General features: G+C 33.4%; 4 protein-coding genes across 7 annotated transcripts; all 4 read left to right on the top strand.

The window, feature by feature from the left end:
- Positions 1-33,668: 33,668 nt before the first annotated feature.
- On the top strand, positions 33,669-42,107 carry LOC127723709 (S-crystallin SL11-like). The gene is made up of 5 exons (XM_052230459.1): positions 33,669-33,851; positions 37,174-37,269; positions 38,329-38,444; positions 40,944-41,048; positions 41,716-42,107. The coding sequence occupies exons 1-5, from the start codon at positions 33,716-33,718 to the stop codon at positions 41,887-41,889; spliced, it is 627 nt and encodes a 208-aa protein (XP_052086419.1). The 5' UTR covers positions 33,669-33,715; the 3' UTR covers positions 41,890-42,107.
- Positions 42,108-53,511: 11,404 nt separating this feature from the next.
- LOC127723712 (S-crystallin SL11-like) lies at positions 53,512-98,616 on the top strand. Of its 4 annotated transcripts, none has more exons than XM_052230464.1 (5): positions 53,512-53,709; positions 55,661-55,756; positions 56,745-56,860; positions 58,431-58,535; positions 59,896-60,299. In XM_052230464.1, exons 1-5 carry the CDS (start codon positions 53,574-53,576, stop codon positions 60,067-60,069), a joined length of 627 nt encoding a protein of 208 aa, XP_052086424.1. In that variant the 5' UTR covers positions 53,512-53,573; the 3' UTR covers positions 60,070-60,299. The 4 variants fall into 4 exon arrangements, with proteins under 4 accessions (XP_052086424.1, XP_052086423.1, XP_052086422.1 ...); XM_052230463.1 differs by lacking the exons at positions 55,661-55,756; positions 56,745-56,860; positions 58,431-58,535; positions 59,896-60,299 and adding exons at positions 88,892-88,987; positions 90,738-90,853; positions 91,890-91,994; positions 94,025-94,418 and having other exon boundaries at positions 53,515-53,709; XM_052230462.1 differs by lacking the exons at positions 53,512-53,709; positions 55,661-55,756; positions 56,745-56,860; positions 58,431-58,535; positions 59,896-60,299 and adding exons at positions 85,737-86,015; positions 88,892-88,987; positions 90,738-90,853; positions 91,890-91,994; positions 98,224-98,616.
- Positions 98,617-107,587: 8,971 nt separating this feature from the next.
- Positions 107,588-114,888, top strand: LOC127723710 (S-crystallin SL11-like). Its single transcript, XM_052230460.1, has 5 exons — positions 107,588-107,809; positions 110,882-110,977; positions 112,333-112,448; positions 113,534-113,638; positions 114,417-114,888. The coding sequence occupies exons 1-5, from the start codon at positions 107,674-107,676 to the stop codon at positions 114,588-114,590; spliced, it is 627 nt and encodes a 208-aa protein (XP_052086420.1). The 5' UTR covers positions 107,588-107,673; the 3' UTR covers positions 114,591-114,888.
- A 22,841-nt stretch (positions 114,889-137,729) lies between these two features.
- Positions 137,730-143,807, top strand: LOC127723713 (glutathione S-transferase 1-like). The gene is made up of 5 exons (XM_052230466.1): positions 137,730-137,921; positions 140,754-140,849; positions 141,979-142,094; positions 142,678-142,782; positions 143,528-143,807. The coding sequence occupies exons 1-5, from the start codon at positions 137,786-137,788 to the stop codon at positions 143,699-143,701; spliced, it is 627 nt and encodes a 208-aa protein (XP_052086426.1). The 5' UTR covers positions 137,730-137,785; the 3' UTR covers positions 143,702-143,807.
- Positions 143,808-144,179: the final 372 nt, after the last annotated feature.

Below are 144,179 nucleotides of genomic sequence, written 5' to 3'. Positions count from 1 at the left end.
CACCTTAAACATGATCTGGCAACAATATTCCATGAGGGTAGAGATTAACAAAAATGTTTTATTTACATAAACTTTAGAATATATATATATAACATATTAGTTTTCAAAACAAAAACTTGAGCGTGCACTGTTGAAGATTCTTTACAAGTATTGTAACGATAAAACTGTCACGGTAATTCTAAACATCTGTAGTGAATAATCTTGAGATGTCAAAAATAAAATATTTCCGTGACGTAACCAGTGATATCACGATGATTAAGTTGGTTGCTGTCTGCAAAAACGGAACAGGCTTAATATAGATAAATTCTAGAATTACCAGTAACAGTATTCGACAACAATTATCAAGTCTCATATTGTTGAATGAAATCCCATTAGAAATGGCTTATGACAGCCTCACGCTAAGAACTAGGATAGTAATTGATGTAAGGTATTATCTTTAACAGTGTGGATGTATTTTTCGGTATTTCATTGTACTCTTGGAGAATTAAAATTAATATATAAAAACACGGTAGGAGATAGCCATTCCTTTAACATTGCCTGCAGCTAATTAAATACACGATATCCTTACTGAAAACACTTCGAACTTAAATATTTCCTCACATCAATAGTTATTAATTTTTTCTGCACTTAACTTCAAGTAAGATACAGCAACGCGATCTATTAGTAAGGATTGCCGTCGAAGTTTGTGAATGAAGTAAATAGTTCCTGCAAATTGCCCCTAATCAAAATTATCTATCATTAAGGACAAAAGTGTAAAAGTACTTCTACTTCAAAATCATCCTGTAGATTTCCGAAGGGACGATGAGACTGATTAGATTCATCAACTTTGAAATAAAATTTTGAAGGAATATTGCAGATACTAGTTCTATTGTTCATTTTTCTCCAGAAGATAAATGTCGAATAATTGTTTCTTGTTTTTCAACATTAAGAATTCACGCTTGTGTTAACACGATAACCGGTAATTCAATTTACAAAGTAAAATGAAAAAAAAAATACCGAACTCCAAGGAAAATTCAAAAAGGAAAGGTTCTTATCAAATGGCAAAATCAAAAGCTCAATCACAACAAATAAATACAACTGTCATATTCCTGACTTGGTACAGGCATTTCCTTATGTAGAAAATGGTGGATTAAAGTTGGTTTAATAATAAGTTCTTTCAACGGTTTTGAAATATTTTGAAGAACATGCGTGTATGCATAATTTTTTTTGCATTCCATCTCTTTCGAGTATAACGAAACATCAGGAAATATTTGTAAATTGTTTGAATCTAATATGTCTAAGACTATTGTAAAATGTTAAACCACGTGACATTATGTATGTGCCTCTCCGAAGCCTTTAACGTGGTTAGTGAAGTCGTTGTCTATTACATTTGCTTTCAGTCACTTTATTTTTGTAGCAAACATCATATCAATTAGGTCTCTGAAGGATAATTGTTTTACATCTTATCTTGCCGGTGTCTTATGTCTCTGGAGGATAATTGTTTTACATTTTATCATGCCGGTGTCTTATGTCTCTGAAGGATAATTGATTTACATCTTATCTTACCGGTGTCTTAGGTCTCTGGAGGATAATTGTTTTACATTTCATACGGGTGTCTTATGTCTCTAGGGGATAATTGTTTTACATTTTATCATGTCGGTATCTTATGTCTCTGGGGGATAATTGTTCTACATTTTATCATGTCGGTGTCTTATGTCTCTGGGGGATAATTGTTTTACATTTCATACGGGTGTCTTATGTCTCTAGGGGATAATTGTTTTACATTTTATCATGTAGGTATCTTATGTCTCTGGGGGATAATTGTTCTACATTTTATCATGTCGGTGTCTTATGTCTCTGGGGGATAATTGTTTTACATTGATCATGTCGGTGTCTTATGTCTCTGGAGGACAATTGTTTTACATTTATCATGCTGTTGTGTTATGTCTCTGGAGAATAATTGTTTTACATTTTATCATGTCGGTGTCTTATGACTCTGGGGGATAATTGTTTTACATTTATCATGTCGGTTTCTTATGTCTCTGGGGGATAATTGTTTTACATTTATCATGTCGGTGTCTTATGTCTCTGGGGGATCATTGTTTTACATTCACCATGCTGGTGTCTTATTTCTCTGGAGGATAACTGTTTTATATTTTATTATGCGGCTGTCTTATGTCTAACGGGGATAATTGTTTTACATTCATCATGCTGGTGTCTTATGTCGCTGGAGGATAACTGTTTTACATTTTATCATGTCGGTGTCTTATGTCTCTGGGGGATAATTGTTTTACATAAATCATGTCGGTGTCTTATGTCTCTGGGGGATAATTGTTTGACATTCATCATGCGGGTTTCTTATGTCTCTGGGGGATAATTGTTTTACATTTACCATGCGGGTGTCTTATGTCTCTAGAGAATAATTGTTTTACATTTTTATCATGTCGGTTTCTGAAGTCTCTGGGGGATAATTGTTTTACATTTATCATGTCGTTGTCTTATGTCTCTGGGCAATAATTGTTATACATTTATCATGCGGGTGTCTTATGTCTCTGGAGAAAAATTGTTTTACATTTATCATGCAGGTGTCTTATGTCTCTGGGGGATAATTGTTTTACATTTTATCATGTCAGTGTCTTATGTCTCTGGGGGACAATTGTTTTACATTTATCATGCTGGTGTCTTCTGTCACTGGAGAATAATTGTTTTACATTTTATCATGCGGGTGTCTTATATCTCTGGGGGATAATTGTTTTACATTTAATTATGTCGGTGTCTTTTTTCTCTGGGGGATAATTGTTTTACAATCATCATGTCGGTGTCTTATGTCCCTGGGGGATAATTGTTTTACATTGATTATGTCGGTGTCTTATGTCTCTGGGGGATATTTGTTTTACATTGATCATGTCGGTGTGTTATGTTTCTAGGGGCTATTTGTTTTACATTTATCATGTCGGTGTCTTATGTTTCTGGGCGATAATTGTTTTACATTCATCATGCTGGTGTCTTGTGTCTCTGGAGGATAACTGTTTTACATTTGATCATATCGACGTCATATGTCTCTAGGGGATAATTGTTTAACATTCATCATGTCGGTGTCTTATGTCTCAGGGGGATAATTGTTTTACATTCATCATGCTGGTGTCTTATGTCTCTGGAGGATAACTGTTTTATATTTTATCATGCGGCTGTCTTATGTCCCTTGGGGATAATTGTTTTACATTCATCATGCTGGTGTCTTATATCTCTGGAGGATAACTGTTTTACATTTTATCATGTCGGTGTCTTATGTCTCTGGGGGATAATTGTTTTACATTAATCATATCAATGTCTTATGTCTCTGGGGGATACTTGTTTGACATTCAGCATGCGGGTGTCTTATGTCTCTGGGGGATAATTGTTTTACATTTATCATGCGGGTGTCTTATGTCTCTGGAGAATAATTGTTTTACATTTTATCATGTCGGTGTCTGATGTCTCTAGGGAGAATTGTTTTACATTTATCATGTCGTTGTCTTATGTCTCTGGGGGATAATTCTTATACATTTAGCATGCGGGTGTCTTATTTCTCTGGAGAATAATACTTTTACATTTATCATGCGAGTGTCTTATGTCTCTTGGGGGTAATTTTTTTTACATTTTATCATGTCGGTGTCTTATGTCTTTATGGGATAATTGTTTAACATTTGATCATGTCGGTGTCTTATGTCTCTGGAGAATAATTGTTTTACATTTGTTTATGTCGGTGTCTTATGTCTCTGCGGAATAATTGTTTTACAATTTATCATGTCGGTGTCATATGTTTCTGTGGGATAATGGTTTAACATCTTATCATGTCGGTGTCTTTTGTCTCTGGAGGATAAATGTTTTACATTTATCATGTCGGAGTCTTATATCTCTGGGGGATAACTGTTTACATTGATCATGTCGGTGTCTTATGTCTCTGGGGGATATTTGTCTTAAATTTATCATGCGGGTGTCTTATGTCTCTGGAGAATAATTGTTTTACATTTTATCATGTCGGTGTCTTATGTCTCTGGGGGATAATTGTTTTACATTGATCATGTCGGTGTCTTATGTCTCTGGGGGATGTTTGTTTTACATTGTTCATGCGGGTGTCTTATGTCTCTGGTGAATAATTGTTTTACATTTATCATGTCGGTATCTTATATCTCTGGGGGATAATTGTTTTACATATTTATCATGCAGATCTCTTATGTTTCTGGAGAAAAATTGTTTTACATTTTATCATGCGGGTGTCTTGTGTCTCTGAGGGATAATTGTTTTACATTTTATCAAATCGGTGTCTTATGTCTCTAGGGGATATTTGTTTTACATTTATCATGTCGGTGTCTTATGTCTCTTGGGGATAATTGTTTTACATTCATCATGCTGGTGTCTTATGTTTCTGGATGATAACTGTTTTACATTTTATCATGTCAGTGTCTTATGTCTCTGGCGGATAATTGTTTTACATTTATCATGTCGGTTTCTTATGTCTCTGGAGGATAATTGTTTTACATTCATCATGCTGGTGTCTTATGTCTCTGGAGGATAACTTTTTTATAATTTATCATGCGGGTGTCTTATGTCTCTGGAGAATAATTGTTTTACATTTTATCATGCGACTGTCTTATGTCTCTGGGGATAATTGTTTTACATTTATCATGTCGGTATCTTATGTCTCTGGGGGATTATTGTTTTACATATTTATCATGCGGGTGTCTTATGTCTCTGGAGAATAATTGTTTTACATTTTATCATGCGGGTGTCTTATGTCTCTGGGGGATAATTGTTTTACATTTTATCATGCGGGTGTCTTATGTCTCTGGGGATAATTGTTTTACATTTGATCAAATCGGTGTCTTATATCTCTAGGGGATATTTGTTTTACATTTATCATGTCGGTGCCTTGTGTCTGTGGGGGATAATTGTTTTACATTCATCATGCTGATGTCTTATGTCTCTGGATGATAACTGTTTTACATTTTATCATGTCGGTGTCTTATGTCTCTGGGGGATAATTGTTTTACATTTATCATGTCGGTTTCTTATGTCTCTGGGGGATAATTGTTTTACATTTATCATGCGGGTGTCTTATGTCTCTAGTGAATAATTGTTTTACATTTTATCATGTCGGTGTCTGATGTCTCTGGGGGGTAATTGTTTAACATTTATCATGTCGTTGTCTTATGTCTAATGGGAATATTTGTTATACATTTATCATGCAGGTGTCTTATGTCTCTGGAGAAAAATTGTTTTACATTGGTCATGCAGGTGTCTTATGTCTCTGGGGGATAATTGTTTTACATTTTATCATGTCAGTGTCTTATGTCTCTGGGGGACAATTGTTTTACATTTATGATGCTGGTGTCTTATGTCACTGGAGAATAATTGTTTTACATTTTATCATGCGGGTGTCTTATGTCTCTGGGTTATAACTGTTTTACATTTTATTATGTCGGTGTATTTTGTCTCTGGGGGATAATTGTTTTACAATTATCATGTTGGTGTCTTATGTCCCTGGGGGATAATTACTTTACATTGATTATGTCGGTGTCTTATGTCTCTGGGGGATATTTGTTGTACATTGATCATGTCGGTGTGTTATGTTTCTAGGGGCTATTTGTTTTACATTTATCATGTCGGTGTCTTATGTTTCTGGGCGATAATTGTTTTACCTTCATCATGCTGGTGTCTTGTGTCTCTGGAGGATAACTGTTTTACATTTTATCATATCGGTGTCTTCTGTCTCTAGGGGATAATTGTTTTACATTCATCATGTCGGTGTCTTATGTCTCAGGGGGATAATTGTTTTACATTCATCATGCTGGTGTCTTATGTCTCTGGAGGATAACTGTTTTATATTTCATCATGCGGCTGTCTTATGTCCATTGGGGATAATTGTTTTACATTCATCATGTTGTTGTCTTATATCTCTGGAGGATAACTGTTTTACATTTTATCATGTCGGTGTCTTATGTCTCTTGGGGATAATTGTTTTAATTAATCATATCAATGTCTTATGTCTCTGGGGGATAATTGTTTGACATTCATCATGCGGGTGTCTTATGTCTCTGGGGGATAATTGTTTTACATTTATCATGCGGGTGTCTTATGTCTCTTGGGAAGAACTGTTTTACATTTAATCATGCTGGTGTCTTATGTCTCTTGGGTATAATTGTTTTACATTTTATCATGTCGGTGTCTAATGCTTCGTGGGGATAATTGTTTTACATTTATCATGTCGGTGTCTTATGTCTCTGGGCGATGATTGTTTTACATTTATCATGTCGGTGTCTTATGTCTCGGGGTGATAATTGTTTTACATTTATTATGCGGGTGTCTTATGTCTCTGGCGAATAATTGTTTTACATTTTATCATGCGGGTGTCTTATGTCTCTGGGGATAATTGTTTTACATTTATCATGCGGGTGTTTTATGTTTCTGGATGATAACGTTTTTACATTTGATCATGTCGGTGTCTTATATCTCTGTAGGATAATTGTTCTACATTTATCATGTCGGTATCTTATGTCTCTGGGGGATAATTGTTTTATATTTTATCATGCGGGTGTCTTATGTCTCTGGAAAATAATTGTTCTACATTTTATCATGTCGGTGTCTTATGTCTCTGGAGAATAATTGTTTTACATTTTATCATGTCGGTGTCTTGTGTCTCTGGAGGATAACTGTTTTACATTTTATCATATCGGTGTCTTCTGTCTCTAGGGGATAATTGTTTTACATTCATCATGTCGGTGTCTTATGTCTCAGGGGGATAATTGTTTTACATTCATCATGCTGGTGTCTTATGTCTCTGGAGGATAACTGTTTTATATTTCATCATGCGGCTGTCTTATGTCCATAGGGGATAATTGTTTTACATTCATCATGTTGGTGTCTTATATCTCTGGAGGATAACTGTTTTACATTTTATCATGTCGGTGTCTTATGTCTCTTGGGGATAATTGTTTTAAATAATCATATCAATGTCTTATGTCTCTGGGGGATAATTGTTTGACATTCATCATGCGGGTGTCTTATGTCTCTGGGGGATAATTGTTTTACATTTATCATGCGGGTGTCTTATGTCTCTGGGGAATAACTGTTTTACATTTAATCATGCGGGTGTCTTATGTCTCTTGGGTATAATTGCTTTACATTTTATCATGTCGGTGTCTAATGCTTCGTGGGGATAATTGTTTTACATTTATCATGTCGGTGTCTTATGTCTCTGGGCGATGATTGTTTTACATTTATCATGTCGGTGTCTTATGTCTCTGGGGGATAATTGTTTTACATTTATTATGCGGGTGTCTTATGTCTCTGGGGATAATTGTTTTACATTTATCATGCGGGTGTCTTATGTCCCTGGAGAATAATTGTTTTACATTTTATCATGTCGGTGTCTTATGTCTCTAGGGGATAATTGTTTTACATTTTATCATGCGGGTGTCTTATGTCCCTGGGGGGATAATTGTTTCACATTTGATCATGCTGGTGTTTTATGTTTCTGGATGACAACGTTTTTACATTTGATCATGTCGGTGTCTTATATCTCTGCAGGATAAATGTTTTACATTTATCATGTCGGAGTCTTATATCTCTGGGGGATAACTGTTTACATTGATCATGTCGGTGTCTTATGTCTCTGGGGGATATTTGTCTTAAATTTATCATGCGGGTGTCTTATGTCTCTGGAGAATAATTGTTTTACATTTTATCATGTCGGTGTCTTATGTCTCTGGGGGATAATTGTTTTACATTGATCATGTCGGTGTCTTATGTCTCTGGGGGATGTTTGTTTTACATTGTTCATGCGGGTGTCTTATGTCTCTGGTGAATAATTGTTTTACATTTATCATGTCGGTATCTTATATCTCTGGGGGATAATTGTTTTACATATTTATCATGCGGATCTCTTATGTTTCTGGAGAAAAATTGTTTTACATTTTATCATGCGGGTGTCTTGTGTCTCTGAGGGATAATTGTTTTACATTTTATCAAATCGGTGTCTTATGTCTCTAGGGGATATTTGTTTTACATTTATCATGTCGGTGTCTTATGTCTCTTGGGGATAATTGTTTTACATTCATCATGCTGGTGTCTTATGTCTCTGGATGATAACTGTTTTACATTTTATCATGTCAGTGTCTTATGTCTCTGGCGGATAATTGTTTTACATTTATCATGTCGGTTTCTTATGTCTCTTGAGGATAATTGTTTTACATTCATCATGCTGGTGTCTTATGTCTCTGGAGGATAACTTTTTTATAATTTATCATGCGGGTGTCTTATGTCTCTGGAGAATAATTGTTTTACATTTTATCATGCGACTGTCTTATGTCTCTGGGGATAATTGTTTTACATTTATCATGTCGGTATCTTATGTCTCTGGGGGATTATTGTTTTACATATTTATCATGCGGGTGTCTTATGTCTCTGGAGAATAATTGTTTTACATTTTATCATGCGGGTGTCTTATGTCTCTGGGGGATAATTGTTTTACATTTTATCATGCGGGTGTCTTATGTCTCTGGGGATAATTGTTTTACATTTGATCAAATCGGTGTCTTATATCTCTAGGGGATATTTGTTTTACATTTATCATGTCGGTGCCTTGTGTCTGTGGGGGATAATTGTTTTACATTCATCATGCTGATGTCTTATGTCTCTGGATGATAACTGTTTTACATTTTATCATGTCGGTGTCTTATGTCTCTGGGGGATAATTGTTTTACATTTATCATGTCGGTTTCTTATGTCTCTGGGGGATAATTGTTTTACATTTATCATGCGGGTGTCTTATGTCTCTAGTGAATAATTGTTTTACATTTTATCATGTCGGTGTCTGATGTCTCTGGGGGGTAATTGTTTAACATTTATCATGTCGTTGTCTTATGTCTAATGGGAATATTTGTTATACATTTATCATGCAGGTGTCTTATGTCTCTGGAGAAAAATTGTTTTACATTGGTCATGCAGGTGTCTTATGTCTCTGGGGGATAATTGTTTTACATTTTATCATGTCAGTGTCTTATGTCTCTGGGGGACAATTGTTTTACATTTATGATGCTGGTGTCTTATGTCACTGGAGAATAATTGTTTTACATTTTATCATGCGGGTGTCTTATGTCTCTGGGTTATAACTGTTTTACATTTTATTATGTCGGTGTATTTTGTCTCTGGGGGATAATTGTTTTACAATTATCATGTTGGTGTCTTATGTCCCTGGGGGATAATTACTTTACATTGATTATGTCGGTGTCTTATGTCTCTGGGGGATATTTGTTGTACATTGATCATGTCGGTGTGTTATGTTTCTAGGGGCTATTTGTTTTACATTTATCATGTCGGTGTCTTATGTTTCTGGGCGATAATTGTTTTACCTTCATCATGCTGGTGTCTTGTGTCTCTGGAGGATAACTGTTTTACATTTTATCATATCGGTGTCTTCTGTCTCTAGGGGATAATTGTTTTACATTCATCATGTCGGTGTCTTATGTCTCAGGGGGATAATTGTTTTACATTCATCATGCTGGTGTCTTATGTCTCTGGAGGATAACTGTTTTATATTTCATCATGCGGCTGTCTTATGTCCATTGGGGATAATTGTTTTACATTCATCATGTTGTTGTCTTATATCTCTGGAGGATAACTGTTTTACATTTTATCATGTCGGTGTCTTATGTCTCTTGGGGATAATTGTTTTAATTAATCATATCAATGTCTTATGTCTCTGGGGGATAATTGTTTGACATTCATCATGCGGGTGTCTTATGTCTCTGGGGGATAATTGTTTTACATTTATCATGCGGGTGTCTTATGTCTCTTGGGAAGAACTGTTTTACATTTAATCATGCTGGTGTCTTATGTCTCTTGGGTATAATTGTTTTACATTTTATCATGTCGGTGTCTAATGCTTCGTGGGGATAATTGTTTTACATTTATCATGTCGGTGTCTTATGTCTCTGGGCGATGATTGTTTTACATTTATCATGTCGGTGTCTTATGTCTCTGGGTGATAATTGTTTTACATTTATTATGCGGGTGTCTTATGTCTCTGGCGAATAATTGTTTTACATTTTATCATGCGGGTGTCTTATGTCTCTGGGGATAATTGTTTTACATTTATCATGCGGGTGTTTTATGTTTCTGGATGATAACGTTTTTACATTTGATCATGTCGGTGTCTTATATCTCTGTAGGATAATTGTTCTACATTTATCATGTCGGTATCTTATGTCTCTGGGGGATAATTGTTTTATATTTTATCATGCGGGTGTCTTATGTCTCTGGAAAATAATTGTTCTACATTTTATCATGTCGGTGTCTTATGTCTCTGGAGAATAATTGTTTTACATTTTATCATGTCGGTGTCTTGTGTCTCTGGAGGATAACTGTTTTACATTTTATCATATCGGTGTCTTCTGTCTCTAGGGGATAATTGTTTTACATTCATCATGTCGGTGTCTTATGTCTCAGGGGGATAATTGTTTTACATTCATCATGCTGGTGTCTTATGTCTCTGGGGGATAACTGTTTTATATTTCATCATGCGGCTGTCTTATGTCCATAGGGGATAATTGTTTTACATTCATCATGTTGGTGTCTTATATCTCTGGAGGATAACTGTTTTACATTTTATCATGTCGGTGTCTTATGTCTCTTGGGGATAATTGTTTTAAATAATCATATCAATGTCTTATGTCTCTGGGGGATAATTGTTTGACATTCATCATGCGGGTGTCTTATGTCTCTGGGGGATAATTGTTTTACATTTATCATGCGGGTGTCTTATGTCTCTGGGGAATAACTGTTTTACATTTAATCATGCGGGTGTCTTATGTCTCTTGGGTATAATTGCTTTACATTTTATCATGTCGGTGTCTAATGCTTCGTGGGGATAATTGTTTTACATTTATCATGTCGGTGTCTTATGTCTCTGGGCGATGATTGTTTTACATTTATCATGTCGGTGTCTTATGTCTCTGGGGGATAATTGTTTTACATTTATTATGCGGGTGTCTTATGTCTCTGGGGATAATTGTTTTACATTTATCATGCGGGTGTCTTATGTCCCTGGAGAATAATTGTTTTACATTTTATCATGTCGGTGTCTTATGTCTCTAGGGGATAATTGTTTTACATTTTATCATGCGGGTGTCTTATGTCCCTGGGGGGATAATTGTTTCACATTTGATCATGCTGGTGTTTTATGTTTCTGGATGATAACGTTTTTACATTTGATCATGTCGGTGTCTTATATCTCTGCAGGATAATTGTTCTACATTTATCATGTCGGTATCTTATGTCTCTGGGGGATAATTGTTTTATATTTTATCATGCGGGTGTCTTATGTCTCTGGAAAATAATTGTTCTACATTTTATCATGTCGGTGTCTTATGTCTCTGGAGAATAATTGTTTTACATTTTATCTTGTCGGTGTCTTATGTCTCTGGGGGATAATTGTTTTACTTTTATCATGTCGGTGTCTTATGTCTCTGGGAGATAATTGTTTTACATTTATCATGCGGTAGTCTCATGTCTCTGGAGAATAATTGTTTTACATTTTATCATGCAGGTGTCTTATGTCTCTTGGGGATAATTGTTTTACATTTTATCAAGTCGGTGTCTTATGTCTCTGGGGGATAATTGTTTTACATTTGATCATGTTGGTGTCTTATGTCTCTGGGGGATTATTGTTTTACATTTATCATGCGGGTGTCTTATGTCTCTGGAGAATAATTGTATTACATCATTTTATCATGTCGGTGTCTTATATTTGTAGGCAACTTTTCTTTATTATTTAATGTTTGCCTATTACAGTCTAGCACCACATAATTATATATCCTTTAATTGTTTTAATTGTTTAGACTTTTTTTTCTCTATTCCTCATTTTTTTTCAACCATTTACTATTTCGTACACGCGATCACGACCCTTGTTTATTTACCAACGTTGTCTTTCCAAACTTTCTGTAATCTTAAAGAAGAATTATCATTCAAATTTAATAAATTCGGAGGTTTTACTCTTCAACCAGGGTCGATAAGTATTCAAATGAATGAGCCGATAATGAAATCAACAAGGCGTCCTTTTCATGTCCTGTCATGTCTTGTGAAATCGTTTCTTGCACAGATTATACAGAAAATTTTCAATCTTTTTTTGTTATTAAGGAAATGCGATTTTGACGACATTTTAGTTTAAATAAATGAAGCCCATTTGACATTTGTAATAAATATTAATTCAATGTTCCGTCTAAACATATCAACTGATAAAATTCGTTACCTAAATTTTCATTTGGAAAATAATCAATTACATTTTTTGATAAGTTAGAACCACCAACGTGACAATAATTTATTAGTTTTTCCGAATTTAATAAAATAATATAATTCAACACTACTTCGTGAAATTACGCAACTCGCTCTATATTTTCTATAGCAAAATGGATTATTATATAATAGGATGTTATCTTCAAAAACAATATTAATGATGTAAAAAAAAAATAAACAAGACATAAATTATCGAAAAGTATATTAAAATTTAAGATTATCCTCTAACCACAAGTCTAATGTTTAACTTTTTGTGATTCTAGTGCAAACCTTAGCTTTCAAATACATAAATATATAATTGTTTAAAACGAAAACGTTAGATACATTCGCGCGAAAAACTTCAGAGAAACTCTAACAGATTTTACATTACTTTAACATAGGCAATTATAATAACCAGGGTAACAACAAAGCACTAACAATTTATTTTAAAGTGAAACTTTTGTCTTTTTGGTCACCATTACTTAAATGACCGTCCAATGACCTTAATGCGATCGATCCCAATTAAAGTCGAACTATAGATTTTAAAATTGATCCTCTAAAGATGCGAAAGATAGGAATAACATAAAAGAGTGATTGGCTAGCAATGAGAAAAATATGGCTGGTATGTGGAATAATTATAACGTTTTGAGTAGGTGAAACATTTGCAATTTTTATATATTACCAATCGCAACATCATTCTTTTAACTGATAAATCCCCCATAAGTACATACGTGTATCAGAAATATAAATGAAATATTCCTACACAACACAATATCACAGTAAAGTGATCGTACTGTCTATCCTTCCGCGACCAATGAGTGTTATCACGGGTTTAAGGTTGAATTCAATACACATCAAAATATGCAAACTCGACAACATGTGAATGTAGTTGAATACTCGAAAGTTTTAAGAACGATATTGGAGGTTTAGCATGCATAATAATTGATATTTTATATTTCATTGTTTTTTTGGGGGTTTTTTGTTCTGTTTTTTTTTTTACCGGTATATATTTAATATGATATCATTTAGCAAAAGGAACTACTAATTTTTGTAGAATATTGTAATTAGTATTACTAGAGGCGATGAATGTGTTTGCGTGTTTTGACAGCAAGATCCATGCTTGTATACCTCGACAAACCTCAATTGGCATCCCACGTTACCCTACGTCTTGATAGATCTGCCGAGTTGTGACGAATGCAAACAACGAATATGACATGAAAAAACTTGTCAGAGTGCACGTCCAAGTTAAAAAGTTGAATATTGTAAAAGATACTAGAAGCTTAGAGTTTATGGTATAGATAATGCATATTTCAAGTTTATTTCCTGTCGTTTAACACACCTAGGGGTGTCAGGATTGATCAAATGAAAGACCGACCGTAGAGAGGTCTTTGCTCGGGCAATCCTGACACCCCAATGTGTGTTATACGACAAAAAACCTTAAAATATGCATTATCTATACCTGAATTCGTGTGATAGTTATCGTGTTGCTACTAATTGAGGTCTTACTGAACAATTTTCCATCTTCAATAGGCTCTACGTTTGAAGGATTTGACAGACGCTATATTTTTCTCTGTTTATTAGACTGAAATACTCTGTCAACTGCAGCCACACTTCAGTCGTATTGAAAGTCTTACTATATATGACCTATAGATTTCCGTTTTTCGTGTAACACATGTTACATGTACATTACGATTTTGTTCTCTGTTCGTGACAGTTTGTGTTTTTTCGTATATACATTCTAATAGCGTTTTTTTTATATACACTATCAAATTCAGTGTCGTCGCTTGGCTCTCATTTTTAGTAAAGCAAACGATTTAAAGTTTGGGAGTCAAGGTCTCGGCGTGGTTCAATACCGTTGTGCGGCTATAACGTGGATGGCTTAGGAGTGCAACTGACATCAGAAAAGTGTACTCAGCAATTGCAGATGCAAAAAGTCGAATTGCATTCAAGTTTGATACATTGATTGTTGTTTGTTTAACGTACAGTGACAAATAGTCCATGCATATTATTGTCTTGTAGCTGTTCAGTAACTGACCCTCTATGAGTTGTTGCAAGGATTCTAAAACGTGTAGATAGCATAGCACTATTCCTACACGAGGTAACGCATAAAGAGTCCACATTTAGATTAGACATGGCTCAGTATTTATACATTCTGCATATCCGAACGCACTCTCCTCGACATCATGGACAAATCCAGGAATGAACATGTTTCTATGTACCTCATTCACCTCTCGCAAAGATTTGTATGCACGATTAACAATAGATTAACTAGATATGGGTAAAAATGAAAGAGAACATACCAGATATACATGGTATATGTTGTGGTTTAAATTGTGAAATGACACATATTAGGAGATTTACTATCTTCAAATTATATATTATGTGTTGTTTTCCTTCTTCTTTTTTTTTCGGAGGAAAAAAGGAGGGGGGGAGGGGGGGGAGGGGCTTATGGATTTCTAAACACTGTCTTAAAGTTAATGTCAATATAACACATATGTTATCAATCAATTCAAAATTAAGCATCATGTCAGTTCATAGTTCTGATTTCTTGTCTGAGTCAAGTTTTTTTTACTAAGAATAATTGGCCTGTTTCAACAAACAAGATATTTTTATCTATGTTTGTAATTTTTATGAAAAAAGTTGGACTAATTACTTCGATCTTTAAGTTATTTATAAAAAAAATCGTGTGTGAAGGGAAACTAATTGTGTTTTGAAAGATCTTTACTGTATATCAGATTTCCTTAACACTCCCTTCTTTGGTCAAAACTTTTTTTAGGAAATTACCTCACTGCCTGGATGGAATTTACGCCACTGAAATCACCGAAAGGTGAACAGCTACGTTATTTAATATGGGAAAGGGGGTAATAATTTATTTGATTAAAACAAAAAACATAAGACTCCCTTTTATAAAGTTAACATAATAAATTACTTCCTAAGTAACTTGTATTTTTCAAACATTTTGCAACACTCCATTTGTTTCTACCTTCATACATTTACAAAAACAACTTTAATTTTACTGGTCAGTGATTATTAACGTTTATATATAGACAAGTGAGTTGTATTTCACCTTATAATCGAGCTATTTGGGTATGATATTACCTAATTGCAATAGAAAAGAATATCCAACTTTAATTTGATCGGTAAAATGGGTCACAATTTCCAGCAAATCTTTGCAGGAAATAATATTTTTCGACGGTTTATATATATTTTTTTCTTTCTTTCTTTTTTTTTGGGGGGTGGGGGTGGAAAAGGGGAGGGGGTTACCCATACGTTTTGAAAGGAAATAACTTCATATATGTATTTAAGTCAATACAAACTCCATGAATTATCATCTGATAGTTCTTAAAGAAAGGATTGTTCTTCATAATACATCAAACTCACTTGTCAATCAGAGCCGGAAAATATTCAAATAAACGAGAAGATAATAAAATTAACAAAGCATCCTTTTCGTGACCTGTCATGATGTGTGAACACGTTTCATGCACAGATTATGCAGCTAGTATTCCATCATTTTGTTTTTTTCAAGTAAATGCGATTTTGACGATAATTTAGTTCCAATAAATGAAGCAGATTTGAAATTTGTAATAAAGATTCATTCAGTGTTCAGTATAAACCAATCAACTTATAAATTTCGTCACCTATATATTCATTTGGAAAACAATCAATTAAAATATTTTTGCTAGTAAAGACCACCAGTGTGACAATAATGTGATACTTTTCCTAATTTAATAAATATATTTCAACGCTTAAATTGAAATTGAAGTTCGATCCTGGTATATTTTATGGAGCAGAAAGGAATATTATATAAAAGGATGATATCTGCTCCTCCCCCAAAGGATAACTAATTAAGAAAAAAATAACAAAACATAAGGTGATAGAAAAATAAAGGCAACAGTAGTATTCCGGTGTTCAAAAGTCACAAATCGATTGAAGGAAAACAAATCCAGGTTACAAACTAAAACCGAGGGAAACACCTCAACTATAAGAGGAAAACATAGGAACAACAGGAACACTGAAGTGCAACAAAAACAAACACCAACATACATAGAAATGAACTACTAGATAATAACTGCCATATTCCTGACTTGGTATAGGACATTTTAAGAAAAAAATGGTGGGTTGAACCTGGTTTAATGGCTAGCCAAACCTCCCACTTTATGACAATGATAAACAAAATATCGCTTAAATGACAACACTACAGAAATACAGCACAAACACACGCAAGAATATTCATCACAGAAAAACGCACAAACAAAAAATATAATAGTCGACACATGCAAACCGCAGAACAACAACGAACATATTCCATCAACGATAAACACCACAATGACGCGCTTACGTAGCTAGCATGCAATCGTTGTACAATTATTTTCACAATATTCGTCCAAACAATTTTCATGACAATGATGGTATTGAAAGGCAATTTTGTAATTATTCGGACAACAAACGATAAAACTTAAAACATCATTCAACCAAAACCATGACAAAAACTTCAAAAAGAAATACATGAATTTTGGATGTACAAAATACCGAGACACGTCGTATAGCAATGCAAATTCACACTCGGTATAACAGTCATATTCGGGAATAGGTCACGTTCAGTACTAAGCAGACAGACGACATAGATGTTGAACCACAATATAACAGGTGGTAAAAATGTCATTAGTCAGCTTAGACACAGACACATCGTATAGATCAACCAATTCGTGATGGTGTCCATAAAATTTACGGAGTGTCTTTTTTAATCTTTCCTTCTCATAACTCTGTTGGAGCAGTTTCTGCGTAGGGAGTACACTCTTGTATATGAAGCCAGTATAGTGTGAACATGCTCGAGCATAACGTATCAATTGAGATATTTTAACACCATTTGACGGAGCAGAGGGTATGTTACTGCTGAGAAATGGGAATTTGATAATTGTGAAGTTGAAATCATCCCGTTTGTCATAGATTTAAGTGTGAAGTCATCCATCTGTGTCAATATTGAGGAAAAGATCAAGGTATGAAGCAGTCCTTCTTGTATCTGTAGTATCCTTAATTTCATGTTCACTGGGATATATGAGATGCAAGTACTTACTGAAATATGGGTTATTCAGTGATAGGACATCATCAATATATCTGAAAGGAAAATTAAAGAATTTTGCAAGGTGCTTTTTCTTTTTTGTCTTTTAGAAGGTTCTGAATGAATTCTGCTTCATACGAGTACAAAAACAAGTCGGTCAGAAAGGGTGCACAATGAGTACCCATTGGAATACCGACTGTCTGTTGACATATCAATCCTCCAAACTCAACAAATATATCGCCGATTAAAATGTCCAGCGTTTTGATAATATCATCTTCACTGTATTTTCTGATAGAATCAATGTGGTTCTTCACAAAATAAGAATTATTATAACCCAAAACAAGACATTTATATCTACGATTCCCATTTTTATAGAAAAGCCCTGTTTAATGAGTTGGTGAAGTCGATCTTTCAATTGAGTATTGGGAATAGTAGTGTAAAGCGTAGAAAAATCAAAGGTCTTAATGTTGCTGCAAAATTGCAAAGATTGTGATCTGAGATTTAGCAGTAGATCTTTAGAATTTTTGAGAATCACATCTGATTGACACCACTGATTGAATATATATCGTCACAATATTTTGAAAAGTCGATTAAGATTTGAGGTCAAACTTTAATATATGCCTGTTGTGGTTTAAGTACAAATCTAAGCTTTCAAAAAAGTAAACAAATATTTGTTTTTTGTTATTTAAAAGAATTGTTCACTGTTTTCGTAACCGATAGATCCTTTCAACAGCAGCTCAATTTTCAATTCGAAAACACTAGAAAAACTGAAAGTGCAAAATAGCTATAGAAAAAACTGAATGTACATCTACTTTAATATGAGCAATATGAGCAATTATTAATCACAAGGGTAATAACAAAGCACTAACAGCATTTTCAAAAGTAACCCCGCCTCGTTTTGAATACATAACTTAAAACTATCGTTAGATAACGTTATTTCGATCCCAGTAAGTCAAATCATAGATTTTAAAACTTATTTTCTAAGGATGCGTTCAGAATACAATCACAGAGAGATTTGCTAGCAATGAGAAAAATATGGCTTGTATGTGGAATTAATGTAACGTTTTGAGTAGGTAAAAAGTGTGCTAATTTTATATATTAACAATCGCAATATCGCTCTTTCAACTGATAAATCTCCCATAAGTTGTTTAAAAAAATAACCATTGATATCATCTTACAGAGCACAATATTACGGTAAAGTCGTTGTACTGTCTATCCTTCCGCGACGTATGAGTTTAATCACGAGTTTAGATTTAGATTAATTCGAATCAATATATGTCAAACTCGACAACATGTGAATGTTGTTGAATACTCGAATGTTTCAAAGTAGTTTCTTACATTCAAGCAAAGATATTGGATATTTCATATGCATAAATCAATATTTGATATCCCATTTTTGCTTACCTTCCCTTTACAGATTCTTATATCCGAAACCCATCATTGTATGTTGAGTTAACAGAATAGGATAAACAACGTTTGACTGTTCGTGTATTAAGGGCCACATAGCATTTATCAATATGAATTTTTCAGTTGTTTGTAATTACATGCATATTGTTTACTTGCAGTGTAATCGGATTATCTTTCTATTATAACAAAAAACAAATTTAATTTACATTTTTGATATTAATTTATGAATATTGGTAAACACATTTCAGTTAAATCTGATTTCAATGACACACTTTTCTTAAAATTGAAATCATTGTTTGACGACTAAAACTGAATTTAGTTCCCCTTTTGTCAACTATGTTTCATCAAATGCATAATGAATGAAAATGTCAAAGACTTTAAGTTCACCTACAAATGACGTTCATTGGTAAATTACTTGGAGCATTACATGTAAGTGTAACAGTCTATGATGTTTGACGGGAATTATCCAATTGTGTTTCTTTTAATTGCAAAGAAAAATTTGAAATGTGCCTGGTAATACAATATTGAAACCGCATATTTTGTTCAAAACGTTTATACCTATAGCCTGGATGTAGCCACAGCAGAAAATATAACTGCTTTCCACTCAATAAAAACAATTTAAAAGAGAGGCGAAAGATACCAAAGGGACATTCAAACTCATAAGTCAAAAATAAACTGACAACGCCATGGCTAAAAAAAAAGACCAACAGACAAACAACAGTACACAAAACACAACATAGAAAAAACAAAAGACTGAGCAACACAAACCCCACCAAATACTAGGGGTGATCTCAGGTGCCCCGGAAGGGTAAGCAGATCCTGCCCCACATGCAGCACCCGTCGTGTTGCTCATGTTAGTACATATGAGCCCATTATTCCCATTTGCACAAAGTTTAGAAAGTTAAACAATAAATCAACCAACAAGACCCAAACAAAACAACCAAAACAAAACAACCAAAACAAAACAACCAAAACCGTCTCAGTTTATATTTTTGAAGTTCTCATTTCCTGTTTCAAGATTATTTCAGTCTGATATTCACATGATTTTGTGATACAGAATCCGATTACCAGTTGGTGCATTTTTACTTAGCATGAGATTCTTAAGTTTTAGAGTTTTGTTATCTGTTCTTGTATATTGCTTTGTTTATTGTCCTAATTATTTTTGTCAAGTACAGGTATGTCATCATAATATATATATCTTTAACATGAAATACCAACTGAGCGTTATGATCATCACAACCTTTGTATACATAAACTCTAGACTACTAGTACATTGTTGTATTTAACAGAACATTTTACTTTTCAACTTGAAAGTGCACTCTAACAAGTTCTTTTCAATTCGTATTATAACGATTAAACAGTCATAGTACTTTAAACCTCAGTTATGAACAATCTTCACAGAGAAGTTTAAAATAAATCCTTACGTGACGTAGACAGTGACATATCAAAATATAAGTTGTTTGCATTCGATAGATCTAACAAGATGTAGGATAGCGGAATCTACCGATTGAAGCTTGTCGCTGTTTACAAGCAAGCGAACTTTACTGTCAAAATACGCAAAATGATCTATCGCTTCTTGAAATACCAATTACGGTATTCTACATAAGCTATTACTTCATATTGCTAAATTATATTCCATACCGAATGGTTCATGATAGATTCAAGCTAAGACATTGTAAGAGCTATGATAGGAAATGATGTAAGAATTTTTCTTAAATAAAGTGGGCATTTATTTATATTACATTGTATTCTTGTGAATTGGAAATATTATAAACAGTACTGTTGCAAATAAAGTGAAAGCCATCCCTTAAACATTGCCTACAGATAAATAAACTATATCCCGCATGAAAACAATCCGAACTTAAATGTTACCTCGCATCAATACGTACCAATTTATGCAGCATTTATGATCAATCAAGGAACAACAACGCGACCGATTAGTAACCATTGACGTCGAAGTTTACGAATCAAAGAAAAAGTTCCAGCTAAAGTAACCATACATTTAGGAGATAACTGTATTGTATTTTAAGCTCCGACGGCATCAGTTGATGATTTGATGGTCACAAATTAAGTTAACTGGCGACGTGTTCGTGGAGCAAGTAAACGGGTGTTTGCGACTATCAAATCACCAAATTATGCCGTCGGTGCTTAAATACAATATTGTTACCCCATTCTATTGAAACCGACAGAAAACAAATCATACATTTAAAATCTGTCATACGTCGTCTGCGCTTGCGCGTACGTTTTCATAGCACCAATTTTGAATTGATTGATGCCATGGAAATTGGTGACGTTATCCAATCGAATGAACATTACAAACGATGTTGCATTAGAATATGAAAGGAATAAAATTTAAGTACATTTGATACAACATAATTATGTAAAACATCGAAGGAACAATACGACAGATTAAACTGATCAACTTTAATAAACATGATAAAGCATTAAAAGTCATATGGCGGTTAGTTGTGTAATTTGTTTCTTTTCACAAGAAGATGAATGTCGAAGTGTTGTTTCTATAGATTCAAAATTCGGGAATGGTGAAGTTCAGAAAAGCATAAAATTCATAAAGTGTTGTTTTCATTTTTACAAATATTACATCTGATTTCCAGAAGAAGCTTTAGTGTTTGCTGTTTACAACTATGTGAATGTGAATCAATGGCTGATATGTATGATACAGATATTTGGCAACTTGGGCTCTCCAGGCCCTACAATCAGGTCCTTTTGAAAAAGGGAATCAATGACATTTAGATATAAGAAGATGAAGTATGACATGTATGAGTGCCAATGAGACAACTCTCCATCCAAATCAAAATTTATAAAAGTAAACCATTATAGGTCAAAGTACGGTCTTCAACACGTAGCCTTGGCTCACATCGAACAGCAAGCTATAAAGGGCCCCAAAAATTACTAGACAGTGTAAAACCATTCAAACGATCATTTATGAATAATTTAATTTTGGATGTAACACGTCTTCTTATTGGCCGAAAGTGTTTTGTCTATCAGCTAATAGACATAATTTTGTCATGTGACCGTGACGTCATCAACGTTTTTTCATGATTTACTACTTAAAAATTGAATACTATAACAGTGAGTTGCGGCTTTGTGCTTTTTAAAAAAGCTTTATAAATTACCTGACCTCAACATATGCGTGTAGTAGTGGTCAGATAGTTCGCTCCGTCTCTCTATCTACCCATCTTTAATTCTCAATTTGATGTATCCCTGAAAGATATGCTGCTTGATGTTATATCACAATCAACCAATATTGATAGAGATTGTATCACTGGTTTACAGATGTCGAACATTAAATTAAAAACAAACACATGAATTATTCTTGCATGGCAGGTACATATATATTTGTGAAAATAAACCCTGCAAAAATCAAAAGTGTAAACTGTTGAACCCCTTTGGTATTATCCACCAACATGTAAGACTAAGTATCATATCACTGTAGATTGCTTTAGTTTCAAGAACTACAAACGTTTTTGTAATTTTTCTTTGGGATAAGTTTGTTGTTTAAGGTTTATTCTACTTAAGTCAAAATTGTCTTTTCTTTTATGTCAATTTGATCATATGTGCCCTATATGAGGATCTGCAGTGGGGGTCTCCATTTCTGTATTTCTTTGATTTTTTAGGCATTTTTTTCTCAATTCTTTATCTTTTTGCCGATTTTTTTCCATTGTTGTTATATTCTAGCACCCCATTTTCTCTATTCTTTAATTGATTAGACATTTTTTTTCTATTCTTTTTTTTTTCATTTTTTCCTTATTCGTAAACCCAACCACGACCCTCGTTTGTTTTAAACCTTTGAATTTCCAAACTGTATGTATTTTCATCTGTTAGTTCTTAAGGAAAGGATCGTTCTTCAAAAATCACCAAACTCTTCAATCAGAGCCAATAAATATTCAAATAAACGAACAGATAATAACATTAACGAAGCACTGTCATACCCTTGTGAAAACTTTTCTCGCACAGATTATGATGCTAATTTTCAAACTGTTTTGTTATCAAGTAAATGCGACTTTGATGATAATTCAGTTCCAATAAATGAAGCAGAATTGAAATTTATAATAAAGATTAATTAAATGTTTAGTATTAACCCATTAACTTGAAAATTTTGTCATCTAAATCTTCATTGGGAAAATAATCAATTCAAATAATTTTGCAAGTAAAAACCATCAGTGTGACAATAATTTGATACTTTCTTAATTTAATAAATATAATTCAACGACAATAAATAGAATTACGCAATTCGCTCTTGATATAGTTTGTGGACCAGGAAGGAATATTATATAATAGGATGATATCTGCAAATAATTTAATTTTGGATGTAACGCGTCTCCTGATTGGCTGACGTTGTTTTGTTTATCAGCTCATAGACATAATTTTGTCATGTGACCGTGACGTCATCAACGTTTTTTCATTGTTTACTCCGGTTTAAAATGGAATTTAGAATTAAATTATAAGAAATGACTGTAATATTTTTCTGTCTATTCGAAATAACATCAAAAATGTGGTGCACACTTTAAAATAACCTGCTACGCGGGTTATTCAGTGTGCAACACATTTTTGATGTTATATCTTCATAGACAGAAAATATATTACAGTCATTCCTTAAATAAAAAACAAATCATAAAGTGATAGAAAAGTCAATTAAGATTTGAGGTAAAACTTTAATGTATGCCTTTTATGGTTAAAGTGCAAATATAAGCTTTATGAAATTTTAAATAAAAATTTTCTTTTCTCTGTCTAAATAAATGTTCACTGTATTCGTAACTGATGAATCCTTTCGTCGCCTACTCAATTTTCTAATCGAAAACGCTAGAACAATTGAAAGTGCGAAATAGGTTTAGAGAAAGCCAAACAAATTGTTCAGTTCTATAATATTATTAAGCAATTATCAATCGTAAATACCAAAGTATTTTAGCATTTTCAAAAATAAAACGTTTGTCGTTTTAATCACCATTACCTAAACTACTGTCCGATAACGTTGATTCGATTTGAGTAATTTTATATATTGTCAATCGCAGAATCATTTGGATGTTTCCAACGAGGGTCTGTAAGCTTTTGATCATCCAAAAAGATCCGAGATGGAAGGTCATATCTCATTATTATGATTTCGTATACAATACGATTGAAATACCATTACACCATTCAAATGCGAATAAAAAAATATTGTTAGATGTGATATATTAGTAGCAAGATAGAAATAGAGATTATGCATGTAAGCTGTAAATTTGATTAAATTGTAATGGAATGACAGTCAGTATATCTTATATGAGGGTCTGAATGGGGTCTTTCATTTCTGTATTCTTTTATAAAGGCATTTTTTGCTATTCTTTATATTGTTTGCCCATAATTCTCTTTTCGTTATAGTTTAGCTACCCATTATTCTCCAGCTCTACTTTCGGTCTTTATTTTTCTTCCCTTCTTTTTTTATACTTTTCTTTTTTGTGGTTCTTTTTTATGTAGCATTGTCCCATTATTCTCCATTCTATAAACCCTATCAAGACCCTCCTATATCAATAGGAAACAGACAACGTACTTTATAGAAAACTCAAATATTTTAAAATAAAAAAAAATAAAAACCAGTGAAAATGGCAATTGTGTCTGCTACAAAACAAAGTAATATAAACATCCCTAAAGTATGCATGAAAGGCTGTTTTGGTTCTTCCTTGTACATATATCAGTGTCAGCTCGGCCTTATAAATGTAAAACATTTGTAAATCTGTAAAGATTCTACCACTACATCGATGCATTGTATATCTCTTCTCAAGAAAGTTAAATAATTAAATCTAAAACGCGAGACTAGCCGAGATTTTGAAATCGTTAAACTGTAATTGTCGAATTCAAATAGATGAACAAAGGAAAGAAATCAAATTTGACGTCATACTAGAATAGGATCATCAACAAACCACACGTTGATTATAAAAAAATCCAAGGTATAAATCGGCTTAGAATTAGCTATTCGAGCGGCAGTATTTTACTAGACGTCAGAGGTAAGCGTTTCCAATGTTGAAAATTTCACTTAAAACACACACCATTGACTTTAAATGTGACGCCATTATACAGTAAATGTGACGCCATTGTACAGTAATCGTGTTTCCGATCTATTTTTTACCACACAAAATTAAAAAAAAACGGTTGACTCTGATGACACCAACACCCCTTTTTCCCCATTTTTTACAGGCGTGGTAATTGTACATATTTTGGGTAGAAAAATGCTAGTTTGTAAATTAGTCCGTTTGAAACTTTGCTTTCATTGTCTTATCTCGTATACTTGCGTTATATTCTTCGTTGAAACTAAATTAGCCATTACGTTGTCAGTTTTTTTTTCGACTTATGAGTTTGAAAGTCCATTTGGTATCCTTCGCCTCTCTTTTTCAGCCAAATCCGAATATCCTAAATCGTTACCAGCAGATATTGGAACCAACATTTGCCCTTGATTTTGAATATTATGTGTCAGACTTTAAATTTACAAGAGTAGAAATTGTGTGTAGCTTCAGTGAGAACCAGGAGGAGTATGTACCCTACTAAATTCCAATTAATTTGTACAGTTCTATACATATACCTGTCATTTGGTCTCTTGTTAAAAGTTGTCCTATTGGCAATCATACCAGACATCTTTTTATTTTTATATGTATTTGATATTCCTATTTCTTTACTGTACAATGGTAAGCATAACGGATTTCAATATTTAAATTTGTAAGGAAAATATTGATTGAATTCCTTTCTGCACAGACGATTTTGGTGGTTAGTTTATGTGCCTTTGACTAATGATGGAAATCGTTCGTTACAAGAGAGTTAAGACACACAAGTAAGTTCTATATTCGTGTTATCAAAACCGCCCATTTATATTTCATAATGCCCCACCCACCACACCCGTATTTCTTGTCCCTAATTTCGGGATATATATATAAAAAAAGATGTGGTATGATTACCAATGAGACAACTCTCCACCAGATGACTTTTAGCAGAAAAATGATATGCTGTATAAATACTATTTTGTTATGAATGCACAATCCTATACTGTGATTTGGTTTTATCTATTTATTCCACATTATATAGTAAAAGATTTATATTTTCGGAGGAGTGATACTATGAAAATTGATTTACCCTGCAATCGAGCATTCTACTGTACAAATTTTATATATTTATACTAGTAAAAAGTTATAAATAAACGCATAGTATACGTGTATAGTCTCTTGAAAGCATGCTTCAGTTGCAAGCTTATGTTCATATTATTGCTTATGCCATTTTTCAATTTAGAGTCAGGGGGCATCGATGGTCGCGTGGTCTAAGTCGAATAATTGTATCACTAGCCTGTCAACACAGAAGTTGTGAGTTCGAAACCCGCAGTGGCAGGTGCTCTCGACTTCAATCTAAATTAACTAGGATTGTTAGTTTTCCTCCACCAATAAAAACTGACAGCCACAAAATAGCCCAATAGTGCTGAAAGTGGAGTTAAACACCGAGCAATCAATCAATCAATTTAGAGTCCGCGTTTAACACATGTCGATTTCCTTCGAAAATACTTGTAACATAGCTATACGTTTAAGCTGAATGGTAAATTGTAGGATAAAAACAATATGCGTACAGTGTATGAAAATATAAAATGATGCATTTGTACTCGCTTCAAAACAAAAAAAAATATTAGGCGAGCCTCGCTTTTCTCTCAGTTTCTAAAGGGGTGTGTACACATGAATTTTATATTTTCCAACAATGTACGAATATTGTATACTGGTATTTTAATAAGGTTTCTGCTTTCAAACCTAACTAAAATGATCAGTTTGAAAATTTTCGTCCGTTATTCTATGTCATATACTAACGTCATTGCATTCGCTGAATCTATAGTAAGCCAAAACTGAATACCCTAAATCACTACCAGCAGATATTGGAATTTTCATGAACATTACAGATTACAGAATAAATGACAAGTCGTTAAATTCAATCCAATAAAATTGTAATGACATTAAGATTAGATTTAAAGTAACTTACGGACTTTAAAATCGTGCTATGAATTATTAATTGCCTTATACAGTAGATTTTTCAATATAGTTGGAATTAGTAAAAATGTAAAGCATTTTCTACTTATCGCTTATATAATTATTACAATAAATGGACGAAAATACAAGTTTTTACTAGAAGTAAATTTCCTGATCGGCAATTTTATCTTAATATCGATAAAAATTAATGTTTGAAATAAGGCAACTACAATGTAATTGAAACTGATGCATCCTGCACTTATAAATCAAAATTAAAGTTTAATAGTGCGTTCCAATCTGAAATGATGCAGGTAATCATATCTTTACATATGACAAGCACTGCACTTTCAAATAGGTGTGTAATGTTTTTATAATTTAAGAAATTTACTTTATCACAATGTGCTGTAATGAAAAACCAATTCAGCATCATTAGTTGATAGAGGTGATGAATCAGAATTCAGTGTTATTAATTTACTGTTGCTAATGTGGGCGACGCATGAGATTTGAATTTTAGATTCATGCATATATTGACGATAACACGTAGACAAATATCCGAACAAAATGTTCTGCAAAATGAGCTAAACGAGGTCGAAGGCGTGACATTCGGACTGCCATTGGAAAAAGTGGGTGTGTTATTTAGGGGAAGATATTATATATTGTAACAAGTTACCTACAGACACCTTTAAAAGTTGTTCCAATGGCTCTGAACGCGAAGAGACCTTCTAACAAGACATCAGATGAAACGTTCCATCTGACATCGGATGTGACTGTGTATTTATACATCTTACAATGCCAAACGAATGCACATATTTCTATAATTTTTCAAGAAACGTTTGATATATTATAAAAGATACAATAATTTTCCCTTGATTAGTTTCACTCAAAAGGTCAAAATCTAAAAGTTGTCAAATGCAACTGGAATTAAGATATTATAGGGTATATATATTACAATTTTTCAACAATTTTACACACTTCTATTCTACTAGAAAATACCCACGAAATATACTTTGGTTCATAATTTGAAGATATATAGTTTTGGTGTAAGGCGATATTAAGATCTTAAATCTTTTTTAAGCGTGTCACAGACGAAATACCACCACTCAATATGACACCCAAAGGAATAGTCTTCCCGACAGAAACTATTGGCGTTTGTAATCTAATCATAGGATATGTCATTGTTATACCCTGGATGTATAGTACTGATCAAAATAATATGTGTTTATCAATACCTTTAATTGGTGACATATAGAGTGAAAACTGACTGGGATTTTTTACAAAAAAGATCCTGACCCTGATTTGGTCAAAAAAATAATCTGTCTAGCACTTCTAGCAGTTTTGCCAATCCCCCAAAAAATTTTGGAAATAAATTTTGTGTACTAAACACATAGGGAAAACATTCAATGATAAAAAATCCAGGTGCACATGAAAATGCCAGCCCCATCCCACGGAAAATCAAATGGTCCGTGCCTAATACGGGGATGTGAACGTAATGTCATTATACCAACCCTGATTACAAGTATTTCCGTGCTCAGAACTACCCCAATATATGAGTGGACTGAATATTTTATGCATTAATATGAATGGGGGTGGGGTAATTTTCCAGCCGCACTTCTGTACCCATTTTTAACCGAAAACCGAAGTAATCCCTCCACTCTTTTCATGTTGAATTGCTGCAGTTCCCCGGAAGGAAAAGCTCTTGACGTGTAAAAATCTGTTGTTAAATTTCGTCAAGAGAATGTGTAACACAAAGTGTTTCAGTGTAAGGTCAGTCCGCATCAGATTGTTGCTAATTTACCCAAAAATATTTCGCAACATGCTCCGTTCCGCAGAACAATATTTTTTGCACCCCCTAACATTAAATCCTGGATCCGCACCTGATTTCTGGTGTTTCCGTGCTAGGAACTACCCCCATATATGAGTGGGCTGAAAATTTTATGCATTAATATTTGAATGGGGGTGGGTCACATTCCAGCCGCACTTCGGTACCCATTTTTAACCGAAAACTGAAGTAATCCCCCCACCCTTTTCATGTTGAATGGATGCGGTTCCCCAAAAGGAAATTTAAGCTCTTGACGTGTAAAAATTTTTTGTTTTTGTTAAATTGCTGAGAGCGTCAAGGGAATGTGTATCACAAAGTGTTTCAGTGTAAGTTCAATATTTACCGTATCTGCTACGAAATGAATTTAATTTTGCCGGGCATACGTGAAATAACGGAAATGATGACGGCACGTAAATTTCAGATCCAAATGTCGTGAAGGACGATCGATCCAAACCGACTTTTTTTCCAATTTTAACACCCAAATACTCTCCAAAAGATCTTGAAATGAACACATAAAAATTATTCTGGTCATTACTCCTTTGTGGTATAAAACAATATTCGTGGAATTTATGTGAAAGAAGAAAACGCGACATCCAATTTCAACTCTATTCATTCAGTAATATAGATAAAAATGCTATCAAGCGTTACTTGTTGCTGTTGGAGGCATTTTGTTACGATTTTGCAAATGTGTTGTGTCTTTAAAAAGATTTCAGCAACGAACGTCTCTAACCAAAATGAAATAATACTTACCCAAAAGAAAATACAAATCTGTACTTCTAATAGAATTTTAGATTCGGCTAAGAATGTCCTTCAGATACAATTTTGGGATAAATACTCAAAATTTGCAATACGCTGTCAAAATTACGGTTTTATGCTATCTTCAGGCGTTTAATATGATAATCTTTAATAAGCCATAGCACTATAATTGTTAGATTCTCAAATTACACACATGAAGCTGTGTTACTGTGAATTTTGGTAAAGATCGAAATACTTTTTTTAAATGGCCAAGGTGTGAAATAAATTGAGGGAAAATTGGTCCTACCACTTAAGAACTTTCATTCCTAGTACTGAAGGCAACATTATATGTGAACACAACTCGAGGACTATAAACGTTATTCAAGCTCCTACTGGACAATACACAATTCACGTTATACATGTTTTGAGGTCTTAAGAATATTCGCTACTTTTGCTTTTGACTTTTTTATACATATTAGGAATCCTCTAGTTTTATCCATGTAGTGCCAATAAAAATTTTGCCCGCTAACACCTACTTTTTTCACAATTTTATTACATATAGTTTTCAAAGCCATTTTGGAAAATCTTATAACATCCTTGTTATTTTCATAGCTTTTATAAGAAAAATGTTGTCAATGTTAATCTATAAATTTAAGAAAAATCTAGAGAAAATTATTTCTCGCCTAATTTTCAATTGATTGTATCTTAAAACTCAAAAATAAGGACATAATAAAATTGAGAATGGAAATGGGGAATGTATCAAAGAGACAACAACCCGACCATAGAGCAGACAACAGCCGAAGGCCACCAATGGGTCTTCAATGCAGCGAGAAACTCCGGCACCCGGAGGCGTCCTCCAGCTGGCCCCATACAAATATGTATACTATTTCAGTGATAATGGACGTCATACTAAACTCTAAATTATACACAAGAAACTAAAATTAAAAATGATACAAAACTAACAAAGGCCAGAGGCTCCTGAGTTGGGACAGGCGCAAAAATGTGGCGGGGTTAAACATGTTTTTTGAGATCTCAACCCTCCCCTATACCTCTAGCCAATGTAGAAAAAACAAACGTACAACAGTACGCACAGTAAAACTCAGTTTAAGAGAAGTCCGAGTCCGATGTCAGAATAGGAAACAAAAGAAAATAAACAAAATGACAATAATACATAAATAAAACAGACTACTAGCAGTTACTGACATGCCAGCTCAAGACCTCAATTAAACTGACTGAAAGATTATGTCTTCATCATATGAATATCAGGCACAATCCCTCCTGTTAGGGGTTTAGTATTATACCGTCATAGTATATATGAGAAGAACATAACCCGTGTCATGCCAACAACTGGTTTTAGAATAAATATGTTTAATTACGATGCAAAGACCCTATAAGTGAATCAATATTAAAGCCAAAATATGCAATCTTTAATGACCTGACAACAGTATCGTAACGATATCCCTTCTTAATAAGTCTGTTTATACTATCATTTTTCCACTTTTTATGTTTCGTTATTTATAAATTATCAGTGTATTACAGTCCTTTAAAGTGCTTGTTATTTTGAAACAGAGGAGCGAACATCCTAATTAGCACATGAAACCTAACAAGTCTCGTTTATGTGTGTATATGCCAAGCGTATAATGAACTGTAAAGGTGACTATAATTTAAAAAAAACTATAGTTGTATTCCTTTCTTGGGGAAAAACTTAATATTAAGTAAAGATAAGTTTGTTAGGAAGCTACTTTTGAATTCACTTAATATTCAACTGGACAAACAACCAAGTCAATATAACATAAATATACTAGTCAATTATTTTGACAATAGATGAAACGTACAATTTAGAAGTGTACCGAAGCAAATTCCCTTAATAAATCTACAGAGCTGCCAGATTTGTAATCTCAACATACACACGAGAACCAGGGACAGTGATGTACATCATGTATGTCCTAGAATAGCAGACTCCTAAATTAGGGCTGAAATCTTGTAGAATAACCATATTCTACAAAGCAACACAAGAAAGTGGTAGTATACTTACCATCATATGTGAGGAGACCATCCACCTCAACAAGACAATACCATGCATCTAAAGAAACTGGCCAAGATCAGTTCCTGCACATATGTCTACAAGTTCAAAATGTACAGCTATATACCACGCACAAGCACCCACTGGAACAGTTTGCCTTCTGAAGCCTTCTTAGCTACATCACTGGAAACAACAGCTGTGAACAGAAACCACATGTTTCTATCATATTGTACACTGTGTACTTGCACTAAGTCTTGTAAACACCAGGTATGGCCTAGGACGGCTTTTGCACAACATTATCTGCGTTATCGATTTCCATTGCAGATCAACAGCAAAGATGTAAATGTACACTAATACCTTCGATATACTCACCTCGTCACTCGTCTTTTGATTCCCTTTCTTTTTTTTGTATACCTTCTCTGTTGTGTACTGGAAGCATGTTCGCCTCGAGTGCGACTGGTTGTGGGTTTAAACCCCGGCCTGGTTAACCATAAAAGATTGGACTATAAAATTGGTATTTGATGCTACTCCGCTAAGCACGCGGCATTCAAGAGTAAGAAATAAGATTATTCGGCTCCGAGTCGGAATAATGTGTCTCGGTAAGGTAACATGCCTTCCTGTGGACTGTTACCTTGTGAACTAGCACGTTAAAAATCAGGATAAGCGTGTCAGTATAGTACAAAGCAGTTTTTTTTTATCACATCTTGTTTTCGTCCTGAATGATCATTTTACTTGCCACTGAACTTTAAGCATGTTCACTGATCTTGTTATTGACTTTACTTTTGTCCGATATTCGTATCATCTGGTTTTATCATGTTATATCATTTCAGCGGCGGAGCCTTTTTTTATTCCAACTTAGGATAAAGGGGGGATTCCAACCATATGTCCCCATTCAAAAACAAGGATTGTCAAAAAAGGGGGGTTCCAACCCCCGGAACCATATCTCACTAACAAGGAAACGGACCTTTCATGTTTTTCTCCTATTTAGTTCTGGTATTTATACATTATCAATATATAACAGTCTTTTAAAAAGCTTGACATTTTGAAACAGAGCTGCAAACACCTTGAATCTTTTTGAAGCAATAAGATATATTTTACGCTTAAAAAATGCATATAACTTCTGCTTCTAAAATTAACGTTTGAAATTTGATTGATTGATTGTTTGTTTTTAACGCCACTTTCAGCATTATTGGCTATATCGTGGAGGTAATTTTCTTTTGGTCGGGGGGAGGGGGGTGCCCCGGAGAGAACCATCGACCTTCGACAGAAAAAATGACAATAATAGTCAATTAAGATTTGCATTTAAGGGACCTCTCACGTGCGGGGTTCGAACTCACGACCTCAGTGTTGATAAGCTAGTGTTACAGCAGATGAACTAATTTCTCGGATTTTGACAGTTCTACCTAGGCCTAGAGCAGTTATTGACAATTCTTCCCTTGAACAAGGCACAACTTTTCTAGGGTTAAAGGCAGATCTGTTTTAGAAAACAGTTTAACACACTTACATGCCAGATTATTCTGACTCTTCTGAAGAAATGTTGGAACTGTTCTCAACTGCATACCTCATATCTTCCTTTAATCATAATAACATAAATAGTTTTAAAATACAGAATATTCTTCAATAACATATTTAAGCCCCTTCCGTCCCATTTTTGTTACCGCACTCTTACTTAAGTTTTTCTCATCCAAATGTTATGAAACTCATACACAATGTTAAGCACCACAACACAAAGACAGAGTTCGAATTTGGTTTGTGTGTCATAACCCGTTCTAGAGTTATGCCCCTTTTTAACTTAAAAAATTGCAAAGCTTGAGCGGAGGCATTCGTGTCCTCAGACACATTCTGCTTATATGTTTATTATTAGTTTATACATTTACATCAGATTAAAAAATTGTAAGCTGTTGAAACATTGTTTTCCTTCTGGGTTTAAAAGTATTAATAGTTTCCACAATTTATTACGAGGTATGAATAATTCGATAATATGATGTCTGTTTAAAGAAAAGTTTTGTTCGTAAATCTTGAATGGGGTCTCCAAACAAAAAAAAATCCATTATTTGACGATCTCAAAGAATATTTGTAAACATAGCACAAGCAATTTAGACAATATATGCTACCGCATACAAGTATTTAAAAGAGAAATGTAGATGACAGACTTTTAAAATTAGATATTGACAGATCAATATTTCAAATTCTGAAAGACTAAGAGTAATTGAAAATAGTGTAAATATCTAGATCGTATTATAAGATATATATCGATAGAGTCAATATATAGAACATGGATTAAAGGCATTATTTAGGACATAGTTTAGATGTATAATATAAATAGCTTTTGTAGTTAATACATGCTATTTATATTTTCATTGGCAATTAATTTAAGATATCAACATAAAGTCAAAATGCCTGCTAAATTCAAAATATCTTACTTCGACATTAAAGGAAGAGGAGAACTGCCTCGACTTGTGTTTGCTTTGGCTGGAAAAGAGTTTGAGGACGAGAGACTGAGTGGCGATAAATGGACAGCTTTCAAACTAAGTAAGATGGGAAGGAATGACATGCTTTTCAGTGATATTATTTGCCTCAAATTACAGCCGAAATTCGGCTTTTTCCCCTAAAGAAAATTCCAAATTACTAAAAAAAATGGCTTAAAATTCCTCCCAAAAAGTTTTACATTTTCCCCAAACAGTGATGGCATTGGTAGTAATGATTGTAAATATCGTATTCATGTTATTATTTTGATATTAGAAAGCACTTTTGAGATCCGGTTTTCTGATCAGCATCATGGTGTTTGTAACACATGTGGTTTTCAATGCATTAAGTACCATCATTGCTTCTGTTTCTTTCCCCTCTTAGAAAAGTACCTTTCAGGTTGAAAATGTCTGACAACCAAAATAGACATGAAAAAAAAGTGCAAAAAAGACTGCAAAGGTCGGCAAAAAATCGGAAATGTGTTTAGAATAAAATATACAAATTTCCCAATTTCAATAAAAAATATGCATTTTTCCCAATAAAAAACGGTAGAGGTAGTTTTGAAAAAAGACAACAATATCACTGCTTTTGGTGATTTGGGATATTTAGGGGTCCAAAAGGTTGGATGTGGGATATAGGGAGTAACAGAGTGGGGTCATTTAAAAGAAGGTAAAAAAGTGGGAAAAAATTACAAAAAAGCTAAATTTGGAAAATGACACCCGTGTCATCCCTCAAGTAAGATAAGATGAATTGTATTTCATTATATATAAACCAGTTCATGTTAGTACAACTTCTATTAATGGTGTGTCTTTGAAATTGAATATCTTTAAATATGCATTCAAAATACCTTGGGACGAGACCATTTTTTTTTTTTTTTTTATTATTATTATTATTTTCATGGAGAAGGGGCTAGGATAATTTGTTTTTATTTATTATTGAATTGTTTAATTCTAAAATGTTGATAGAAATTATTATTTCAGAAAGGAAGCAAACCGAAAACAATTATGTGGCATTCATTGATATTAAGGAAAATGATATATATATATATATATATATATATATATAACATTGAGGTTAAAAAATAGTATCTTGTTCCTGTATCTTATTGAAAGACGAATAAATCCGTTTGTCAAGAAGAAAAACTACCCATCCCTTAAATCCACAATTTTTAAAAAAAAAATTTAATCGAAAAAGGCTATTTTCACTAGGATCGATGTAGGAAAACATGATTTCATAATTGTTTAATAATAAATTTTGATAACAACGTTTGGTGAAAGACATGATTGTATCACATTGTATTATACTGAACCAAATATGAGGATAATATTCCTTGTTTTCCTTGTTTTGTGTTTTAGAGGTTATCATTACTAAACTGTGACTAGTTATTTCTTTAACGTGCAAAAATTTATAAGGCAGGGTTATCTTTACTACTTGCACATTCTTAAACAGCTATTTCACCTAGTATTCGCAATTTCCTGCGGTAAAAAGGTGGTTATATCAAGGATTTTAATTTTTTTTTTTAGTGCGTGACTATAGGTACATGATAAAGATTTGTGTATTAAGGTATCTATCATATCTAATGAATTATCGATTATACATTCTTAAACCTGTTCTACATGGAATCAATATATATTTTTAAATGTCTTTTCCCGACACTTTAAATGTCCAAATCTCTTTTAGTGTATCGCACCTTTCAGAATTAGAAGGGGTTTATAAAACCTTGATTTTGTTTTTGTAATCTTTACATAGCTTGTTTGCTAATAGATATAAGAAGATGTGGTATGAGTACCAATGAGACAACTCTCCATGCTAAGACGAAAACAAATATCTAAACAAAAAACAATCGCTGTTTATTAGCTGTCTATGATATTGGCAAACAAATGTGATTATTTTGCAAATTTTGTTTGTTATGTATAATATATGTCATCATTTCAGGAATTTCTAGACCAAAGCAGGTGCGTTACATGTTTGAAAAATTTATGTTTATGTGCAGATTCTTAAGCAATACTGTCTTCTTTTTTTTTTAATACATGTAAATAAGTGGTGGTTACTCTGTCTTTAATAGCTTTAATCTTTCTTTTGTCTGCCAATGATTGGTGGTTTAAAATGGTGGTTTTAAGATTTCCATTGTTTACGTAATTATTTTTATTCTATGCTAAGTCAAGCGTTAACGTAGACAGACATGCGATATTCTATAGAATAATTATCATTTATGAACGAAGTGCAATAATTAATGGTCCATTTATAATTCAATACGGTATTCATTAATATACTACATTATATAACCGATGTTTAACTGATTCAGGAGGGTCTGGAAAAAAGAAGTCTTTCTTTTTCTTTTTCTTTTTTTTTAATTTGAAGAACCGTTTCTTTTTATTTTTCCTTATTTGCTATTAGTTGTCCATTATTCCATATACTATCTTTACATATTATCCCCCAATCACTAAACATGTCCTCGTTTTCAAACTTTAACTTTGACGGTAAAAATTATTCGAGTTGCATTCTTATACACGGATTTAAATACGAACTCGCAAATCACGATTCTATACATAGTTATCCAATGCCAGAAATTAAAACATAAGGCAAAGTTAACTTATTTATAAATGAACATTGCATGATTTTTTTATTATTAATTGTTTTTGACTTTTAACTAGCTTTCAGTAACTGCGAGTACCCTCAAATCGTACTTTCGTGTTAATTTGACCTGTTGATACAATTTGTAATTCATTTCTGTTATTCAATGTTTACTTATTTTGTGTTATATCACCTTTGATAAGTGTTTAGTATGACTAAATATTTTCACTTCTGTACTCGTACTATGAATAACAAATTTATTTTGTAAAAAATGTTTCTGTACTCCTAACAACAAAATTTATATTTAAAATTAACGCCGTTTTGTCCTAGGTTAAAGGTGTCTTTGACATTGAAACATTTTTCTTTATTTATATTGTGTCATAGATCAAACTTATTCGTTCAGTGTATATTTACTTCTTTTTAATCCAGTAGAGCCATTTCAATTGATATTTTATTGTGTGACTTTTTATGTTGTAATGTAATACCACTGTTTCAGGTTAGGGTGAAGGTTTGCGCCTGTTAAAACGTTTAAATCTGCTGCATTTTTATGCGCCTGTCCAAAGTCAAGAGTCTGTTTTTCAGTGGTTGTCGTTTGTTGGTGTGGTTCAAACTATGAATTGTCTTCCTATTATTTGAAAGCTGCATATCCTTCTCCATTAATCAAAATATCGTGGTTCAGAAAAGAAAATCAAAAAGAAAAATCTTATCGAGCTAACATTCTCGAGGAAATATAAATAAAGAACACAAGTGTAGCTAATTGCAACACAATTGAATAAAAAAATAGTGAAAACCTTGCGTTCGTGATCTTTTTCAGAAACACCATATGGTCAGATGCCTATATTAACTGTAGATGATAACACAATGATAAACCAGACGGGTGCCATTATCCGGCACCTTGCTCGTGAATTTGGTAAGTTTTATATTAAGTCTGAAAGCCTAATTCGGAAATTGCTAATCGATAACAAAATTCACTATGGTTTGTTGTTGTTGGTTTTTTTTCTGCGTTAAAATCTTGTATTGAAAAAAACGAGTACATCTATAACATAACGTTTAATATATAATTTATTAGTGCTTGCTGTATATTTTATTTTGATAGCTCTTTTGGGTGTGTTACTGAGGTTAAGCCAACTTCCAATAAACACATTTCACATCTGTTTTATCTCAAAAATTGTTTACTAAAATGTACAATACATTATACCAACAGTTTATCTGTGTGTACCTTAAGCCAAATTCTAAAATACAAATAACGCATTTAGTGAAAATAGAATAAAAAAAATGTGCTGTCTCAATAGCTTAATCCCATTTATAGCGACTGTGGGTTATAAAATTAGAATTAGTATAAAAATGAAGAGATGTGGTATGATTTCAAATGAGTCAACTATACCCATGAAGACTACATCACAAGTACATGAACAATTGCAGGTCAACGCACGGCCTCCAACAATCCATAAAGTAAGCAGTGAAAAAAACAGGGAAGGCCAATAATGTTAATAAATCTTTTTACATCTCTTTCTTATTACATTCTCCAGCGAGATAAACTATCTTCAAAAAGACTTAGGCCTTTGGCCCTTAGTCGTTCATCTTCTGTATCACTAGCCTGTCAACACTGGAGTTTTGAGTCCGATTCTAATTTTAACATGTTGTATTGTCTAAGACAGTCATTTTTACTGCCGAAGGTCGGTGGTTCTCTTCAGGCACTTCGGCTTCCTCCTTCCTGGCTTCCTCGGTATAGCCAACAGTACTAAAAGCAGTGGAAATACCAACTATCAATCAACCAATCAATCGAAGATGCTGATTTATAGTGAATTTATCAAACACAATTAAAAATGGAAAACCTTTATTGTCTACCAGATTTCAGATTAAAACAATAAAGAATAGAGTAACATGGTTAAAACTTAAAGAATGTAGAAATAAAGACCCCCCACACGACCCTCACATATTCTACATAACAATTTAAAAAATTTAACAGGATTGTATGGTTCAAATAATATGGAAAATACAAAGTGTGACATCATCATTGAAACTGTATTCGACCTGTTCAGTGCTGTGATTAAACAATATTTAGAAAAGGATGAAGCTAAAAAGGTTCGTATTTATAATCAAAATTAGAAACAATAACAAAAGAAATACATACATACAAGAACATTGCACATGTTACAAATAAACAATTAACAAATTTAATGTAAGATTAAATGTGGGGTCTCGGGCGGCCGAATGGTCAAAGTACTTCATCTTCTATATTACTGAGGTTATGAGTTCGATCCCCGCACGTAGTAGGTGTGTTCGACTTCAATCTTGATTGACTAGGATTGTAAGTTTCCGACCGAAGGTCCGTGGTTCTCACAAGGCACTCCGGCTCTCTACACCAATCAAAACTGACCGCCACAATATAGCCAATAATGCTGAAGGTGGCGTTAAATACTAACAATCAAACAATCAATAAGATTAAAATTTATATCATGAACCTGTCTTACATGGTTAAATATAAGGTAAAGACTCCAATATGACAAACAAGTTCAGGGGTGGGGCTAAAACTGCATATTAATATAATAATATTCGAAAAATGGCATGTTGTTTCTTAGATGAGCATAAAACTCTGGGCGTAATGACATTATAATAAAAACGAACCAATGATATTTCGAATAAATAAGGGAATTACAATATTCAATCGGTAAAAAAAAAATAAAAAGGGTGGAACGGTATGATGCCGCAGGGGTTCAAATTAGCGGTGGTCCGAGGTCCGTGACCTTCCACTGTTGCAATCGGACTTTCGTTTTGGTTACTAACTACGCCCGACGGACCTTCGATCTTAAAGGAAATAAAAATGGTCTTTGCTGACCTTTTTAACCATCTGTATTGTCATTTTTAAGCCATATTATTATTGAAATTGAGATAAAAAAATGTTTCATCCCTGACCTTGCCGACGAGTGATGAAAGTTATTGTTAACCTTGTTTTTCTTGGAAACACAATGTTATAAATAGTTGCAAGAAGTCACGTGACAAATCATTTAATCATTTAGACATTTTTTAACAAAATGAGTCCGTTTCACTTTGGTGTCACGTCTTCCAAGAGAAAGCCTGAAGATTATGAACGGTCTTCAACCACAGGCACTTGTTTCTCTCCATGGGAAGGTCGACTATCCATAAATATAGAAGGATATTCAACCTTCCCATGGATAGAAACAAGTGCCTGTGTCTTCAACGCCTTCAAAAAGAAATCAAATGAAGATCTCACTAAAGACCAAAAATGCGATCGTGAAAAACGGGAACAGACATTTAAGCCCCACAGGAAAATCTATCGACCGTGGCTATATTTTGATGAATCAACTGGTCTAATGTCATGCACATACTGCCAGAAGTTCCCCTGCCATTCAGAAAAAGAAAGTGCACTTGTAAGGGGAACACAAAATCTTAAAATAGACCCAATAAAAATATACGAAGTGACACCCCAGCATTTATCTTGTTTAAAGCAGTGGATCCATGAAAATGACCCAAATTTTAAGTCTAATTATGACTAAAGATTAATTGTCAGACACTTAACTTGGACAATGTATTCTCAAGCAGAATGTAAGCCTGATCAGTAAAATAGATATAAGGTTCTTTTCAGCACTGCATACAGTATTGCAAAAAAGGGAAACCCTTCAGTGACTATGAACTATTCACATGCAGTTCAAATATGATGAAACAAACTAACCTCACTCCAGAAGTTCATTAATTTTGTATCTTATTGCGTTATGAAATTTTTCCTGTAAAAGTAGGACCTGGGATTTAGGTTGTGGACCTTTCAGTTTGGAGTGTCAAAGGTCCTGGATCTTTCAATACCAAATGTTAATTTGAACCCCTGGATGGACGATATTGCAAGATAGAAATACTAGTAGCTTACAATAGAATACTAGTATACTGCTTAATTGACTGGTGTATTCCCCATCTTGTATTCGCGCCTTAATTTAACACCCTGTATAAAGTATCAAGGAATGAATGTATCTACGTGAATCTCCATTATATTCAGCATCATATTTACTTTACGAAAATATATTGAGCATGAAAACCAATTTACCTACGAAATTCTCACTGATATAGAGCATCAAGACTGATTTACCAAGTACGTAAATCTTACAAATAAAGGGCATTAAGATCGATTAACCTACGAACATCTAAACAATATAGAGCATCAGGACCGATTTACCAAGTACGTAAATCATACAAATATAGGGCATTAAGATCGATTAACCTACGAACATCTAAACAATATAGAGCATCAGGACCGATTTATCTACGAGAATCTCAATTACGTTCTAAAAGTCAAAAATATCACAGAAAATAACAATCGTGAGACTACTAGTATATTTTGTCTAGTTTTTAAGAAAATAAGGAGATGTGGTATGATTGCCAATGAGACAACTATTCAAAAGAGTTCGTTAAAATGGCGTGGATATAAGCAATAATAGGTCACAATACGGCTTCAACAATGAGAAAACCCCATACTGTTTACAGACTTTCTTGCACTTTCACTTGATTTATTTATTTCTCAATAATTTCAAAATTGGAAAAAGAACTTCATTTTTTTTATTTTCTCTATTTTAGGAAGAACTGGGTAAAAAGTTTAGTACAGATGTTTTACCCCAATTTTTCACATATTTGTGCAAGTTACTGAAAGAAAATGGTGGAAAATGTCTCGTAGGATCTAAGGTAACAAACATACAAAAAAGGCAATATAATTTGGAAATTGTCAATCCTCTGAAAAGTTATACACTCAGACGACAGAAGTACATATACTTTTTTTTAAATTAGATAGAGAATGAAAGAAATCATGACGTTTGAGCCAATAGGAACTAAATATGAAGACAGTTTTAATGATATTGAGATTCCAAATCAATGGACTGCTGACAATTCGTTTTTGATTATGTAAAGTGCAGTTTGGTCGAAGCTAAAGTTTATAGGTTGTAATTGTTGTAAGAATAGTACTTCCACAAGTAAGTTTCTTGACCACGTGGTTAATTTTAAGTCAAATTGGCGTCTTCCTTGAAAGCCTTGTCATTTAAAATACTTTATCGGCTGAAATCCGTTCAAATGTTACCAGTAGATCATTTGCGTAATTTTTACCATGTTAGCCAAATGCTTGTCTTGAAGTCTTCGGCACATTCACACAATTCTTTCGGAAAAGTTGAAGCTTTTGGTAAAGTAACACCGTTATTTTGGAAAAGTTGAAGCATTTGGTATAGTAGTACCATTCTTTCTTAAAAGTTGAAACCTTTCCTATAGTAACACCATTCTTTCGGAAAACTTTTATGAAATCGTTAACAAAAAGGGAAAAAGTAAGCACATGATGTAATTCTCTCGTTTCTATCATTTGTAGTTGACAGTTGCGGATATGGCTGCTTTTGACATGATTGATAGACTAACATCTAACCCAAAAATGGGCGAAGGTGTGTACAAAGACTTTGCTGAAGTCAAAAAGTTTTACGAAAGTGTGAAAACAAATGCTAATGTACAGAAATATTTAGAGAGGCGACCGGCATCGGATTTGTAAATCAACGAACACACTCATCTTTATTTTATTTATTTATTTAAACATTTACATGGTTCAGCATCATTAAACATAGATATGAGAACAAATCTTTAATATTATTTACATTGTATACAACAGTACATGTTTGTTCTACTTATTTTTTTATATTTATCATATCTATTTACTGAATCTGTTTTACAAATTGCAATTTACTGAATTAAAATATGATGAAGCTTTAATATCATAATTTATAATAGTGAACAAAAACTCTTCAGAGATCCCAGGCTTAAAGCTTTGTACACTAGACGCGTTACGTCTACAAAACACTCATAATTGACGCTCGGATAGAAAATGTTAAAAAGCAAAATTAATTGAGCAAGACTTAGTGTTTACACACAAATAAGACATGCTAGTTTAAAGGCGTTTTTGTTAATGCACTAATATGAGGGTCTAGATTAGCTTTACAGAATAGAGAATAATGGGCAAAACGTGCAGAAAAAAGGGTAAAAATATAATGCATAGAAAAATAATAAGTATAAAAACTGAAGAAAAGAGCTACATGGCATCAACGCCGACCTATACATCCAACCCTTCATAATACTTCGTCGATCGCTTCACACTTCTCTTATCTTTTAAAAGAGGGACGAAAGTTACCAGAGGGACAGTCAAACTCATAGATCGAAAACAAACTGACAACGCTATGGCCAAAAATAAAAAGACAAACAAACAAATAATAGTACAGATGACACAACATAGAAAACTAAAGACTAAGCAACACGAACCCCAACAAAAACTGGGGTGATCTCAGATGCTCCGGAAGGGTAAGCAAATCCTGCTTCTCAACCAACTCGTGATGGCGTCCGTAAAATTTACGAAGGGATGATTTCAACTTCACCATTTGGAACTCTTGGTTTAATAGCTTCCCTGTGAGCAGCAATCCTCTATCAAGGAAATCATGATAGGAAATACAAGCCCGGGAATTTTAAATCACTAGTTAGTCCTAAATAAATTCAGCGTATAAATCAAATATGTACATAAATTCTTTCATAGATACAAAGATTTGATTAGTAAATTTGGCTGTACCTGTAGAAAACTTAAAATTAAAAATGGTATTTCACATCCTAAATGTTATGGTAATATTGTACTTAAAGCGCGGAAATCATTATGTGATCCGTGTAAACTCATCGCACCTTTAAACAAACTTATTAGTAAGGGTTATCGTACAAATGTTGTAATTAGATCTCTGGATATAGTTTACATTGGCACTATTATCGATTTTGTCATTAACAAATTAAAACATAACTAAATTTGTATTTTCTTTTCAAACGGGATGTATAGAGACACACACACGTTCATTTTTATCTATAAAAAAGTCACTCTTAACTATCCTACTACCTGTCGATACATTTATTTTTTGCATTGCACAAGTCATGTCTTCTTTGACTGTTCATGACGTTAAAATACTAAATCCCTGGGATGTATTTTAGTTGATTTTAGTATCTGATGCATGCTTTTTATTATTAATTGTTTTGGCTTTTAACTAGCTGTCAGTAACTGCGAGTACTCTAAATCGTACTTTCTTTTTAATTTGCCCTGTTGATACTATTTGTAATGCTTTTTTGTTATTTAATGTTAACATGGATCTTGTCTATATACCAGCTTTGATTATCTCGTTTTACTACAAATTTTCACTTCTTCATACTATGAACATCAAAATTTTTTTCATTTTTCCTTAGATGTTGTTCTTGGACCTGTACAGGAAGTTTTATTTAGCACTAATTGTATAGTTTTATTTTTGATATTCTACCCATATGTACCAAGTGTTAGATTAGTTTAATTGATATGAAAGAAATGTCTTGGTATTCCTAAACGGAAAATGATAAACAGACAATTAATAGTACACAAGACACAACATAGCAAACGTAAGACTAAAGATAGTTAATATAACGCAGGTTTCTTCAAAAGTGATGAATTTCTTAAAATTAATTGACATTTCACAGTGATATCATACTTTAACTTTGTTTAAACCTGTTTATTTACTTTTGACTTTAATTATTTATCCCTTGTAATTTTTTATTAACTGTGTATTTGCATTCAGGTGTCACAGGTCAAATTTATTCGTTCATTGTGTGTTAATTTACGTTTTTTGATTGAGTTAAGCCTTCCAATTGATATTTTATAAAATTGAGAATGGAAATGGGGAATGTGTCAAAGAGACAACAACCCTACCACAGAACAGACAACAGCAGAAGGCCACCAACAGGTCTTCAATGCAGCGAGAAATTCCCGCACCCGGAGGCGTCCTTCAGCTGGCCCCTAAACAAATATATATACTAGTTCAGTGATAATGAACGCCATACTAAACTCCAAATTGTACACAAGAAACTAAAATTAAAAATAATACAAGACTAACAAAGGCTAGAGGCTCCTGACTTGGGACAGGCGCAAAAATGCGGCGGGGTTAAACATGTTTATGAGATCTCAACCCTCCCCCTATACCTCTAGCCAATGTAGAAAAGTAAATATAGTATGTTTTTCTATGTTGTGATGTTATACTATTGTTTCAGAAAAAGGAGAAGGTTTGGTACCATTAAAACGTTTAATCCCCATGCAAATGATTGCACCTGTCCTAAGTCAGGAATCTGATTACAGTAGTTGTCGTCTGTTTATGTAGTTCATACGTGTTTCTCGTTTCTCGTTTTTATATAGATTAGACCGTTGGTTTTTCCGTTTGAGTGGTTTTACACTAGTAAATTTGTTGGGGCCCTTTATAGCTTGCTGTTCGGTGTGATCCAATGCTCCGTGTTGAAGGCCGTACCTTGACCTATAATGGTTTACTTTTATAAATTGTAACTTGGATGGAGAGTTGTCTCATTGGCACTCATACCACATCTTCCTATATCTATATACCAGGTCTTTCATAAAAAAAACTCCTTTATTTTATTTCTCTTGTGATGAAAATTCAAATTTGAATTCGTTATTTTCTTATAATATTGCCTTTCGATCATTACAAATAATACGTTAATTCGTACATAATCATACACATTGTGCACATTCCGCCCGCCTTGATTATGTGAATAAGATACAGTAAAAACATTTCAAACTTTCCTGGTACACATTTTTCTCATTTGCATTGATCATGTATCACAGGCAATTATAGTTTATATACTGGTTTCTTACACGCAAATATGTAGGGATTGTGCTAGATTTTCATTTGATGAAGACATAATATTTCAATCAGTTTAATTGAGGTCTGTAGCTGGCATGTCAGAAACTGCTAGTAGTCCTTTGTTAATTTATGTATCATTGTCATTTTGCTTAGTTTCTTTTGTTATCTATTCTGACATCTGACTCGGTGAATTTTAATATCAATAAACCCGCAGCTCAAATTAACGTACTATTGCCGGTTTAATTATACTATTTCACACTCGTTACGCTAGTTGTATTCCTTTTACCTATGTGACACTTGTTTCTAATCGGATAAAACAAGCTGGTGTCTTAGAAAATGAGGTGAAAATGATAACTATATGCATATAGCGTTTAAAGGGGCATTAGCTACGAGATATAATAAAATTAAAGTGGGATTGTTTTTTGTTCAACCATTAATGAAAGTTTTATAATGAAATAATAATTCCCTTTTAGCAGCCAGTTTAGTTCAATTTGGTCAAAATAAGCTAAGAAACATCGCTGATGAATTATTCACTTGCAAGTGAATAATTCGACTTCATTGAATCCGTATTCATGTGGCCTTCGGTTTAACCCATTAGCTAAAGATTGGTTACGCATGTATTAATCGTGTTCAACACGAGCATCATTTGAATCAAAATATATACTGACGAGACAACTTTATTAACAATGACACATTAAAAGATTGTAACACGGACTACTGTTTTGTTGTTGGTTGCAGTAATAGACGATTTCATGTGCCGCCTGACTTTGTACATTTAATTATCACGACAAAATTATTGGATTCACGCTGAGGTCGTTCACTTAGCCATGTAAAATTCTAGTTTTACCTTGTACATTCTAACCAGGTGACAATTGATAAAAACATATATCTACATACACAACCTCCTTGAGTTACTGAAAAGGGGGCGACCATTTCTCAATTTATAAATCATATATGAGAATTTGAGTCAAATCGGTGAATAGGAATTTGACAGCTAATGCCCCTTTAAGGGCACACCCAGCACTTTGACTGAAATAGATTTGGCTCGTTTATTTTTCATAAAATGTTGTCAAAAAACTTCCTTTGACCTGCTGACAAAAATATGAAAATATCAAAAAATTTGAAAAACAATTTATAGGAAAAATTTCATTGGATACATAGCAGTTTGACAAACACTAATTGTGATCACTTTATTTATCTTTACTCGTAGTATGTGATTGAGACGTTCAGCAGATTTTTATAAAATGTTTACTCCCTTATGTGTTCTGTACCCCTTAAGTCAATTTGTTTATTAAAATAATAGCTTTTCATATAAAAAGATCTTACTTTTACAAAAGATTAGACTTAATTAGAATACTTGAAAAAATCTTACAGGTTACTAACATTACGCAAAGAATTGATTTGCTATATCTGCTAGATCTTTATCATATCTTTATTACTTCCTCTGCAGATGCCAACAAAAAATTAATACAAAATGTACAGCTATATACCACGCACCATCACCGACTGGACCAACTTGTGTCCACACGCCTTTTAAGCTACGTCACTGGAATGATTCAAGGGCTACATATGGGGGCTGCAGCCGTGAATCGAAAAAAAAACTGTTTATATCCCATTTTAATTCCACTTGTAAATACTAGTACTAAGATAGACCCATGTTGTCGTTTGTACAACACTATCTGCGTGATGGCTTTCCATTGCAAATCGATCAACAGTATATTTGCTATATATACAACTTTTGCGTTCGAAGCGTCCCCTCTGGATGTAGATATACACTGATACCTTCGATATACTCACCTTGTCACTCTTCTTTTGAATCACTACTTTCTTTGTATACCGCCTCAGTAGTCTCGTGGTATCTAGCTTGCCCCGAGTGCGGGAAATCGTGGGTTCGAACCCCGGTCGGGTCAAACCAAAGACTTGAAAATTGGTATTCATTGATTCTCCTGTAAGCATGCATCATTCAGGAATAATTATAACAAAGACTGGTCGGCTGTCAGAATAATGTATCATCTTCTTGTAGACTGTTATGTTGTGAGCTAGCACGTTAAATAACCGGCTCTGCGTATCGGCTTAGTACAAAGCAGGTTTTTTTATCACATCACCATGTGCTTGTCCTAAATGAGTAATCAAATTACCACAGAACGTTAAGCAACTATCCATCCATCTATCCACCCATTCTTTCTTTGTTTATGATAACATGATGACTCATGAGAGAAATTTTAAATAACAAAAATTATCAGCAAGAAAAGATTTACAAATACGTCAACATAGTCGAAATCGGTTGAGGACTCCTTATTGGAGTTATTACTCTTTGATAAAGATTTTTACCAGGGTTTTTTTTTTTTTCGTTTTTCCCTCCTTTTATCTTACAGAAATGTAAATAGATATATAGATAGAAAACTAAATAAGCAAAAATTATCAACAAGGCAAGGTCTACAAATACGTCCTAAGTCGTCTGCAGACTCTTTATTGGAGTTATCGCTATTAAATGACGAGTTTACCCATTATTAGTGGAAAACTGTCATAGATAGATGTATACATGTAAAAAAGCAAAAATCATAAGCAAGATAAGATCTACAAATAAGTCAACATAACCGAAATCGTCTGATTTATTGGGGTAACTGCCCTTTAATGACGATATTTAAAAATTGTTTGTGTCTATGCCTTATATATTAAATATTATATTAGATATTAGATAAAAACTTAAATAAGCAAAACTGATCAATAAGACAAGATCTACGAATAAGTCTCATGGCCAAAATCGTCAGTCAACTCATTATTGCTCTTTCATGACAATTTTTATCCATTTCTAATTAGTGTTTTTGCCTTTTGTCTTGAAAACTATATAAAAGAAACTGTAATAGATACATAGACACTTTAAATAGCAAAAATAATCATTAATACAAGATCAACAAAAATTGTGTCACGAATTCTATTCTATAAAAAAAAGATGTGATATGATTGCCAATGAGACAACTCTCCACAAGAGACCAAATGGCACAGAAATTAACAACTATAGGTCACCGTACGGCCTTCAACAATGAGCAAAGCCCATACTGCATAGTCAGCTATAAAAAGCCCCGAAATGACAAATGTAAAACAATTCAAACGAGAAAAACTAACGGCCTAATTTATGTACAAAATAATGAACGAAAAACAAATATGTAACACAGCAACAAACGACAACCACTGAATTACAGGCTCCTGACTTGGTGACAGGCACATACAAAATGTGGCGGGGATAAACTAGTTTATTGGCGACAAACCCTCCCTCTAGTCCACAATGTTTGAGAGTGTCTGCTGTTGAAGATGCACATAAGCCTAGGTGAGCGACACAAGGTCTTAAGAACCTCCAGGTTCTTTTTTTATAGTTTTTACATTTATATAATATTATAAAAAGTGTAAACGTTTTGAAACATTGTTTCACTTCTGGATTTCACTTTGAATACGTAATCTTCATGTGTTGTAATGACGAGTTCTATAGATATGTAGCTAGGTAAAGTATTAACGTAATTAAGTAAGTAAATACTTCATTTTTAGAGAGAATCACTGTTGCATGTGTTAGTAACAATAAAGTTAATCTTTCCTGATGCCTTAATTAATCTAAAACAAATAAACATACATCAGCACTAGTGTGCCATTTCGTGGCGCAGTCAGTTTTTTTGGTGGAAGAAGCCGGCGTGCCCGGAGAGAACCTCCGACCTTAGGTAGGAAAACTGCCAATCCTAGTATAAACATAGTTACAAGATTGTACAAATTTACACTTTTATAATATACAATTTATTCAATAAATATTTCAATCATTTTCTTGTTTATTTGTGTCAATGATTTTTTATTTATACATTAAACATTCTGTATATTTTTCTTTAAAAGTATCAATAGTTTCCACAATTCTATACTAAGTGGTACAGAATTCCATTATATGAAGCCTGTTAAATGAAAAGTTTTCTTCGTTAAATTTAAACAAACTTATGTTTCCATTATTTGACGATCTCAAAGAATATTTTGTTATAGAACAGTCAAGTAATTCAAATGTATTGTGATGTCATGTATTAATGTATCGGAAATGAACGTGTTCCGCCAGTTTTATAGAAAATGCACCCACTGCCTTTAAACGTAGAAGGCTGTAAATTTATATTCTCATAGAAAAAACAGAGAAGTTAACATGTATAGAAAAAACTGAGAAGTTAACCCGTCTCCGGGTACGGGATTTTCTCGCTGTGTTGAAGAACCATTGGTGGCCTTCCGCTGTTTTCTACTCTTTGGTCGGATTGTTGTCTCTTTGACACATTCCCCATTTCCATTCTCAATTTTATTATGTACAGAAAAAACTGAGAAGTTAACATTTATAGAAAAAACTGAGAAGTTAACATTTATAGAAAAAAACTGAGAGGTTAACATGTATAGAAAAAAACTGAGAAGTTAACATGTATAGAAAAACTGAGAAGTTAACATGTATAGAAAAACCGAGAAGTTAACATTAGTAGAAAAAACTGAGAAGTTAACATTTATAGAAAGAACTGAGAAGTTAACATGTATAGAAAAAATTGAGAAGTTAACATTTATAGAAAAAACTGAGAAGTTAACATTAAATTTATAGAAAAAACATAGAGGTTTACATTTATAGAAAGTACTGAGAAGTTAACATGTATAGACAAATCTGAGAAGTTAACATGTATAGAAAAAACTGAGAAGTTAACATTTATAGAAAAAACTGAGAAGTTAACATTTATGGAAAAAACTGAGAAGTTATCATTTATAGAAAGAGTCTTCTGTGGCCTAGTGGTCTAAGTACAGTCGAACCTCGTTGTGTAGAAGTCGAAGGGACCGGACCAAAGTATTCGACTTATCCGAGGTTCGACTCGTCCGAGGTCGAGTGTGTCGTCATAAATTTGGAATGCTTGAAATACGGTATGAGATTTGTGTAAACTAGAATCTTTGAACATTTTTTTTCGATATGGCACTTTATGATTGTTTATTCAAGCTCCATATTGTTTGGTTCTTCGTGATAATTGAACACATATAAGTACAGATACAAATCATGCACAAATAAAATCAATAGTATATACACGTATTTACAAAGGTCAGTCACTATAAATTATGAAATCACTCGTGGAACGAAACAAGTTCTGAACGGTTTGATGAGGTCGTCTGCTTTATATTAAATTATTATACGTTTATTTTTATTGCCAATCCTTTTATTTATTGTAATTAATGAATTTTAATTCTAACGATTCATTTAATCGCGACTTGGGTCATTTAAATTCGTGTTATGTCAGGTGAAATATGTTCAACACTCATACGTTCCGTTTGAACGATACACAAAGGTGTTAATTACCGGTGACCACAAACATGTCATGTTATACAAACAAGTATGTTTACTCAGCTTTAATCTCTTTTTAAATGATCAGGTAACATAAGAAATACATCCGATTTGAATTATTATCATTCGGTCTGCATCTTTCGGAAATTCTTACTTTCAAACTTCGAGATATCGGGGTCAATTTATATATAGTTCATCTACAGTGATAATTAGCCTGTCAACTTTTAGGTTGTATGCGACCATAGAATGGTTTTTATAGTTCCGATTTTTTGCTTAAGAATTGAATGCTTCTTTTTGTAATTTCATTGGGGTATAAAAGCGTTGACCGAAGTACATTTTGTATGAAGCGCGGAAGCGCTTCATTCTTTCTAAAAATGTGCACACGGTCAACGCTTTTACAACCCTATAAAATTACTAAAAGAAGCATTCAATACTTATAATTACATTTTTTTTTTTGCTAGGATCATGAAAACACGATTTCTATCAAGTTTAGGTTTTATTAACCTGGGCACTTTATTGTGGAAGCTCGTGCTATCATGAATATTACATTTCATTTAGAAATGAAGGTTAATTTGAGAATGACGCGAGATTGATGTTAGCCAATCAAAATAAAGTATTATAATGAAACATACATGTAATGTAATTATTAAAAAAATGAATATGTACTACTAGTATATAACTGAGTGGCTAATTTTTATTATAAAACACGTGAACATATACGGCGCAAATATTGGAAAGAAAGATTAAGTTGTCTGGTTTAGACAATTTGTCCTACCATATTCTTGCAAATAAAAAGAAACAAATTAAGATCATACAAGCATTTGAAGGAGAAATTTTAAATGAAAGACTTTAGAAATTAAATATTTACAGAATGCGATATTTCAAATTCTGCAAGACTAATAATAAGTAGTTGAAAACGGCAGGCATAGAAAAATAAATTTAAGAAAACCGAGTGTGCCCTCTTTGTAACTCTAAAGTAGAAAGAGAATTACACTTTACTATCAAATGTTCTGAATTCCAAGAGTTAAGAAATAGATTTTATCAGGAAATTTCATATATCATACCTTCTTTTTATAACCTTTCAGATCTTGAGTCCATCTCATATTTCATACAGTAATGATTATGATGTCAGTAAATGTTGCATTATAAGCATAAGTGAGATGTAAAAATAAACTCACCATAGATACCAGGCTTAACATTTTGGAACCCAGACGCGCGTTTCGTCTGCACAAGACTCAACAGTGACGCTCGAATCAAAAAAGTTAAAAAGACTAAATAAAGTATGAAGTTAAAGAACATCGAGGACCCAAAATTCGGATTTTTTGCAAGATACAGCAAAGGTAATCTATTCCCGCGGTGTAGCAATTCTTAGTATTTCTAAATTATATGTTCATTTACTTAAGGTGGATCATCGGTATATATTTCCTCAGATAGAATTTTCTTATACTTTGCAAATATAAAGATTTTACTATGCGTTTTACAAAAATATAATAAAAAGTATGGGTCACCGTGCTTTTTTTTCAAGCTACAAGTCGTGCAAAATTGCTCTCAAATTTGTTTAGATTGTTCGTGAAAAAACACATTTTTGTAAATAAAAAGAAATCTTTGAGATGGAATTTTGAAATAAAATAAAGGAAGAAAGGTTTTATAATATACTTTGAGAAAATCAAAAAGAAAAAATCAGGTCACCGAACTTGGTTTCTTGCTACAGGTAAAAAATGAAAATTTCACTATCATTCCAGTATAAAACTTTTACTATAAGAATTATCTCTGTCTCAAAATTTGCAGATTTAGGCAAAGAACTAGACCGATAATGTACTGATATTGTACAATACAAGATGGCGGTATACAGTGAATCTGCCTGAATTTATTTCACTATATATCATTTTGAAATACATTTTTATATATATTATCATTATAAACACAGACCAATAGAATGTTGGATTTTATTAAGATTGTCTTTCTTTTCCGTATTTGTTTCGCTAAATATTCTAAGTTTTCAAAAGATTTGAGCGGTCTCTGTGCATTTTTGTATTGGTCATATGTTTAGAAATAAGCCATAATTTTGTTAAAACCTCAAAGTACACACATGAAGGTGCAATACAGTGAATTTAAGTAAAAATTGAAAGAACTTTTCAGAACTGCCCTGCGAACAAAATTAAGAGAAAATGGCCCTTCCTGTTTATAGTGCATAAATTTACAACCGACAAATAAATCATTTACTGTTTCATTAGGAAATAAAGGAGACGCGCCCTGGGTGTAAATAAATAAGCAAAAGCTACAAAATAACTATAAAATTTAATTGAGTCATGAATTGTAAATTTAGAGAAAATATAGATTAGTCCATTGGTTTTCCTGTTTGAATTGCTTTACACTAGTCATTTGGGGCCCTTTATAGCTTGCTGTTCGGTGTGAACCAAGGCTCCGTGTTGAATGCCATACTTTGACCTTTAATTGTTTTATAACTTTTTATACATTGTGACTTGGATGGGGAGTTGTCTTATTGGCATTCATACCACATCTTCTTATCTATATTGGAATTTCTAATAAGTCATCGGTTTGGTTTAAGTTTATAATGAAAGTCTAAAATGTGATTAAGTCATTTAGTAATACATTTAGCCCATTCAACCATCTACACCTCCTTCCACATACACATAACCCATGCTTTATCATTTTGCCTGTTAGTGGGGGATCCAAAACTTTCAAGAAGAGGGACACGGGAGACAAAAACTAAAAGAGGCGGAGGGGCGGCAATCTCACTTAAAAAATAACTACTAGAAAAAATTATTATGCCAGTGGTGGGGTATTTGATCGTAATTGATATTATTTAATATTCAGTAAAAAGTAATTAGCTCAAAATACAAAAAATAATTGGAAGGAGTTGCAATCGCTGTCTCCTTATTTCTTAAATGTTTTTGCCAAGTCATTATGACACTACTGGGTCAAAAGTTCATTTACTGGAAGATTCCTTCCATGGGAACGTCTGACCTGTAATAATCCATTGAATAAACATATTGACCGTATACGTGTAGCTAGTGGAAATATCTAGGTAGATATTATACATGTTATGTATCGATAGAGTCAATATATAGAGCATGGATTAAAGACAGTATTTAGGACATAGTTTAAGTATATAATATAAATAGTTTCGGTAGTTAATACATGCTATTCATTTTTCATTAGCAATTAAGATATCAACATAAAGTCAAAATGCCTGCTAAATTCAAATTATCTTACTTCGACATTAGAGCAAGAGGAGAATTACCTCGACTTGTGTTTGCTGCCGCTGGAAAGGAGTTCGAAGACGAGAGACTAAGTGGCGATAAATGGACAGCTTTTAAACCAAGTAAGAGAAAATAAATAACACATTTTGGAATTTGAGATACTTAAGGGTAAAGAAATATGTGAATGTGAGATACAGGGATAAAAAGTGTGAATGTGAGATATAGGGAAAAAAAGTGTGGATGTGGGATATAGGGATACAAACTGGGGATGTGGCATATAGGGAAAAAACTGGGGATGTGGCATATAGGGATAAAAAAGTGGGATATGGGGAAAAGGAGGGGGGAAAAGTGGAAAGCGGGAAAAAATTACATAAAATTGGGATTTGTGAAAAGACACCTCCTTGCCACCCTCTCTCCTATATAAAACAGTTTATGTGAGTTCAACGTCTTCTTTTTTTATTTTCAGGGGAAAGGGGTTAGGAGGATGTATTTTTATTAAATAGTTTGATTCTAAATTTTCGAAAAAAATCATTATTTCAGAAGGGAAGCGAAACGAATTTTTTTATAGCACATTGAGTTTCAAAAATCATATCTTGTTTCTGTATCTTATTGAAAGACACAAAAAAAAAACGTTTGTCCCAAAAAAGATAAGGTTATTATTTGGTGATAATTTTATACACCGGATTTCAAAGGAAAATATCGGTAATAAATTTGGTAATTTACGGCGGTCGGGCGGCCGAGCGGCTGTCAACAGTGTCCGTGCAATAACTTGAAAACGCTTTGTCAAAATCTTTTCAAATTTAACTATGTTGTTTCCTGTGACTAAATGAAGGTCAAGTTTGATTTTCACGATTTTAGCTTTTATTTTTGTTCAGTTGTAGACATTAACGTAGCGAAAAGTGAGACTTAGAGCGTTGTCCGTGCAATAACTAGAAAACGCTTTGTACGAAATCTATTCAAATTTAAATATGTTGTTTCCTGTGACTCAACGTAGGTCACGTTCGATTTTAAAGATTTTAGCTTGTATCGTTGTTGAGATGTAGGTAGACCTTTAAGTAGCGAAAAGTGATACTTAGATTGATTTTGGCCTTTCTATTTCTGAACCCTACAAAAATTCATTTTTTTTATTGATCCTGTTTGGGGGTTCAGATTTGCAAAATAAAATATCATTATCATGCAGGAAAATCCGGTTTGCTGTCAATCTGACAGCCTCTTGTTAGTGGTTACTTTACTAAACTATTATAATATTTGTAATAGGGAATCTATTATTTTCAACGAATTCTCGGTTATACATGTTCATATCAAACACAATACGGTATTCATTAATATACTTTATTATATAACCGATGTTTAACCGATTCGGGATGGTCTGGAAAAAGAGAGCTTTTTTTTCTTTTTTTTTCCTTTTTTTTTTTAATTTCAAGACCATTTCTTTTCATTTTCTCCTATTTGCTGTTATTGGTCAATTATTCCCTATTTTTTATACATTATCATTCAATTATTTTCATTTCTTTTAAGGTTAAAATTTTTTTTTTTTTTTTTTTCTGCCAGTTATTTTCTCATTCACACCCTCGTACAAGAATTCTTATAAATTTAAAATAACCGTGCTTACACAGCATATTTGTAATTAGGATTAAATATGTCCTCGTTCTTTAAACTTTAACTTTGAAGGTCAAAATTATACGAATTGCAATCTTATAAACGGATTTAAATAAGAACTCGCAAAACACTTTTTAATACATGGAAATTCAATGCCAGAAATTAAAACAAAAGGCAAAATTAACTTATTTATAAATGTACATGTACTTAATGCTATTAAATGCGTTTCATTATGTCATGCAATGTCCTAGAATAACGTCAAATCACTGAAAAACTCTTTTCCTATTTGTTGAAAGCTGCATATCCTTCTCCATTGGTCAAAATATCTTGGTGCCAAAAAAAAAAGGAACGTTATCGAGCACCTTACCATCACGGCAATAAAAATAGGTAACACAGGTGTAGCTAATTGCAACAAAATTGGGAATAAAATGATTGAAATTGCAATGAAAACCTTGAGTTCATGATTTATTTCAGAAACACCATATGGTCAGATGCCTGTATTAACTGTAGATGATAAAACAATGATTAACCAGACGGGTGCCATTGCTCGGTACCTTGCTCGTGAATTTGGTAAGTTTTATATTAAGTCTGAAAGCACTATTCGGAAATTGCTAATCGATAAAATGGTTCACTATGGTTTATTGTGGTTTTTTCTGCGTTACAATCTTATATTGCACAAACGAATATATCATAATGATGAACAATAAAATCTATTAGTGCCTGCTATATATTCAATTTTGTTTGTTCTTTGGAGTGTGTTTCTGAGATTAGGCAAACTTCCAATAAACACATTTCACATTTTGTTTATCTCAAAAGGTCTTTTACGAATATTAACAGTACAATGTATCAAAAGTTTACCTGTGTGAACCTGTATAAGCCAAATTCTCAAATAGGATTACATGTAGTATAGAAATAAAGATATGTGGTATGATTGCCAATTAGTCAATTTTACCCATAAAGACCAATTTATAAAGATATGAACAATTACAGGTCATCGCACGTCCTCCAACAAACCGTGAGATAATCAATGCAAAAATAAGGGAAGATCAATCATGTTAACATTATCTCATGATATCTCATTGGGGATGGGGGGTGTTCCGGGGGTACCCCCTTTTCCCTTTGTTTTAATTATTGGAACGTCTCATGGTGTTCCGGGGGTTTGAACTCCCCCCCCCCCCTCCCCCCGGTTCAAAATGGCTTGATCCGCGCATGTCTCTCCAGCAAGATAAACTGTCTTCGAAACCACTGCTTTTTTTCCTTCCGAAGGTTGGTGGTTCTCTATGGGCACTTCGGCTCCCTCCATCAATAAAAACTGGTCGCCACGATATAGCCAATACTATTGGAAGTGGCGTTAAACACCAACTAGCAATCAATCGAAGCGGCTGATGTATAGTGATTTTATAAAACACAATCAAAAATTGAAATCAATATTGTCTACGAGCTTTCAGTTTAAAAAAAGAAGAAGAGAGAAACATGGCTAAAACTTAAAGAATGTAAAAATGAAAATCCCCATCCAGACCCTCTTATATTCTCTATAACGATTTTAACATTTTTACAGGGTTGTATGGTTCAAATAATATGGAAAATACAAAGTGTGACATCATCATTGATACTGTTTTCGACGTGTTGAATGCTATGATTAAACTACATTTCGAAAAGGATGAAGCTAAAAAGGTTCGTATTTATTTAATATGTAGATAATCTTTATTGCAAAATAATACCCAAAAGGTCAAACAATAACAAATAAAGTACATAATAACAAGAACACAACAAGCACACACTTAACAAGTGTAAGATTGAATTTGGGGCCTCTGAGTGGCTGAGTGGTCTTTAGTTAGTAGTTCATCTACTGTATCACTGAGGTTGAATGTGAGTTCGAATCCCGCACTTGGCAGGTGCGTTCGACCCCAATTTTAATTGACTATAATAGTATTGTTAGTTTTCATACCGAAGGTCGATGGTTCTCCCCGGAAACTTCGGCTTCATACACCAATAAAAACTGACCGCCACGATATAGTCAATAGTGCTGAAGGTGGCGTTAAACACCAATAATCAATCAATCAATCAATAAGATTAAAATGATCATAATGAACCTATCTGTCTGTCGCCTTCAGTTCTAAAGACTGTTTAATAAAGTCTCCAATGTGACAAACAAGTACAGGGATGAGGCTAAGAATGCCTAGCAATTTGTCAAAAGGATCAAGATATTGAAATGATGGCATGTTGTGTCTTATATTTGAGCCTAAAAATCTAACGGTACATAGACGATATAGCAAGATAGAAATAGCTTATAATAGAATATACTGCAAAATTGACAAAATAAAAAGTAGCCCCCTTTTTTAACTCCTGTATTCGCGCCTTACCTTAATTATGAAGAACTCTGTATATAGACTCAAGGAATAGACTTATCTACGCGAATCTCAATAATATTCAACATCAAGGAATATATTTACTTTACGAGAATATCAATAATATTCAGCATGAAGACCATATTACCTACGAAAATCTCAATAATATAGAGCATTAAGACCGATTTACCTGTGAGAATATCAATAAAACAGACAGGAATCAAGACCGATTTACCTGCGAGAATATCAAAGAAATAGACAGGAATCAAGAATCGATTTACCTGCAAGAATATCAATGAAACAGACAGGAATTAAGACCAATTTACCTGCGAGAATATCAATGAAACAAACAGGAATCAAGACCGATTTACCTGTAAGAATATCATTGAAACAGACAGGAATCAAGACCGATCTACCTGCGAGAATATCAATGAAACAGACAGGAATCAAGACCGATTTACCTGCAAGAATATCAACGAAACAGACAGGAATCAAGACCGATCTACCTGCGAGAATATCAATGAAACAGACAGGAATCAAGACCGATTTACCTGCGAAAATATCAATGAAATAGACAGGAATCCCGATCTACCTGCGAGAATATCAACGAAACAGAGAGGAATCAAGACCGATCTACCTGCGAGAATATCAATGAAACAGACAGGAATCAAGACCGATTTACCTACGAAAATATCAATGAAATAGACAGGAATCCCGATCTACCTGCGAAAATCTTAGTGTCGTAGAGCATCAGGACAGATTATAGGTCACCGTACAGCCTTCAACTATGAGAAAAACACATAGTTACCTTATTCAGACTTTCTTGTACTATAATTTATTTGATAGTAATTTTAGAATTGCAAATGTTAACTTCAATCATTTTTTTTCTATTTTAGGAAGAACTAGGTAAAAAGTTTAGTTCAGAAGTTTTACCCCAATTTTTCACATATTTGTGCAAGTTACTCAAAGAAAATGGTGGAAAATATCTACTTGGATCTAAGGTAACAAATATATATATATAAAGCAAAATAATCTTGAAATTGTCTAACATTAGATAAGTTATAAACATTGAGGCCAGTAGAACATATACTTTTTAAATTAAGTAGAGTATAAGCGAAATTCATGACGTTTTAATGTTATGATATTAAATTTTTGAAGCCAATATGGGGGTCGCGGTGGCCGATAATCTAAGGAAATACTGTATCACTACCATGTCGACACTGAGGTTGTAAATTCGAATCCGGCATGTTGCAGGTGCGTTCGACTCCAATCTTAGTTGACTTGTATTGTCAGTTTCCTACCGTAGGTGAGTGATTCTCTCCGGGAACTCCGGGTTCCATCACCAATAAAAACTGACCGCCATGAAATAGCATAATATTGCTGAAATTGGCGTTAACCACCAATCAATCAATCAATCAATCAATCGAGCCAATATGAACTTAATATGAAGAAATTTTTTAAGGATATTGAGATTCCAAATCAAAAGATTGTTGGCAATTAGTTTTCTGTTTAGGTAAAGTGCAGTTTGGCAAAAATTTTTGACCACGTGGTCAATTTTACGTCAAAATGGCGTCTTCCTTGAAAGCTTTGTCATTTAAAATACTTTATCGGCTGAAATCCGTTCAAATGTTAGCCGTAGATCATTCATGATGAACTTTGCACGTAGTCTTTACCATGTAAGCTAAGCAGGTGTTGAAGTCTTTGGTATAGTAACACCATTCTTTCGGAAAAATTAAAGCCTTTGACGGTATAGCAACACCATTCTTTTGGAAAAATTGAGGCCTTTGACGTTATAGTAACACCATTCTTTCAGAAAAATTGAAGCCTTTGTTAATGATACACCATTCTTTCGGAAAGTTGAAGCCTTTGGTAAATTAACACCATTATTTCGTAAAAAATGAAGCCTTTGGTATAGTAACACCATTATTTCGTAAAAAATGAAGCCTTTGGTATAGTAACACCATTATTTCGTAAAAAATTAAGCCTTTGGTATAGTAACACCATTATTTCGTAAAAATTGAAGCATTTGGTATACATGTAGTAACACCATTATTTTAGAAAAAGTTAAAGCCTTTGGTATATATAGTAACACCATTTCTTTCGGAAAAGTTAAAGTCTTTAGTATAGTATACTTTCGGAAAAGATGAAGCCACCATTTTTTCGGAATAATTGAAGCATTTGGTATAGTAACATCCTGTTTTCGGGGCAATTGAAACCTTTGGTATGATAACACCATTCTTTTGGAAAAATTGATGCCTTTTGTATAGTAACACCTTTTTTTCGGAAAACGTTTATGAAATAGTTAAAAAAAAAGGGGATAAGAAAGCGCAAGATACAATTCTCTTTTTTTATTATTTGTAGTTGACAGTTGCGGATATGGCTGCTTTTGACATGATTGATAAACTAAAATGCAATCCACAGATGGGTGAAGGGGTGTACAAAGACTTTGCTGAAGTCAAAAAGTTTTACGAAAGTGTAAAAACAAATGCTAATGTACAGAAATATTTAGAGAAGCGACCAGCAGCGGACATGTAAATCTAGGAACATACTCATACTTATTTTGTTTATTTATTTGTTTAAACATTTACATGGTCCAGCATTAACAGACATAGATACATGTATATGAACACATCTTTGATATTATTTACATTGTATACAATCGTACGTGGCATTTTTGTACTTATTTATTTTAAAGTTATTATATCTGTTTACTGAATCTGTTTTACAAACTGCAATTTACTGAATTAAAATATGATGAAGCTGTATTATTGATATATTATTACTTTTAGTTGTAATATTATTATTCATAGAAGTGAACAAAAAACTCTTCACAGATAACAGGCTTAATTCATGTATCATTGTCAATTTGCTTAGTTTCTTCTGTTACCTATTCTGACATCGGACTCGGACTTCTTTGAAACTGAGTTTTACTGTGCGTATTAGTGTGTGTTTGTTTGTTCTACATTGGCTAGAGGTATAGGGGGAGGGTTGAAATCTCACAAAATATGTTTAACATTCTTATATCTATTAACCCCGTCGCCAGTCCCAAGTCAGGAGCCTTTGGCCTTTGTTAGTCTTGTATGTTTTTTTTTATTTTAGTTCATTTATATGTTTCGGAGTTTAGTGTGACGTCCATTTTCATTGAACTAGTATACATTTTTGTTTAGGGGCCAGCTGTTGCCCGCCTCCGGGTGCGGGATTTTCTCTCTGTGTTGAAGACCCATTGGTGGCCTTGTGCTGTTTTTTGCTCTTTGGTCGGGTTGTTGTCTTTTTGACACATTCCCCGTTTCCATTCTCAATTTTATTATAATTTTGTTCGCCAGACGCGCGTTTCGTCCACAAAAGACTCATCAGTGACGCTCAAATCAAAAAAGTTAAATGGTCAGTTAAATTCAGCGAGTGTTTACACACAAATTAGACATTCTATTCTATCGATGCGCTAATGTGAGGGTCTGGATGGACTTTACAAAATAGAGAATAATGGGTAAAAAGTGCAGAATATCGGGCAAAAATATAAAGAATCGAAAAAAATAGGAAAAAAATAAAAAATTGAAAATAATTGGGTGCTAAAATATGAAGAATAGAAAAAAAAAACAATCACAACAAATAAAGAAAAGAGAAAAATGGTCTATTTTTTTTTTTTAATTCATTATAGGACCCCCATCCAGACCCACTTATATGTCTTTCATAGAAGAGCATCTGTATGGGGCCGTTTACAGAATAAAGAATAATGGAATACAAAATTAAAAAATCGTAAAAAACAGGATGCTACAATATAGAGAATATGTAATTATAGAGAAAGAATAAAGAAAAGAGCAAAATGGCTTCAAATGTAAAGAATACAGAAGTGAAGACCTTTCCATCGAGACCCTCATAGAAATTCATCGACGTCTTCACACTTTGCTCCTCTTTCAAATCACTGTTTACTTAAGAAATGAAGGCTTCTTTTTGTAATTTTATTGGGGTGTAAAAGTGTTGACCGAAGCACATTTCGTATGAAGGGCGGATCAACACTTTTACACCCCAATAAATTTACAAAATGCAGCATTCATTTCTTATAATTACATTTTTATGCTAATGAGACCATGACAAAAGATTGATCAAGTTTTCTTTTACTTACCTATGCACTTTTTTTGTGGAAGCACGTGTGATCACGAATGTAACATTTCATTTTGATATGAAAGTTAATATTTGAATGACGCCCGATTGTTGTTAACCAATAAGTTTAACGGATTTCCGTGAAACATAGAGTGGGTGGCGCATATTCGCCGTGGACACATTTTCGCCGTTTTTTTCATTTTTTTCGGTAAATTTCGTGTGCCTTTACCCAATACTTGCCTAAATAGATGCTAAACGCTGTTTGTAATGTTCGAACTGTTGATATTCCTCTTTACCCCATTTCCAATGTTATTCGCACATATAAAGAAATACGCAGGTGTTTTTGAACGATTTTTGGCAATTATGTAAGATTTTTATGTCACGCATGCACAGTCATAAAGTAAATATTTGTTAGAAAAATCGTATAGGAATGATATCTAAAGCTAATTCATGTAATTGCAAACAATTGTTTTTATAATATACAAGGATAATGAGGATGGTCATATCATACATTGCGGCGAAAATGTGTCCCCAATGGTACAAGAACAACTTGATTTCCTCTTGAGTTTGTGTTCATTTTTAAAACATTTAACCAATGTTTAGTAGAGAATTCCTTTATCAAACATTTTTTCATATAGTAAACTTTCTGAAACCTACATAAAAAGTTTCAAATATTCGAATGTAGGTCGGATGTAGGTGGAAATGAACGAATTTTGCGGCGAATATGCGTCACCCACTCTACATGTAATGTAATTATTCTTAATTAAATTCAGCGTAAAAATTAAATATGTACATGTACTAGATTTTTCATGGAAAAAAACTCCTTAATTTAATTTCGCTCGTGATGAAAAATCAAAGCTAACTTCTTTATGTCCTAATGACAGTGTTCTTTCGGGCATTACTAAAAAAACTCGTTAATTCGTACTGTCATACATATCCCGCTCACCATGATTATGTGAATTAGACTCATCACAATTAACACCATGATAGAAAAGCCAACCGCGCGCTACCAGAGATATTCCGAATTTCTCCTTGTAAGTTTAATTTTTTATCATACGAGAAACTTTCTTCAAGCTTTCCTGCTACAATTTTTTTCATACGAATTGATAATGTTTGGCATACAATGATTAAAATATTTGAATCCCAAATGCAACCATGTTTGCTCATATCACACTAACTTAATCCTCGAAAAGTTACAAAAGTATAATTGGATCCAAACTTGACCGAACAAAGTTTACCGGAAACTGTTTTCAAAAATGTCTATTTCGTGATGGATGTGGGTCATCTGCAATTACTACATTTCAATGGTATTTGAATTTTAAACTAGTCTGAAGCAATAGGGCATATCGTTTTATCGTTTCATTCTTTTTAAGAGTGCTGATTGTGACACCCATTGGCGGACTCAAGGAGGCGTAGAGGGCGTTCGTCCCCCTTTACAAGAAAATAAACAGTACGTTTCAATATGAATATAAAAATAAGGAGATGTGGTATGATTATCAATGAAACAACTATCTACCAAAGTTCAAATGAAGTGTACGTAAGCATTTATAGGCAACCGTACGGCCTTCAACAATGAGAAAATTGACAAATATGAAACAAATCAATTGAGAAAACTAACGGTCTAATTAAATTGAACGTCATACTTGAATTGGATTATCAGCAAACCACACTTTAATTATAAAAAATCCCACCGATCTAAAAGGTATAAATCGGCTTAGAATTAGCTAATTGACCAGCAAGATTTTACAGAGGTAAGCGTTACAGGTGTTGAAAATTACATTTAAGACACACAAAATTGACTTTAAATGTGACGCCATTATATATGATATCGTTTTTCAGTTCTATTTTTCAACACAAAAATTAATACAAAAAACAGTTGACTCTGATGTTTATTTACAAAATGCCTAATGATTTTATAGTATGAATTATTAACAAATGAGCACTCGAAAGTATCAAACAACAGAGCAGTTTTATCTATGATAATTACTGAATTTTAAAGCTTGCATTATACAATGTTGTAAGAGTTAAAAATAAATTCTACTGAAATATTTGAAATTTCCCAAAGCACCAAACTCGACAATTTTTTGTTATTTCATATAATGTTTGAATGGCATGATACATGTTACACATTTGTCCTTTTTTTAAATATATCGTTTGGAGTAAAATCTTGTCTTAATTCACTACAACCACATCTGGTTAAAACCTGACCATCTTAGATGCAGCTTTGTCAATACATATTCCGATAAAACACTTAACGTTCTATCAACATTTGGGTTTCGCAAAAAGCAGACACATGAACATCTTCTTTTTCGTGTGTTCTCAACGCACGAGGATAAAAGCTTATGTGAAGGGTTACTGCCAGTCACCCAGCGTCAAAACCGTTGCACTACGAAAAGTGTATACGCAAGTTAATGTAGTCCCAACCAAAAAGATAGATCTAAATATCTAAAAGGAAACATAATTGAGCATGTATGTGCGGTAATATAATTTGCAATTAATTCATTGAATTGAAGTGCAAGGTTTCTAGATTATCAATAGAATAGCCTGTGATTTCAAGTTATATTAATTCCGGCAAAAAATTGAGATTAAAATCGGCGATGTTATTAAATGCCAAGTGACTTAGTAGGTGCTTAACATCATAAAGTCTGTCAGTCTCTATAATATGCATTTTTTTTCCATTAATTTTAACTTAAGGTTTCAGATATTCCGTTTTTATCTTTTGATTATCCCCTTTGTATTACTTTGAAAATTACTGTTCATTGAAAATATTTATAATACCACTTAAAGTCATAGCAGGCAAAATGATAGGTGACTGCAGATCACATTTACATAGCACCAACTTTTAAAATGTTGTAGGTTTGTTCGTGTAGGGTGTCATGGATTTGCAACTATTTATATGAGGGACAAGGAGGAAATTGAAAGGCAAAACATGAAGCATTGTTTTCGAAAGTATCTTATGAATAAGACTTGTTTTACGATGGTTGAAGGACATGTCATAATAATATATGTATTCGAAAGGGTCTCAAGTCATGATATTCATAACTTTTATCATGCACTTAAGACACCTCGTGACATGACTTATGATTGTCTTATGATTGTCATAAATGTTACGACATCACACATTTTTTTTATTTGCTCGTGCAACATGCAGATCCAGGATTTCGACAAAAAAGGGGGTAATATATATATATATATATATATATATGTAGCTCCATAGGGGGCGAGGCCCTGCCCTCTCCGGCAAAATCCGTCTCTGCATGCAGCCTTTCTTACTCTCTTTTTGGCACTGTTTGTTCTTCCGTTTAATCTGCTAAATAGTAAAGATCTTTTATTCTCCACTTCGTCATTTAAAATCCGAATCTCCTGCGACGTACAATTTGGAATCCTTTTCTTTGTAAAGATTAATTTTAATAAATATTTATAATATTTCTTTCTTTATATAGTAGTTCATTAACGTATTTGCACGGGCATTTCTTTTAGCGGGTACTTTATGTACCAAATCTTAAAAGTATTCCCAATAATATAACACTTCATTACAATAAAACATGAACGCGAAGTTCTAACCAAATTTAAACAAATTGTCAACTCAGATTTTAACCCCTCTTCATATATAATTTCATGTTCATCGTGTTCATTATACTGAAAAAATATGAAATATTCGTATAAGATAAGAATGGTAACAGTTATTATTTTCATAGTTACATGTTTTCATTTTTGACTGTCATTAGAGCATCCTGGTATGACTGTCTTATGACAGCTATGATTTACATTCTATGACATATCATATGATAGTCATGAAATGGTTATAAAATTTGCCTTAAGATGAATCGAAAACCAGCCTCTGGACTTTTTAAGAATCAACAAAATCAAATGTGTACTTATTTATTTCGTGTAAATAGGTATTAATTTACTGTACAGCAACCGAATTTGGAATCCAGAAAAAATCTACAGGGGCATATTTAGGAAGTTAACTGAATTAACAGGTGAACTTCGTCTTAGTTCAAATGTTGTGTTAGTGGAGTATATGTTCCATTTCCTTCCTTGAGTGTTGCAGTGTTTTTTTCATTTTTGTGGTAATTCACGATGTCAAAGAGTGGTGTCGTGTTAAAGGTTAAATATTATTTCTTACCGTTTTATTCCACATAGAAGATCTTTTTATAACCTGCAGTAGTTTCATTTAAAAGGAGGACTTGTATGTGTTCACGTGTGGAATTCATTGGTGGCATTATTATTCTTTCAGGTAGATAATTAGTCAAAAAAAAGTTCATCGGAAGATACCAAGACCTTGTTGATAAACATATATGAATAGTATCAACTTCACAAATAATACGATGTTTTTGAAGATTCTAGGCACTGACGTTGTTTATCATCTTATCAATAATAACGTGTTATAGTATTCTTGTATTTGTCTTTGTAAATCAGTACTTTTACTTTTTAGTCAATTTTTGGTAATATCCATTTGACGTGACTCGGTTTATACATCCCGTCAATGTGTTATTGTGCTATGGTAAATTTGTGTATTCTTGTCTATCGTTTTTGTTAATGTGCTTTGTCAATATGCCTTTTTGTTTTTTATTTGTTTTTTTTCTTTGTTGACATATTTGTTTTTAGTAATTAAGATTATAACACATTTTTACCTATTATGTCTGTTTGTTTTGTTCACACATCGTTGTCAATTTATAAAGGAATTGTATGCGACTGTCATACAAGTGAGAGGTTTAGCTAGCAATAGAACCAGGTGTAATCCAAGGTTTTCTACATAAGAAATGCCTGTATTGAGTGAAGAATATGATAGTTGTTATTCGTTCGTTTGATGTGTTTGAGCTTTTGATTTTGCCATTTCCTTAGGGCCTTCCGTATAGAATTTTCCTCGCAGGGGTCTAAGCGACACGTACATAAAAGTCATAAACTAATTTGTTGAATATTTAACTACTAATGGGTGTCTTAGGAGGTCCACCAAGGTTTTGATCGAAATGTTCGGGGCATGACTAGTACGGTGGGGTGTCAGATCTTTTATTTTTTCAATTAATAATTATAACTAGATTTCGGTTTTCTGCCAATCTAATTTTCTGTAATTTTACATCTATATGTTTTGAACTACATTTGCATGTGTACAATTACATTATATCAAGGCTCTTGTATAGCCGATCCAAACAACTTTTCTGTTCTGTGCTTTATACTGATAAATATGTCGGGTTAACATGTACCACCAGTGTTACTTCCAGGCACATTGATGAAGCAACCAGATAACAGCATCACAGTACCTGCATCTTCATAAATGTGGAACATGTTAAATTTTGTAACATCAGCCCAGGCATAATGCAGTTGACACTAAATACTAAAATTACTTTATTCGTTGCATAAAACGCACTAAAAATGCATATGTCTTTCTTCTCGTCAAATGACAGTTTACTGGTTATCGTCCTGTACCATAATTCTCTGAGGTGCATGTAGGTCACCCTGTTATTGATCTGTACCATAGTTATCTGAGTTGCCTGTATTTCACCCTGTTGTTGACCTGTACCATAATCATCTGAGTTGCCTGTAGGTCACCCTGCTATTGATCTGTACCATAATTATCTGAGTTGCCTGTAGTTCACCCTGTTGTTGACCTGTACCATAATATCTCAGGTGCCTGTAGGTCTTCCTATTTTTGATCTGTACCATAATTATCTCAGGTGCCTGTAGGTCACCATGCTATTGATCTGTACCATAATTATCTGAGTTGCCTGTACATATCCTATAATAAGTGCATGTAGGTCACGCTTCTATTTTACATATCCTATCATATGTGCCTGTAGGTCACCATTGTATTTATCCATATCATATTATAGTGGCTTGCAAGTCACCCTGTTATTTTGCATATCCTTTTTAGGTGCCTGTAGGTCACCATGTTATTTTCCCTAACATATTATAGGTGTCTGTAGGTCACTCTGTTTCTTTTTTCGTATCATAGGTGCCTGTAAGTCACCATGCTATTTATTCATACAGTATTACAGGATTCAACCTTGATGAACCTATGATACATTGACCTGCATTCACCTGTAGACTATTGTATAGTTCATCTCTTTGTTTATATGTCCAACAGGAGCAAAACCGGGTGTATCGAAAGGATAAGCGTCTCCTGTTATGTATGCACCACCCACCATGTGAATCTCAATCAATATAGGAAAATTATAGATGTGAACTTTGATAAAACTTGCTGATTTGACAAAGTTATCATAAGCCTACAATCTAAAATGATTTGATACTAACTCTATGCAAAATATATTTGATGTCCTATAAAAGCAGGAACACATATTCTTAAGAATAACATATTGAATTGATTTCGGGATAGATGACCGACCTACCACCCCCCTTAATTTTGGGATAGATGACCAACCTACTATCCCCCTTAATTTCGGGATATATGACCAACCTACCACCCCCTTGATTTCAGGATAGATGACCAAACTACCACCCACTTGGTTTCGTGATAGATGACCAATCTACCAGCCCCTTGATTTCGGGATGGGTGACCGACCTACCATTCTCCTTGATTTCGGAATAGATGACCAACCTACTACCCCCTAGTTTTCGGGATGGATGACCGACCTACCATCCCCCTTTTCTGTATGTTTATCGTTTGGTTTGAATTTGTTGTTGTAATTCTAAATAGTATAAACATTTTCGACATATCACTTCACTTGAGAAACTGTGAACAATAACGATTGAAACAATTTGTCTTATTTGATGAATTGACGATTTATTAAATTGAATTATAAATTCTTTATTATAAACGTTTAAGTCAAAACGTGCTTTCTTTAACAAATATATGCAAGATGTTACATAGAAATATTCTATTGTCATATCGTTATTCATACGTATCTTTTTTATATGTAATAAACGCCCTTTCGCAATAAAACAAAAATGATAAAGGTATTTTTCATCTTAAATCACTGAATCATCAGTAAACATGTGTTACATAACTGCACCATCCATGCGTTTATGCTGAACATTCCATCTTTACCAACGTGTTATTTACGAAATCTTCCTTCGAGTGTTCGGTTGTGTGATCAGATTTCTCCAGTTGTGGTCGTTTTTACAATGTAAGTACAGTTATATTTTTACATATTATATTGTTCTAAGTTACTAACTTTTATAGAACCTATCATCATTGCCTTCTACCTTGTACAGACGACGATTCGTTGAACTGTTTTGCTATCTTTAAACATTCTGGCAGTTTTTCCCGTCCTGAAGTCATATTTGCATATCAAATAATTAAACATAACATTAGAACAATGTGGTGCTACGTGCATCTTACTAGCCTTGTGCCGTCTAAGTATTTTGCTTTTAGATTCTACTATTAATTTCGACTTTTCCCAAAATGTTCTTGGTTTGCAATTGTCATATCTTTTAATTTGTCAAAATCATATACCATCCCTTACTTATGTCTGTTTTCATGACTTTTATGCAGTCTTTTATTCATGATATTTTAATGCATACTGCAGTATTTTCCCTATATGAAAATTAATAAAAGACAATAACGGTTTCAATGTTATCAAATTTATTTGTATTAATAGTGTAGACTTGCTTTCTTTTCTCACCGTAATTTCTTTTCATTATATTTTTTTACTTCATCATTTTCAAATTTTGGCTTATTAACTTATTGGATTCACTTTACATATTACTTACATTTATTGCCTTATGTTCACTATATTACAAGTAGTATCAAATCAACAAGTAAATGTGTATGTTTTCCTTAGGTCTACATTTAACATATGTAAGGCCTTCATTTCTTCAAATGGTGTTGTCTAGTAATAAGATTAGACTGTTTTTCATATCACGTGATTTTACCTAAAACTTCTTTATTCTTTATAATTTGTGATGACAAATTATTAGTATAAACGATTGTATATTTTTTTTATAATGTTTCTATTATTTAATTATTTTCATTCCAAAATTTTATATAACTTCAGCCTAATTGTAATTATACTGATAATTAAATGAATTTAAGATTGTACCGTTATTATTTTTTTCTTTTAAAACAGACCTGAAATATTTAATTGGTCAAAATTTCAGTCTGTTGTTCATATTTTCAGTGCTATCGATTCAGTAGTTCTCACACATCTAAAGACCTTGATAGCCAACTGGTGTAAGTAGTTCCTATACTGTATGACTGAGATTGTGAGTTCAAACCTTGCACGAAGCATCTGGGTTTGTCTTCAATCTTGAGTTCGAAAAAAGATTGTCAGTTTTCTAGCAAAAAATATGTGCTCTCTCCGGGCAATCCAGCTTCCTCCACCAACACAATCTGGCGGCCAGGATATAGCCAAGAGTGCTGAAAGTGGCATTAAAAGTTAACAATCATTCAATCAATTAAAAACTCGAATTGTATAGTTAAAAAAAATAAATAAACAAGATGTATAAACGATATATAAGCATTATAAAATAGATATGGACTTGCTTTGCTGAGCACAACAATAACATAAATATTGCGTTTAAGTTCCTGTTTTTTTTTTTTTGGTAGTCTGTGACAAAATAAGCCCACATACGTGCAGTTACATATATGCATTTAACATTAACTATAGAAGTAAGAGTATTTCACATTATATAAGCCTATTCACATACATTCACATGTAACAGTAGCTATTGCAGTACGAGTATTTCACAATATTTTCTGTTTGCTTTGTATTGTTTGCTTTGTGTATAAAATGCCTTGATTTTGCATTTGTTTTTGTTTTGTTTGTATTTTTGTTGTTGTTGTGTTTGTTTTGGAGAGGAAGAGGTGGTAACATTAAGCCCCACAGGAAATATTATGTTTTCTTGAGATGTTGAAAATAAGTTTATTCTTTGAAACTCTTCTTAAGTAGTGTTTTTCATGTTATGTAGCTTTGTTTTATTTTGATTTCTTCTTGAATAAATCTGAAAATAAGTGGATTTTTTGTCTTTCTGAAGATCTTGATAATAGTAAGACGATTGACTAAAAAATTGAACAATTAAAACCCGGGTCCATAATGTGTCAGTCCTAGGCCATAAAGTCCAGGCCACCATTTTACAAAGCCTTCTTAACTTACGATCACTGTATCAGTTTACGATCCGTTCACGTGTGATTCTACGTTCCCGTTACGTGTGTTTCACAAAGGCATCGTAAAGGACTACTAAGTTGATCGCAAGTTACGCACTGTGTATCATCGTATGTGTATCGTAAAACGGAACTCTAGCTGTAAACAGGAGGTGTGAATCGTAGTTTATTTACATCGGAATATGACACACTCTTCTTTCACAGATCGACGAGTCGAGCATGCCGATGAGAGCAGATGTGAAAATGTTTGCAGAGAGAATCCTTCAACATCATTGAAATTATTTTGCCAAATTGGTTTCATGGATAAATATTGTTATCCTTACATCTTATATTTTATGTTTTGAATTATATTTTTTTGTTGAGGAAAGTTTCTGCAGATATTTTCAGGTTTGTTTGATACATGTGGTCAGATGGAATCCATTAGTAGTTTCCATGTGGGAAACTATCAGACCAATCTATTTGATGTCTGAGGGTTTTAGCTGTTGTTCCCCTGATGGATCGGTAGTTTCTTTCCGATATGCTTTATTGTAGGATTTTCGGCTTTCCTCTACCAGAAATACAGCTGGGCATTTAGCGGTATCGGTTTGGAATCCAAGTATGTCCTTTCAGGTTTCTCGTTCGTTGCCTTGGCATTTGTGCGGCATCCGGGGTGACCTTATCCTTTATTTTGTATATAATTGTTTTTATATTTTAAATATTTATATTTGTGAGGACGAGCGAACCAGGTGAGTGGGTGTGTTCGTATGTTTTCCATTTGTAGACGAAACACAAGCCTTGTATCTTTAATGGGTTACTTCCTTTGATATTCAATAATATTTTTGTTCTTTGTATCGGAAATTAAAAATAATAGGAGAGTGACGAGACGTGTTTATATCTGATCAAAGAATTAAACGAATTTTTTAACAATTATTTGATAATGTCTAAAGTTATTGTAGTACTGAAATTTTAGAGGAGATATGATTGATTGACTGCTGTTTTCTGAACGTACAGTGGCAAATATTTCATGCAGATGTATGACCAAGAGAAGAATTTTCAAACAAGAAATAAGAAGCTGCATGCGTTGTCGTTAAAAAAGAATTAAAAGAAAGTCCAATAAAAATAAACAAAACCAGTGTATATAGTGTGCGAATCCTGAAATACCATTTTCACTGTATCCGTTATGAAATTCAAATGTAGAATGAGAAATAAACAGACGACAAATTCATGATTTTTGAATAGAATAAGAAATAAGATATACTATGGACGGTTTTTATAAATTCATGATATAGGTATGAGATGCGGACGGGTTTTCATCGCGCCTACAGCGATCCAGGTGTAAAATTGATACACAAATAGATAAATATTAAGAATAGTTCACGAACAGAGCGTGCAAGAGATTTAAAAGCAGCAGTTAAGTTTCATTTGCAGAAAAATGTACCTTTTAACATAATTATTAATGTTGTATAACTTAAAACTGGTTTTGTTATTCAGCTTGTTGATATTGAATTAAATTCCACTATGCTGTTTTCGTTATGCGATTCATGTTTACTGTCGAAAAATGATACTAGACTTTCATTTTCACTGTAGAGGCGATTCATTTCTTTTGTACATGCGATGCTTTTCACGGAAGGAAATTAATTAATTTTTATCATATAACGTCTTTATTCAGCCGACTCTCTAACAAAATTTATGAAGTCAGAAGGATTGATTATATGTGACCCGCCACGATATTTCCAGGCTTATGGAGGTAGAACATCATTGTGAGAAAAACGCCGTTAACTATATGTGACTAGCCACTTCCAGGCTTATTAGGGTACATTGTCTTAACTTTGATTTTTGTATATTTATCTAGAACATTCTGAAGCAAAAAAAAAAACTCTGTCATGTTATTATGACCTATTTTTTTGTAATAACTATGAAACGAGTCATTTCGAATACCGACATGATAATGAGACTGTTCGATAACAAATTTTTCATTATCGAAGACACTAATTTATAAAATACAAAATTATTGTATTCTATTGGCGCTTAGTAATCTTCAACAGCGTATTTGAATAAAAATTTCAAATGAATTAAATTTACAACATTACAAATAGTCCTTAGCTCTACTTTAGAAAATGTAATTTAAACTTGTTCAAATGAAATAAGTATAACATTTGTCAAAGAAAGCTTTTAGAGTTCCTTCTTTTTTTTTAATTTGTCTTTTAACTTAGATTTATGATGCATGTCTCTATACATAGTATGCGACGCGTAGCAGTTTATAAGTAGTTGTTCTCATATATGCATTTGATACAGTGCATTTATTATGGATATATTTTAGACTCCATTTATGAAAATCTATAGATCAGAGAATTTTGATTTTTTGTATCAATTTAAAGTGTAGATTTAAATATTTATATGTCGTTGATACAGACAAAAAGATCTTATCATGTCAAAATCATGATGCAACAGAAATTTTCATATGCACGGTCTGAACACAAGAATTAACAGAATAAGCATATTTCTTACTGAATAGAGAAAAACGGCCAAAAGAATTACAAAATGCAGAAATGCAAAACCCACCCACCCCCTTTTCCCCCCCTCATCAATATCCTCACGTATCATTGTGACGGATAGTTTTGTTTGTTCTATTTAACTGTTTTTATTTTCGAAAAGAATATTTGTACAAGGTGTTGTTAATAAATGTAACGGACAATATATACCATGCCATCTCAGCCGACGTCGTAATTTCATTTTTAATGAAAGAAAGTATTTAAAAGCTTCTCTCCCTGTGCAAAATGATTTCTTAAACTCATTAAGCAGAGCAATGTTTATGACTACTTGCATAATTGTTTAATCGTATTAAATTCTGTATCAAATTTATATTAATAATAAAAGTTTTAGATTTTTAATATTGAAAACGGGTTAAAATTATTTACTTGCATTAATATTGATATAAAAACATCCAGTTCGTTTTTTTGCGTTTTTATTTTTGTAGATCTAAGAAAAAAAGCAACTCTGTTACACTAAAACAATTGACTAATTAAAATTGTCACATAGTGTCTTCTTATGTCGTCTGAATTACAATGTAAGTTTTTGATCAGTAATTTATATCTTCGCCATCCGTAATTATTATCTAAAATGTTTATTTGGCATGCCATACTCGATAGAAGTGCGGAGGCACGAGGATAAAAGCTTATGTGAAGGGTTACTGCCAGTCACCCAGCGTCAAAACCGTTGCACTACGAAAAGTGTATACGCAAGTTAATGTAGTCCCAACCAAAAAGATAGATCTAAATATCTAAAAGGAAACATAATTGAGCTTATATGTGCGGTAATATAATTTGCAATAAATTCATTGCATTGAAGTGCAAGGTTTCTAGATTATCAATAGAATAGCCTGTGATTTACAAGTTATATTAATTCCGGCAAAAAATTGAGATTAAAATCGGCGATGTTTTTATATGCCAAGTGACTTAGTTGGTGCTTAACATCATAAAGTCTGTCAGTCTCTATAATATGCATTTTTTTCCTTTAATTTTAACTTAAGGTTTCAGATATTCCGTTTTTATCTTTTGATTATCCCTTTGTATTACTTTGAAAATTACTGTACATTGAAATTAAAGTGTTATTGTGCTATGGTAAATTTGTGTATTCTTGTCTATCGTTTTTGTTAATGTGCTTTGTCAATATGCCTTTTTGTTTTTCTTTGTTTTTCTTTGTTGACATATTTGTTTGTTTTTATAGTAATTAAGATTATAACACATTTTTACCTATTATGTCTGTTTGTTTTGTTCACACATCGTTGTCAATTTATAAAGTATTGTATGCGACTGTCATACTATTGAGAGGTTAAAGTAGCAATAGAACCAGGTGTAATCCAAGGTTTTCTACATAAGAAATGCCTGTATTGAGAGAGGAATATGATAGTTGTTATTCGTTCGTTTGATGTGTTTGAGCTTTTGATTTTGCCATTTCCTGAGGGCCTTCCGTTTAGAATTTTCCTCGGAGTTCCGTATTTTTGCTATTTTATTGTTTGGTACATGTCAGGGGTCTAAGCGACACGTACATAAAAGTCATAAACTAATTTGTTGAATATTTAATTACTAATGGGTGTCTAAGGAGGTCCACCAAGGTTTTGATCGAAATGTTTGGGGCATGACTAGTACGGTGGGGTGTCAGATCTTTTATTTTTTTCAACTAATAATTATAACTAGATTTTGGTTTTCTGCCAATCTAATTTTCTGTAATTTTACATCTATATGTTTTGAACTACATTTGCATGTGTACAATTACATTATATCAAGGCTCTTGTATAGCCCGATCCAAACAACTTTTCTGTTCTGTGCTTTATACTGATAAATATGTCGGGTTAATATGTACTACCAGTGTTACTTCCAGGCACTTTGATGAAGCAACCAGATAACAGCATCACAGTACCTGCATCTTCATAAATGTGGAACATGTTAAATTTTGTAACATCAGCCCAGGCATAATGCAGTTGACACTAAATACTAAAATTACTTTATTCGTTGCATAAAACGCACTAAAATGCAGATGTCTTTCTTCTCGTCAAATGACAGTTTACTGGTTATCGTCCTGTACCATAATTCTCTGAGGTGCATGTAGGTCACCCTGTTATTGATCTGTACCATAGTTATCTGAGTTGCCTGTTTTTGACCTGTACCATAATCATCTGAGTTGCCTGTAGATCACCCTGCTATTGATCTGTACCATAATTATCTGAGTTGCCTGTAGGTCACCCTGTTTTTGATCTGTGCCATAATTATCTCAGGTGCCTGTAGGTCACCATGCTATTGATCTGTACCAGAATTATCCGAGGTGCTTGTAGGTTACCTTGCTATTGATCTGTACCATAATTATCTGAATTGCCTGTACATATCCTATAATAGGTGCCTGTAGGTCACCCTTCTATTTTACATATCCTATCATATGTGCCTGTAGGTCACCATTGTATTTATCCATATCATATTATAGGGGCTTGCAAGTCACCCTGTTATTTAACATATCCTATTTAGGTGCCTGTAGGTCACCATGTTATTTTCCCTATCATATTATAGGTGTCTGTAGGTCACTTTGTTTCTTTTTCCTATCACAGGTGCCTGTAAGTCACCATGCTATTTATCCATACAGTATTATAGGATTCAACCTTGATGCACCTATGATACAGATCTATATGGTGATTGTATCTGCAGGCTGTTATAATCCGCAAAAAATAGATAAATATCAGTGTGACCTACAGGCACATATGATAGGCTATGTTACATAGATGGGTTTTTTTTTACAACCACTGGTTCGATGCCACTGCTGGTGGTTTTTATTCCCCGAGGTTTTCACTAGCCCAGTAGTCAGCACTTTTGTGTTGACATGAATTATCATTGATTATAAATTAACTGTTTAGAAAACTTTACAGTTTTGAAATACTAAGGCTTTTCTACCTCAGGAAAAGATTACCTTAGCTGTATTTGGCTAAACCTTTAGGTATTTTTGGTCCTCAACGCTCTTCAACTTCTTACTTTAGTTGGCCTTTTTAACTTTTTTGATCCGAACGTCAGTGATAAGTCTTTTGTAGACGAAACGCGCGTCTGGCGCAAAATGCAAAATTTCAATCCTGGTATTTATGATGAGTTTATATGCATAGCTGTTTACAGACCTGCAGGCTCCTATGACGGGCTCTGGAAAAGATCGATGAGGATAAGACCGGCATGCCCCTTTGGTCAGATCTATGGTGACGTGACCTGCAGGCTCATACGATGGGCTATGGTACAGATACATATCAGTGTGACCTGCAGGTAGTTACAATAGGCTAACGTTACATATAAACAAAAGTGTGACCTGAAGGCAATGATGGTACAGATACATTTTGGTGTGACCTGCAGGTTCCTATGATAGGATATTGAACATAAAAAAGTGGTGTCACCTACAGGCACCTATAATAAACCTGCAGGCACTATGATAGGATACGGTACATAAAAAAGCGGTGTGACCTTCAGGCACCTATGATTTGATATGGACATACAAAAAGCTGTGTGACCTGCAGTCACATATGATGGAATATTGTAAATAAAATAAGCTGTGTGACCTACGGGCACCTATGGTAGGCTGTGGTATAAATAAATAGCAGTATGACCTGCAGGCTCCTATGAAAGGCTTAGATACAAACATGTGGCAATGTGACCTGTAGGCACCTATGATAGGCTATGGTGCAGATCTATAGTGAAGTGACCTACAAGCATCTATGATAGACCCATGATAGGCTATTGTACAGATCTATGGTGGTGCGACCTGTAGGCACCCATGATTGACTATGGTACAGATCTATGGTAGGGTGAACTGCAGGCACCTAAGATAGACTATAAAACAGATAAATATCAGTGTGACCTGCAGGCACCTATGATAGGCTATGACTCAGATAAAAAGTTACAAGACCTGTAGGCACCTATAGACTATGGTACAGGCACTTATGATAGGATTTGGTACATAAATAAATAGCAGTGTGACCTGCAGGCTCCTATGAAAGGCTTAAGTAAAGAAATATAGCGATGTGACCTGTAGGCTTCTATGATAGACTATGGTGCAGATCTATAGTGAATGACCTACAAGCACATATGATAGACCCATGATAGACTATGGTACAGATCTGTGGTGATGTGACATAAAGGCACATATGCTAGGCTATAGTACATATAAAATGTTGTATGGCCTGCAGGCACCTATGATAGACTATGGTACAGATCTATGGTAATGTAACCTGCAGGCACTTAAGAAAAACTATAGAACAGATAGATATCAGTGTGAACTGCAGGCATCTATGATAGTCTACGGTACACATAAAACGTTGTATGACCTGCATTCACCTATAGACTATTGTATAGATAAAACGTTGTGGGACCTGAAGGCACCTATGATAGGATTTTGTGCAGATATATGGCAATGTGACCAGCAGGCACCTAATATGGGCTATGGTACAAATAAATAGCAGTGTGACCTACAGGCACCTATGATAGGCTATGTTGCAAATAAAAAGTTGTATGATCTACCGGCACCTATGATAGGCTATAGTGCAAATCTGTAGTGAAGTGACCGACAGGCACCTATGATAGACTATGGTGCAAAATCTATGGTGATGTAATCTGCAGGCACCTATAATAGACTAAGATACAGATGAATAGCAATGTGACCTGCAGGCACCCATGATAGGCTATAGTGCAGATCTATGGTGGTGTGACCTGTAGGCACCTATAATAGTCTTTGGTAGAGATAAATAAGCAATGTGACCTGCAGGTACCCATGATAGACTATAGTACAGATCTATAGTGATGTGACCTGCAGACACCTACGATGGGCTATGGTACAGATAAAAAACTGTGAGAACTGCAGGCACCCATAATAGGCTTTGATCTATGGTGATGTGATCTGCGTGCATTTATGATAGGCTATGGTACTGATAAATAGCAGTGTGACCTGCAGGCTCTTATGAGAGGCTTTGGTGTAGATCATAAGTGAAATAACCTACAGACACCTATGCTAACTGCGAGTACTCTCAGATCTACACTTAGTGTTTTTTGTTTGTTATTCACATGTACAAGTCCCCCTCCACGTCCACTTTGTGTTTTGTTAGTCTGTATTTCTATTTGTATCCATTTGATGAGTTAAGCCTTTTTCAACTGATTTTTATATTTTGTTCTTATGTTCTACTGTTACACCACGGTCCCAGGTTAGGGGAGGGTTGGCGCTTTCAAACTAGTTTAACCCCGCCACATTCTGTATGTGCTTGTCCCAAGTCAGGAACCGGTAATTCAGTGGTTGTCATTTGTTGCTGTGTTACATATTTGTTTTTCGTTTATAATTTTGTACTTAAATTAGGCCGTTAATATAGCTGACTATGTGGTATGGGCTTTGCGCATTGTTAAACACCGTAAGGGGACCTATAGTTGTTAATTTCTGTGTCATTGGGTCTATTGTGGAGAGTTGTCTCATTGGCAATCATACCACATCTTCCTTTTATATGTATGGGGCAAATCTATAGTGATGTGCCCTGCAGGCACCTACCATACAGATATATAAATGAACGTATGACCTGCAGGCACCTTTACTAGCATTTGGTGCAGATCTATGGAGATTTGACCTGCAGGCACATATTATAGGCTATGTTACAGATTATTAGCAGTGTGACCTGCAAACTCAAATGATAGGCTTTGTTACAGATCTTAAGTGATGTGATCTGCAGGCACCTATGGTACAGATATTTTTTGGTCAGACTGTGTGACCTGCAGGCACATTTGGTACAGATAAATTATGGTGTGACCTGCAGGCACCTATAATATTGTATATGATAATACGCGTAGGTATATGCAGCACTACTTTTTTATAAGTGGTGACTGGCAGTAACCGTTCACATAAGCTTTTATCCTCGTGCGTTCTCAACAGATGCAATGTCACATTACCATGATTAGGGAGCTACCATTTGATTTTTATGGGGGGGCTTAGATGAAATTTGAAAAAAAAGCAGGACAGGAGTTTTGAGTTAAAAAAAAGGCAGGATGAGCAACTTGGCAAAAAAAAAGGCAGGATGACAATTTATGTAAAAACAGCCATATTAAACTACTAAAAAAAAACAGAGATTACAATTAAAAAAAAAATGCAGGACAAAATTTGTCATCCTAGCCCCATAAAAATCAAATGGTAGCTCCCTTAGATTGACTGACATCTTGTTTGCTATGAGAGCATTTAACAGGCTGAAGCAGCTATACGCATATCTGGTGATGTGCCAATAGCAAGGGACACTTGCCATGTTTAGGTACCTTTTGTCTCATCTTGGTCAATTTAAAGATTTTAGAACGATTAACCAATGATCCATTAATTCATCCGATTTTAAAGACCCAAGGATTATTTTCGGCAGCGAAGATGAAGTTACACATATACCTTTGCATCACAACTACACGAATGTGTATGGCAAAACCCATGCTATATACAGGGAATATGTTTGGCTGTGCAGAATGTATGATTCGAAGCAACTTTTCTGTCTCTATTCAACATACCTTCATTTTAAGCAACAGTCAAAATTCCTCTACTTTATCCAGGTTAATCTATTGCAGAACTTAGCTCTTTGATTTATTATATACATGTTAGGTGGTCTCTTGAGGAAAGTTGTCACATGGACAATCATACCACATTTTTTTATTATCGTATCTATATAATATTCCCATTTCTTTACTGTAAAAGTTATTCAAAGAAAATTTCAATATGCAAATTTGTAATTACAATATTGATTGAATTCCTTTCTGCACGGACGATTTTAGCGGTTAGTATAAGGTGCGTTTGACTAAAGCTACGCAACGTTCGTTACAAGAGAGTCAAGTATAAGAAGTAAGTTTTATATGATTTTTATCATACCTGCCCACTAGTATTCCAAAATGCCCCCAACACACCCGTATTATTTATCCTTAGCTTGGATTAACCGATGTTAATTTTTTATTTCGGATTTATTTATAAATGACCGTTTGCAGAAACATGGTACATGTATGATCTAGTTACGAATGCACGGGCCTGTACTGTGTTTGGTTTTATCTGTCTATTTTGCATCAGTCTATGAGGGTGTAGGTGGGGTTTACAGAATAGATAATAATGGAGAAAAGGTACAGAATAAAGGGTATAAAATATCAAAAATAGAGAAAAATTGGCTAAAAAATAAAGAATAGAGAATAATGGGGTGTTAAAATATAAAGAATGGAGAATAATGGGCAAAACTTATAAAGAACAGAGAAAAACGGCTGAAAAAATTAAAGAATACAGAATAGAAGGACCCCCATTCAGACCCTCTTAAATAGTAAGAAATTTGTATTTTCGGAGGAGTGATACAAGGAAAAATAATATATATTAGTATGTATCCTGAAATCGAGCATGCTACTATACAAATACAGTTGACGTGTACAAATAACACCAAGCAATAAACGTATAGTATACATGTATACGTGTATAGTCTCGTATCCTGTTGCGAGCTAATGTACATATTACTGTTGTAACCAGAGAGCATGATATTCATTACAAAATCACAAAGGACAAGGACCTTTCTGCTTTTAAGTTCCGGTATTTATACACTATCAATTTATAACAGTCTGTTAAAAAGCTTGTTATTTTGAAACAGAGCAGGGAACATCCTTAAGCACCCATCCATCCATTACTACTTTGTTGGTGTCAATGTGATTACTATTTAATCTTTGTGAACCAATAACATATATGTTACATTTAAAAAATTGTATATTAACGTCTGCTTCTAAAATTAGCATTTGAAATTTGATTGATTGATTGTTGGTGTTTAACGCCACTTTCTGCATTATTGTCTATAGCGTGGAGGTAATTTTGTATTGTCGGGGGAGGTGCCCCGGAGAGAATAATTGACATTCGACAGGAAAACTGACAATAATAGTCAAATAAGATAGGAGTCTAAGAGACCTGTCACGTGCGGGGTTCGAACTCACGACCTCAGTATTGACAAGCTAGTGTTACAGCAGCTGAACTAATTTTCTGATTTTGAAAGTTCTACTCTGGATCAGTTTTTGACAATTCTTTCCTTGAACAGGGTACAACTGTTCTAAGGTAGATTTGTTTGAGAAAACAGTTTAACACACTTATATGCCAGATTATTCAGACTCTTCTGAAGAAATGTTAGACCTGTTCTCAACTGCATACCTCATATCTTCCTTTAAGGTTCATCATAACAAATGGACAAAAATGGCTGTATTTCCACATCAAAAACTACTCTGAGTACAGACTTACCTGTCCAGTTGGAAAAGTTTTAATGCCTGGCATCCACTAGATATATAAAAGTTAAATGCATTTTGTGTTTCAGAAAGTTAAAATCTTTTTTGGATTATGATGGCCATTTTTTTTCATTTCTGCAGAAGGTGTAAAAATAAACTAAGTTGGGATAAAACTTTGAGATGCTCCCTCTCAGGTAAAAACTGTATTGTATTGTCTTGATTGACACAGACAATAGGTATCTACACAACTATAGGTGAGTTAAAGGGTTTAACTGAGTGGACAGTATCAAAGTAATTCAGGTGTTTGTTTATTTTTACACCTGCTGCAGAAAGGAAAAAAAATGCCCATCAAAATCCAAAAGTGATTATATCTTTCTGAAACAAAAAATGCATTTAACTTTTATATATCTAGTGGATGCCAGGCCTTAAAACTTTCCACACTGGACAGGTAGGTCTGTACACAGAGTAGTTTTTGAGGTGTAAATACAGCCATTTTTGTCCATTTGTTATGATGAACCTTAATCATAATCACATAAATAGTTTAATAATACAGAATATTCTTCAATAACATATTCATTCCCCCTTCCGTCCCATTTTCGTTTCCGCACTCTTACTAAAGTTTTTCTCGTCCAAATTTTATGAAACTCATACACAATGCTTAGAACCATAACACACAGACAGAGTTCGAATTTGGGTTGTGATTCATTACCCGTTCTAGAGTTATGTCCCCTTTTAACTTAAAAAAATTGCAAAGCTTGAGCGGAGGCATTCGTGTCCTCAGACACATTCTGCTTATATGTTTATTATTAGTTTCTACATTTATATAATATTAAAACAAGAATAGTCCATAGTATACGGATGCCCCACTCGCACTATCATTTTCTATGTTCAGTGGACCGTGGAATTGATATGTCATCATAGGGAACATGTGTACTAAGTTTCAAGTTGATTGGACTTCAACTTCATCAAAAACTACCATGACCAAAAACTTTAACCTGAAAAACTTTAACCTGAAGCGGGACAGACAGACGAACGGACGAACGAATGAATGAACGAACGAACGAACGAACGAACGAACGAACGCACAGACCGAAAAACATAATGCCCATAAATGGGGCATAAAAATGTAAGCGGTTGAAACATGTTTTCCCATCTGGATTTCACATTGAATATTATGTAAACTTCAGATGCTGTAATGACGAGTTTAATATATATGTATGTTGAGATATATAGTAAGTAAGTAAGTAAATACTTTATTTGAAGAGGGTGTCACTGTAATAACAATAGAGAAAATCTTCCCTGAGGCTCTAATCAATAATAAATCTAAAATAAATAAATATACATTGTACAAATTTACTCTACAGTAGCAGTTTGTTAGATAAAATGTTTCAACGATTTTCTTGTCTATACATTAAACATGCTGTATATTTTAATTTAAAAGTATCAATTATAGTTTCCACAATTTGTTACGAGGTGTAAATAATTCGATAATATGATGTTTGTTTAATGAAAAATTTTGTTCGTAAATCTTAAGTAGCGTCTCCGAAAAAATATTCCCATTATTTCACGATCTCAAAGAATATTTGTAAACATAGCACAAGCAATAAAGTACTGTAAAGTCATGTAACAAAGTTTCGAAAACGGACGTGTACAGCTACAACAGTTCTTTCTGAATTCTGAAAATGAAGCCACTGCCTTTAAAAGGTAGAAGGCTTTAAAGTTTACATTAGATTTTTTTTATATAGAAAAGACTGTAAAGTTTACTTGTATAGAAAGGGCCCTCTGTGGCCGAGTGGTCTAAGTATAATTAATAATTCATCTACAGTGAGCATACGCCTAGCAATCTCTGGTCCTCACTCTTTAACCTACATAAATTTACGACCAACATTTGAATTTAATACTATTTCAATAGGAAACTAGAGGCTCTAATGAGCTTGTGTCGCTCACTTGCATCTTCAACAATGGCCACTTTTTAGTAAAAATCATCATTAAAGGGGAATAACTCTATTAAGAGTTAACTGACAATTTCAGTAATGTTGACGTATTTGTAGATCTTATCCTGCTGATATTTTTTCTTTTTTAAAGTTTCTTTATATCTATTATCAGTTTCAAGACAATTTTAAAAATTAGCATTAAAGGGCAATAACTCCAATAATGAGTCGACTGAAGATTTTGGCCATTATGGCTTATTTGTGGATCTTGTCTTGCTGATCAATTGGGCTATATAAAGTTTCTCTCTTTCTATTACAGTTTTCAAGATAATAGACAAAAATGGGAAAAATCGTCATTAAAGGACAATAACTTCAATACAGAGTCAACTAACAATATCGATCATGTTGATTTATTTGTAGATCTTGTCTTGCTGATCATTTTTTGCTATTTAAAGTTTCTATTTATCTAATATATTTTAAAGACTTTAGGCAAGAACGAAAAAAAATGGTAAACATTGTCATTATAGGGCAATAACTCTAATAAGGAGTTGACTGAAGATTTTGGCCATGTTTGACTTATTTGTAGATCTTGTCTTGCTGATCATTTTTGTCGTTTAAAACTTTTGTCTATCTATTATAATTTTTAAGATAATAGGCAATAGTCATTTTGCTTAGTTTCTTCTGTTACCTATTTTGACATCGGACTTCTATTAATCTGAGTTTTACAGTGCGTATTGCTGTGTATGTATTTGTTTATTCTAAATTGGCTAGAGGTATAGAGGGATGGTTGAGATCTCACAAAACATGTTTAACCCCCCCCCCCCCCCCACCCCCCCCCCCCCCCCCTGCCGCATTTTTGCGCTTGTCCCAAGTCAGGAGGAACCTCTGGCCTTTTTCAGTCTTGTGGTTTCTTTTTAAATTTTGGTTCATTTATATGTTTCGGAGTTTAGTGTGACTTCTATTTTCGCTGAACTAGTACACATCTTTGTTAAGGGGCCAGCTGAAGCCCGTCTCCAGGTGCGAGATTTTCTCGCTGTGTTGAAGACCTCTTGGTGGCCTTGGGCTGTTTTCTGCTCTTTGGTAGGATTATTGTCTCTGTCACATTCTCCGTTTCCATTCTCAATTTAAAAAAAAAAATGATAAAATTCATCATATAAGGGCAATCACCCCTATGAGAGGTCGTCTGACAGTTTCGACATAAAGGAACAGTAGGTAGAGCTCAACATTCTGAACATTTTTCCCCCTTCAGATTTTCTCTATTTATAGCGATTTTCAAAATAATAAGCAAAACCTGCATGTTACTCCTATGTTCTTTTTTAGCCATGTCGGCCATCTTGGTTAACAGACACATTTATCAAACTAGAATGATGATTGTTGCCAAGTTTGGTTAAATTTGGCCCAGTAGTTACAGAGGAGAAGATTTTGATAAAGTTAACAGACGACGACGGACTACGGACGACAAGTGATGAGAAAGGCTCACTTGGCCTTTAAGGCTAGGTGAGCTAATAAAGGTGACGCTAGGTATGCACCAATAAGCGAATGACACATGAGTATAAAATTGAGTCATGTACTGTTAATTCATAAAAAATATACTCGGACTTTCTAACAAGTCATCGTTTTAGATTTAGAACATTGATCTATAATGATTGTCTAAAATGTGATTAAGTCATTCTATAAGTAATCAATTTACGCCCATTCCATCCTACTTCATCACCTATAACATACAAACAACCCATGCTTTATCATTTTGCCTGTTATGGAACTAGCATTTGATTTTTAGGGGGGGTTAGGATGAAAAATTTTGTCCTGCAATTTTTTTTCAATTGTAATCTCTGTCCTGCCTTTTTATTTTTCACTCTATACGGTCCTTCCCTTTTTTTACATAAATTGTCATCCTGCCTTTTTTTTTTTTTGCCAAGTTGCTCATCCTGCCTTTTTTTTTACTCAAAACTCCTGTCCTGCCCCTCCCCCCCCCCGAAAAAATAAAATGGTAGCTCCCTTAGCGGGGGGGGATCCAAAACTTTCAAGAAGAGGGACCCGGGAGACAAAAACTAAAGAAGACGGAGGGTCGACAGTCTAACGATAAGAAAATGTACTTTGCCAATAGTGGGTTATTTGATCTTAATTGATATTATCTTATATTCAGTAAAGAAGTGTTTAGCTCAAAATACAAAAATAATTGGAAGGGATTGCAATCACTTTCTCCTTATTTAGTTCATTTACTAGAAGATTCCTTCCATGGGAACCTCCTTCCATGGGAACGTCTGACCTGTAATAATCCATTGGATGAACATATCGACCGCTTACGTGTAGCTAGTGGAAATGTCTAGATCTTATCTATACAGACTATACAAGTTAAATATCGATCGTGTCAATATATAGGACATGAATTGAATTACAGGCAGCATTTAGGACATAGTTTTAGACTAGTGTATAATACACATAGCTTTGGTTGTTAATACATATTATTTATATTTTATCAGCAATTAAGATATCAACATCAATTCAAAATGCCTGCTAAATTCAAATTATCTTACTTCGACATTAGAGGACGAGCAGAATTACCTCGACTTGTGTTTGCTGCAGCCGGAAAAGAGTTTGAGGACGAGAGATTAAGTGGCGATAAATGGACAGCTTTTAAACCAAGTAAGACTCTTAGAGAGGATAAATTACACGTTTTTTTTTGGATTTGGGATACTTAGGGGTAAAAAATTGTGGATGTTGAATATAGGGGTTAAAACTGGGGATGAGGCATTTAGGGGTAAAAAAAGTGGGATCTGGGAAAAGAAGGGGGAAAAGGGTAAAAATTACAAAAAAAGCCAGATTTGGGAAATGACACCCCAAGTAAGATAAGATCAATTATATTTCATCATATATAAAACGGTTCATGTGAGGTCAACTTCTATTTAAGCGGTTTCTGTGACTATATTGTGGGTGGGTGTGGGGGGCGGGGGCTTGGTGGATTTATTCTATTATCAAATTGTTTGAATTTTATATTCTAATAAAAAATATCATTTCAGAAGGGAAAGTGGGAACGAAAAAAAATATTTTGTATAAATCATTTTATAGTAAGAGAAAAAAATATATAGCAAAGTAAGGTTCAAACTAATATTGTGTTCCCGTATCTTATTGATAAAAAAAAAAGTTTGACCCGAGAGAAAAAAACTACGCCCCCCCCCCTCCCATCCCACCACCACCCTACCTCCACCCCTTAAAAAAAGAGGAATGATCGATACCATACTGCGAACTTTATAAAATTATGGCCATCATCAATAGATGTTATTCACAATTATCAAATCGAGAAAAGACTATTTTCAAGAGGTCCGCAAGGTCGAAGGGAAAAGACTATCAAATTGAATATTTTTACCTTTTTACCTCGGGTGTAATACGACAAGAAAAACCTTACAATATGCATTATCTATAACTTATTTTGCCTACGCGCAGTTTCCTGTGGTAAAGAGGTGGTTATTTTTGGGGTGATTTTTTATTAGTGGTTACTATACTAAGTTATAGTAATATTATATTGATAACGGGGAATCTATTATTTTTAATGAACTATCGGTTATACATGTTTAATCTTGTTCTGCATGGAATCAATATACATAATATGAAAATTATGTACACATGACTTGTACTTTTTCCGACACTTTAAATGTCCAAATCTCGTTACAGTGCAAAGCACCATTTAAAATAGACTATTTTCATATTACCGACTTTTGACTCCGGATTATATAATTTGTCGACTGGTTACCTTGGACATCATGGTACCAAGTCAGGTAAGAGCAAGCTAAAGAAGTAAAACCAAGCTTTCAATCGGTACAATTTTGGGGGAAAATTACCTGCTTAACATTTTTTTTTCACTACAAAATCATCGGAAAACAGTAAACTTTCCCCTCAAATTACACCGATTATATGTTTGATTTTACTTATTTTGGTTGCTCTTACTTGACCGAGTACCATGATGTCCAAGGTAACCAGTCGACAAATTATATAATTCGGAGTCAAAAGTCGGTAATATGAAAATAGTCTTAAGGTTTATAAATCCTTGGGAAAGTTTATGTATACCGAACCTCTACATAGCTTGTTTGTCAAGAAGAAAACAAATATTTAGATAAAATTAATCGCGGTTTATTAGCTATCTATGATATTGACAAAAAATTGTAATTATTTTGCAAATTTTATTTGTTATGTATAATATATGTCATCACTTTAGGAATTTCTAGACCAAAGCAGGTGCATTACATGTTTGAAAAATTCAAGTTTATGTGCAGGTTCTTAAGCAATACTGTCTTTTTTAAAATACATTTAAATGAGTGGCTGAAAGGGGAGCATACTCTGTCTTTAATTAGCTTTAATTTTTCCTTTGTCTGCCAATGATTGGTGGTTTAAAATGATAGTATTCATGTATTGAAGGATATAAGATTTCTATTGTTAATAGTATTACGTAATTATTCTATTATATGCTGAGTCAACCGTTAACGTAGACAGACATGCGATATTCGGTATAGACACACATCATTTATGAACGTAGTGCAATGTTCATTGTTCATATTAAACACAATAAGGTATTCATTAATATACTATATTATATAACCAATGTTTAACCGATTCAGGAGGGTCTGGAAAAAGAGAGGTGTATTTTTTTATTTTAATTTTTTTAGTTGAAGACCATTTTTATTCATTTCCCGCTATTTGCTATTAGTTGTCCATTATTCTCTATAATACTAATTCTTTATTTATCATCACCCAACTATTTTCATTTCTTATAATGTTGAGTTGTTTTTTTTTTTCGTTTTTTTTTTTTTTTTTTTTTCCAGCGAGTTATTTTTTCATTCAGACCCTCGTACAAGAATTCTTTCAAATTTAAAATAAACGTGCTTACACAGCAGGTTTGTAATTGGGATTAAATATGTCCTCGTATTTAAATTTTAACTTTGAAGGTCGATCAAAATTAATCGAATTGCAATCTTATAAACGGATTCAAATAAGAGCTCGCAAATCATGTTTTTATACATTGGAAATTCAATGGCAGAAATTCAAACAAAGGGCAAAAATAACTTATTTATAAATGTACATGTACTGAATGTCATTAGATGCGTTTCACTGTCATGTAAGGGAGCTACCATTTGATTTTTATGGAGGGGCTAGGATGAAAAATTTTGTCCTGCATTTTTTTTTAGTTGTAATCTCTGTCCTGCCTTTTTATTTTTCCCTCTATTCGGTCCTGTTTTTTTTTTTTTTAAGTCCTGCCTATTCCCCCCCCCCCCCCCCCCCCCCCCCATAAAAATCAAATGGTAGCTCCCTAATGTCCTAAAATAACGTCAAATCACTGAAATACTCTCTTTCTATTTGTTGAAAGCTGCATATTCTTCTCCATTAATCAAAAGATATTTGAGCCGAAAAGAAAAACCTTATCGAGCTAACACCCTCATGGCAATATAAATAAATAACACAGGTGTAGCTAATTGCAATAAAAATGAGAAAAAAAATATTGAAAACCTCGAGTTCATGATTTATTTCAGAAACACCATATGGTCAGATGCCTGTATTAACTGTAGATGATAAAACAATGATTAACCAGACGGGTGCCATTGTCCGGTACCTCGCTCGTGAATTTGGTAAGTTTTATATTAAGTCTGAAAGCACTATTCGGAAATCGCTAATCGATAAAATGGTTCACTGTGGTTTATCGGTGGGTTTTTTTTTCTGCGTTATAATCTTATATTGCACAAACGAGTACATATATATATATATATATATATATATATAATGATGAAAAATACAATTTATTAGTGCTTGCTATATATTTTATTTTGTTCGCTCTTTGGATAGTGTTACTGGGGTTAGGACAACTTTCAATAAACACATTTCACATCCGGTTCATCTAAAAAGTTGTTTACTAAAATTTACAGAACAATGCATCAACAGTTTATCTGTGTGTACCGTAAGCCGTGTTCTAAAGTGCAAATAAAATTTAGAATGGAAACGGGAAATGTGTCAAAGAGACAACAACTCGACCAAAGAGTAGAAAACAGCTCAAGGCCACCAATGGGTTTTCGACGCAGCGAGAAAATCACACACCCAGAGGCGGGCTTTAGCTGTCCCCTAAACAAAACTGTATACTGGTTCAGAAAAAAATGGACGTCACAGTAAACTCCAAAACATATACATAACACAATTAGTCAAATTAGAATAAGTTTTTTTTTTATCTCAATAGTTAAATCCTATTTATACCGACTGTGGATTGTTAAACTAGAATAAGTATAAAAATGAAGAGATGTGGTACGATTTCAAATGATTTAACTATACCCATGAAGACTACATCACAAGTATATGAACAATTGCAGGTCATCGCACGGCCTCCAACAAACCGTAAAGTAAGCAGTGAAAAAAAACCAGGGAAGACCAATAATATTAATATTTTCGAATACATCTCTCCAGCGAGATAAACTATCTTCAAAAAGACTTGGGCCCTCGGCCCTTAGTCGTTCATCTACAATATCACTAGCCTGAGTTTTGAGTCCGACTTCAATTTTAAAATTGAGAATGGAAATGTGAAATATGTCAAAGAGACAACACGACTAAAGAGCAGATAACAGCCGATGCCCTCCAATGGGTCTTCAATGGAGCGAGAAAATTCCGCACCCGGAGGTGGGCCTCAGCTGGCCCCTAAATAAAAATTTGTACTAGTTCAGTGAAAATGGACGTCATACGAAACTCCAAAACATATAAATGAACTAAAATTTAAAAAAAAACATACAAGACTAACAAAGGCCAGAGGCTCCTGACTTTGGACAGGCGCAAAAAATGCGGCGGGGTTAAACATGTTTTGTGAGATCTCAACCCTCCCCTATACCTCTAGCCAATGTAGAATAAAGAAACACACAGCAATGCGCACAGTAAAACTCAGTCTAAAAGAAGTCCGAGTCCGATGTCAGAATAAGTAACAAAAGAAACTAAGGAAAATGACAATGCTACATATCTAAACAAAGGACTACTAGCAGTTACTGGCATGCCAGCTCCAGACCTCAATTAAACATGTTTAATTGACTAAGATTGTCATTTTTACTGCCGAAGGTCGGTGGTTCTCTTCATGCACTTCGGCTTCCTCAATATAGCCAACAGTACCAAAAGCAGCGGTAAACATCAACTATCAATCAACCAATCAATCAACCGAGGAAGCTGAATTGTAGTGATTTTATCAAACACAATTATAGATTGAAAACCAATATTGTCTACGAGCTTTTAGTTAAAAAAAAATTAAGAATAGAGAAACATGACCGCAATGGCGAAAACTTAAAGAATGTAGAAATGAAGATCCCCACCAGACCCTCACAATTCTATATTATCATTTTAACATTTTAACAGGGTTGTATGGTTCAAATAATATGGAAAATACAAAGTGTGACATCATCATTGAAACTGTAGTCGACGTGTTTACTGCTATAATTAAAGTACATTACGAAAAGGATGAAGCTAAAAAGGTTGGTATTTATTTAATATGTAGATAATATCTATTGCAAAATTACAAACAATAACAAATAAAATACGTATATGCAAGAACACAACAAATGAACAATTAACACATGTAAGATTAAAATTTGGGGCCTCGGTAGCCGAGTGGTGTAAATAGTTCATCTACTGTATCACTGAGGTTGAATGTGAGTTCGAACCCCGCACGTGGCAGGTGCGTTCGACTCGAATCTTAATGATAGAGTCGAGAAAATCAACATTAAAACAATGTCGGTGACGACACTGATCAAAAATTATTTCTAAATAACAATTGTACATTTTAAAGAAATTATTTTTTAAACTGTGTTATTAGAAATATAAATGCAAATGCAATATGTTCAGTATTTATCGAGATAATTGCATTAGAAGCTTGTGAAACTGAAATCTAAAAAAATGCCAATCTTTGCTGCATATTGATAAAAAAAAATTGGAAAAAAATCATGTACATATAAAATCTAAAGATCTTTCGGGTCACCAATTTTTTGGAGTGTTCCACAAAGTCCTTAGCATGTTACAATTTTCCAAAATATACTTACTTTTCACATTCTAAGTTTTCGAGTACACCAATCTGCTCGTCACATGTAAATTCAATATAGAAAATTGTCTTTTCGTGAATATAACAATATAAAAGTCTGTCTTTGCAGGTTAAAAAATTATAGATAAATATTCTTATAAAGTAGGCTTCTTTATACTATTTTTATACAATTTTATGAAAAGGTCGCCTCGATTTTTGTACATGTATTTGCGGTCTTCTCGGTCTTTTCACATTCAATGTTTACATCGGGATATGGTCCAACTGAAGACCAATTTACCTACGAAAATCTCAATAATATATAGAACATCAAAACTGAAAAAAAAGAGTTCGTTCAAATAATACAGCCTTCAACAATTAGAAATACCCATACCTTATATAGACTTTCTTGCACTTTTATATATGATTAATTTATTTATCAGTAGTTTTTAATTTTGAAATGTAACTTAGCTTCAATAATTTTTGTTCTATTTTAGGAGGAACTTGGTAAGAAGTTAAGTACAGAAGTTTTACCCCAATTTTTCACCTATTTGTGCAAGTTACTGAAAGAAAATGGTGGAAAATGTCTAGTAGGATCTAAGGTAACAAACATACTATGTATTTAAAAGGCAAAACAATCTTGCAATTGTTAATAGTTTGAAAAATTATACACATCGAGGCCAGTATAATTTTTTAAAATTAAATAGAGAAGAAAAGATATTTATGACGTTTAAATGTTAAGATATTCAATTTGTAAAACCAATATGCGGGGCCTCGTTTGCCAAGTGGTCTTAGAAGTCGAACTATTGTATCACTAGCCTGTCAACACTGAGGTTGTGAGTTCGAATCCGCCACATGGCAGGTGCATTTCGACTCCAATCTTCATTGAATAGGTTGGTCAGTTTTCATACCGAAGGTCTGAGTGATTCTCTCCGCGCACCCGTCACTAGATAGCACAAAAGTGCTGAAAGTGGCGTTAAACAACAATCTTACAATCAATCGAGCCAATGTTAACTCAAATCAATAGACTGCTGGTAATGCAATTCGTTTTCTGATTAGGTTAAGTGCAGTTTGGGCCGAGCTAAATTTTATAACAGGTTTTAATAGTTGTAAGAATAGTATTTGCATGAGTAAGTTTTTTTACCACGTGCTTAATTTGAATCAAAATGGCGTCTTCCTTGAAAGCTTTGTCCTTTAGAATACTTTGACAGTTGAAATCCGTTCACATATTTATCCGTAGATCTTTCATGGTAAACGTTGCACGTAGTTTTGACCATGTAAGCCAAGCAGGTGTCTTGCATCTTCGCCAGCCAAGGGTTACGATCCACTTCCCTCCTCTCCACCCTTGGCGGATTGAGATAAAATTTCGGAGACACAAGGTAATGATTTTCATTGGTTGCAGTCGAAATTCGCTGCATCCAATCAAAAAGTGCCTATGACATGATCACGTGTAAATGTAGAAAGTGTATGTAAACAATTGGCACGTGCTTATTGTGTAACAAGTCTTTACATCCCTAAACATTCGACTATATTTAGTGACAATTTGAATGTTTTTAATCAATTAATAGAAGTTCCTGTGTATGTTTCTTGCACAAATGCATGAATGTCAACGTATATATTCGTTTCCTGCTTTACCAAGTGTGTAGAATCTAGACGCTACCGTGTTTTTACCTCCAAATTGAAGAGTTCAAGTGCTACCATTGGTCAAGAATAATGTATTCGGAATGGGCGTAACTTTAATCTACCGATAGATGACACAACATTGTTATCACAAATGTTGGCTTAATCTGCCAAGGGTGGAGAGGAGGGAAGTGGATCGTAACCCTTGGCTAGCGAAGATGGGTGTCTTGAAGCCCTTGGTAAAGTAACATCATTCTTTTGGAAAAGTGAACGCCTTTGGTAAACTAGCATCATTCTTTCGGAAAAGTTTAAGCCTTTGGTATAGTAACACCATTCATTTGGAAAAGTTCAAGCCTTTGTTATAGTAACATCATGGGAATTGTTTTCGGAAAGGTTAAAGCCTGTAGTATAGTAACATCATGTTTTCGGAAAAGTTGAAGCCTTTGGTATAGTATCATCATGGGAATTCTTTTTGAAAAAGTTAAATCTTTTGGTATACTAACATCATGTTTTCGAAAAATTTGAAGCCTCTGGTATAGTAGCACTATTCTTTCGGAAAAATTAAAGCCTTTGGGATAGTAACACCATTCTTTCGGAAAAGTTAAAGCCTTTGTTAGAACAACACCATTCTTTCGGAAAAGTAAAAGCCTTTGGGATAGTAACACCATTCTTTCTGAAAAGATAAAGCCTTTGGTATAGTAAAACCATTCTTTCTGAAAAGTAAAAACCTATTGTATAGTAGCACCATTCTTTCGTAGAATTAAGTGTCTTTGGTAAAGTAACACCATCTTTTCGGAAAAGATGAAGCCACCATTTTTTTGGATAATTTGAAGCCTTTGGTAAAGTAACATTATGTTTTAGGGGAAGCCTTTGGTATAGCAACACCATTCTTTCGGAAAAAAATGAAGCCTTTTGTATAGTTACACCATTCTTTCGGAACACTTTTTAAATATCGTTAACTAAAAGGGAAAAAGTAAGCACAAGATATAATTCTCTTTTTTATCATTTGTAGTTGACAGTTGCGGATATGGCTGCTTTTGACATGCTTGATAAACTAAAAAGCAATCCACAGATGGGTGAAGGGGTGTACAAAGATTTTGCTGAAGTCAAAACGTTTTACGAAAGTGTGAAAACAAATGCTAATGTACAGAAATATTTAGAGAAGCGACCAGCAGCGGACATGTAAATCTAGGAACATACTCATACTTATTTTATTTATGTGTTTAAACATTTACATGGTCAAGAATTAGCAGACATAGATATGTGAACAAATCTTGCATACTATTCACATTGTTTACAATAGTACATGGTTTTTTTGTACTTATTTATTTTATAGTTATTATATCTGTTTACTGAATCTGTTTTACAAATTGCAATTTACTGAATTAAAATATGATGAAGCTGTATTGTAATTGTAATATTATTATTAATAGCAGTGAAAAAACCTCATCAAAGATTCCAGGCTTATAATTTTGTACACCAGACGCGCGTTTCGTCTACAGAAGACTCATATGTGATGCTCTTATAAAAAAAGTTAAAAGACCAAATAAATTGAGCAAGTGTTTACATACAATAAAATTGAGAATGGAAATGGGGAATGTGTCAAAGAGACAACAACCAGACCAAAGAGCAGAAAACATATACACACAAACAAGATATTCTATTTTAACGTGTTTTATCAATGCGCTAATATAAAGTACTGGATTGGCTTCACAGAGGAGAGAATGATGGGCGAAAAGTGCAGAATAAAGGGAAAAAAATATATAGAATAGGCAAAAAATAGGCAAAAAATAAAAGAATGTAGAAAAATTATACCCCACGCAACGAGTTGCGGAGGGTATACTGTTTTTGACCCGTCCGTCCGTCCGTCCGTCCGTCCGTCCGTCCGTCCGTCCGTCCGTCCGTTCGTCCGTCCGTCAGTCCGTCAGTCCTGTTTCTTGTCATCGCAACTCCTCTCAAACCTAACAACAGAATTTCACGAAACCTTTTTAGATAATAAGGACATACTATGTAGTTGTGCATATCGACAGGAAATTACGATTCAATTTTTTTTCTAGGAGTTACGCCTCTTTGAACTTATTTACTTTAATGTACTACTGCAACAGTTTTTCATCTCAACTCCTCTGAAACCACACAACAAAATTTCATAAAACTTTGTAGATAATAAGGACATACTACGTAGATGTGCATATCGAAAGGAAATTACGATTCAATTTTTTTTAGGAGTTACGCCCCTTTGAACTTATTTGCCCAATATACTACTGCAACCTTTTGTCATCGCAACTACTCTCAAACCACACAACAGAATTTCATGAAACCTTTTCAGATAATAAGGACATACTACGTAGATGTGCATATCGAAAGGAAATTACGATTCAATTTTTTTTAGGAGTTACGCCCCTTTGAACTTATTTGCCCAATATACTACTGCAACCTTTTGTCATCGCAACTCCTCTCAAACCACACAACAGAATTTCATGAAACTTTGTAGATAATAAGGACATACTATGTAGATGTGCATATCGACAGGAAATTATGATTCAATTTTTTTTCTTATACAATTTTTTTTTCTTAGTTATTTTATTTCTCCCGTGACAATGTGGGGACGTGAGGTATGTGAGCGCGCTCACTAAGGTTCTTTAATTGGTTGCCGAAAAGGAATAGATAATTAGAGTCAAAATAAATAAAGAAGAGAGAAAAATAGTCCTAACAAGTTAAAAAATTAAAAACATTGAGGACCCCCATCCAGACCCTCTAATTTGTGTTTAATAGAAGAGGATCTGGATGGGGCCGTTTATAGCAGAATAGAGAATAATGGTCTAAAAAATTAAAACATCGAAAATAACAGGATGCTTAAATATAAAGAACAGAGAGTTATAGGGAAAGAATAAAGAAAAGAGAAAAGTGGCTTAAGATTAAAAGATTACACTTACGAAGACCCATGATACATGAGGGTCAGGTTGGGAGGTTCTTCATTTCTGTTTTCTTTAAATTTTTATGCCATTTTTCTCTATTCTTTATAATTTTTGCCAATTATTCTCTTTCTTTATATTTTAACACCCTATAATTTTTTATTCTTTATTTTTTGGGCCTATTTTTCTCAATTCTTTATATTTTTATCCTTTGTTCTGCACTTTTTGCCCATTATTCTCCGGCTATTCTGTAAACCCCATCCATACCCTCATAAAACTTCGTTGATCGCTTCACATTACATATTACACATTACAACAGTATACAAGAACACAACAAATGAACAATTAACACATGTAAGATTAAAATTTGGGGCATCGGTAGCCGAGTGGTGTAAGTAGTTCATCTACTGTATCACTGAGGTTGAATGTGAGTTCGAACCCCGCACGTGGCAGCTAGGTGCGTTCGACTCGAATCTTATTGATAGAGTCGAGAAAATCAATATTAAAACAATGTCGGTGACGACACTGATCAAAAGTTATTTCTAAATAACAATTGTACATTGACGGACGCCATCACGAGTTGGTTGACCGTTATGGAATAACCGTTTCACAGATGATATCGGATATGTTCCTTAATATGTCGTAACTACAATACCCTTCCCTTTTCACGAATGTGACTTACCGAATTAGACTATTTACCGGATTTGTAATAACATAAGCAACACGACGGGTGCCACATGTGGAGCAGGATCTGCTTACCCTTCCGGAGCACCTGAGATCACCCCCAGTTTATGGTGGGGTTCGTGTTGCTTAGGCTTTAGTTTTCTATGTTGTGTCATCTGTACTATTATTTGTCTGTTTGTCTTTTTATTTTTGGCCATGGCGTTGTCAGTTTGTTTTCGATCTATGAGTTTGACTGTCCCTCTGGTATCTTTCGTCCCTCTTTTAAAGAAATTATTTGTTAAACTGTGTTATTAGAAATATACATGCAAATACACGATTTTTTATGTCTTTCGGGTCATCAATTTTTGGAGTGTTCCACAAAGTCCTTAGCATGTTACAATTTCCCAAAATATACTTATTTTTCACGTTCTAAGTTTTCGAGTACAACGATCTGCTCGTCACATGAAAATTCAATATAGGAAATTGTCTTTTCTTGCAAATAAAAATATAAAAGTCTGTCTGTGCAGGTTAAAAAATTATAGATAACTATTCTTATAAAGTAGGCTTCTTATTACTATTTTTCATACAATTTTAGGAAAAGGTCGCCTCAATTTTTGTACATGCATTTGCGGTTTTCTCGGTCTTTTCACATTCAATGTTTACATCGGTCCAATTGAAGACCAATTTACCTACGAAAATCTCAATAATATAGAACATCAAAACTAATTTACATTCGAGATTCTTAATAACATTGAGCAGTAAGACCAGTTTACCTACGAGAATCTTAATGAAATTAGAGAGCATTAAAACCGATTTACCTACGAGAATCTCAATAATATAGAGCATCAAAATTGATTTACATTCGAGATTCTCAATAATATAGAGCACCAAGACCGATTTACCTACGATAATCTCAATGAAATAGCTAGACAGGCATCAAGACCGATTCACCTACGAAAATCACAATAATATTGAGTATTAAGACCGATTTATCTACGAGAATCTAAATAATATTAAGCATGAAGACCGATTTACCTACGAGAATCTCAATAATATAAAGCACCAAGACCGATTTACCTACGATAATCTCAATGAAATAGCTAGACAGGCATCAAGACCGATTCACCTACGAAAATCTTGATAGCATAAAGCATCAGGACAGATGTATCTACAAGAATCTCAATTACGTTCGAAAATCCCCAAATATCACTGAGAATAACAATCGTGAGACTACTGGTATATTTTTTCTAGTTTGTATGAAAATAAGGAGATACGGTATGATTGCCAATGTGACAACTATTAAAAAGAGTTCGTTCAAATAATACGGCCTTCAACAATTAGAAACACCCATACCGTAAACAGATTTTCTTGCACTATTATATATAATTAATTTATTGATCAGTAATTTTAAAAATTTCGGAAAAGATGAAGCCACCATTTTTTCGGAAAAATTGAAGCCTTTGGTATAGTAACATTATGTTTTTTTGGGAAGCCTTTTGAATAGCAACACCATTCTTTCGGAAAAAATGAAGCATTTGTATAGTTACACCATTCTTTCGGAACACTTTTTTAAATATCGTTAACAAAAAGGGAAAAAGTAAGCGCAAGATATAGTTCTTATTTTTATTATTTGTAGTTGACAGTTGCGGATATGGCTGCTTTTGACATGCTTGATAAACTAAAATGCAATCCACAGATGGGTGAAGGGGTGTACAAAGACTTTGCTGAAGTCAAAACGTTTTACGAAAGTGTAAAAACTAATGCTAATGTACAGAAATATTTAGAGAAGCGACCAGCAGCGGACATGTAAATCTAAGAACATACTCATACTTATTTTATTTATTTGTTTAAACAGTTACATGGTCAAGCATTAACAGACATAGCTATGTGAACAAATCTTGGATACTATTTACATTGTTTACAATAGTACATGGTTTTTTGTACTTATTTATTTTATAGTTATTATATCTGTTTACTGAATCTGTTTTACAAATTGCAATTTACTGAATTAAAATATGATGAAGCTGTATTATTGTAACATTATTATTAATAACAGTGAAAAAAACCTCATCAAAGATTCCAGGCTTATAATTTTGTACACCAGACGCGCGTTTCGTCTACAGAAGACTCATATGTGACGCTCTTATAAAAAAAGTTAAAAGACCAAATAAATTGAGCAAGTGTTTACATACAATAAAATTGAGAATGGAAATGGGGAATGTGTCAAAGAGACAACAACCAGACCAAAGAGCAGAAAACATATACACACAAACAAGACATTCTATTTTAACGTGTTTTATCAATGCGCTAATATGAAGTACTGGATTGGCTTCACAGAGGAGAGAATGATGGGCGAAAAGTGCAGAATAAAGGGACAAAATATATAGAATAGGCAAAAAATAGGCAAAAAAAAAAAGAAAGGAGAATAATTGGGTGCTGAAAAGGAATAGATAATTATAGTCAAAATAAATAAAGAAGAGAGAAAAATAGTCTTAACAAGTTAAAAAATTAAAAACATTGAGGACCCCAATCCAGACCCTCTTATTTGTGTTTTAATAGAAGAGGATCTAGATGGGGCCGTTTATGGCAGAATAGAGAATAATGAACTAAAAAATTAAAACATCGAAAATAACAGGATGCTTAAATATAAAGAATAGAGAGTTATAGGGAAAGAATAAAGAAAAGAGAAAAGTTGCTTTAGATTAAAAGATTACACTTATGAAGACCCATACACGAGGGTCGGGGTTGGGGGAGGGATATTCCTTCATTTCTGTATTCTTTAATTTTTTTAAGCCATTTTTCTCTATTCTTTATAATTTTTGCCAATTACTCTCTTTCTTTATATTTTAACACCCTATAATTTTCTATTCTTTTTTTTTTTTTACCTATTTTTCTCAATTCTTTATATTTCTTATCTTTATTCTGCACTTTTTGCCCGTTATTCTCTATTCTGTAAACCCCATTCATCCTCTCATACATCCATCCTCTCATAAAACTTCGTTGATCACTTCACACCTCACTCCTCTTTCTAATCACTGATTAATCTTGAATAAATCCAGCGTACAATTAAAATATGTACATGAAACAGGTCTTTAAAGAAAAAAAACTCCCTCTTTATTTCGCTTGTGATAATAATTTAAATTTGAATTCTTTATTTCCTAATAACAGTGCTCTTTCGATCATTACAAATAACACGTTCATCCGTACTTTCATACACTTCTTGCTGATGCCGCTCACCCGGATTATGTGAACTAGGTTCAGTGTACAGCACAATAAACATGCACAATAGAAAAGACATTGATCGATACAAGAGATATTCTGAATTTTTTCTAGTAAGTTTAGAATTTTACCATACGGTAAACTTTCCTGCTCAGGGGAGGGGCGTAGAGGTCATTTGCCCCCTTGATTAGAAAATATCTATTATATCTCAATTGCTATTATATCTCAATCTTAAGTTCATTAAGAGAGTTCCACTAAAGTCAAACCTGATTTTTTTTTGTCTACAACATGTTGTTGCTTTAAATCATGCACAGGAGAAGGCTGCTTCATAAAGTTGGTTAAATTTGTGTCGAATCCTTGTTGTCTCTTCGAGCGAATGAAATTGCTATGATTATAAACAAAGTTGTTTGTAAGTATTATGGGCAAGGAATTGCATATTTAAATATACAATTCCTTGTTATGGACTAACTATGGAGTACACTTGAAATTAACAAAACATTTGCTATGAACATTTTTAAACACTATTATGAACAAAAGAGCTATTTAATAATTAAAGCCTGATGAATTATTTCATCAATTTATAAATTAATTTAAAATTAGTCTAGTACAGGTATTTAGTTCACGAGAGATTTATAGTATTTATTTTAATAACTACTTTGAATGGTATTTATCATAAGTCAGATTTGTCACGAATTCAATTCAATTTTATTGAAACATCAGTGCATTTTAATATTATTATACCCGCAGCTCAAATTACCACACCAATTACTGATTTTTATTATATTATTTCACACTCATAACGCAAGTTGTTTTCCTTTTCCAAATGGACACTTATTCTAAATCGGATAAATCGGGCTGCTGTCCTCGAAAAACATGCTAAGTTGAAAATGATAACTATGCATATAGCGTTTAAGGGGTTACCCAACACTTTGACTAAAATAGATTTGGCTGGCTCGATTATTTTTCATAAAATTTTGACAAAATATTTACGTTGACCTGTTTACAAAAATATAAAAAATTTAAGAAGTTTAAACAACAATTTACAGGAAAAATTTCATTTCATATATAGCAATTTGACAAACACTAATTTTGATCACTGCGAAGCTTGATTTCTCTTTACTCATATTTTGTGATTAAACCGTTCAGCAGATTGTAAAATAGTTAACTCTCACTTAGGTATTTCGTAACCTCTTAAGTCATTTTTTATTAAAAAAAATAGCTATTCATATAAAAAGTTTCTACTTTTACAATAAATCAGACTTGATTAAAATATTTTAAAAAAACTTACAGGTTACTTACATAACGCTCTTTCTGCTAGCTTTTCATGGCAATGACAATTATATGCCTCCAAAGAGAAACAACTCTTATAAATAGATATAAGAAGATGTGGTATGAGTGCCAATGAGACAACTCTCCATCAAAGTCAAAATTTATTAAAGTAAACCATTATAGGTCAAGTACGGTCTTCAACACGGAGCCTTGGCTCACACCGAACAGCAAGCTATGAAGGGCTCCAAAAATTACTAGTGTAAAACCATTCAAACGGGAAAACCAACGGTCTAATCTATATAAAAAACGAGAAACGAGAAACACTTATGAACAACATCAACAAACGACAACTACTGCTCATCAGTTTCCTTACAGGAAAAATTTCATTTAATATATAGCAGTTTGACAAACACTAATTTTGATCACTGCGAAGCAGATTTTAAAATAGTTAACTCTTCCTTAGGTGTTCCGTAACCCCTTAAGTCGTTTTTTATTAAAAAAAATAGCTATTCATATAAAAAGTTTCTACATTTACAATAGATTAAACTTGATAAGAATAGTTGAAAAAAAACTTACAGGTTACTTACATTACGCATATATAAACTAAATTTGCTCTTTCTGCTAGCTTTTCATTGACAATGACAATCATATGCCTCCTAAGAGAAACAACTCTTATCAATGAATTTCTAATAAAATTGTCAATTACAATTTCTTGATATAGAGTCTCACTAGAGACACGTTTATTCTGTCAGAGACACTATAGCTCAACGTTCGTTTCTATTGATCTGTCATCGCTTTCAACATGTTCCTTGTTTAACATGTAAGTTAACAATTGCAGGAGTGATGTATAACCAAAGTGTGTCCTTTCTATTTCTTCTCATCTTGTGAGGGTGAATGCAATCCCAGCTGTTTTCAAACAGCCCTTTGTCTGTCTATGATGGATGTCCGATACAAAGGAAGGGTATGCTTTCAACCCTTCCGGTTATCACTGATATCACTCCCGATTTTTGTGACATGTTGTGTTTTGCATATTACGTCATTTTATTGCTGTCGCTGCATTATCATATACGTCTATTTTGCCTGTCCCGTGCCCGTTCCTATACGTCTTTTTTTACCTGTCCTGTGCTCGTTTCTATACGTCTATTTTGACTGTCCCGTTCCCGTTCTTAAACGTCTATTTTACCTATTCCGTAACCGTTTCTATACGTCTATTTTACCTGTCCCATAAATTTGCTCTTTTTGCTAGCTTTTCATCGGCAATGAAAATTATATGCCTCCTAAGAGAAACAACTCTTATAAATGAATTTCTAATAAAATTGTCAATTACGATTTCTTGATATAGACTCTCACTAGAGACACGTTTATTCTGTCAGAGACACTATTAGCTCAACGTTCGTGTCTATTGATCTGTCATCGCTTTCGACATGTTCCTTGTTTAACATGTAAGTTAACAATTGCACGAGTGATGCATAACCAAAGTGTGGTCTTTCTTTTTCTTCTTATCTAGTGAGGGTGAATGCAATCCCCACTGTTTTCGAACAGCCCTTTGTCTATCTATGGTGGGTTCCGGTTATCACTGATATCACTCCCGATTTTTGTGACATGTTGTGTTTTGCAAATTACGTCATTTTATTGCTGTCGCTGCATGATCATATACGTTTATTTTGCCTGTCCCGTGCCCGTTCCTATACGTCCATTTTGCTTGACCCTTGTACGTTCCTATACGTCTATTTTGATATATAGTCCCGTGCCCATTCCTATACGTCTATTTGCCTGTCCCAAGCCCGTTTCTATACGTCTATTTCACCTGTAGCTTGGCCGTTCCTATACGTCTATTTTACCTGTCCCGTGTCCGTTCCTATACGTCTATTTTGCCTGTCCCGTGTCCGTTCCTATACGTCTATTTTGCCTGTCCCGTGCCCATTCCTATACGTCTATTTTATCTGTCCCGTGCCCGTTCATACACGTCTATTTTACCTGTCCCGTGCCCGTTCCTATACGTCTATTTTGACTGTCCCGTGTCCGTTCCTATACGTCTGTTTTACCTTTACCGTAACCGTTTCTATACGTCTATTTTACCTGTCCCATGCCCGTTCCTATACGTACTTTCTACCTGTCCCGTGCCCGCTTCTATACGTCCATTATGCCTTTCCTGTGCTCGTTCCTATACCTTTGTTTTGCCTGTCCCTTGCCCGTTCCTTTACGTCTATTTTACCTGCCCCGTTTACGTTTTATACGTCTATTTTGCCTATCCCGTGCCTCTGTTTCACATCCTTTTGGTTGGTCTGATTTGCGTATTATCCTCAGAATTTCGTTTTTTGACAAGGAATCGAGCTATAAATGATGGTTTGGAGTGGTAGAGGGGAGGGGTCTTCATGTCTGTAGTCTTTATTAATTTTTTTTCGCCCATTTATTCTTTGTTTTTCCCCTTTTATTCTCTATTATGTAAACCCCATGTTCACTCATACGTAACGGAGATACATTTCTTATTCTAAAATGAAGATTTACAATAGAATATTGCAGTGACTGCATACCCGGGTTTCAAGTCCGTACCAGGAAAAACTGTATGAAAATATATTAATACAAATTACAACAGCCCGAAGGCTGTTGTCTGCTCTTTGGTCGGGTTGTTGTCTCTTTGACATATTCCCCATTTCCATTCTCAATTTTATTACAATCATTTTGTCGGTAGTATTTTCGCGATGTTTTTTCTTTTTAATATTATAGCTAGAAACATGGATTTCAAATTGATTTTGATGTTTGTAAACGGATGAGTACAACGAAGACCATGACACCTGATTTGTTTATATCATAATGACGCCATTGTAGAATTTATGGAATGTCGTTAAACATTCCTGATACGTAAAAGTTTGAATATAATGATATTTAGATAAAATTTAATGTTTCGGTCAAAAATCAGAACGATAAAGAGAATAATTTGTATGAACTTGATTCTCTTGGTTACCTTTGAAAATGAAGATATACGAATGTAATTTTTCAATATTTTCACGTAGATTCTACAAATTAAACAGCGTCAATCAAAAACGAAAATCAAAATTATATAACAAACATTTCACTTATGTAATCAACATGTATTCCACGTGGATTAATCTTTATATTCGATTATATTATATAATAGGAAAACGTCTATCGTTTCCATAAATGAGGGTTTGGATGGAATTTACAGAATAGATAATAATGGACCAATACCACAGAAAGATGGGCCTAATATAAATAAAGAATAGAGAAAAAAAGAATTTTGCATAATGGGGTGTTAAAATATAAAGAAAAAAGAATAATGAATAATGAACAAAATGTATTAACAGAGACATATAATACATGTATTATATGTCTCTGGTATTAAGAATAGAGAAAATGGCTTCAAAGTTAAAGAATTAAGGAACACCCTATCCAGACCCTCATAAATATCAATCTTAAGTATTTAGCTTGTCTTTCCTTTATACTAAACTAGATAGAAGCAGCAATTTTAAAAGCATCAAATTATAATAATTAAAACATTTTTTTCTGTAGTTGTTAAATATGTAGTTGACATGACACAAATTGTCGCTGTGAAAATTTGTAGTTGACAAGGAAATTATATAGTTTGTGATTTCTCAATTTAAGAATTCGTTTAACACTGTGTTAGTGCTCAAAGGCAACACAAAGTGCACACCGTATAATACAGCGATTCTTAAAATTGATCGAATTAAACCTGATAAAAAAGTCAAATATCCGTAAAAGCTATTAGTTTATTAATATTCAATAATTAATTGACCGGAAGTGCAGAAAGAGAAGCGGATGTTGAAATACGTCGATGAAACGACAACCAAGCAATAGAAATAATCCAAAAATCAGATTAAGGAATCACCATTTTCTATTACTGAAGGTAACCAATGAGACAAATATCCACCAAATAAGACCAAAGGACCCAGTGGTTGTAAATAAACTCATCAGAGATACCAGGATTGAAATTTTGTAATTGCACCGGACGCAATGTTTTCAGATGTTTTTTTTTTGGCTAAAGAAAAGCAAAACAAATTTGTATAGTTTGTTCTGATGTTGTGCTGTTACATTAATGTTCAGACTAAGGTTAGAGGGGGATAGAGAGCTCACAAACATGTTCAATCACACTTTATCCTGTATGTGACAGATCTAAATGAGGATTCTGTAATTCTATGGTCGCTGACTATCCTATTTGTTTTTCGTTTATTGTAATGTACATAAATGAGGCCGTTGGAATTTTTTTGTTTGAATTGTTTCACATTATGTCATGTTGGGGCCTTTTATAGATAACTATACGGCATTGGTTTTGCTCACTGTTGGAGTCATTTGATTGCTTACAACTACGTCAATTGTTATCTAATGGGTAGTTGTCGCAGTAGACAATTATACCACATTTCCTTATTTTTAACAAACTTCAATTTTATGCTTGGAATACACAGTAAACAGTTTAGCTGCAATACCATACTCATGTAGAACCTTAACCTTTAATTCTAAATGATAGATTGATTGTTGGTTGCTTAACGTCCAGCGGCAAATTAAATGAAATATGGCCAAGGCGCATAACTCTGAAAATATGCATAAATTACCTTTGTTATAATTTATTGACATAATCGACGACTTTAAAAGTGTGTTGTAAATTTTGATATAGTCATATTTTGGTAAAAAAAAATAAGGTCCGCCTTTATGAACATGTTTTCTTTATTGTTTTGCAGACTGTTCGTTGTCTTTTCGTCATTTTTCATCTTCTGTTACATTTTAAATTTGTCAATCAAACTTCGACTTGTGCCTTTGTAGGAATCTCCCGCCTCTCTTTAATTTTTTTTTTACTCAATGCATGAAGACTTGTCAACAAGACGTGTTTCCATTGAGCTTCATATCTTGACTGACTTTACTTCTAGACTTTAACATTATGCGTCAGTTGAGAACTTAATTTAACGACAAAAGAAATGATTTTAAATTTACAATTGTGAACTTTCCATTTCTTCGTAGTAACATTCGAGCAGCGTCTGAATATACAGTGTACATACAAGATGTTACTTGCCATGAGCAACACGACGGATGCTTTAAGTGGAGCAGAAACTGCTTCTCCTACTGGAGCACCTGAGTTGAACCCCAGTTTTTTTAGTGATGTTCATGTTGTTAAATCTTTAGTTTTTTGTCACGTAGTGGTTTGTAAACTGGAAAATTGTTTGTCTTTTTGTCATTTTATTGTTTTTCTAAAGGTTGTCAGGTTTTTCTTCAACTTATTTTGTTTTATTCTACATATTGCTCATTCCTCTTTTAATTCATTTTACAAAATAAAAAGCGGTTAGTATTTTCCAAATTTTGTTTATTTCTTTTCCGTTATATATATTTTGAGTGTACTATTTCTATTTTCAAACTTTTTATAAAAGCAAAAAAAAAAACAGTTTGGTCAGTAATTTAAATTTGTTGGCTTAGAAATGTTTGATGCACGGATATATTCCTTTGCAGGTATTGCGGTTTGACCAGGGGTTACGTAGACATAAATCATATAATAGCTAACAGTAACGTTTAACCACCGCACGTTATGCTTAGTATATTATTCATAATTTATTGTACAGGTGCGGATCCATGACCATGATTTTGAAAGGGGGCTAGAAAGCCAATATTTGGAGTGATACTTGTAAAAAGTGTATGCATTTATCATATATGTTATGTATGTAGCGCCATAAGGGGTGGATGGGGCTTGGTCCTTATAAATCCGCCTCTGTTGTATTGCTTGTGTATATGATGTACAGCTTAACTTGTTATTCATTCATTTGAGCCATTTGTGAGGGTGTGGATGGGAGTTTACAGAATAGAGAATGATAGGCAAAACAATATAAAGAATAGAAAAATGGACCGAAAAAATAAAGAAAAGAAAATAACGAGGTGCTAAAATATAAAGAATAGAGAATAATGGGCAAAAAGTATAAAGAATAGAGATAAACGGCCTAAAACTAAAGAATACAGAAATGAATAACCCCTCATTCAGACCGTCGATCATTTGTAACATTTTGCAATCTTTATTAAATGTTGCGTCTTCGAGGTTGCATAGCAAAGATAATAGATATTTATGATTAAGACTGTAGTATGACTTGCCTCTTATTTAGCTATGTATTTATTTAAGAAATGTTTTAAATTAGTTTAAGTGGGAATTTAAGGCTAAAAACTGTAACACGTATATACTTTTACTGATCGTAACTGTATTTTTCCATTGGAATGCTAAACTTTGACCTTAAATAATCCATCGGTCACATAATCACAAGCAAGGTAAAATATCAACATCATCAAGTCATAATATAGAACATAAACTGCAATCTTTATTTAGGACCTAGTTTATATATCTAATTTGAATACCTTCGGCAGTCTATTAAAGGTATATTCACAATTTCAATGAAAATATCGATAATAGCTTTCGTAAATAGTACATCTTAGGTGAAAATCTAGTAAAAGTCATTATATAGGTCATATTGGTTCAACGTCAGTATTTAGAACATCGTTTGTATATGTGTATATATAAATAGCTTCGACAGTCTAATAACGTTAATCATTTTTTATATTAGCAACAAGAAGATAGCACCATCAATTCAAAATGCCTGCTAAATACAAACTCTCTTACTTTGAAGGCAGAGGAAGAGGTGAAATTCTTCGTCTTATGTTTGCTGGAGCTGGTCAAGAGTTCGAAGATGACCGACTAAAGGGCGATTCCTGGATAGCATTTAAACCAAGTAAGATTGATTATCTTTCATCGTGTATATGCATGTTTGTAGCCCACAATATATTTCCTTTCCTTATTTTCTTAATCTCTTTAAAAAAATGTACTGATATTTTGGGATTTTGAATTTTGAAACAAAATTTAATATTCATTCTATAAAAAAAAGGTAGGTATATTTTGTTTCGCGGGTTAGCCTCGCAAAATTGTATTTTCATTTTTGTACACAATAATTTCCTGCATTTTGTTTCCATTTTATTCATTTGATTCCTTTCTTCGCGCAAGATTACTTATTTTCAATTCTAACCAGGCCACGATATTCATGCCCCCCCCCCCCCATATTCCACCTCCGAAAATCAAATGGAGAAGAAATGGACAAAAAAAAAGAAAAGAGATTAAGGGAATGATAATTTTATATTCTGGAAGGATGGGGATTTTGGAAATAAATATTTTGGCTTAGTACTAACTTAAAATAAATAAATAAATAAGACAGGATGAAACTGAGTATTCTGCTCAACAAAAGGTAGGTCAATGGAGGAAATTGTTGCGCCCCAACCCAGTCCAGACCCTTTTAGATACGAGTCGAGTTCTGGTATTTCTTTAATGGAATACACAAATATACTGTCTGTAAAATTTTATAATGTTAAACAATTTTTTTTTTGTTCAAATTGTTGTGCAAAAATTCAAGGTTGCAGAACATCAATAAGATTTAAAAGCCTTGATACCTATTAAAATCATACACTCACAGTTTATCTATGGATTTCCATTGGTATCGGTTTAAAAAATACGATTAAGCATCTAAAATAAAGGATTAAAAATCAGATGTCATTAACGTTACTTATTCTGCAGTGTATATTTATATTATTGTATGAAATATACGAAGTCGGACAATTAATTTAAATATTTTTGCTTCAGTAATAAAAAACGTGTTTTGTTGTCCATTTATAGATTAGATCCCATGTTAATAATTCTGTAATAGGCAATTAAAAGGTAATGGAATGAATGCATAAATTGACCTTGACCTCAACTTGTCTGGTGTTCTATTCATAATTCTAAACAACATTATAGGTCATCTTGGTCAAGGTTGTCTTTCACTTTAAAATTGAAAATGGAAATGGGAAATGTGTCAAAAAGACAACAAACCGACCGAAGAGCAGAAAATAGCCCAAGGCCACCAATGGGTCTTCAACACAGCGAGAAAATCCCGCACACGGAGGCCGGCTTCAGTTGGTCCCTAAACAAATATAGGTTGGATTGTGAAGTACATATTTACAAGATAGATTAAATGGGCAATCTGTTTTGTCTATTGATGTATCAGAGTAATTGTTAGGACTATTTTGTACTATTGTAAAACTCATCTATTTAATTACTATATTTATAATAAAAGTTTACATATTTTGAATATTGAATTTGAGTTAGAATTATTACTTGCAAATTGAAATTTGTGTAAAAAAAAATATGGCATATAGATTCATGTACCACGTATGAAATTTTTATTTTTTATTTTTTTATTTTTGCATTTTAGTAAACCTCAAAGTTTAACAGACTTAATATATTTACAAAGATTGAAAATTGGTTTTGACATCTAATGGAAGAATTTGTAGATTAACGCAGGTTTAATGCCGGAAAAAAAGCCGTATAATAAAATGAATTAAAATTGATATATAGCTTCTAGCAGTATAGGTCTGTCTAAAGTACTTTAAGCGAATGCCCTCTCTGTAGTTTGTAATTTTCACTGTTAAAAAGAGAAGGTACACAAAATGTAGATAATTAGAGGCAGTTTGAATACTGTCGATTTTTTTGCACTAAATCGTTCTTTCTCTGTTTCTAAATTTACATATTATTGTACATATAAAAAAGAAGATGTGGTATGATTGCCAATGAGACAACTCTCCATGACATAGAAATTAACAACTATAGGTCACCATACGGCCTTCAACAATGAGCAAAGCCCATACCGCATAGTCAGCTATAAAAGGCCCCAAAATGACAAATGTAAAACAATTCAAACAAGAAAGCTAACGGCCTAATTTATATACAAAATAATGAACGAAAAACAAATATGTAACACAGAAACAAACGACAACCACTGAATTACAGTCTCCTGACTTAGGGACAGGCATATACAGAATGTGGCGGGGTTAAACATGTTAGCGGGCGCTCAACCCTAACAAGGGACAGTGGTGTAACAGTACAACATAAGAACAAACTATAAAAATCAGTTGAAAAAGGCTTAACTCATCAGATGGATACAAATGTAGGTATATGATGTGATAAGGGATATTCTCTTACTAAGTCAGGAATACGACGACATGCGATATTCTTAAGCTTTTACGTATAATTCAATCTTTCATTGTTCAAATTTAACTAAATGTTGTTTACAAATATACCATATCATGCATGTTTTACAGATACTATGATTATTGTACAAATACCTGTGATTAAACATAAAGTATTTAAGTGATTTACCGATGATCCTATTTTCAACTTTAAATTGAAGGACGAACAAATTTAAAAGGTGTCAAATTATAAACAAGATTACAACGAACACCTATAATGTACAAATCTCGTTTTTTTTATAAAGAAATTTGTTTAGGCGTCTGACAATAGCGGACAATAAGAAAAACGTCAATTCCAACTTAAAATGGATCATATATTATGGTCTGGAAGGGGTCCTTCTCTTCTTTATTCTTTTAAATTATTTTTTTTTTGTTTTGTTAGTAAAGTTTTCTAATTTTGTTTTTGTTCTTTATTTTGCACTGTTTGATTATTACTCACTCTTCTGCAAACCCCATCTAGACCCTTATATATAATTTTTAAAAAAACTTTTTTTTAAATTTTTATTTTTTAAGGGTTACACATGCATGAGATATTTGCCACTGGGCGCTAAGCAAACAACAATAATTCATTTGTAAAATAATAGCAAATCTTCATAGAAATAAGAAGATGTGGGAGGAGTGCCAATGAGTCAACTCTCCATCCAAGTCACAATGTGTAAAAAGTAAACAATTATAGGTCAAAGTACGGCCTTCAACACGGAGCCTTGGCTCACACCGAACAGCAAGCTATATAATATGACTTATTTCAGAAACACCATATGGCCAGATGCCTGTGCTAACAGTAGATAATAAAACCATGATTAACCAGACAGGTGCCATTGCTCGGTTCATTGCTCGTGAATTTGGTAAGTTTTATATATATGTACCTTTTCAATACTTGTCGGCAACAGCTAATCAAAAAAAAAAAAATACAGCCTATTACGAAAACCACAAGTCTTGAATATTTCCGTCGCAGTAGGTTCAATTAACTTTTGTATTTTGATCCTGCAAGTCACTTAGTGTAATAATTTTACGGGAAATTGGCCTTAATTTTTTCATCCACAACGTATCAAGACGTTATTAGATTTAGATAAATCATTCGTATATATGATTGGACCATCTACAAATACTTGAATGTGATTGGTCCGTTAATATTTCTCTCCTTCCACTTCGATAGACCATATTTTCAGAACGCTTTCTTATCATTAGACTGACGAGTTTGACAGCAACTTTTGTATGAATTTCGCAAGTAGTTTAATCTGAAATAACTCTTCGAGATTAAAAAAAATGGTGTTCGAAGTGGTCAATTCATTCTAAGTCATTATGATGATGAAAATCACTCAAAAGCTGACAGTCTATCAGGAGTGAGTTCATTTATTTAAAAAAGATTATCCTAGAGGGTTACACATAGAAAGAGGGTAGCCTATTTTTGAACGTGATATAAAAAAAATACTTAGTACCGACGGATGGACCGTCTCAGTGGTCTCGTGGTAGCGTGCCCGCCTCGAATGTTAGCGGTCGTGGGCGAGTCAAAACAAGGACTTGAAAATTGGTATTTGCTGCTTCTCCACGAAACACACGGCATTTAGGAGTAATATCAATGACTGGTCTACTGGTTCGGAGTCAGAAAGCTATGTCCGCGTAAGGTGACATGTCTTTTTTGTGGACTGTTAGCTAATGGACGAGCACGTTAAAAATCCGACTCAACGTGTCGGTCTAGTACAAAGCAGTGTGTATATCAATATCATCTTATTATGTTCTCGTCCTAAATATGCATTTGATTTGCAACTAGAGGTTAAATAGACATTCATGATGGATGGATGGTTGCAACTCCCCGAACCCTTTCCTTTACAGGGGCGGATTCAGGCTGGGCGTGGTGGGCGTGGCCCCCTCCCCCCTAAAATTTGCAAAACATGGGTTGTCCTCAGCTTAATAAAGAATATTTCGATAATTTTACCTATTATTTAGGCGATAATTTAAGTTATCTAACCTGGTTATAAAATCCTGGATCCGCCCCTGCATTAGATCTACCAATGGCTTAAAATGTGCCGTTGAACAGGTCTAAAAAAAATAGGATTAGAATGGATATCAAGAATTACTGCAAAGTGTATATTATCTACTAGCTTTGAATTTAAACGTCATTTCTCAGAAAGGGTGTACATTTATCTTTAGCACATATGCAACCATCATACATGCTATAAATATCAATGATTTAAAACAGGATTATACGGTACCAATAACATGGAAAGTTCCAAGTGTGACGTCATCTTTGAGACCGTCAATGACGTGTTCACAGAAATGGTAAAAGTATTTTTCGAAAAAGATGAAGCAAAGAAGGTCAGTATCAATTTGATTAATAATAATAATAATAATAATAATAATAATGATAATTATGAAGAAAATAGAATTAAAATTAAAAAAAATAAAAATAAAAATAAAAAATAAAAATAAAAATAAAAATAATATATAATAGATAATCTAGGACTTAAAAATTGCTCTGAACTTCACATGACTAAAGAATAGAACAGGGAACATATCAATTGATTTGACTGTGTTTGTTTATCTTCCAGTGCCAAATATTTCATGCATATCATGATGAGGAAAGAAAAAAAAGAAATACATTATGACATCGTGCAAATTCCCGTTTCTTTTCTTTTTCTTCTTGTTTTCTGTGTATTGTTTCTCATCTTTGTTTTTCGGTTTATTTTTTAAAGGAAACTTTATTGAATATTTCAACGTATGAAAGTTAGCAACTGCAAAAGCAGATGATATATTTAGTATACAAACAGGGGGCAGTTTCTAGAGAAAATACTAGAAAAATGGAGAAGGATAAAAAGTCGTTTAATAAAACAATTGTTGACTTTTGATTTCAGTTGATACAATGATTTATCAACCCCAGAGATATGACATTCACCCTCGGCCGTTGGCCTCGGTGAATATCATAACTCTGGGTTTGATAAATCATTGTATCAATCTCATCAAAAGTCATATATTATATAATATTATAAAATAAATAGCATGCACATTAGAAACTGGAACAAAAGCTAGATTAGACCTGCTTTTTACTTATTTCGTAGCAAGTACACATAAGAACATTTTCCTAGAGTACCTATGACATTTTATGTTATCCTTCAAGAATGACTAGTAAATTATTAGGTTTTTTTTCAAATCACAATCGTTGTTTTTCTTTGTTGGAAAAAACCTTCTGTATAGAATACATCAAGACAATATTTTCATACGAGACTTGGAATAACGACCACGTGTCTTCTTATGGCAACGCCCCTACCATTTATGAAACTCCTAGGAACATTTAGTGATTAGAAACTTTCTTTGACTGGTTACTAACTGATTAATGTATTTTTTTGTTGTTTAAATAATGAATGAAGTTCAATCGGTTTTAATGATTTTCTCTTTTTTTTCAGGCAGAAAATGGTAAAAAATTAAATACAGAAGTTTTACCAAAATTTTTCGCTTTTATGGCCAAGTTACTGAAAGAAAATGGTGGAAAATGTCTCGTAGGATCTAAGGTAACATTCATCACTTTTTATAAGAAATATTACATAAATATTGATAATTACAAGATTATAGAGTAGATAATTGAAACGGGGAATGTGTCAAAGAGACAACAACCCGACCAAAGAGCAGAAAACAGCACACGGCCGCCAATGCGTCTTCAACGCAGCGAGGAAAATAACGAGCCTGGCGGCGGACTAGCTGGCCCCTAAACAATAATGTATACCAGTTCAGCGAAATGAACGCTACATTAATTCTAAAACATACAAATGAACCAAAATAAAAATAAACTCGCATGACTAACAAAGGCTAGAGGTTCCTGGCGTTGGACAGGGGCAAAAACGCGACGGGATTAAACCATCACCTATTTGTATAGCCAATGTGGAATAAATAAACACACAGCAATACTAGTAAGCAGATGCATTATATACATCAAGGCAAAACGTTGTCTTGTTTTTAAAAAAAAAGGTAATTTCGTATTTTATTTTCCCTCTTTTTTTATACGATCGAGCGTCACTGGTGAGTCTTTTGTAGTCAAAACGTGCGTTTGGATCACAATTTTAATTCTGGTATCTATGATTGTTTAATTTCGACCGTGTACAGAGATATAGTGTGATGATATTTAACTTAACAGATATCAATAACATTGCACATGTTTCGTTTTTTTTAATTGAGCAAAGCCGGTTCCGTGGAAACTTTTGACTAGTGATTATTTAAGGAATGTCTTACAAAATCGATCACGGAAAATGGTCATGGAAAAATATGTAATTCTCTTTAATTTTATATTTGTAGCTTTCAATGGCAGACGTTGCTTTCTTTGACATGCTTGATAAAATAACCGAAGGTAAAGGTATGGGTGCAGATTTATACAAAGACTTTGCTGACATCAAAACATTTTACGCAAACGTCCAGAAATTACCTAATATGAAAAGTTATTTAGAGAAGCGACAGCCATCTGATATTTAAATTTAGCAACACTCATCATCTTCATTTTATTTGTGTTTTAAAACATTAACATGGTCCAGGAATAACAGACTGATTTATGCGAACAAATTGGAGGGGCAACCTTTACATTGTACTCAATAAACTAAGTACGATCTTTTTGTACTTTTTTTATTTAAAAATTGGGATAATCTTTACATTGTTTACATTTATAGAACGTTCATTTTTTTCTTTTTTATTTCATAGTTATTGAAATGTTTTCTCTCTCTCTTTACAAATTGCAATTTTTTTAATTAAAATATACAATGGCGTAGCTGCTTTATTGAATCGTTATTATTGATTGAAGTACCTTGTAGTGAGATTTTTCGCTCACACAAATACACACACGCACACTCACACATATACGATAATCAGTGTTGGCTTACATATTTGTCCTCCGAGGGCTAATATGAGCTCGACGTCAATGTCCACGAAATGTAAGAGCGGCGTCTTCATTTATCAAATAACAAGAGATCTTTAAACAAATTCAGCGTAAACTGTACGATGCCCTTTTTGAAAAAAAAAATATCCTTCATTGTATTACGTTCGGGATGTAGAAGATGTAGTATCATGGTTGCCAAGGAGACAACATTCCACCAGGTACCAAATGACGTAAAAGAAGTAAAATTTAGAACTATGTTTCACCGTACGGCCCTCGACAATGATCAAAACCCATACAGCATAACAAGCTATACAATGTGCCGACATGGCAAAGGAGAAAAATCCGAACAAGAAAACTAACTGACTGATTTATGAAGAAAACAATAAAAGAAATACAATATATAGATAAGTAGATATGGTGTGATTGCCAATTAGACAACTCTCCACTAGAGACCAAATGACATAGAAGTTAACAACTATGTTTTACCGTACTGCCCTCAACAATGATCAAAACCCATACCGAATAGCAAACTATACAAAGCCCCGATATCGCAAAATGAAATCAATTCAAACGAGAAAAACTAACCGCTTGATTTATGTACAAAAGAATAAACGAAATACAATATAAAAATAAGAAGGTTTGGTATGATTGCCAATAAAACAACTCTCCACCATAGACCAAATGACAAAGAAGTACAAATATAATCTACTGCAACAAACAACAACCATTAAGTTACAGCCTCATGATTTGGTACAGGCATTAACAGAACAGAATGTGACGACCTTCAATGTGTATGCGAGAGCTAAACCCTCCCATAACCTTTGGAAGTGAAGTAATATCTAACATTAGAACAAACTAGAAAAAAATCATTCGAAAAAACTTTACTCATCAGATAGGATCATAGAACACAAAACACTAACAAAAAGACTGGAGATACAAACAGGCTGATATCCAGGCGAAATTCAACAAAAGAAATGGAACTCATTGTTAGCGGAGGTAAACATGGCCAAATTTGTGAATTTGAATTGTTTACATCTGTTTTTATGGCCTTTAAAAGTTTAATGTAGGTGCTTAGTTTATGACTTTTTGCATTTTATGTACGTGTTTATAACTAATTGATACTAATAGTATGGAGCTTCGAGATATTTGTGAACTTTTAAATTAAAGACAAATTTTCACTAAACAGTCGATAATGATAGGTGCAGATACATGTGGATCTTTTTTGTGCATAAGCATAAATTCCTCCGAAAAAAATCCACAAAAAGATAAAGCATTCATTTGCATCTCTGAACCCGGCAAACGTTTTTTTTTTTTATTTTTTTTGGGGGGGATCCTAAAATTAGGCGATAATCTCATCGAAAGATAAAGTTGGGTACACCATTTTATGTTTAGGCGTGATTGAGTTGACTTTTGTCTTCAAAACGTACAAAGCAACACTATTTGATACACCATCTCGCTTCAGCTTCTATTGATTTGAAAACTAATGAGGCATAACAACAGAGTAGGTGTGTTTGAATAACAAATTTTTAATACAATAACAAAAAGCACTTGACGACAGACTTTAAAAGTAGATCTTGACGACAGACTTTACAAGTGGATCTTACAAATGAATATCTTCATAAAATTCTCATTTTTTTGGCTGTACTATCTAGGGAAATTCGTCTTCAACCTCTGAAAATATTTTAGTCTGCCCTTTCATGAAATATTTCATTAAACATTTTTTAATGTTTTTTTAACTTTCGAAAATTCACCCTGACAACCGATCAGACAATAGTTTTAACTTCAAAAGGCATCAAAGTACATTACATGATGCGAAATAGCTAGTAGATCCATTTTTCTTTTAAAATACAACTGACAATTAAGATTATTATACTTCACGTTAAAATGCCATATTTTGATTGGCTGATACGAGGGTGTTAATTTTCTCCATCACATGGCTGAGCGGTTGACAATTTTTTTTAATGTCACCCTCTCGTCCAGACCAATCAAAAATCGATAATTTAAAGGACAATGAATTGAATTTACATCAAGTTATTAAAGACAATTCTTAAGTTCTACGTTTTGGCTCAGATTCTATTATTTGACTGTCAAAATAAAAAAATAAAACATATTGCTTCACTTCTGTTGATTTTTCTAATACCAATAACGTTGTTATGTACGTGACGTCATAGAAAATACTTTTAAATAAAATTCATCTGTAAAAGACAATAATGATAGGACATTCAGTATAATAAATTATATAACACATAGCTGAGAGGGTGATATAGCAGATTGGTGGTACCCCTCGAAAAAGCATTGCCAACCTTGGCTTCGCCGCGGTTGACAATGTTTTCTCGGGGTAACAATCTGCTCTATCACCCTCTCAGCTATGTGTTATTTATATAATGGTAAAGATGCTACGTGGATAAATGTATCGGTTTTCAAGAGTTGAAATGACAGCGCGTCAACCCTGCAATGGCTTCCATTCGCGATTGAAAAAATAGGTGGCGTAATGGGGAGATAATTTTGACGAAGTAGAATCCTGACTGACAAAGTACTATGGCGACTTTTATTGTCACATATTACCGATGACCGCGAGTAAATTTCTTCTGATGGAAAAAAACAAAGTCATAAATGTTACTTCCATAAGAGAAATCATATTACACTGTAAGGCACATTTAATGGTGCGTCGTCGGTAGTAATAAAATGAGGATGTGTGTTTTATAAAGAAATGTTGGGATTGGTTTTGAGGGCGAAAAGGGGCGAAGAGCAAACATTTTTCTGGTTTCCGGACAATAACTTGAGTAAAAGTGTATTGATTTTTATGAAGTTGTTCCACAAGGTTCCATACTACAAAAGAAAGGTTTGTTTGAATTTGGGGGTTGTGGCCGTATCGGCTTAGGAATAAGGGGTCAACAAGTGCAAAAAAAATATAAAATTTTGTTTGAATTGTTTATTTCTGCCCAATTTTGATCGGGGTTTACATAATCTCGAAATATTGTGGTTCTTTGATATGTTTTCTCTAACAGGGTATTTAGAATTTAGATTTTGTGCCGTGTTTTCAAGTGGGTCCTTATTAGGGTGCAAAATTAAACTTTGATTGATATCAATATGCTAAGTCTAATCATGTATCTAGAAATTGAATTTTGGGCCCATTTTTCAAATTGGATCACATCAGGGTCCAAAGGGTAGCGATATTCAAACACCAAAAAATTATCAATTAATTTGATAAAAGGTTTCCTACAAATTACAGCTTATACTAAAATCCTTTATGGTGCATTTTTGCAACTTCGCTAGTATTGTCCATTAATAATTACATAAATTAAATATTTGGTGTACTTGGATATGCGGAATTTAACCGTATTTTTCGTTATTTTGGGTATTTGGCCATAATAGGTAAAAGTCCAATTTCAAATTTTCCAGTTCTTTGACCACATTCATTTTGTGTCAGAAACCTATGCTGTGTCAAATATTTTAAAAATCACAATCCATATTCAGAGCTGTATCAAGGTTGAATTAGTGTCGTTACTTTTCCCAACTGTCTAGGATTCGACCTCTGTGGTCGAATCAAGCTGCGCCCCGAGGAGCATTTTATCTAAATTCAATTTGATACAATGGGTAAGATAGAATCGTTGACTAGAAAAGGATGTCTTCATTTTTTGACTAGAAATGCATGTTAAATTTGTAGCAGAAATAACCAAAAAAATTAAAGAGTGTTTTGTCAGAGGTGTAACCGTGTATTCTTACGGATGTTTAAAACTATATTGTAAAATATAGGAGTTTCTTAACTGTAAAACACTTTACCGCACGGAATAGACAATATGAGAGGGCAACAAAATACTGGTACCAAGTTGAAATTTATGATCAGTGAGACAAAGGTGCTCATTTCCCAAATCCCACTTTTTTATAATTTTTTCCCACTTTCCACTTTGTTTTCCTTCTTTTTCCAAGATCCCACTTTTTTACCCCCTACATCCCACGTCTCCATCCCCCCTCCCCCTATATCCCACATCCCCACTTTTTATCATCATCTAAATTCCACATCACAACAGCGTGTCATAATCCTCATCAGTTCACATTTTAAAATCTAATTTCGTCGAATAATTAGACTTTCAAGAATTTTCTGTTTCGCATTTCATATATTTATTACCTTACACGATTGAAAACGTTACATTTGGATCTTCAGTCAAAAATAAGTCAGAATAATGATCAATGAGGGGGCTGTCAACGGTTGCTCATTTTCCAAGTCCCGTTGTTCATAACTTTGCCCTTCTTTTCTCCCCCCCCCCCCCCTTCTTTTTCCTACATCCCCCTTTTTTTTACCTCCTATATCCCACATCTCAAAAGCGTGTCATCTCTGTCATCAATTTGTATGAATATGATTTGAAAGGTACGATCAACAGTCTACTTATTTCATTCCTAGTTTAAGATTAGAAAAAAAAATGTAGGTTTCAGCTTACAATAAAATAAATAAAAAATAGAATCGCTGTGCACACGTTTCACTTACGTAATCAACGTGGGATAACCATTTGTTATGTAACAGTTATCAATTATGTTCTATAATAAGCGGACGTCTATCATTTCCATAAGTATCAAGTTAAGTCTAAATTTAGTATTGTAAATCGTTTATAGTCTTGATAGGATGCTATTATACATTTTGAGATTAAAACCATCAAATAACGATATGTTTGAGTGGCATTATAATGTCTGTCGTTTGTTAATTGGTAGAGATTGCAAAAAACAACAATTCATTTCCCCATAGGCGACAATACCGTTTTTTTTTTTTGAAATAGACTTTAGTAATTTGATTCTTTTCACGAAACCCTGCTAGAATTAAAACAAATTATTCTGACAGCTTTTTTAGTCCAAAAATAACGATTCCCGTTACTTTTCGTAACGTAATTTATAATTATTTCCCTTGTCTATCAAATTTACACTCAAAGACACGTGTCTTATCACAGCGTAGAAAAGACCTCTCAGTTCCGTTAGGGCCGAGGGAAATATAGTATTTTGCCTTTGGGATAATGCAGAGTGCACGAAGTGTCTAGTAATAAAAAATACCGGTTGCACACATCGACCAATCAGAATGAACCATACTCTCTTTTTCATTCGGAATACCATGTTCATAAAATGGCTGCTCCAATAAAATTTAATGGTTGATTGTAACACGGAAGACATAGGGTGATTTTAACATACTAAAATCATCCATATATTCAGTTACAAACTACGTTACAATGTATATGACAGTACCAAGGGTTCATAATCATAAGGCAGATATCGTATCGTCCAGCGTCTTCCGGGGCCATCTTAATTTGGCTGACCTTTATTGCATAGCTGTGTCATTTATGAGCACGGTTATATTTAGACTGGTATCCGGCCGTTATTTGACAAGTTTGTACATTCCGATGCCATGCTGAATATTTAACAAAGGAAACCAACTTAGGATATGTTACACTTGTCGTAGCCACAATCATGTCTAAGGTTGTTTTCACCCTTGCAACATACGGGTATCGAAGTTAACCTCGTTATCTGTCACAGCAAAACAGATAAATGACAGGGAACCAGTCTACCATTATGTCCTTTTCTCGTTTGAGACTTCGAGTTTTGCTTGTTTTCCCTTCCGGAGCACATGAGCCATTCCTGACTCTATTAATACGTTTCTTTTCTCTTTGTCATAAATTCGTCTGTCTTTCGATTTATGGATTATTTAATTGACCTTGGTATCTACCTGTTGTTTATTTTGTTTTTTTTTTGACAAAGTTAAAACAATAACAAAATAAATGATCGTTCCTTGTAAATGATGTTCATACATGTAACTACGACAAATTGATATTGCAGTTTTACGGACGCCATAACGATTTTGTTGACGTTTATTATGCATTGCCAATATCTTTGTCAAGGATGACGGTGAAAATGCAGATAGTAATCACCATTATTGTGATGAACATTTCATGTTTTAAACCTATAAATTGGAAACGTTGAACTAAACAGGAGCGTTTTATCTGCAATAAATGCAGAAAGGCATATCAACAAAATGTTTGCATGATACACCAATAAATAAGAATACTTTTTAATTTCTCTTTTATTTCATTAAGTGGGGTTTCATTTAGATATTACATGCAAACAACTTAATGATGAAACGATATTCAGCAATAGTGTTTCTTAGACATTCTTATTTCCTCGTGTGAATAAAACATTGACATTTATATTTCTTCTTGTGAATAAAACATTGACCTTCTTCATTCATTTCAAAGCAGAGATGTATCTTTTTTATAATCTTGTTGTGTAACGAGTCCTGAAACGTCATTCATTCTGTATGTATTGTTCTTGTTTGTTTACTTAACCAACAGCTTAACAAATAAACTGCAAGTTTGTAATGGAAAACAATTCATACATACTGATCTGTTTATGACGTTTGTGTGTGTGTTTTTTTTTTTTTTTTTTTTTTTTTTTTTTTTTTTTTTGGCTAAATAAAGTCAAACGCCAAAGATGTGTTTAAAGTCATGTGACCGTGACGTCATCAACGTTTTTATCATGATTTACTCCTTTTTAGAATTAAATTATAAGGAATGACTGTAATATGTTTTCTGTCTATTCGAAATAACCTAAAAAATGTGGTGCACATTTTTAAATAATTTAATTTTGGATGTAACACGTCTTCTTGTTGGCTGAAAGTGTTTTGTCTATCAGCTCATAGACATAATTCTGTCATGTGACCGTGACGTCATCAACGTTTTTATCATGATTTACGCCTTTTTAGGATTAAATTATAAGGAATAACTGTAATATTTTTTCTGTCTATTTGGAATAACCTAAAAAATGTGGTGCACACTTTTAAATGCTCTTCAACTTTGTACTTGTATGGCTTTATAACTATTTTGATCTAAGCGTCACTGATGAGTCTTATGTAGACGAAACGCGCGTCTGGCGTATCAAATTATAAACCTGATACCTTTGATAACTAATTAAATAACCAGCTACGCGGGTTATTCAGTGTGCACCACATTTTTGATGATATTTCTTCATAGACAGAAAAAATATTACAGTCATTCCTGAAATGAAAATAGGAAGATGGTGTATAACTGCCACAAATCTTCCCCAGAGACCAAATGACATAAAAGTTAGCAGCTATATGTCACCGTACGGACGTCAACACTGAGCAAAACCCATACCGCATAGTCAGCTATAAAAGGCCGCCCCGAAATGACAAATGTAAAACAATTCAAACGAGAAAACAAACGGTCTGATTTCGTAAAAACAATGAACGAAATACAAATATGATATACAGCAACAAACAACAACCAGTGAATCACAGGCTCCCAACTTGAGCCAGGCACATACATGCTAGCGTGTATCTAAGACTTAAGTATCAATCAGCACACATTGGACACCCTAAACATTCTCAATATTCAATGGATTTAGTGTAAAGATGTCATTAATAATCAGAGAAAAACATGATTTTATGCAATGCCAAAATACAGGTATCGACAGAATGTAGAACCTGATATGTATATGTATATAACAATAATATTAGTTAGTTTTAAATTACTGATAATGTCCATCTTTCAACAATTTTGCAAATGTATAACAGAAATAATGCTATATTCAGGTCTGTTATTTGTTGTTAATAGATAAGAAGGGAAAATAAAAAGAGAATAATTATTATACAAACAAAGCGAGGTAACTCAAAATTTACATTGACAAATTTACAACCGACAAGAATTATAATTTTCTGCGTTTCGAAGTATAGAAGAAAATTATTGTACTAACGGTTCTTTCATATATATGTATGGACACGTGATATTAATTGTAGTATCACGTGAGTGGTCATTTTTCGCGGGTTAATTTCCCAATTAGACCATTCTCTCGCCAACTTGGAACTGGTCAAGTTCAGATATAATGTTGGTTCATTATTGTTTGATTCTTTCTTATTTTGTACTATATATAGGTATATTGCTTAACAGTATACATTTTGTTGTATTTTGTTTATGTAAACATAAGCCAATTTTCAGTACTGTCCAATGTACACCTCTCGAGACGATCTTCCGAGCATTAGGGTTTGGACTCAGGTTTCCATATCGACTAAGGTAACTTGGTTGTTGGTTTTCCTGGCCGGCGGGTTCGTTTATGACAGAGTAATTTTTTTCAATTCGTATTGAAAGCTTGAATATTGTTTATATGTATATAGATATTATTTGCATAAAATTAGTATGTGTATAAATGATAGATTATAATAAAATCCGGTGTCCTTCTAGTCTTGTGGGCGATTCGAATACATATTAATCGATGTTTGTGATGATTCGTGAAGAGACCTACTGCTATTTTCATTTATTGTTGAAGATATGGTTAAGTTTCTTTTATGAAAATGGATATCCCAAATCATTTAAAACAATCAAATAGGAGGTGTACAACATCGATTTATAATGAAAGTGGATTCGAATTTTGTATTCAATCCACTCAGTAGTTTGGTACATGTAGAAGTTACGGATATACAAACAGCCTACCAATTGCCCATATTTTCAGTGTCGATGTTTGCTATGGTACACCCTAAATTTAATCAAATAAAAGAATATAACAAAATGTATACAATGACATTTGGTACTTTTTCTTTACATTCAATGATTTGCAGACTTGCAGCTACAATGAGGGTGGTAAAGGGTTATTTTCGTGCAACGTGTTTTGCCATTTTTATTTCACGTGCAGCCGTGAAAAAGGTTCGTTATTTACCGTGTTTCGTGAAATCGGTAAAAAGATCAACGTGCAAGAATTTTTAATTGTTCGTTCATCGTGAAATGGCAATTTTATTTCGCGTTCTTCCTTGCAGATACCCCCCCCCCCCCCCCTTTACGCCCCTCTTCAATGTACAAATGGACGAACTAATTGACTGTCAAATAGACACAATTATGACTTCTATACATTAATCACCGAATTGCTTTAAAGGGCGAGGTGTAAACTAATCATTATATATATCATTCATGCTGGTATTTAGATGTCCTCATTGAATAAGCTAATGGATTTTGCTTAATTATATTCTCTGTATAGCCCATCTGATTTCAATGTGATTGGTCTGAAGTCTTTGTTTTATGTCCAAGAGGGAAAACTCATCAGATTTACAAGGCTTTTATTTGTGTACGCCAGACGCACGTTTCGTCTGCAAAAGACTCTTGACGCTCGAAAAAAAATTAGTAAAAATGCCATATAAAGTACATGTACGATGTTACTACTACTAGGGGTTGTTTAACGACCTTGACAACACATGAGGTCCTCGCACGGTCGGTCAACGAAGTTGAAGAGCATCGAGTGCCCAAAATTCCGAAAATATTGGTATATATATCATGTAATGCATGAGTATTTGGTACGTAAAACGACAAGCTGTATATCAGTGTTTTCTCTGTTATATAAAGTTATTTCTGGTAGTTTAATTTTCATTTGATTAGATTTGATATATATGAGGACGTATATTAATTCTAATGCTGTCTACTTTAGGATATTTGAAATTCGATTGCGAGTTATCGTCTATAATAAATTCAAAAGAATACAGTCCAATTACCAAAAGACTGATGGAGTGCATTCTGAAGAAGTACATATTGCTATTCCACACGCAATTTAAGAATGAAACAAAACAATTCAAATGGCTAAAGCTTACCAATAAGTTAAAATTTGATCAAATAAATTTCATTATAGGTCATTACAAATAGGAACGACTTTTCGTCTAGAACACGAGGAAGAAAAACTTTCTGTGTCGTACAAATCTAATCATAGCATTCTATATGTTGTCATAATAAATAGTCGAGATCAATAGTTCTTACATAATCATCAAAGAACAAATTACTTATGTTATCGTTATGAGGACATTATCAAGATGATACCAGTCTACTTCAATAATGTCCGATACTTTCCATAACAGAGGGTGTGGATGGGGGTTTACAGAATAGAGAATAATGGGCAAAAAATATAAAGATTAAAGAAAAATGGACCAAAAAAATAAATAATAGAGAATAATGAGGTGCTAAAATATAAAGAATAGATAATAATGGGCAAAAAGTTTAAAGAAAAAGAAAAATGGCCTAAAAAATAAAAAATTAAAGAATACAGAAATGAAGGACCCCCATCCAGACCCTCATAATCAGATCAGAAGGAGTTTTACTAAATTGCAGTTATTTTTTATCATTATGAAACTTTTATTATAGCACACCTAGACATAGATTGGCTTTATAACAAGGAGATTTGGTATGATTGCCATTGAGACACATTTGGTCCAAATGACGTGGATATTAGCAAATATAGGTTTGCAGTGTATGGCATTTAACAATGAGCAAAACCAATACCGTATATTCAGTTTTAAAAAGCCACAACAAAAATTGAATATTCAAAAACAAAATTAATGAACGGTACAGTACCGTTTAATATGTTCTATACTGTCAAAAGTCCATTAAAGCATTATCTTAATGCTAAATCATTGTTAGTTCAAGATTCTGAATCAAATGCAATCCGTTCATTTTGACACTTCAGTGACTGGTAATGACATGACAATGGCAATGTGTATCAGTATTGTAAGCCTAAAGAAAACATGTGAAAAGATCCTCATTTTAATTAATAATAATTTGATTCCCAATGAATACCAAATAAATGAAAATTCTCTAAAAACTGGTTTACATGTACTTATCTCATAGTTAGTATTATTGATAGCTAGACTAGTGTCGTACATTATAATCGCCTTTATTAACTTATTACATATTTTGCATGTGAACTGCATGTTGTTTATTTGTTTACAGGAATGAAGTAATAGCTATTTGGCAAATAGTATGATCTATCACGCAAAGCCTTATCAGACTTCCCGAAATATAATACCACGCTCTGCGCACAACAACATTGTCTGTTATGTAAATTGCGTAGACTGTAATGAAATGCAGTTTCAACAAATTTACATTATTAAAGTGCAAATTCTTAATAAGCCGACTTAGAATACGCAGATGAGATATTAATTAAACAATAACATTATTGTTAGTGGTTGCAATTGTAGTTTTATAAGGCGAAAAGAATGTTTTGTATAAATTTGTAAAAATTTGTTTAAACAATAAATCAGCTTTAGTTTGATCTGCTTACAAGTGAAACAATCAATTCCCAAGTATGCTAAGATTTGAGCTACCATGAACATGACTAAAAAAAAATACTTCGAATTATTCTAAGAGAAAGTATAAATCTGCTGAATGATAGGCAAGTGTATGAATAAGTATACATATTTTTCCTCTTATTATAATCTTGTATATTTTAAGCATATATCATGCTGAGCTTTCGATTTAGAACACGCTGTCATTGCCATGTGATCTTTAAAATATATGTCCACCCCTCCTCTATTATTGCTAATCGTCCATCGAATGCATATACAAATACATTTTCTCCAAACATCCTTTCAATACAAAAGACCATTTAGGATCTTCCAAAAATATAATTTGAATTCGAAATCACGAATTTAAATCGTTATCACGAATTGTATAATTTGTCATAACAGATTAAATTTGTGATAACGAATTGGTGGAAATCGTTAAAACAGATTTTATAATTCGTAATTTCGAATTAAATTCGTTATCACAATTTTTTTGTAATTTGTGATAACGAATTAAAATCGTTATAACGATTTGTATAATTTGTTATAACGGATTATGTTCGTGATAATGAATTTGTGGAATTCGTTTTCACTGTTTTTTTTTATTTTGTGATTTCGGATTAAAATTCATTATCACAGATATTTAGCTCATCTGACCCACAGGGTTAAGTAAGATTTTCTCCTCACTTTGCGCCCGTCGCTGTACATTAAATTTTACAAAAATCTTCTTTTTTTTAACCTTTTGGCCAAAGTGAAACAAACTTGGCCACAATCAATTAAGTTTAAACAAATTTTATTTGCAAATTTAGAAAAGGGGATTGGACACTTAATTAGGGAATCCGATATTGTTTGTTTTTTTGTTTTTGTAAAGGGGCATTACTCAAGAACGGTAAAAGTGATGCCACCCAATTTCAAACTTGATCTGTGTTTTGAAGTAGTAAACATTGTGTAGTAGTTTAATAACATTTCGTTGGGGCAAACTAAATGTAGAGAACGGAAACGACAGATTTAGCACTTTGTCTATTTATAAAGGGCCTAACTCAAGAACGGTAAAAGTGGCGCCATTCAATTTCAAATTTGATCTGCGTTTTGTGGTAAGAAGCATAGTGTATACGTTTTATAACATTTGGTTGAGGCAAACTAAAGTTAGAGGACGGGAACCAATTTTGGGAACGTACGCGACTGACGGACTGGACTGACAGACAAGGACTAGACTTAATGACCCCATCGGCTAACGGCAGGGGCATACAAAATGTGTTTAATACTCATAATTCGTAACCGATACATTTTTATTCATTATTTTTTATTTAAAGTCTTTTTAGACCGGCGATTTCCTATCGCCCATGAATATATTTTACACAGAGGCAACAGAAGTAGTTTTGGCAACATGTTTTATCGAAGTGTAAAACCAGGAAAAAAAATCGAACAGACTAATCATTTCAAGTTTTTGTTGATATGCTTATAATTTAAGAATTATTTGATAATGACGAAAACATAATAGGAGTGCATGCAATTCAAAAACAAATAACAGATATGAGGAAGAAGAAAATGGAATATAATGTGCATAAGTATACATGTATATAAGATAAGGTTTGCCTGGAGTGTAGTGAAGTGAGAGAAATAAATAAGGGTATCTACTATAAAGAATGTGTGCGATGACCCCGCCTGCGGAACAACATGGCCAACATGGTTAAAAATAGAACATAAGGGTAAAAAAGGGTCAATTACCGCTTTCAACCATGTGGAATTATTTGTAGATCTTTGCTTTCTCAGTGATCATTTTCGCTCTAATAATTGATTGAAAGATTCTCTCTATCTATTATAATTTTCAAAATAATAGACAAAACATAAAATAAAAAAAAAAGTCAATAAAGGAAAATTATTCCTATAAATAGCCATCATACCATTTTGATGTAAATAGACAGTACGTAAATCTTGTGATTCCAAACAATTCTCTTTCTATAGCGGTTTTCAAGATAAAAGAAAAAAAAATCTTGCATTTGCTCTTGTGTTCTATTCTAGGTACAGTGTTTTTGTGTTTATATTTGTACATGGAGAAGACGTCACTAACGTTGTTTCAGTTTGTGTCCAATCCCTTTTGCTAATTTTGCAAATAAAATGCGTTAAAACTAAATCGCCCCGGATTGTGGTCAAGTTTGTTTCACTTTGGCAAAAAGGTTTCAGAGAAGACGATTTTTGTAAAAGTAATGAACAGCGACGGGCGTAAAGTGAGGAGAAAAGCTCACTTAACCCTATGGGTCAGGTGAACTAAAAATCTCTGATAATGAATTTTAATCCGAAATCACAAATTACAAAAAAAAACTGTGATAACGAATTCGAATATAATTCGTTATAACAAATTATACCATTCGTTATAAGGTTTTTAATTCGTAATTACAAATTATAAAATCTGTTTCTAACAATTCGTTATCACAAATTTAATCTGTTATTACAAATTATATAATTCATTAATATACGATTTAAATTCGTGATTTCAAATTCAAATTATATTTTTGGAAGGTCCTAAATGGGCTGCCGTATTTAAACCTACGGAAGCCCAATTTAGGACCTCCCAAAAATATATATTTAAATTCGAAATCACAAATTTATATCGTCAACACACATATAAAGGAATTCGTTATAACAAATTAAATTCATGATAACGAATTTCCGGAATTATTTATAACAGTATTTGTGATAAAGAATTGTATTAGTCGCCTTAGTCGTTATAACGGATTGAATTCATCACGAATTCGTAGAAATAGTTATCACAATTGTTTTGTAATTCGTGATAACAGATTAAAATCGTAATAATAAATTGGATAAACAGTTATAACGGATTAAATACGTTATCACGAATTCGTAGAAATAGTTATCTCGAATGCAATCCGTTATTACGAATTACAAAAATCTGTGATAACCAATTTAATCAGTTATCACGAATAACAAAAAAAAGACTGTAATAACAAATTACACACATTCATGGGAACGAATTTAATCCGTGATAACGAATTCATACAATTCGTAATCACGTTCTCAATCCGTTATCACGAATAACATAAAATTGTGATTACGAATTTAATCTGTTATTACGAATTACAAAAACTGTTATAACTAATTCCATTAATTCGTGATATCGAATTTAATCTATGATCACGAATTCTACAATTCGTGATAACTATTTTAATTCTTGATATCAAATTCAAATGATTTTTTTGGGAGGTTGCAAATGGGCTTTCGTATATGAATACGGGAGCCCATTAAGGACCTCCCGAAAATATAAGTTTAATTCGATATCACGAATTTAAATTGTTATCACGAATTCTAGAATTCGTTATCACGAATTTAGGGAATTAGTTATAACAGTTTTTGTAATTCGTAATAAGGGATTACATTCGTTATCACAATTTTTTTAAATTCGTGATAACGGATTAAAAAAGTGATAACGAACTTTATAATTCGTTATTACGGATTAAAATCGTTCTTACGAATTAGTGTTTTTTGTTATCACAGTTTTTTTTTTGTAATTTGTGATTACTGATTAATTCGTGATAACGGTTTAAAATCGTTATAACAAATTGTATAATTTGTGATAACGGAATAAATTCGTTATAACTATTTCTACGCATTTGTAATAACGAATTTAATCCATTATAACTATTTATGAAATTCATTATAACAATTTTAATCCGATATCACGAATTACCCAAAAAATGTGATAACAAATTCTACGATTTTGTGATAACGAATTCGATCCGTTGTAACGATTTATACAATTCGTTATCACGATTTATAAAATTCAGTATTACGATTTTAATCCGTTATCTCAAATTACAAAAAAATGTGGTAACGAATTCGTTATAACGAATTACATAAACTGTTATTACTAATTCTGGAAATTCGTTATCACGAATTTAATCTGTAATAACGAATTCTTCAATTCGTGATTTCGATTTCAAATATATATTTTTTGGAGGTCCTAAATGGGCTTCCGTTACGGTACAGTGCTCCAATATATAAAAAATATTCTATATGTATATAACGGGTTGGTTGGTGGGAAATCACGCAAAATGATCTTGCCGCACTTAATACGAGCATCTAAAAACCTTAATAATTTTCTTACTTAACAAGAAAACTAATCCCGCTTAAATTTATTTAAAAAAAAAGACTCGTTCAATTAAGTTAATTTAAACATAACAATTCCTAAAACATCTTATTGCGGCATCATACCAACCATTGATATTTAATTTTAGATTAGATGATAATAAACCTGTTTTATATGAGCAGTCACTTAATCTTACAGAATAGTAATTCGTAACACACAAACACGTGACTTATTGTAAACAAACAAACATCTTTAAAAAAAAACTTTAAACATAAACACGTGTTGGTCTAACTTTGAAAAATACACATCAATTGTGTTTGTCTTGTCCCATTTCTTACTGAATCAAGCTTGTATATAACGATGACAAACATATCAATTTATTATTTGTATTACTGTTTAAACAAATATAAAAAAATAAGAAGATGTGGTATGATTGCCAATGAGACAAGTCGCCACCGCATTGTCGCCTATAAAAGGCCCCGAAATGACAAATGTAAAACAATTCAAACGAGAAAACTAACGATCTGATTTTTGTACAAAACAATGAACGAAAAAAAAAAAAAAAAGATATACAGCAACAAACGAAAATCACTGAATTACAGACTCCTGATTTGGGAAATGCATACAGAATGGGCCCGGGCTGGGTTAAACTATATTTTTTTTTGGCGTCAAACCCTCCTCCCTGTTTAGCTTACATGTAACATGCAAATGAAAAAGACGTTGGTATGAACGCGTTTTATCGTTCGAAACTGTTATATACCATGTCAAAGGAATGTTGCAATAACACCTACTTATGGAAATATGTTTTTGTAATAAAATAACAGAAGACGTACAGTTGCGTGATTGATTTTAATTCATGTGTTTATTTTCAAAGCTCGTTTAGCATGTTTAGGCAACTGATTTAGGAAGTAATTACAAATGCATTTGATATTGACGAATACAACATCTAAATGATGCGTTTGCGTAACCTCAATATGTCATTATATGCTTTCTTTGTGACTAACTGGAAGCTTTTACCATGTATAAATACCGAGAAGTGTTATCATGGTTATAGTGGACAGACATTTTTATTTTCTACAGGACGTGTCTTTTATTAGGGGTGTGTTACTCAATCTGTATTTGTTCAAATGTCTTGTTCATGTGACATTTGTTATTCCAATTTATACTGCAATAAGCAATACAACGGGTGCATGCCACATGTGGTTTTGATTCTGCTTGACCCTCCTTAGATATCTCTCGGGTTTTTGTGGAGTTCGACTTGCTCAGTCTTTGGTTTTTTCTATATAGCATTTTACAGACTGTGTTTTGTCTTTACGTAGTTTAAAGGATGTTCGCTAATCTGTTTCAAAATAACAAGATTTTAAAAGACTGTTATAAATTGGAAGTATATAAATAAAGGAACTATAAAAGCAGAAAAAAATGAAGGGTCCGTGTGCTTGTTTTCGAGACATATATATAAGCCATTGAAAATTTGGCGGTAAATGATTCTCTCTAGATTTTTCATACATTTAACATTGGCACCTTTTTCTTTCAAAAACTATGAAAAATAACAAGGATTTAATAAGATTTTCAAAGATGGCATTTTAAACTATATGTAATCAAATTATGAAAAGAAGAGTAATGGTTAGTGGGCAATTTTTTTAATGGCACTACATGGATAAAACCAGAGGATTCCGAATATCTGGCAAAAATTCAAAAACAAGAGGAGCGAACATCCTTAAGCTTTTGCCATGATAATTTGGTGTTATCGACTTCTTTTCTATTAAAGGTGAAAGGTACTCCTTGTAATAGTGTCTCCGTCTCTACGTCTGGAAATTCGTGTGAAAATATTTAAACGTTCATTCAGAATGTACGTTGCAAAATGTACGAAAATATATATGTTGACTGTCAAGATTGTATGTTAACCTCTAGATATTAAGGTATATATACATTATGACTTTTTGTGTCGTTTGGTTTCAGAAATCTGCTTCATTGACGTATACTCCATATCTCCTTTTTCCTTTTGATCTTTAGTATTTTTTTATACAAAAAACAATGGATATGGGGTATCCATCCATGACATAAAACCAGTACATGCACCGCAAAAAAACACGAAAAGTAACAGGGCTTTTATTGCTGTTCTTCATCTCAAAGTCAGTGAGACCTTCAACACGGCGAAAAACAAACATCTCTTCACCTCACTGAAAGTTGAAGACGGCACCTAACACTCTAAGTTCATTTAGATTGTATTTTATTGATAGACATTTTAATTATTTTTGTCATGTCAAAATTGTCTTTGTACATTGTATATAGATAAGAAGATGTGGTATGAGTGCCAATGAGACAACTCTCCTCCATCTAAGTCACAGTGTATAAAAAGTTAACAATTATAGGTCAAAGTACGGCCTTAAACACGGAGCCTAGGCTCACATCGAACAGTTCATTATTGTTTTCTGGACTAATTTACCTCGCATTAATTCGACCAGGTTCAATTCGGTGCATTATTGTTTAGCAGTTCTTGTAGTTACCTATAGACCAATTATTTTTCAATTATGTACGTTTTACTGCTTTGTTGTTTAAAACATTGTTGGTTTTAGTCAAAGTTCATTTATTCTATTAGATTACATCATGATAGTTCATTATACATGTATACATATACATGTACATGTCTATGTACCCCTGGTCCATTCAGCTGGAATAACATCTTTATATATTATACAATTATTATTTATTTCGTCCAACTAACATAATACATGCGGGTCTGGATGGGGTTTACAGATGGAGAATAATTGGATAAAAATACAGAATATAAAAGGCAAAAAAAAAAAAAAGAATAAAGAAAACCTGGCAAAAATATAAACAATAGAGAATAATTGGCAAAAAATATAAAGAATACAGAAATGAAAGACACAGATCGTCATGCAATACCTTCTGTGACAGTGTTTGGGGTACAGAAATATGATCATCCCTTTGTCTTATTCCGACCGTCAGATAAACCCTTGCCAAAGAGGGGTGTACGCAATGGATGAAGTATAAATTCGCTGCCACATCCGCCCAGAAAGGGAACGTTAACTTAAAGTCGATGCCTTGTGTGAAGAGAGAGAGAGAGTGCCACGCACTCTGCACGTTATGAACCATTGTGACAAATCTTTTAGGGATTCGTAGGTGGCCTGTTGCAGGAATACATTTCTTTCCCTATCCAATATACCACCATTTTCAAGTGACTTTCCAAAATTATCGCCAATCTTCCCAGTCGACCCCCAATTGCAGTACCTAACTATTGTATATATTTATTGTCAATGTGTTTCTGTCCTGTAAGTACATATTTACAACTTAACGTTAAGCAATCAACAATCGCGTTACTGTTGAGAGGTTTATACCAATCAAGCAATATATGAATTCATATTTCAAAAATGAAAACAACACTTCATAAATTTGATGCATTTGAAACGTTTTCCGGATTAACCTTTACCAAGACCGCTCAAACCATAAATCTGTGTTTAAATTCAAAATCTTTTTATTCTCAAAACGAATTAGACTCATTCGCATACTTGTGTGCCTCTATTGTTTGTGTGGTTCATGGTGCTTAATCATTTAGGGTTTTCTGTGTGTTTTGCTTAGTGGACTTATAACCTTCACCATTATTATTTTACGCGAAGCACACTATTGACTAGGGTTGTCAATGTTCCTGCCGAAGGTCGGTGGTGGTTCTCTCCGGGCACTCTGGCCTCCTCCGCCTACACAAGTTGACCGCAACGAAATAGCCAACAGTGTAAATAGTGGCCTTTAACAAAAAATATATCATTCAATGTTTCATGTCTTTGCATGGCTAACAAAACATTTGATCTCGATCGTATCTAATGAAGTGTATTCCTGTCTCGTGCGCGTGATCTTCAATGTATCATGTCTTTGCATGGTAAACCAAATGCTTGATCTTAATTAATCGTATCTGAGGAGTTGTGCGCACTAGTACTTCCACGCGTACCATACGTTTAATATATACCACTTCTCCTTTCTCGCCACTCTGTTTAAAAATAAAAAGCTTTTTAACACTGTTATAAATCGAAAGTATATAAATAACAAAACTTAAAAAGCAGACAAAATGAAAGGTCCGTGTCCTTGTTTTTGAAATAATAAACTTTGAAAATTAAGAGAGAAATTGTTTTCTCTAGATTTTTCTTACATTTAGTTCAAAGACTATGAAAAAAAGTGATTTTACAAGATTTTCAAAATTCGTATTTTATACAATATGTAATCGAATTATGAAAAGAAAAAATGGAATTAGAAGAAAAACTTTTGAATGGCACGTCATGGATAAAATCAAGGATTTCGAATATCTGACAAAAAGGTTAAAAACAAGATAAGCGAACACCTTTAACATGTTTAATATATATAGAACATGAACTACAATCTTATTTAGGGATGTTTTCACTATTTTAATAAAAATATCGATAATAGCTTTAGTAAATAATTCATTTTAGGTGAAAATCTAGTAAAAGTCATTATCTCAAATGCTTCCATTAAAACAAATTACATTTATGGTTTGGCGATATCTGGCCACAGCTTTTATTCACAATATAGATTCAACAATATATATATATATATAGATATAGAGAGATAGATGAATGGTTACCGCAGATAATATAGCAACCTTGCAGATAGATTCTAGATAGACGGATATGTATAGAAGGACCGTGGAATACACGGGTGCTTGTAAACCTAAAATGTTATATTTTCACGAGTATATTAGCTATTAAAATTCAGATTATATGCAGCGAATTCTGCCACATTGACAGGAAAACAGAGACTCTGTCAACTGCCATAAATAGGGCGGTTCGCTGCAATTTCGTCAGCCAGATACCTTTAAGAATCAATGTGAACAAATGATTTTAGACATATTTACATACATATATATCTATGGCAAAGCCAAAATATCAAAAACTGTATTAAAACTGATTATTTAGAATTTGATTTTAACCTGTCTCAAGACCATGCCACCACACTAAACATTTAAACGACCCAGTCCTAAATTAACCCCACCTGGATTATCCATTGCTGCCACAAAAGCTTGCTCGATACTAGATGATCAAAATATTCACAGGATTTCCTACAGCTAATACTACACAATTTAATTAAATGCATAATCACTTCTGAACTAAATATAAATATAACCATTGTGTGCATCAGAACTCCCTTATTTCAAATCTGGTACGCCATCCATTGACAATGACAAGGTGGTTGCTGCACCAATACGAAACGAATTTATATAAAAATAATGCCTGTTCACTGCCTGATTCTGAGGTCTTGGAGACCTGAATTGTGTATTATCATAAAAGCTCTCTGATTAGGCCGTGCAAATGTTTGCCCATCACGACAGGACATAAAAGGATGACCAGCATTACAACGAAAGCAAACATGGTTATAAAACAAGTTTGTCTGAAACAACCACCTTCATAATTAAAAGCATTACATTTCAGATCAGTTGTATTAACTTTTGAATCTGTGTCCATATTAACCGTAGTACTACCAGTACTTTTTGTTCTCTTGGTTATCATTTATGTACAATAACCATAATTCTGAATCAACGGTAGCCCAGGAACTTGGAAGGATCAAACTTTTTCGTAAACGAAATTGTTCATCGTAATATTTCCAAGATTAGCACAGCAATTTGCACCTAAGCGAATTATACTCATGTACTTTAACAGTTCTTGAAATATTTCAAAATGAGCATTACAATAAATGCTTGTAAATATAATAAATTCTGTAGTCCAAACCTCAATGCTATTTATTTTTAGCTTTGTTTGTGGTGACAAGATCTCCATTTTGAACTTCTATTTTTTGTGCATTTGGTATCTGAAATCATATTTTGCAACAAAAGTGACGCAATATCAATGTTTTCACTTTTATTTATTTTTTTTCCTTAAGATTTGGAGGTACGTTGACAGCAATATCAGTATGTACACCTATTACTTGATTTAGAGTGTGGATTTGTGTTGTATTACATGTAGGTGTAAGAGTATTATAAAATTTTGATTGATTGCCTAGCTCTGATCTATTATTCCCTAGCTGTCTGTGGTACCATTCCAGGCACTGCCAAGCGTGAAACAGTATATGTAGACTGCCCAATCTGGGGTCTAGAATAGATTACGTACGATGATATGATGATAAAAGAGCCAAATGAGAGTGGTCAGGCAGGGAACCAGTCCATATCCAAGAACCAGCTAAAGTAACAACAGGTGCAGAAACTATATTGGATGAACATGTACTATTCTGAGAGGGGACCTGAGATGCTGGAATGCTGGAATGCTGACAATCACAACCCTAGTAGGGATCCTTTTGCTAGCTGCTGCACCTTGACTGGAGAAGTTATATGGTTTTCTCTTTCTGGATGAACGTCTCAACATATTGTGCTACAATTCAAAATATTTTAATGATTAAACGTATCTCTACTTAGCTAAGCAATTAAGCATTTCAATTTTTTGTTTAAGTTACTCTACATAATGCTAAGTGCATATATATATATACAAATCACATACATGTATAAAATTCTCATTACACAAATCCTTGATGTAACCTCAGTCCTGGGACTATTAAACTAAGTATAATAGTCCAAGATGTAACCTACAAAATGCAATTGTTAAAAAAAAATCATATCATTTTACGACAAATACTACAGCTGTGGCCGGTAAAGGAGTAGAATTATGAATCATTTCAATGACCATAATCATATTGTACCAACGGTATAATTAGGTAATGTTCAAGTTATACATGTACATCAGCTCTGGGACATAGTATAATACTTAAGAGTCCAAATCGTCTTAACCTTTAGTTTGTATTTTCATTTTTTGTTTATATTTTTATATATGAAAAATATGCTATTTGCTGCTATAAACAATACATTTTACTTACCGGTCGGACCAAGTCCAAAAACCAACAAAAACTATCCTCTATAAACGCTAAACATAGACATTTAAATTGATAACCCATCATCACCGTACAACCAATTCGCATTTTATGAAAACTGCAAGTAAAAACAAATTAATTAAAAAACATGCATAAATTTAAAGAATATTTTCATTAAGTTAAATAAACGATTTCAATTTAACTTTAAGTCAAATAAAGCGCAAAAATTAAAACAGCATTTTCAAATGCATGTGCTCGCCACGTGGTGCGATTAAATATCTGATTCAATATTATATCATGATCACACAAATTAATCATTCTCCTGCGATGACCTATTATTATCAATGGAATGCACAAACACAAATACCATAACGTAACAAATGCTAAATTACCAGAAAAGTTCCTAATTCATTCTTTCATTTTTTTTTTCAAATTTTTGCGAACTACAACTTGAGCAGCTTTCAAGTTTCAAATTATCTGGAAAATACTGCAATACGTCACAGAATAATACGTCATGAATAAAGTATAGCTAAAACCAAAAAACTATTCCGGATGTGACCCCTGCGATAACCGAATTTAAGTCTAATTACTTAAATTCTATTATATAGGTCATGGTTCAAAGTCAGTATATAGAACATCATTTGTATTCTTGTATAAATAGCTTCGACAGTCTTATAACTTTAATCATTTTTTTAGCAACAAGAAGATAGCACCATCCATTCAAAATGGCTGCTAAATACAAACTATCTTACTTTGAAGAAAGAGGAAGAGGTGAAGTACTTCGTCTTATGTTTGCTGGAGCTGGTCAAGAGTTCGAAGATGACCGATTAAAGGGCGATTCATGGGCAGCATTTAAACCAAGTAAGATAATTTATATATGTGTAGCCCAAATTATGAGACGAAAGGTATTCTGCGGATTGATTATTCCTTTTCAGCTGTTACTTCATGTACGCATGCATACTTGTTTTCTGCGGGTTAGCCACTTAAAATTGTTATTTCATTTTTGTATACAATTATTTCCTGCATTTTGTGTTGCAGATTTTTTTATTTTCATCCTGTCTTGCGCAAGATTGTTTATTTTCAACTCTAACCAGGCCACGATATTTTATTTCACACCCCCGCCCCCCTCCGAAAATCAAATGGTCGTCCCTTAATGTGCGACAAAATTCCTTTCTATTTACATTTTTCGTATCTTATATTTTACAAGCATGCGAATTGTAGTAAAGATTGAAATACAATTATAAAGAAGCAGTAGACACAAGTATATTTTTTTGTCGGCCTTGTTGTTTTACAAATGTATATTGAAAACAACAGCTCGATTGAATGAGCGTCTGTGTGGGGTTTACAGAGCAGGAAATAATAGGTTAAAAAATAAAGAATGGATAAAAATTGGACTAAAAAAGAAAAGAGACAAGGGGATGATCATTTTATATTTTGGAGGAGTGGGGATTTTGGCTTAGTACCAACTGAGAGGATATATATTTGCCTAATACATTATATAACTGAATATTCTGTTCAACAAAAGGCAGGTCAATGGAGTAACTAGTTGTGTACAAGAGTGAAAGTGAATAAGCCTTACTAGCTGGCAAAATGTGAAAATGGATATTTCATCCGCAAAAAAATTCTCCTGCGCCCCAACCCAATCCAGACCCTTTTAAATACTAATCGATTTCTGGTAAACTATATATACAATTTTATAATATTAAACAATGCTGAGTTTATAAGTTCAACATGTTGTAGAAAAATTCAAGATTACAAACATGAAAACATCAATATTATTTGAAAGCCTGCATACTGATCAATTACATTCCTTGCTTGCTAAGACGAAAACAAACATTTAAACCAAACACACTCACAGTTTATCTTTGGATTGCCATTGGTATCGGTATAAAACAAATCCGATCGAAAATAAAGGATTAATAATCAGATGTTTCTTATTCTGCAGTGTATATTTATGTTAAATTGTATGAAAAGTCCGACAACTAATTTTTAAATGTTTGCTTCAGTAATAAAACAAGTTGTCTATTTGATCCAATATATTAAAAGTTGATGGAGTGAATGAATTGACCTTGACCTCAACATGTCTGGTGTTGTATTATTAATTCTAAACAAGTTATAACCGTTCAATTCATAATTCTAAACAACATAATTTAGATATGAATGGAGGTTATCTTAGTCAAGGTTGTCTTTCACTTTGTATAGGCTGGATTGTCAGGGGCGGATCCAGCCATTTTTAAAAAAAGGGGGGGGGGGGGGTCCCAACCCAGGATAAAGGGGGAGTTCCAACTATATGTCCGCATTCAAATGCATTGCTCGTCCAAAAAAAAGGGGGTTCCAACCCCAGAACCCCTCCCCCCCCCCCCTCCTGGATCCGCCACTGATTGTGAAGTACATATTTACAAGACAGATTGAATGGGCAATTGACAAAAACAAATGGCATATATATAAATTCATCTACCACGTATGAAATTCGACTTTTTTAATTTTTATTTTGTGCATTTTAGTAAACTTCAAACGGACTTAATTTACATGATTTATTTACAAAGATGATTATTGAAAATTGGTTTTGACATTATCAATTGAAGAATTTTTAGATTGAAGCAGGTTTAATACCGGAAAAAATATTGATATATTGCTTCTTGTCATAAGTACTTTTGAGCTTTTAAGCGAATGCCACGACCAGGGGGGATGTTTAACTTACTCGTTCACTGTAGTGTGTAATTTTCCATATTGAAAGCAAAGGAGACGGTAGATTAGAGGCGGCTTAAATTACTGTCAATTTTAGCTCCAATTCTTCATTCTTCGTTTCTGAATTTAAATATTTTTGTAGGCATGTGGTTATATTAAGAATGAGACAAGGGAGATTCTACTACTAAATCATGGACATGACGACATGCAATATTTTTTTAATAGCTATATATGCACGTAATTCAATGTCTCGTAGTTCAAAATAAACTAAATGTTATTCACAAATATACAATATCATGCATGTCTTACAGATACTATGATCATTGTACAAATAACTGAGATTAGGAGATTTACCGTTGTTCCCATTTTTCATCTTTAGATTTGAATGACAAATTTAAATGACAATTGTGTTAAATTATAAAGAGATTACAACGAACATATACAATGTACAATTCACGTTTTGTTTTACAAAGACATTTGTTTAGGCGTCTGCCATTGCGGAAAATAATACAAAAGTCAATACCAGCTTGGCATGGATCATACATATTTAAAATACTTTTTTGGGTAAATTTGGAAAATTAAAGCAAACCTTTATATAAAAATAAGAAGATGTGGTATGATTGCCAATGAAACAACTCTCCACAAGAGACCAAATGACGTATAAATTGACGTACAACTATAGGTCACCGTACGGCCTTCACCAATGAACAAAACCCATACCACAAAGTAATTAAGCTATGAAAGGTCCCGAAATGACAAATGTAAAACAATCAAAACGAAACTAGAGGTATGATTTATGTACAAAACAATAAACGAAAAACAAATATTATAAACAGCAACAAACGACAACCACCGAAGTAAATGCTCCTGACTTGGAAGAGACAGATACAGAATGTGGCGTAGTAAAACATATTTGCTGGCGCCAAATCCTCCTCCGATCCTGAGATAGTGGTGTAACAGTACAACATAAGTACAAACTATTAAAAACTTATGACTTTATTTCAGAAACACCATATGGCCAGATGCCTGTGTTAACGGTAGATAATAAAACCATGATTAACCAGACGGGTGCCATTGCTCGGTTCATTGCTCGTGAATTTGGTAAGTTGTTTATGTACTTTTTCAATACTAATCGGCCAATCGGCAGTCCTCGGATGAATCCGCTACTCTTCTCCTACGGAATCGGCCGAGTTGTGACGAATGACTAATCGGCAATAGCTCATACCACTATCCCAAACACCCGAATAGTAAAAATGGTTCTATGAATATAAGTACAAGTATTTAGATGTGATTGGTCCGTTAATATTTCTTTCCTTACACTTCGATAGACCATGTTGCCAGAACTACTTTCGTAACATTAGACTGACGAGTACGACAGCAACCTTTTTATGAACTTCGCAAGTAATTTTTAATCTGAAATATCTCTTCACGATATATAAAAAAGGTCTTCAAAATGGTCAATTCATTTTAAGTTATACTAATGATGAAAGTAACTCAAAACCTGGCAGTGTATCAGGAGTGGGTTCATTTATTTAAAAAGGATGGTTCTAGAAGGTTATGCATGGAATGAGGACAGTCTATTTTTGAACGTGATATAAACAAATGCTTAGGACCGACGGATGGACGGCCTCAGTAGTCTCTTGGTAGCGTGCTTGCATCGAGTGTTGGGGGTCGTGGGCTAGAACCCAGCCGTATGAAACCAAAGACTTGCAAATTGGTATTATCTGTTTCTACAGTAAACACGCTACATTTAGGAGAAGAGCAAATAATAGTCGGTTCGGAGTCAGAATGATCTTTAGGGGTAGCGTGACATGTTTTCCTGTGGACTGTTACCTTGTAGACTAGCACGTTAAATATCCGACTCAGCATGTCCCTTTTGTGCAAAGCAGGTGTTTATATTCATATCCTCGTATCATGTTCTCGTCTTGAAAAGCATTTAATTTGCCATTGGACGTTAACAGCCATCCATCTATCTACCCGTCCGATTGATTAGATCCATTAGATCAACTTTCCATTGAATCAACGTTTGGCTTAAAATGCGTGGTTGAATAGGTTAAATAAAAAAATAGAATTAGAATGGATATCAAGAATTTCTACAATGTGGGTATGATCTACCAGCTTTGATTTACACTCCATTGTACAGAAAGGACATATTAGGAATCGGCATACATTTTTCTTAAGCACAAATGCTACGATCACATATACTATAAATGTTAATAATTTTAAACAGGAATGTATGGTACCAATAACATGGAAAATACCAAATGTGACGTCATCTTTGAGACCATCAATGACATGTTCACAGAAATGATAAAAGTGTTTTTCGAAAAAGATGAAGCAAAAATGGTCAGTATTTGTGTTAACAATAATAATAATAATAATAATTCTTTATTTTCATATAAGTAAACAAGATACTTGTGACAAATACAAAAAATAAATAAAAAATAAACTGATCTGAATATATATACAAACGTTTGTATATTTTAAGAATAATAATAAAAACGAACAACACAAGTTATTTTTAAATTAAATAAAAATATTAATTAAACGTATCTGAAACAGCATTAGAATTATCCAGATCTTAGGATAGTAAGCTTACTTAGGCCCAGAAATGACAAATGTAAAATAATGTAACGGCCTGATTTAGAACACTTTCCTACAGTACCTACGAAAGTTTATTTTATCCTTCACCATTACTAGTAAATGATCCGGTTTTTTTATTCGCAATCGTTGTGTATCGTTTGTTCGGAAGAATAACGACCACGTGTCCTCTAATGGCAACGCCCCTAGCATTCATGAAACTATATTCGGTAGGAACATTTAGTTTGTGCAGTTTTTCTTTGACTGATTACTAATTGATTAATTGATTTTTTTTTAATTTAAATTATGAATGAAATGTTATCGATTTTAATATTTTTCTCTTTTTCAGGCAGAAAATAATAAAAAATTGAATACAGAAGTTTTACCCAAATTTTTCGCTTTTATGGCCAAGTTACTGAAAGAAAATGGAGGAAAATGTCTAGTAGGATCTAAGGTAACATTTATAACTTTATCTATGAAAATTATCAGCAAATATGACAAGACTATTGATAATTGCCAGATAATAGATAAAAGAATGGAAATGGGGAATATGGCAAAGAGACAACAAACAAACCACACAGCAGAAAACAGCCTAAGGTCACCAATGGGTCTTCAACGCAGCAAGAAAAAATCCCGCACACGGAGGCGGGCTGTAGCTGGCCCCTACATACAAACATGCCAAAGCACGATGTTGTGTTGGTTTTTTTTATCAAATGGAGTAATTTTGTACTTTATTTTGCCTTTATGGTTATTCGAGCGTCACTGGTGAGTCTTTTGTAGACAAAACGCGAGTCTTGCGTACACAATTTTAATCCTGGTATCTATGATGAGTTTATTTTCAACCGAGTACAGACATAGTGTGAGGATAATCATGTTCATGTTTTAAGTAAATGAATTGTTTACGTTAATTCAGTTCTGTTTCTTAGCAGGTTTTAACAGTTTTCATAGTATAACTGTCATGATAAAACCATATATATGTATAGGTTAATTAATGTAAACAAAATTTTCCATTGAAAGCCTTATTAGTTGAAATTAGACCAGTAAGTACTAGATAACATTGCTCGTGGTTTTTTTTTTTAGTTGAGCAAAGCCGGTTCCGTGGAACCTTTGTTCTAGTTGCACCATTATTTGAGGAAAGTTTTACAAACTCTGTCACGGAAAAAGATGTAATTCTCTTTTTTTTTTTTATATATTTGTAGCTTTCAGTAGCAGACGTTGCCTTCTTTGACATTCTTGATAAAATAACCGAGGGTAAAAGTATGGGTGCAGGTTTATACAAAGACTTTGCCGACATCAAAACGTTTTACGAAAACGTGCAGAAATTGCCGAAAATTAAGAGTTATTTAGAGAAGCGACAGCCATCTGATATATAAATCTAGCAACACTCATTATCATCATTTTATTTATGTCTTAAACATTAACATGGCCCATCAACAACAGACTAACATATATGTGAACAAACCGGGGGGGGGGGGGGGGGGGATTAAAATACAAATCCAGTGTCTAAACTTTGCTCACAAGGATATCTGACAACACTCCGATTTTCTTCTGATCTGGTAGTAATTACATCAGCCAATGAAATTACAGCCTTCAAATTTTTGAAAGTGTGTTTAATCCGACAAACCCAGAGGATCCCGAAAGGTTTTTAAACTGAAAGTAGAATGGAGCGTTTTCAGATCCTTGTAAGCAAAGCTGGGATACACGGGATCTGTATTTTAATCAGATCAGTACGTTCTTTATGAACTTTTTTTTATTTAAAAAATGGGATAATCTTTACATTGTTTACATTTATAGAACGTTTATTTTGTTCTTTTTTATTTTATAGTTTTTAACATTTTTACTCTCTCTCTC

Source organism: Mytilus californianus, unplaced genomic scaffold, assembly GCF_021869535.1.
Source record: "Mytilus californianus isolate M0D057914Y unplaced genomic scaffold, xbMytCali1.0.p SCAF_13, whole genome shotgun sequence".
NCBI classification, from domain to species: Eukaryota; Metazoa; Mollusca; class Bivalvia; order Mytilida; family Mytilidae; genus Mytilus; species Mytilus californianus.
Note: the sequence above shows the minus strand (reverse complement) of the source record. Positions and strands in the feature narration are given on the sequence as shown.

Excerpts from the sequence above, each read along its gene's own strand:
- LOC127723710 (XM_052230460.1), top strand. The coding sequence starts at position 107,674 with ATGCCTGCTAAATACAAACTCTCTTACTTTGAAGGCAGAGGAAGAGGT. Across the intron at positions 107,810-110,881 it reads CTGGATAGCATTTAAACCAA|AAACACCATATGGCCAGATG; the intron begins GTAAGATTGATT and ends GACTTATTTCAG. Across the intron at positions 113,639-114,416 it reads AATGTCTCGTAGGATCTAAG|CTTTCAATGGCAGACGTTGC; the intron begins GTAACATTCATC and ends TTATATTTGTAG.
- LOC127723709 (XM_052230459.1), top strand. The coding sequence starts at position 33,716 with ATGCCTGCTAAATTCAAAATATCTTACTTCGACATTAAAGGAAGAGGA. Across the intron at positions 37,270-38,328 it reads GCACCTTGCTCGTGAATTTG|GATTGTATGGTTCAAATAAT; the intron begins GTAAGTTTTATA and ends AAAATTTAACAG. Across the intron at positions 41,049-41,715 it reads AATGTCTCGTAGGATCTAAG|TTGACAGTTGCGGATATGGC; the intron begins GTAACAAACATA and ends TATCATTTGTAG.
- LOC127723712 (XM_052230462.1), top strand. The coding sequence starts at position 85,880 with ATGCCTGCTAAATTCAAATTATCTTACTTCGACATTAGAGGACGAGCA. Across the intron at positions 88,988-90,737 it reads GTACCTCGCTCGTGAATTTG|GGTTGTATGGTTCAAATAAT; the intron begins GTAAGTTTTATA and ends ACATTTTAACAG. Across the intron at positions 90,854-91,889 it reads AAAAGGATGAAGCTAAAAAG|GAGGAACTTGGTAAGAAGTT; the intron begins GTTGGTATTTAT and ends GTTCTATTTTAG.
- LOC127723713 (XM_052230466.1), top strand. The coding sequence starts at position 137,786 with ATGGCTGCTAAATACAAACTATCTTACTTTGAAGAAAGAGGAAGAGGT. Across the intron at positions 140,850-141,978 it reads GTTCATTGCTCGTGAATTTG|GAATGTATGGTACCAATAAC; the intron begins GTAAGTTGTTTA and ends AATTTTAAACAG. Across the intron at positions 142,783-143,527 it reads AATGTCTAGTAGGATCTAAG|CTTTCAGTAGCAGACGTTGC; the intron begins GTAACATTTATA and ends ATATATTTGTAG.